Source organism: Pituophis catenifer, unplaced genomic scaffold (genome assembly GCF_029215685.1).
Source record: "Pituophis catenifer annectens isolate HBS135680 unplaced genomic scaffold, rPitCat1.0.hap2 SCAF_5, whole genome shotgun sequence".
Taxonomy (NCBI): Eukaryota; Metazoa; Chordata; class Lepidosauria; order Squamata; family Colubridae; genus Pituophis; species Pituophis catenifer.
Genome location: NW_027256885.1, coordinates 90,643,184 through 90,787,362, shown reverse-complemented (window position 1 = coordinate 90,787,362; position 144,179 = coordinate 90,643,184). Strand labels below are relative to the sequence as shown.

Genomic DNA, 144,179 nt, shown 5'->3' with positions numbered 1-144,179 from the left:
AAATTTGAATCCCACCACTGGGGGAACCTGTAACAAAGATGGTTGCAATTATCATCTCATAAGTAGTCCCAATGCTATATATAGACCTCAATTTAATTTCAAATCCTTTTCAACAATCAGAGCAGATCTGACCAAAACAAGGTGTTTTTCCCCATAGCTTGCCAGGTGAAATGAAAGAAAAAAAATACATTAAAAAGACATAATTTGGTGTAGCAAATATATGAGATATAAATCAGGTTGGCTAGTTTGTGGTTTAGTGTGATACTTGCCAACCATATTTTAGACTAGCATGTTGGGTGAATCCAGAAAACTCACCTTAGCTAATGGTTTAGATTGTAGTTAATCTGTTTTGTGTACCCAGATAACTCAGCAAAACCTGGTTCAATTAACCCTGGCCCAATGTGTTGTCAAACAATCACCAAAATAACAGAATACCAGAAAATGGGTAGAAGGATTTTGGTGCTACCTATTTTATCTTTGGACTTCACCTTTCACTCGCTTCAGCTCTGCCCATCATTGTTCCACAATGCAGACCTGAACAGATTATTCCTCAAGAAAGACCTTTTGACAGAAATAAATAAAATACCCCAACCCTCTTTCAGGTGCTTAAAATTGTGCAAAATACATTCTCTTGGGGAAACTTCCCAAAATCCTACACATAATGGTAGGAAAGAAAATTGTCTAGAGGTGGTCAGATGGTCGTGAATTTAATAGGATAGTATGGATCCATCATACTCTGAGGCCTTTTAAAGAGACCATGTCTCACTGGATAAGTCAGGGGTCCCCAACCCCAGTCTGTGGATCGGCACCGGGCTGTGGCATGCCAGAAACTGGGCCACACAAATAAGCAAAGGCCCATCTGTGGGATGCAGGTAGCATGCAAATCCATGCCCCCTCCGGACCATGGAAAAACCTCTCTCCACGGAAATGGTCCGTGGTGCCCAAAAGGTTGGGGGCCACTGGGATAAGAGACAACCAGTCAACCTTGGTGTAACATTCCTAAAGCTGAAATGTACTGATGAACACTCTTATTCAGAACAAAGTTATACAATGGGGAATTTTCAAGGAAGTCCTAGTCCCCAACTGCTTTTTGGGAAGAGAGATTTTTGAAGTCAACTCACTTCAGTCCTCATGCCTGCTTTCTCTGCTCTCTTACCATTATGCGCTGTGGTGTGCAAGAAGGAATCATCCACCAGAAGGCAGTATCCTTCAGACCAGCACTGTGGCTCACCACCCACCACCAACTCACAACCAGGTGGCACTTTTAGCCCTAGAAGAAGAATGAATAAGATGTGAGAGGGAGGCTTACTGAAGGATGTTTTGTATCCCGCCCCCCCTCCCCCTCATACAAGAGAGAGAAGAGAAACATGCCAATTTAAAGCACTAATTATGGAAACAACTTCCTACTTTGGGAGAAAGAGAAGCTGTCATTTGCAAAACCAAGAATGGGTACCCCATTTGCATATAGAATTTTTATCACCCCATCCAGAATTGTGGCCACAACCTGGGGACCTTCTTGCTTCAGCAGAAAGTAAAGTGTCTGCCTGTCTTGCAAACAACAGTCATAGCAGGAACATAGAAATTACAGAAGATAATTGTCTATGGAGATTCTCGAACATCCAGGTCATGGTTGTCCCAAAGCTGCTTTCTCCAGAAGGCAACTGGACTTATTTGGTTTTTTTCTTTGAAAACATTTAGCTTCTCATCCATGAAACTTCTTCAGTTCTAACTGAAGAAGCTTCTTGGATGAGAAACGGAAAGTTTTCAAAGAAAAAAAAGCAAGCCCAGTTACCTTCTGGAAAAAACATCTCTGGGACCATAGAAGATAATTGGAGACCAGGAAAAGAAGATCTGCACAACATAAAAAAATGTTTTCTGAAAAACTCTGTTCACATCCTCCTGCCTTCACTTGAAGTCAAATGCGTGAGATTTTATTGTGAGCTACTGAAGTATTTTAAACTTTTAGAAAACTTTTGATTAGGAGCCACCCAGTGTTGATTATAAGACCAGGGGTGGGGGCTATATAAATGTTGTAAATAAAAAGGTAAAAAGAGTTTATTTGATGCTCCTTGTGCTACCTACCCACCTACCCATCACACTTGCACTGTGAATCAAACTGTTGGCCAACGATGCATGATTCTCATAGCACCTTCTCTGAAGAGGCATCCTACAAAGAATGCCTCTTCTGAAATGTCACCTGTCACCTGCAGATTTTCTAAAAAATAAGATTTGTATATAGTTTGTGGAGCAAATTCATCTGAAGCAGTGCTGCAGTTCACAACAATTATTCCAATCTGCTTGTTTGGCTGCTTCTAAATATAAATAGCATAGTTAATAAAATAGAATAATAATGATAAACCAAGCTTATAAACAGCTCCTATTCAGGGAACAAAAAGAGTTCAGTAACTAAACAGCATATATTACACTGAAAGGAGATACTGGCAATCAGGGCCGGATTTAGATGAAAAGAGGCCCTAGGCTATTCCACTTATGAGGCCCTTTCACCAGTGGTGGGATTCAATTTTTTTAACAACAGGTTCTGTGGGCGTGGCTTAGTTGGGGGTGTGGCTTGGCAATCATGTGACTGGGTGGGCGTGGCTAGCTGGTCACGTGACTGTGTAGGCATGGGTAGCTCGTCATGTGGCCGGGTGGGCGTGGCTATGTGCATAGACTTTTTTCAGAGGGCTGAAAAAAGTCATTTCTGACTGGGCCTCGCACTTTTGACCGGTCCTCACACTTATGACCATCCTCACATTTATGCCCGTGCAGCTTTCTTAACAACCATGTCACTCATTTCACAACTGCTTCTCTTCACCATGGTGACAAGATAGGGCAAAAACGTAAAATGTGAGGACAGTCGTAAGTTCGAGGACTGGTCAAAAGTGCGAGGACCAGTCAGAAATAACTTTTTCAGCCCTCTGAGTAGTCCATATGCATAAAAGGATACAGCAATAGAGAGGGATGAAGGAAGGGAAGGGAAATTAGAGTAGGAGTGAGGGTAAGAGAGGGAGGAAGAGAGGAGGAGAAGGAGAAAGGAAGAGGAAGTAGGGAGGAGAAGAAGAGGGGGAGGAAGAGAAAGTAAGAAGGAAAGAAAAGAGAGAGGTGGTAGGTTTGAGGAGAAAGATTGCTGTACAATAAAAAAGATGAAAGGGAAGAAAGCCAACCCCAAACAAATATAAAGATATTAAGATAAAGAATGAATTGTTAAACTTTAAAGAATAAAAGAGAACAAATAGGAATAAATAACAATAATTAGAAATACACATACAAACATACAATGTATTTTCTTTGAACAGAGTATTTGGACGGTTCACAAATTTAAACAGTGTTTAGTCATTTCAATTAAATTTACAATTTCTATATTTCCTTTTTGCCATATTTATTCCTCATCTATTTTTGTAAAAAACCAATATTACCCTTCATCCTCATCTCTAATCTTAATCAAATTCAATTTTTCCCTTCTATTCTATATTATACCCCTTCCCATTGTCATCTATTTTTATATCCATCCTCACATTGGTTAATTATGTAATATTACAGTTGTTTAATATAAATTCAACATTTTAATATAAATCAATTAGTTATATAACTACCTTTTTTGTATATTAATCAATATGAACATGAATATTCCAATTATTTCCATGCAATCCAATTTCTTACAAATCAATTAATTATATTTACCAATAATAATAAACCAAATAATTTCCCCCATATATTCCTCCAAACCACAACTTAACCATTTCTGCTTTCAGAAATATACAATTAATAGTATCTCAATTATTACAATTCCCTAGTTAAATAGAGCTTTTTTTCTTTTGTGTTTTAAAATCCTGAACTCTCCTCTTTTTCCCTAAATTTCCCATTGTTTGCACCTACCTTTTTTGGTGAGGAAAAAGAAAAGAATTCTGCCTGCCTAATTTTCCAACCTTGCAGCAACAGCAAAGCAGTTTCACTTTCGTTTCTCAGCATAGCTAGGGGGAAAAAAATCTGCTCCAGGACTCTTTGCAAGGAAGCAGAAGAGTCGTGAGCAAAACAGCTGAGACAAATCAGCTGAGAGCCGGGAGGCCAATTAGCCTATGCTGAAGCTCCGTGGGCCAATAAAATTACAAAAAAACCACCGAACCCTTTGTTAAATTGCTGGCTCCCCCGCCCCTCGCCCACCACTATTTATTGGCAATAAATAGTGGTGCGGAGGGGCGGGGCAAGCCAGCAATTTAACAAAGGGTTCGGCTGCACCACTGGCTCTAGGGCGGCCCTTTGAAGTTCCGCGGCAAGAATTTGAAGGGTTTTTTTCCTCTAGCCATCGAAGGCAGCAATAGATTGGGAGTGGGCAGGGTAAGCGAACGGCCGGCGATCCAACAGAGCAGAGAGTGAGGGTGAGTGAAGGTGTGGAAGCTGCTTTCTCCATCCTGCCCACGTGGATCCCAGGCAGCGGAACTCAGGCTAGGGAAGGAGTGGGAAATTGTGGCTCTTTTACAACCTGTGGACTTCAACTCCCAGAATTCCTGAGACAGCCAAGCTGTCTCAGGAATTCTGGAAGTTGAAGGCCACAGGTTGTAAAAGAGCCACAATTGCCTACCCCTGGCTACGGTAGGCTGGCGCCGCGCGGGGTGGGAGGCGAGGGGTGGGCGAGCCAGCAATTTAACAAAGGGTTCGGCCGAACCCCCTAGAACCCCAAGAATCCCACCACTGTGTAGGCCCCTCTTGATCTTGAGGCCCTAGGCTGAAGCCTAGTTAGCCTATAGGAAAATCCGGCCCTGCTGGCAATACAGGTTTTCAGATATTGGCGCCCCTTCCCCACCAAGTAGATGCTGTGATCTGACCCATTCATTGCTCCTCCAGTGTTTGCTCACCTAGGTGACACCGTACCCTGGTGTTTGTTGGTCCATAGGTGCCAGGTAGCACAGTTTCAGGCTGCAAGACATTAAAGCAGGCGTTTCCAAAGCAATTGGCATTGATAAAGGTGCGTAGTGCGCTGAGTGCCCGATACGTCCATGGGCAGCTGCGACAATTCTGTGCTATGCACTCCCCCTGTCGGTAGAGGTAATAACTGTGCCAGCCAGGGTTGGCATTGACCATCCATCCCCGTGGCATTGGGGCTCCGGGTTCAAAGTCCCTTGCAATGTCCTCAAATTCCCGCAGGATGGCTGGGAAACTGAGTTCAAGAATTTCCACATCGTGATGCTGGGACTCACGGGGAAAATAGGGGGGCGAAGGCAAGTCGGGGAGGTAGAAGGCGCTGGGCTTCTGGATCGCCAACTGTTCGCCCAGCTGATAATGGGCTTGGTCCCGGATACCTTTGTGCAGCCGGTTCATACCTGACCAAGAATAGTGCTTGGCGTAATCTCGCAGGCTGCAATACAGGTGCTGATTGATAGCCTCATCCCTCAGGGTACAGCGAGGGCATCCTTCAGTCGGCACACCTTGCGGATGAGACATGGGCTACCTGCCCTGCCCCCACACGATAGCAGTACCAGATGAACAAGAGGGCTAGAGAACCTAGCACAGCTATGGCCGGCTCTGGTCAAGAGTGCCATGTAGAGGGGTCAGGGAGGAGTGGAGAAAGAAGGCCACAGAGACCCCAATCAGCCATGATGCTGGACATCTTCGAGCAAAGTTAGAGCATCTTATGCAAATCTGCTGGCCTGCCCAGCCATTCTGAATTGCCCAGGCCAATTCATAGGGTGCCCTTTCAACCCTCGTTTTCTATTTCTTCCTGCTCATTTATTATTTCACCGGGCTGCTGCATGACTCTGTTCTTTAAACAGATGCCTAATTTCTGAGCCTTCTGTCAATCATTTTCACCACTTCTGTCCCGCACACCATCCCATTCTTCTCTCCCTCTGTCACTATATCCTCGGCTTCTAAACTGGTCCTCATTCTACCTTATCAATTCTGCCTATCTCCTCTCATCTGCCTCCATTGCTGTAATTTCCCCATCTGTTCTAACTCTGTCCTCACTAGTCACCTTCTCTGCTGGTGTCATCCATTTATTGCAAGACAAATGATACCTTCCCCAGACAGATGTGTTTCCCCTCCCCACCCTTTTTTAAAATCTCTACCTGTTCATTTGTCCATTTCCCAGTCATTCCATCTTCTAATATTCTTGCCTTCTCTGTCTCTCCCCCAAATGTCTTTATCACTCTTTTCCCTGTGTGATTCTCTTTCTATCTCCTCCTGGCTGAACTCCTCCGTTGCCAATTGTCTACAGTAATTTCTGTTCATGCACATAGATGCCAGAGGCATCCGGAAAAGATTAGAGCTTTCCCCCCCTCCCCTCCCCCGCAGCTCTAATCTGCCATCCCTCCCTTTGATGTCTTCCTCTCCTTCCTCATATCAGCACAAGCTGAGGTTTCGCTGCATAAACAGCCACCCCAACCACAGCCCGGAACCCCCTGTATCAACAGTCCTCGAATGGGCATATGGTCACCCTGAGTGATTGATCTCATCAGTAAGCAATCATTTCTAGGGTTTGGGGGTGGGCATAGGATTGAAGGATGAATTGTTGAGGGCTGCAAAAGGTAAGCTAGGCCTGCTTTAGACTAGGGCCCCGCCTCCTCTAACTGCAGCATAGGCTCAGCCACATTGGAGGCAACCCCTGCCTGCAGTGCAGCCATCTTTCCACTCCCCTTCCCTCCCATCCCCCACCCCCACCTCTGTGTGCATTTCAGACTGCAGCTGATTGCTGCATCAGTTGCATTTCTGAAATAAGTCTTTAAGCTGCACACCAATGGTTACTGCTAATCGGAATGTTCCTGTGAACCATCCTTAGCATCTTCCTTAGCAGCTCCTGGTACCTATATCCTAGCAACTGCCTGGCAACCACAAGGTCTCCTTAGCAACCATCCTCCCATAGCAACTTTCATAGTAACCATTGTGAAGGGAGATTAAGTTGAAACTGCCAAAGAGGTGAGGTTCCTTTTTCTGCCACCGCCCCCCCCCCCGAAGAGCATTCATGTCCCCACCTCTACAATCGCTACATCTATCCCTCCCTAATTATTTCAAAAATGCATTTTTCATCTTGATTGTGCGCCTGGCTTCTGCAGCCTCAGACAAAAAGGCCCAGGATGGGAGGGGGTGGCGATGGTCATGATGGTGGTGGTAGAGTTTTTATAGGAGAGTTATAATTGGGAGGCAAAACCTTGGTGTTGTGAGAGACGAAGGAGCCGAGGTGGGAAGTGGAAAGTTGGAGGATGGAAAAAGTCACAAATAATGTTGGTACAGAGAGAGGAAGAAAGAAGATCAATTCTAAGATGGATCTTGAGGAAGGGAAGAGAAAAATAGAAGAATGTGGCACAATATGGGAACATTTTAATAATAAACACATTTCTATGAGATGCTAAATATTGCCTTAAAAATGCTGGGGCCTGCGGTTTGCAAATATCTACAGTAAACTAGGAGGGTATGAAAGTTCACACACACACACACACACACACACACACACACACACACACACACACCACCACCACCACCAAACGCAAACCCACACTGAGAAATGTGTATGTTCAAATGGAGTCAAAGATTCTGCTTAGATGCCTGCCTTGAATTTCCCAAAAATGACAACATAAATATTTGATAGTTACTTGCTGTACCTCTTTTGGGAAAAAAATGATAAGCAATCTAAGGAGCCTGTTGTGTTTTACTCTTCTCTGCTTCCTTACAAGGAATGACCAAAATATTATTGGTGTATTTGTGTAATAAAATGCATAACTTTTTTTCAGAGTTCTTGTGGGAGCCGAGGTTACAAATAATTAAATAAGATTTGCAACATCACTAGTAAAGTTTGCATCTGCTTTCCTCCACAGAGGGTTTACTTTCTGTAAGAGAATAGGTCTTGAACAGTTTCCCTTTATTATCTAGAAAAGAAGATTTATTTATATATTGGCTTGGCAAATCAGAATGCTGTATTTTTTTTAAAAAAAATAGGAACTGACTGTTATATTATGTTCCTCATTTTTTTAAAAAAATCAAATATCATAATTCATTTTCCATATTGCGCTTTCAACCTATACTTATGGACATCTGCTAGGATGGGGGTGTGGATTTATATTCCCCCGTCTCTATAATATTCAGCATAATGCATAGAACCCTTCCAAATTACAACTGCAAATACACATTGCATTTCATTGTCAAGGACAGAAGGGAAGGGGGAGAGAGAGAGACTTGATTTGCCAAACCACTGAAGGTTTTACATTTAAAAAAAAGAACCGTTCACAATATCCTTCTATTCTTATTCAAGTTTTTCCTGGTTTGGTAAGAGAATCTATTGCAAGAGAGGAATGGGGAAGAGAAACCACATGGCAGTGGCAATATCTATAGGTGAGTTTCCAGATGGGTATGTAGGTGGCAGAGAAAGAAGGATCCAATGCCTTTTCGTACGCAAAGAAATTCATTTTGGCCTCCCCTGTTTCTCCATTCAATTGGGTGAATGTAAGACATGAGAGAAAAAGAGGGGTTCTGGGTGAAAGAGGCCTGACATCATGCCTGCTCTCAAAAATAATTTCACCGAAAGGAAGCAGTCTACTGCATTTCTTGTTCTATAAGCGAAAAAGGGAAGAGGGGGTCCAGATAACACAGTTAATCAGTTATGCAGCAAGCAGGAGCAGACTGCAGAAAAGGCACATTTCCAAAACACAAATAGAAAAAATCTAGGTTGCCTTGGAAAGGCAAAAGAGAAAAATCCTACAGAACTAGCCCTTGCAAAGAAGCTACTGCATTTTCATTTGCTAAGCAGACTCCTAGCTCCATGGCTCCCTTGCCTGGCAGGAGAAGGAAATAGCCAGACTAGGTATTCTGCAGGTCTGAAGAAATCCAAAATGCGCTGTTTGGAAAAAGCAGGACTCAACATGCCTCTTCTGCTGCTGCTGCTTTGCTCCCTGTCTCTTCTACAAGGTAAGCGGGAAGGTTTTTAGCACAAGGGCTGGGGAGGGGGGTGGCCGGCGACCCAAATGGAAGGGGCTTATTTCAATTTAACCATTTTTTGTATTAAAGAAAAGGGGGGGGGGGGTTGAAAATCCATCTTCATCACTACCAGCTCCCCCCCTGCCCTTCCCCAATGCAAATGGCAGGTGGGCATGTTGTAAAGATGGTGTTGTAGGCAAGGGAAGCCTATTTGAAAATACATCTTGACATGGACCAAAAAAAATGGATTTGTTTTTACTGCTTGGGGATGCACACATTTTTCAACAGCTGTAGGGAAACGATGGTTGCCAGAGGATAAAAGAAGGGAGTTGGTATTTGATGGTCTGTGATCTCTCCTAAGGTAGAAATTGTGGAGGGGGGGGGAGAGGGGGTTGTTCTCTGGGTTGTAGTAAGCAGAATGTAGAAATCTGATGAGGATCACAGTCAATAGCAAGGAGGATGTAATTTGGGGTGCTCTTTGGAAAATTGAGAGGAATTCTATTTAAAAAGCTGTAAAATCTGCTAGAGATATTTTGAATCATCTTCACTGTACCTTATTCTATATCTTAGAGGCTTTATAAAGGTTGGCAGTGATTTTAAGGGAAGTGATTATCTATAAAGTGAGGGTTGTCAGGTTGTTGCAGAAGGTTGCAAGTGAAGCAGAAATTTGAGGCTGACCCTTGATGGGAAGTTACAGATATGACTGAAGATCTGATAGTTAGGTTTGAAAGCTGACCTGAATTTTTGAACACCAGGGTCCAAGAAATGGAGTGGAATGAGATGTGAATAAATTGAAGTAGGCAAAGAACAATCTTCCCCTGCTGAGGAAAAAAAATCCCTGGGGTTTTTCATGTAATGCTGCCAAGAAAAACAAATTCAGTATTCATGCATTGCTAAACTGAAAAAGCAGAGTCCGGGTCAAAATGAGGGTGCCCCAATAAAGGGTTACTCAGAAGGATCGCAAGCATAATGGCAAACGCATTTCCTAAACAGGAGGTTGGCATTCCTGCAGCTCTGCAAATTCAGTGAAGGATAAGAAGTTTAAATTTGCTGGATAGGTTAGGGTCAACACTGATGCAACACAGAGTCACCCTGGCAAAGGCCATTCAGAAGGATGGTGGTAGGGAAGAATGTCCTAGAAGCCGGAGTTTTGTGGGGCACAAGGATGGAAGGGGGAGGAGGAGGGGGAGGGGGAGGGGGAGGAGGGGGAGGAAGCAGCTAGGCCTAGAAAACCAAGAAGGAGGGACAGGGGTGTCATTCTTAAGGCAGGAAAATGCATAGATTTTCCACTTAGATGTGAGGACATCTGGACTGCAGTTAAGAGTGTATTTTTCTCCTCCTCCAACACCACTACCATCACCATCACCCTTGTTGACTTGGGATGGGAGAAGCTGAGATACAGCACCCAGAAGGTGCTGAACTCCCAGCAAGATGTCATCTCACAGAACTTTCTATTAGAAGCATTGCTCTCCCCAGAGGCATCACCACTGGATTTTGACCAGTTGAGCAAACAAAGGTAGGGAAACCCCCTTTACCCCAGGACCAGCAATTCAGGCCTTTCCACTCCTCAGAGCACCAGCCATTTGACTGAGGGAATAGCAAATGCACGGGGCACCCAAGCCTGTGAGGCAGCTGGCCTTCTTAATAGAGAGAGCTCAGAGCAATTAATGGTTTGTCAGAAGCTGCCCAGATCCCACATGCTGGCAGTTGCCTGCAGCGGCTACAGCTGTTAGTCCTGAACTTGTCATATCCAGGCAACCCAAGTGATGTGCGGCACTAATAATTTGAGGCCTTTTAGGTCTCTGATCGGATCTGCAGACTTCTCTGCTCTTCCAAGCAGATATGGCCTCTTCAAGTCAGCTATTACCCTTCCATCAGTAGCCTACCTCCTAGCCGTAGGCTTTTGCTAACCACTTTGTTCCCTTCTATTTAGTCAGCATGACGCGAAGTTTAATGTATAAATATAAAGCTAAATGACGCAGCTTTCTGCAGCAAAAGAGAAGAGAGGCAGCATTTACAAGATCACTTTTACACATGTAGGTCTCCAGTGGGTATCTGAGCTACCCAATTTCCCCTCAAGACATCATAGCTACAAATTATTTGCCTCTTTTCACAAGGGAGCTATCCAGTTTGCTGAGAAGACCACATAATTTAGACAAATCATTCCACCTTAATTCACTTTAATCACCAGTTCTGTTAGATTGCCGGAGTCTTAAAAAATCATTTCCATTTTGTAGCCTTTCACCATCTAATTGCTTTTTTAGCTGGCATGGATAAAGAGGAATTTTTCTCTCTCCCTCTCTCTAAATGATAAGTTAGCAAATGGATTTGTCTTATTTTTGATTCTGGAACAGCTCAAGTTACTTCTTGAGGACAACATACAGATCACTTTGGATTATGAGGATATACCCACTATGTATATATGTGTGAAATTATATTTTACATTTTTTATTATCCCCAACTATGATTGTCAATAAAAATGTGATTAAACTGCAATTCAAAGTACTGTACTCTGGGAAGTCGACACTTTCAAATGGCATTTAAGTCTGTAAATGTTACTGTTTATTTCAATTAATTTGGCCAAAGAAACATGGAAAATAAGTTGAGGTGATGATGGTGAAGGTATATCCCACATTTTTTAGGGACTAGTATCCCATGTTCAGAATTTTGCCTTAGAGAAATTAAGTTTGTAGACTCATGTTTCTGATTCTTACTTCTATGTCAACTATTTGCCTGGGAAAACAGATTATATCTATTTGGAAAAAGAAAAATGTATGTGGCCCGATTCCCCTGTTGTAATGGATGGAGTGCTCTCAGTGCAGTTTATAAACTCTGTCTTGAAAGAACCCTGCCCTCTAAAACCTTTCCCAATGTTAGCCATTTTAAGAAGTGTGGACTTCAACTCCCAGAGAATACCTCAGCCAGCATTGGGGGGTATTCTAAAATAACAGTGAAAGTGTTCGTAGTGCAAAAGAGAAGGTCTGAATGTGGTTAGAACAACTAGCATAGTCAGTATACAAGCACTGCATAGTTTTCCTACCATATGTAATTTCATCTTAAGAAATTATACAAAATAAGCCAAGAAGATCCAGAGGACACCTAGGTGCTGTTGCAAGACCTAGCAAGATCACACACAGCATTATAAAGTAGTCCTCGACTTATGACCACAATTGGAACTTTTGCCACAAGCAATGAGGTTAAGTAAGTCATGCCCAGTTTTATGACCTTTGTTGCTGTGGTTGTTAAGCAAATCACCCAATTGTTAAATGAACCACATAGTCATTAAATGAACTTGGTTTCCCTGTTAACTTTGCTTGTCAGAAGCCAGTTGGGAAGGTCACAGATGGAGATCATATGACCACAGGACGTATAACCTTTGTAAATACATGTTGGTTGCCAAGTGCCCAAATCATGATCCTGTGACCACAGGGATGCTGTAACTGTGAGGACCAGTCATCACTTTTTTCAGCTCTGTCACAATTTTGAATGGTCGCTAAATGAATGACAAGTCAAGACTATCTATAAATGGTTAGGCTAAAATCATAGGATGGTGACAACTCTTTTATCGAAGGCTCCTCTTTTTCTATCAATGTGCTGTTCAAAGGAAGGGGAACCAAGGGGCTTGTGGACAGAGAAGAACATACAGTGTACAGGTAGTCCTCGATTTACAACCATTCGTTTAGTGACTGTTCAAAGTTACAACAGAACTGAAAAAAGTGACTTATAACCGTTTTTCAAATTTACAACTGTTGCAGCATCCCCATGGTCACATGATCATAATTTGGACGCTTGGCAACTGCATGTATTTATGACAGTTGCAGTGCCCCAGGGTCACATGATCCCCTTGTGGGAAGAAATATCCATCTGGTTCAGTTCCAAGCCGGGAGAAAGACACTGGAAACAGGGAGGCTGATTGGAAAGATGGTTTATTGATGAAGCAGAACCATATGGGTTTGTGGTTCTGGGCAGCTGACAAAATGGACTTGAGAGTGGGGTTTTTTTATACCTTCTCTTGGGCTTTGCACTTGAGCTTCCTGTTCCTGTACAAGAACATGTATTCTATTGGCTGTTGTAGGGGTTATGTAGGGGTTATAGCCAGAAGTGGGTTTCAGCAGGTTCTGACCAGTTCTGGAGAACCGGTAGCAGAAATTTTGAGTAGTCCAGAGAACCGGTAGTAAAAATTCTGACTGGCTCCACCCCCATCTATTCTCTGCCTCCCGAGTCCCAGCTGATCGGGAGGAAATGGGGATTTGGCAGTAATTTTCCCCTGGAGTGGGGTGGGAATGGAGATTTTACAGTATCCTTCCCCTGGCACGCCCACCAAGCCATGCCACACCCACCAAGCCACGCCCACAGAACTGGTAGTAAAAAATTTTGAAACTCACCACTGGTTATAGCTGGCTCTTTAGGCAAAAGAGGAAATGCAAATCCTAGGTGCATGTCTGAGCTAATTTTGTCAACCTTTTGTTTGTTGCTTATCTGAGTTTCTGTCTTGACCCAGTCTTTCTGAATGGATTACCAAATCTGCATTTCTAAAAGCTGGCCTCCTTAGTTTTTGCTTGGGGCAGGGAAACTGGGGCTGGTTTCTGAATAGGTTGCCTCAATCTTAATGGGCACATAATATATGCTGGGGGCTATTAAAAAAGACTGAGACTGCTTTCTGTCTTTTAAAAAAAACATGTTTCTCCATTTCTCATCTAAGGAAATACAATATTCTGCCTTTTTTAATATTCCCCAAAATATTTCATTCTTCTGCGGGGCCAGTGGTGGGATTCAAAGTTTTTAACAACCAGTTCTGTGGGCGTGGCTTGGTGGTCATGTGATTGGGTGGGCGTGGCCAACTCGATATCACTCATGTCAAGGGGCACTTTGCCCAGCGGCAAAGCGCATGCCCAACGGCACCGCGCATGCCCCAACATGGCGGTGCCGGCCTGAGTCGCTGTCGGGATGGGCAGCATGTTTGTGTTTCGGGGTCTCCTAGGGCTGTCAGGACCATCGGCAGCCCCACCCCTGCCTGGGAGAGTTTCCCCTCAACCTGTTGAGGGCTTTTTCGCCCTCCGAAATGCCTGAGGAAGGCAAAGAAGAACGCCGTGGGAGGCTGCAGGATGCCGCGAGGTGCCGCGCGAGGAGGATTAGGGAAACCGGCTTGCAGCGATGCCGGCTTCTTCCCCGCTCGCTGGTCGGTGGCTGCCAGAACAGCGGCGACCACGTGGCGGTACCAATGGTGCCGACGGTGGACTGAGGGTGGTCTGGCACTGGCGGTAGAGTTGCGGAGTTGCGGCGGCAATGGCGGCCGCCGCACAGCGATGGGGAGGGGATGATAGCTGGATGAAGATGGCTGCGAAAATGAGTGAGGTGGATGTTGCTGGACATTGGACGTTGGCGGAGAGGCGAAATGGAGGTCACCAACGGAGGCATGATATGGCTGAAACGAGAGAGGGGATGGATGGAAAGATCTGGGGTTGGAGAGTCCGGTGGATGGCTCTGGGATGGGGCCTCCATGGGTGGCCTCTCCTCCCCCCACTCCCCCTCTTTCTGGCCCTGTTATCGGCCTGGGGGTCAGCCTTCCTCCCCCCTCCCCCTCCCTTCTCCCTTTTGTGTACATCTATCCTCCTACGGAACTACTGGGCAGCTTTATTTGTACCCCGCTTTAAATTATATTAAATCAAACTGAATTATTCCCATCGAAACTCCCGGCAGATGGGGACTTGGACAGTATTTTGTGGACCCTGAGGGAAGTTGGCTGTTTGAACCATCTTTTACCAGAGGGGAAGATACCATCAAATTTCTTGCCTTGGACATCTGGCCGGCCACTGTGAGAGGGTGGCCGAAAAACCTTTTTTCCCTGCTGACTGTATAAACCAACTGCTTCCGCTGCTGTGAGAGAGCAGGGGATTCCGGGTTGCTACTTATATAAAGACCTTCTGTCCTAGGACTCTGTTGAACTCTACCAGACTGCCTTCCCATTCTGGTCTTATTCGATGTACTCGGCGGCGGAGCTATGTGCACTGCGAGACTCCCCCCTCTTGCAGGTTTGGCCCTCCACTCTATCGAGGGCCTACCTTGATGACGGGTTTTGGAACCCCGAGAGGTGGCATGGTGCGAGAAGGGGGTCGAGGGGTTTTTTAGCTAAATTTTTAATGAAAATTTTAAGGGGACCCAGGAGGAAGGGAGGGGGTTGTAAAAATGGACCTGGAGGGGTTCAGATAGCGAGTGAGCGGGGTGATGGGTTGATTGGCTGCAACAGAGGGGTCGTGAAAGGAAATTCAACCGGGGAGCAGGGGGACGATAGGAAGGACAGGGTAATTGAAACAATGAGTGGGATGGGCAGGTATGACGGGTGCAGGGGGCCATATCATGTGTTGGCGGTGCGCACACGCTGTTTACGAGCAATTACGCACTCCGGCCCCTAATGCGTGACTCATGTCCTGGGTTGTGCAGAATCTCAGGCCCAGGGTCCGCGGCTGATGTTGTGTAATGCCAGGTCGGTTGTTAATAAAGCCCCCCTCATTTGTGATCTTATTTTGGAGGGGGGTGCAGACCTGGCAGGTATTACGGAGACCTGGTTGGGCCAAGAGGGGGGGTCCCCCTCGTTGAAATGTGCCCACCAGGTTTCCGTGCATTTCATCAGCCAAGGGCCCAGGGGAGGGGTGGGGGAGTGGCGGTGATTATTAGGGAAAGTCTTTGTTCAAAGGAGACCACTGTTCCTCAGATAGCCGGATGTGAGTCCCTCTTTGTGAAGTGGGGCTGTGGGGTGCAGATGGGTTTGCTGACTATGTACCTGGCTCCCTGCCACGTGGCAGCGACCCTGCCCGAGCTACTCGACGTCATTGCCGGGGTGGCGGTTGATACCCCCAGACTTATTGTCATGGGGGATTTCAACCTTCTGTCTGCGGGTGAGGCGTCAGAGGTGGCTCGGGACTTCATGGCTTCTATGACAGCCATGGACCTGACCCAATTAGTTCAAGGCCCAACTCACATAGGGGGACACACTCTGGACCTGATTTTTGTCTCTGGTCAGTGGTTGAATGATCTTGGTAGAGGGGACCTAGACATCAAACCCTTGTCATGGACAGATCATTCGCTCCTCCACTTGGACTTTCCTACCGCTTTCCCCCGCCGCAGGGAGACGGAACTGACCAAATGGTTCCGTCCCAGGCGCCTGATGGACCCTGAAAGGTTCCTGACAGAGCTTGGGCCGTTTCCTGAGACTCTGGCACACGACTCGACTGAAGAGCTGGTGGCCGCCTGGGAGAGTGCGGCCGCCAGAGCTTTGGACCGCGTCGTGCCTTTGCGGCCTCTGACCCGATGCCGATCTCAATTGGCTCCTCGGTTCTCTGAGGAGCTGAGAGAGATGAAGCATTGGAAAAGATGCCTAGAGAGCATTTGGAGGACTAGTCAATCCGATTCCGACCGGACACAGGTGAGGTCTTATATCAAGACCTACCTAGTGGCGATAAAAGCAGCAAAACCTAACCATTTTTCCACTCTTATCGCATCTGCAGAGAACCGCCCAGCCGCCCTGTTTAGGGTGACCCACTCCCTTCTTTGGGGGGGAGTGCGAGAAGATCCCTTGCAGGGTCGTGCTGAGATTTTGTGCAATTCCTGCATGATAAAGTCGCTCGGATTCGGGATGGCTTGGACTCCGATTGGATACGTCCAGGGGAGGAGACGAGGGTAGGTCTTGAGAATATTATCTGGGAGGAGTTTGATCCTGTGGCTCCTGAGGATGTGGACAGGGTTCTGGGTAAGATTAGTGCCGCCACGTGTTTATTGGACCCGTGTCCCTCCTGGTTGGTACTGGCCTCCCGGGAGGTTACACGAGGCTGGCTCCAGGGAATTATAAGTGCTTCTCTGAGTGAGGGCGCCTTTCCTGCCGCCTTGAAAGAGGCGGTAGTGAGGCCTCTCCTCAAGAAGCCTTCCCTGGACCCGGCTGAATTAGCCAACTACCGTCCAGTCTCCAACCTTCGTTTTGTGGCGAAGGTTGTTGAGAGCGTGGTGGCACGACAGCTTCCCCGGCACCTGGATGAAGCTATCTATCTGGACCCGTACCAGTTGGGCTTCAGGCAGGGGTACAGCACTGAAATGGCATTGGTCGCGTTGGTGGATGATCTCTGGAGGGCTCGGGACAGGGGTTGCTCCTCTGTCCTAGTCCTATTAGATCTCTCAGCCGCTTTTGATACCATCGACCATGGTATCATGCTGCAGCAGTTGAGAGGGTTAGGAATAGGGGGCACCGTTCTGTGGTGGTTCTCCTCCTTCCTCTCTGACCGCTCACAGTTTGTGTTGGCAGGGGGGCAGAGATCGACCTCGAGGCGCCTCGCATGGGGAGTGCCGCAAGGGTCGATCCTCTCGCCCCTTCTGTTCAACATTTATGTGAAGCCGCTGGGTGAGATCATCCGTGGTTTTGGGGTGAAGTGTCATCTGTATGCTGATGATACTCAGCTGTACATCTCCACCCCAGACCACCCCAACGATGCCCTTGATGTGATGTCTCGCTGCCTGGAGGCCGTGCGGGTCTGGATGGGGAGGAACAGGCTCAGACTCAACCCTTCCAAGACTGAGTGGCTGTGGCTTCCGGCGTCCTGATATAGTCAGCAGGTGCCATCGCTGACTATTGGGGGTGAATCTTTGCCCCCCACAGAGAGGGCTCGCAATCTGGGTGTCCTCCTGGACGCACGGCTGTCTTTAGAAGAGCATATGACGGCCGTGGCCAGGGGGGGCTTTTATCAGGTTTGCCTGATCCGCCAGTTGCAGCCCTTTCTGGATCGGGACGCCTTGTGCACGGTCACTCATGCCCTTGTCACCTCCCGGCTGGACTATTGTAATGCTCTCTATATGGGGCTCCCCTTGAAGAGCACTCGGAGGCTCCAGCTGGTCCAGAATGCGGCCGCGCGGGTGGTTATGGGCACAACTCGTTGTGCTCACGTAACACCCCTCCTGCGCGAGCTGCACTGCCTCCCAGTGGTCTTCTGGGTGCGATTCAAGGTGTTGGTTACCACCTTTAAAGCGCTCCATGGCATGGGACCCGGGTACCTTCGAGACCGACTTCTGCCACCAATAGCCTCCCACCGGCCAGTTCGCTCCCACAGAGAGGGTCTCTTCAGGGTGCCATCGGCCAAGTTATGTCGGCTGGCGACACCCAGGGGGAGGGCCTTCTCTGTGGGAGCCCCAGCCCTGTGGAATGAACTGCCCCCGGAAGTGCGTAAGATCTCCGACCTCCGGGTATTTCATTGTGCACTCAAGACCCTGTTGTTCCGCCAGGCTGGGCTATCAACGTAACAATTTTAAATTGGGTTTTAAATTCTTGGGGTTTTAAATTGAGCCGAATTCATTTAATAATTTTAAATTATTTTAACTGATGTTGTCTTGTGTTTTTAATAGGCTGTACACCGCCCTGAGTCCTTCGGGAGAAGGGCGGTATAGAAATAAAATTATTCTTATTCTTATTCTTATTCTTCCCCTCTCAGCCACTCCTTGTCACCCCCGGCCTCAACGTATCTATAGTTCTGTAAAATGTTGTTCACTTTTTTCGACTTTATTATCTGCATCTACATACTATAGATGCACTTTCATGGACCACTGAAAGGAGGAAATGGCTCACATGCTTTGCCCAAGAGTGTGATAGGCAACAGGCTTTTAAGGGGCTGCCAGAAAGAAGGGGGGGCAATGTATTTTCCAAAGCAGCAGAAGGCAAAACAAGAAGCAATGGATGGCAACTGAACAAAGAGAGAAGCAACCTAAAACTAAGGAGAAATTTCCTGACAGTGAGAACAATTAACCAATGGAACTGCTTGTCTTCAGAAGTTCTGGGCGCTCCAACGCTGGAGGTTTTCAAGAAGAGACTGGACAGCCATTTCTCTGAAATGGTATAGGGTCCCCTCCAAGGTCCCTTCTAAGTATTATTCTGACACCTTTCCCAGGCCAACCCCCCACTCAGATTTGGCATCCTCAGTTTTCCTGCCTGAACAGGGGGTTGGACTAGAACAGAGGTCTTCAAACTTGGCAGCTTTAAGACTTGTGGACTTCCACTCCCAGAATTCTTCAGCCAGCATAGCTATGCTGGCTGAAGAATTCTGGGAGTGGAAGTCCACAAGTCTTAAAGCTGCCAAGTTTGGGGGGCCCTGGACTAGAAGACCTCCAAAGTCTCTTTAAACTCTGTTGTTCTGTTATTCCTAAGGTAAATAGCTAAGACCAGTGGTTCTCCCCACTTTGGGGAGATTGCGCGCAAAGCACGTGCACAAAGTGAACCAGTGGTAATACCATTAGAAACCACCACTGGCTAAGACACTCATTGGGACCCTATCTCTTTTAGCATTTTTCTTGACACTTCTCCAAAATGCACTCTCAAGAAGCCACATCTCTCTCTCTCTCTCTCTCTCTCTCTCTCACACACACACACACACACACACACACACACACACACACACACAGAGGTTGCATTGGATCTCTCTCTCTCACCCTCCTTCCCTCGCTGCTTTAGGCTTAGAAAATTCCCCCGCTGCCTTCCCCAAACACCTCTCTCCATTGCAAATGCAGCGTGCCGTTTGGGTGGGAAATGCCTGGAACGCAATAAAGCCCACCAATTCACCTCCTGCTGGCAGGCTGGCTAATGAGTTGAGAAGAGAGGCGGGGGAGCTGATCGTAGCCCTCCGAAAGAAGGGGCTGAGGGAAAGTGGATGTGCTACAGCAGCGGTTCTCAACCTGGGGGTCGCGACCCCTTTGGGGGTCGAATGGCCATTTCACAGGGGTCGCCAAAGCCCTCTCTCCCCCCACCACGCCTTCACTGTCACAAGTAAATGCCTTATTCTCTAATAGGGGAATTGTATATACACGGGGTATTAGGGGTTAATTTATTCTTCCTCTCCTAATTTATTCATATGTAACCACTCCCATCCTTTACTCCGCCTTGTTAATATAAAAGGAGTTGTATGCACCTCCTCCTTGCTTCTATCTACTATCTCTCAGAGAATATAGAATGCCTAATGTAAATAAATAGTGTTAATGTTTGAATACTTCATTCTTGAATCATTTATTGAGTCTGATCCTTAAAATTACGCAACAATCTGGTAGCAGAGGATGGTTGAATTGACTCAATAAAAATCAAATATGCCTAAGAGAGAAAACTCCACAAACAAAAGAGAAAGACCCAACACCAGGGCACACAGTAAAGAGATGGAAACGGATCAAGAAATGATCGATGAATCCACAACTATAATATCAAAAGAATCTGAAGACTGCACTACAGACAACGAGGAGATAATTGATGAAACTGATGACCAAGAAGAGAACGAGATAGAAAACAACGAACTCAGGTCAGAGATACTGAGACTTTTGAAAAGTCAAAAGGATGACGAAAATCTCATCGCGAACCTCCGAGACATCATAAAGAACAGCGGAGCAGCGAGAGAAAAACACATCGTAACAGATGAATCTAAAGAATCAAAAATGGTGAGCGAATTGCCCGTAGATAAGAATATAACAAAAAAGAAGACTAACGGTCCCACACAAAATTTTGAATGGCAGCCATCTTGGTTTCAACAGACCACTAAGATGAGCGAAGCAGAGCCAATCAGAAAACAGAATTCAAAATGTCTGGCGCGAAAAGCCCTACATAATGCAAAAGACAAAAAAGAAAAAATCTATTCTTCAGAAGAATCTGACACAGACATCGAAGAAACTTCAATCGAAATGCAAATAGAATCAGCAATGAAAACTCTTTTTGCAACATTCGGTCCAAAATTAAGAATTACAAAAGAAACAACAAAAGCTAGCAATCGAGAAATAAAGAAAAGACAAGCAAGCAAGCAAACATCTCAGAATCTACCCGCTTCTATCCAGACGACGAGAGCACCGACGCCTGAACCCAGAGAACCCTGCAAATACTCCCCCACGCCACAGACGATTCCAGGAACCAGAGATCTCAACAAGAACTACTTCAGCGAAAAGAAACAAGCGCCTGCCGTCACCTGGACACCCAAGATCGAACCAGAGACCGAATCATCAGAGGAGGAACACTACGAGGGAGCTGCAGCAGCGAGAACCTCTTCCGACAGCTTCAGAAGCGAAATGAGCAACGCGCATGCGCAAACACACGCAGACAACTACGGAAGACATGAAGAGCAGCGAGAGCCATTCAGACTCATTGCAAGCATACCCACACCATTCTGCAACTATCAACACTTGCAAGATCACGGACTACCTCCAGTTGTAAGTAATGGAACAAATAATATTGGGAACTTGCCCAATGATTTCCCAAAACTGAGAATAGATGGTATTAATTTGCAGGAATGGTGTCAACAACTTCAGGTTGTTTTTCTAAAAGAGAACTTATTATTCTTTATAACTAACCCCCCCAAAAGACCTTGGACTCTAAAATTGGACTGCCTGCACCACAGAGCATTCTACTTATTAATATCTAGTATATCTCCTGCTATGTACCATAGCATTAAGCATAATTTGACTGTCTCAGAAATTATTCAATGCATGTTTAAATTGTTTCATAGTGAAAGTGTAGCAACTACTACAAGAATGTCTAAAGATTTCTTCTCTGCTAGGATAAAGCCAGGGGTTACTATAAGTGAACATCTGATATCTCTAAACAAAATCAGAGCAGAGCTGCATTTAAGGGGAGAGGTAATTTCAGATCAAACAATGAAAAGTGTTATCATTAATTCATTAGACCCATCGTGGGATAACTATATATCACATTTAGACACAATTAATTTAGGATACTTATCCATAGAGAATTTATCAAATAAGCTAATAGCTGAAGATAATTCAAGAAGGAGTCGCTATAATAATCACATAGAACATAAACAAAATAATGTTGAATAAAAGAAAGATACTATTCAGGTGGCTTCTCCCAGAAGGGATGCTAATAACCTGGCAAGGAAGAAAAATTAAAATAGAAAGCCTGAGTACAGCACAAGACTTCCTTGACCAGCTAAGAGGCGCGGAAGAAGAGCAGGGGAGCAAGGAAGAACTAGAAACAGCAGTAGTGGAGGAGGAAGCCCTACATCAACAGAACACGAACGAAGCAACTGTAGAGGAGAAGACAGAAGAAGAAGGAGAAGCCAAAGAGAAGAAAGCGAGACCAGTAAGGGCCGTAAGAAATAAACAAGAACCAATAATCAGATAGGGGTTTAGAGATGAATGGCTTGAAGTTAATATCCGTAAATGTCAATGGACTAAATGATTACAAAAAGAGGAAAAGAATATTAATAAAACTAGGTAAACAAAATGTTGATATAATGTGTTTACAAGAGGTGCACATAAAAAAAGAAGAAAGTAAATGTTTAGAATATAAAAAATTTGGTCAAACATTTGATTCGCTGGCAGAGAAAAAGAAGAGGGGGGTGGTTATCTACGTAAAAAAAGGAATTGAAGCAGAATTGAAATTCAAAGATACAAAGGGTAGAATCCTTATGATTGAAATTAAGAGAGGGAATTCCAAAGTATTATTAGTGGGCATTTATGCCCCGAATAAAAAACAGGGAGAATTTTTTAAGAAACTGCATGAACAATTAGTGAAAATGGCATATACTGAAATATGTATGATAGGGGATTTTAACGGCATTGTAGATCCGGAGAAGGACCATAAGAGCAATAAAGTTAAAAAAAATAAAAGGACAAACTTACCGAGAGCTTTTTTTGAGTTAGTCGATGAATTAGATCTAATTGATATTTGGTGTACCCTGCACCCAAACGACAGGCAATATACCTTCTTTTCAAATGCACAAAAGTCGTGGTCCAGAATTGACATGGCATGGGTCAGTAGAAATTTGGGGTTGGAAATTGGAACTGCAGTAATTAACCCAAACGATTGGGCAGACCATAATCCATTAGAAATCAGATGGAAGTCTCTCCAGAGAAAATACCAACGGAGGTGGAGGTTTAATGCTAAATTACTGGGCGACAAAGACTGTATACAAAAATTCAAAGAAGAAATAAATTTCTTTTTCAAGGAAAATGAAAACAAAGGCACATCTCGCGCAATAGTTTGGGACACAATGAAGGCCTACCTGAGAGGAGTCGTGATTTCATATACTGCACATAAAAACAAAGAAGAAAGGAAGACCCTGGAAGAGTACTTAAATCATATATGAGAATCAGAAAGAAAACTCCAAGATAATCCAGAAGATGAAGCAGCCAAAGAAAATTGGATGATGTGGAAGCATAAAGTAAATATCATGGAGCAAGAAGAGTTGGCACAAAGAATGAAAAGAACGAAACAATATCTTTTTGAGAATACCAACAAATCGGGGAGGTGGCTGGCCTATAAATTAAAAAAGGAAAATGAAAGAGGAATAATCCATACTTTAGTAGACTCTAAGGGCAAATTATTGATTAACGAGGAAGAAAAACGGGATAGGGTGAGAGAATATTACGAATCCCTATATAAAGAAGAGGAGATATCGGATGGCAAAATAGAACAATACTTGATAAAAGCAGAGCTCCCACAAATAACTGATGATGAGAAAGAAATGCTTAACAGAAAGATTACAATTGAAGAATTAAAAATAGCCCTTTCCAAATTGAAAAATAATAAAGCGCCAGGACCTGACGGATTTCCAGGGGAAATATATAAAAAATTAGAAGAAATACTCCAACCGAAATTAGTAGAAATTTTTAATGATGCACTGTTAGACCACAAAATCCCAGAGTCATGGAAAGAGGCGCATGTCACACTTGTGCCGAAAGAAGGTGCCGACCCAAAACAAATTCAAAATTACAGACCAATCTCGCTCCTAAATACGGACTACAAATTATTCATGGGCATAATGGCAGAAAGAATGAAAAAGATTTTAAATAATTGGATATATAAAGACCAGAATGGATTTTTACCGGGGAGACAAATTAGGGATAATATGAGAATTGTACTAGACACGCTAGAGTATTATGAGGAACACCCTGGAAAACAGATGGCTCTGATTTTTGTCGATGCTCAAAAGGCATTTGACAATCTAAATTGGAAATTCATGATTAAACAAATTGAGATTATGAAATTTGGATCAAATTTTGAAATGATGATTAAATCCATTTATAATAACCAAAAGGCGAGTATCTTGGTGAATGGGGATAGGACTAAAACATTCCAAATTAGTAAGGGAGTAAGGCAAGGTTGTCCCCTATCCCCTTTACTGTTCATTCTGGCCCTAGAAGTTCTTCTAAGGAAAATTAGATTTAACGACGAAATAAAAGGATTGAAGATCAGGAAGGAGACTTATAAGACGCAAGCATTTGCGGATGATGTAGCCCTAATCCTTGAAGACCCTATAGAGTCGGGACCTAAAGTATTGGAGGAATTAAGTAAATATGGAGAGGTGGCAGGTTTCATACTGAATAAAACTAAAACCAAAGTATTGACCAAGAACACAACTGAGAGCCAGAAAAACGAGATAGAAGAAGCACTAGGATTACAGGTTGCCAAAAAAATTAAATACCTAGGAATTTGGATTACATCAAGATGTTCGACCTTGAAAGACGATAATTATATTCCCCTACTCAGAAAAATAAAAAAAGACCTAGATAGCTGGAAAAAAATAAGACTATCACTTTTGGGCAAGATAGCCACAATTAAGATGAACATCCTCCCCAGAATATTATTTCTATTTCAAAATATACCGATAAATCTAGATAAAAATTTTTTTTTAGAACTAGACAAAATTATTAGAGAATTCATATGGGAGGGGAAAAAAACGAGATTTTCTATTAAAATTTTAAGGGGCAAAAGAGACATAGGTGGATTTGGACTCCCAGACTGGGAAACATACTACAGGTCAGCCAAGCTAGTATGGATAAAAGATTGGATCACCCTGGAAAATAAGAGAATTCTTACCTTAGAAGGCCATGACCTGCAAAAAGGCTGGCATGCCCACATCAGGGAAACGGAGAAGAAAAGGAAGACATATTTCCATAGACATAAAATTAGAGATTCCCTGATACAAACATGGACCCAGATTAGGCAAAAATATTACAAAAAAATCCCAAATTGGCTCTCAACGATGGAGGCCCTGACCCACCCAAATAGGTGGGAGAGGGAGAAAATGGGCAGATATAAAGATATCCTAGACGAAAGAGGGTGGCTTAAACCAAATGATATCTTACGAGAGCAAGGAATAACTTTAGATTGGTGGATTTATGCACAAGTAAAATCCAGATATCAGAGAGACAAAGAACAATATGGTTTAGAACTGGGATCAAATGGACTGGATAAAGTCTTGATGGGAACAAATAAAAAGATTCTGGCAAAACTATACAATTATCTATTAAACGATGACAAGTTCGAAGATGTTACGAAGAACCAAATAATTGCATGGGAGAAAAATATAGGGCGCAATATAAATTTTGGGGAATGGGAGGAGGCATGGAACAGAAATCTTAAATTGACTAGAGCGGTGACATATAAGGAAAACCATTACAAAATGTTTCATAGATGGTACCTAGCCCCGGCCAGACTAGCGAAGATATATCCCAATATACATCCCAATTGTTGGAAATGTGGCCACGGTCAAGGCACCTTCTTTCACATGTGGTGGACATGCCCGGAAGCAAAAGGATACTGGAATAAAATTAGGAGATGGTTATATGAAATAACTGATGAAGATATTGAATTAACACCAGAGATTTTCCTCCTGGGAATAATAAAGAAGCCATATAGAAAGGAAATGACACATTTAATGATCCATATAATTACAGCCGCTAGATTGGCATACGCACAGTATTGGAAAGAGAAAATTCAACCACCAGAAGAGCTTACAATTAAGAAAATACTCGAGTGCGCAGAGATGACTAAATTAACCTATGAATTAAATGATGAAAAGTCAGTTTACTATATGGTGTGGGAAAGGTGGTACAAGTGGTTGCATGATAGAATGAAAGAAAGATCTAAAGGTGTGTTAAATAATGGTTAAAAGTGAGTTAAAATGTCACCAAGTATTATCTATGTAAATAGTTAAAACACTGCACATCCGATACAAATTGAAAATCTATATTATGTTTATGTTGTTCTATGTTATTGTTTGAATGTTTGTTTGTTTTTTCTTCTTATTTCTCTTTTGTTTTTGTTTTTTTAAAACCTTAATAAAGTTTAATAAAAAAAAAGAACATAAACAAAATAAGAGAGTAGTATTTCAAGAGAAATATCGAGATTCAATTGAATGTCACAATTGTGGATCCAAAGAACATTGTAGAAGAGATTGTACTAAATTTCTTAGAGAAAGACAAAAACATGACTATAGAAGTAGATACCATAACAGACAATCATCCATTGATAGACTTAGATATAGAAGCTCACCTAATTATAGAGAACATAGAGGGGGCAGGGATAATTCGAGAGATAAAAAGTCTGGATCACTAAATGGATTAAATAAACATAATATAACTAACATACAACATTCAGGGGATAATGATTGGCTCATTGATTCTGGGGCAACTAATCACACAACACATAACAAAAATATATTATCTTCATTTGTAGAAGATAAATTTGTAATTAAGGTAGCCAATCAAGAAAAGGTCCAAGTTATTGGTAGAGGAAATGTAAACTTACCCGGTCTAGGAAAAATAGAGGGGGTATTATTAATACCAGAAATACCTCATAACATACTTAGTGCAATAAAACTAAGTAGAGATTCTAACATAAACATAGTATTCTCAAAAGGAAAAGCAACATTAGAGAAAGACAAAACAAGCTTGGGTAGTGTGACTATCAAAGGAGGTCTACCATATTTAGTTATAAAAGAAAAATGGTTACACAATATTGATTCTAACATGGAAGATGACAATAACATAGAGAATGAAGACAATAGCAATAGTGATAATGAGGAACATGAAACAATTCATAGCCACAAAGACACATCTATTAATGACACATCTAATAACAAAAAACCTACAATTGGAAAACCAATTCACGATGAATGTGCACATATTTTACATAGGAAATTAGGACATGCTAGTTTTCCTGTAGTACAAAAAATGATTGAACATGCTGAAGGTGTTAAAATAAAAAATTGTAAAAACTATTTGGAATGCTCAGTATGTAAGTCCACAAAACTCAAAACTAGTCCCAAACCAAGAAAGGCAACAAGATCAACTAATCAAATTTTTGATTTGGTACACATGGATCTGGTTGGTCCATTAACACCATCAATCACATATAGAAAACGATACTTTCTGACTATTGTAGATGACTATAGTCGTTATGGATTTGTCTACACTTTAAAACACAAAGATGAAACATTTCAAAAATTTAAAGAGTTTTACAAACGTGTAGAAACACAACATAATATTAAAATAAAACAAATCATGACAGATAGGGGATCTGAATTCATGTCAAAAGAATTCTCTCAATGGTTAAAAGACAAAGGGATGCTACATTTCACGTCTAGCCCTTTCTCTGCATTCCAAAATGGAGTAGTAGAGAGAAAAAATTCAACACTACAAACCATGATTAGATGCACATTAGAAGATGCTGGCTTAGGAAAACAATTCTGGTCAGAAGCATTACAATACTCCAATTATACGCAAAATAGGACTTGGTCCAGCATTATAAACAAGACACCATACGAATTAATGTACAATAGAAAACCCAAAATAACACACATGCACATATTTGGAGTCACAGCGGATGTACACATACCAAAACAATTGAGGCGTAAAGGGGAGAACGTATCCAGAAGACTTAGATTCATGGGATACGAAACAGGCACAAAAGGGTACAGATTTATTGATAGTAACAACAAATTTATAATTTCTAGAACGGCTGTATTTCATGAACAGGCCAATTGGTCTAAAATACATCTTAATGAAATATTCCCAAACACAAATTTAGACACTGAGCATAAAGATAAAATAAATAGAGAAGAACGCAATCACAACACACATAGAAACAAAAATAAAACATGGACAAATAGTCAACACAGAATAAAGACAGATTCATTAACAAAAAAAGAGGCAAGATACCTACACGATAACGATAGCAAACTAGAAAAAACAATCAGATGTAACAGAAATCAGGTGCCAAGCAAATACAAAGATTACGTAATGTACATGGATAGCGAAGCATCAACGCCAAATACATACGAGGAAGTATTAAAGCTCCCCACTGAAGAAAGAAAAAGATGGGAATCAGCCATGGCTAAGGAGATGGACAGTCTACGAGAATTAAATGTATTCACACCTACTCCTGCACCTAAGGATAAAACTATTATAGGCACCAGGTGGATATACAAAATTAAAAATCTAGAAGAAGGCAACACATTGTACAAAGCTAGATTAGTTGCACAAGGTTATGCTCAGAAATATCCTGAGGATTACACAGACACGTATTCTCCCACAGTAAGAACTGAGAGTGTCAAGACAGCTTTAGTTATAGCATCTGCACTTAACCTTGATGTATTTCAATATGACATACAGACTGCGTATCTACACGCAAAACTTGATAAAGAGATATATGTAAGGGCACCTCATAGTCAATACACAAACAAAAATGAAACTTGGTTATTGAATAAAAGTTTGTACGGATTGAAACAATCCGGCAAACGTTGGTATGAATGTTTAGTCAAAGTACTCAAAACTATGAATTTCGATGCCACCACTGCAGACAACTGTTTCTTTGTCAAAAAGGAGGGTGATTCTTTAGAATTTGTGTTAATTTATGTGGATGATATTTTGTATATCGGTAAACATAAAGAAAAAAGAGATACATTTGTAACAAAATTAAATGAACATTTTTCTTTAAAATCATTGGGGAAGGTAAATAAATATCTTGGAGTTCAAATCAGTAAAACTAAAAAAGGATTCAAACTTTCTCAGAAAGATAAAATTATAGAGCTCCTAAACAAGTGCAATTTGAATGATGCTAAGTCTTGTGATACCCCTATGCAAACAGATTTCTTAAGGAACGTAGATGAATCATCCCCTGAATTTAAGGATAATACACTTTACAGATCAGTTATTGGTTCCCTTTTGTATATTTCTAATTGGACTAGACCTGATATTGCTTTGCCCCTCAATCTATTATCCAGGTACGTAAGCAAACCCTTAATGTATCATTGGGAAGCTGTTAAAAGAATATTAAGGTACTTAAAGCACAGCTTAGACTTTTGTTTACTACTGGAACCTAATAATGTCAAGGAGCCCGTCCTCACTTGTTACGCTGATGCGGATTGGGCAGGTGATACCATATGTAGAAAAAGCACATCAGGTTACATATTTTTTCTTAACGACTGTCCAGTTTACTGGTATACTGGAAAACAGGATTTAGTAGCTACATCAACAACTGAGGCAGAATATGTTTGTTTATCTAAAGCCTCCAACAATCTTGTATGGTTTAATGATTTGTTATCAAATATTTGGAAAAATCCTTCATTACCATTTGTCATACATGAAGATAATAAAGCTGCTATTGAGATATCTAGATCTGATGCTATTGGACAAAGATCCAGGCATATAGATATAAAATTCAAGCACGTGAGACAATTATCTCAAGATGGATTTATTAAAGCAGTTCATTGCGAAACATCAGAACAAATAGCTGACATTTTAACTAAGCCTTTACCATCTAAACAGCACAAATATTTAACTTCTAAATTGCAAGTTTTGTATTGTTCTGAATCTGAATGTAATTATTGTTGTATATCGAATCGGCATTTAGAGGGGGATTTGTCACAAGTAAATGCCTTATTCTCTAATAGGGGAATTGTATATACACGGGGTATTAGGGGTTAATTTATTCTTCCTCTCCTAATTTATTCATATGTAACCACTCCCATCCTTTACTCCGCCTTGTTAATATAAAAGGAGTTGTATGCACCTCCTCCTTGCTTCTATCTACTATCTCTCAGAGAATATAGAATGCCTAATGTAAATAAATAGTGTTAATGTTTGAATACTTCATTCTTGAATCATTTATTGAGTCTGATCCTTAAAATTACGCAACATTCACTCACCCTCACTCTCTGCTCTGTTGGATCGCCGGCCATTCGCTTACCCCGCCCACTCCCAATCTATTGCTGCCTCCTGAGTCCCAGCTGATGGCTAGAGGAAAAAAAACTGTTTAAATTCTTGACGCGGGGCTTTGTTAAATTGCTGGCTCGCCCCGCCCCTCCGCACCACTATTTATTGCCAATAAATAGTGGTGGGCGAGGGGCAGGCGAGCCAGCAATTTAACAAATGGTTCGGTGGTTTCTTGTAATTTTATTGGCCCGCGGAGCTTCAGCATAGGCTAATTAGCCCTTGATTAGATCGGCTCCCGACTCTCAGCTGATTTGCTCTCAGCTGTTTTGCTCAGGGCTCTGCTGCTTCCTTGCAAAGAGTCCTGGAGCAGATTTTTTTTCCCCCTAGCTATGCTGAAAAACGAAACTGAAAGTAAAGCAGGCTGTTGGCTTTGCTGTTGCTGCAAGGTTGGAAAATTAGGCAGGCAGAATTCTTTTCTTTTTCCTCACCAAAAAAGGTAGGTGCAAACAATGGGAAATTTAGGGAAAAAGAGGAGAGTTCAGGATTTTAAAACACAAAAGAAAAAAAGCTCTATTTAACTAGGGAATTGTAATAATTGAGATACTATTAATTGTATATTTCTGAAAGCAGAAATGGTTAAGTTGTGGTTTGGAGGAATATATGGGGGAAATTATTTGGTTTATTATTATTGGTAAATATAATTAATTGATTTGTAAGAAATTGGATTGCATGGAAATAATTGGAATATTCATGTTCATATTGATTAATATACAAAAAAGGTAGTTATATAACTAATTGATTTATATTAAAATGTTGAATTTATATTAAACAACTGTAATATTACATAATTAACCAATGTGAGGATGGATATAAAAATAGATGACAATGGGAAGGGGTATAATATAGAATAGAAGGGAAAAATTGAATTTGATTAAGATTAGAGATGAGGATGAAGGGTAATATTGGTTTTTTACAAAAATAGATGAGGAATAAATATGGCAAAAAGGAAATATAGAAATTGTAAATTTAATTGAAATGACTAAACACTGTTTAAATTTGTGAACCGTCCAAATACTCTGTTCAAAGAAAATACATTGTATGTTTGTATGTGTATTTCTAATTATTGTTATTTATTCCTATTTGTTCTCTTTTATTCTTCAAAGTTTAACAATTCATTCTTTATCTTAATATCTTTATATTTGTTTGGGGTTGGCTTTCTTCCCTTTCATCTTTTTTATTGTACAGCAATCTTTCTCCTCAAACCTACCACCTCTCTCTTTTCTTTCCTTCTTACTTTCTCTTCCTCCCCCTCTTCTTCTCCTCCCTACTTCCTCTTCCTTTCTCCTTCTCCTCCTCTCTTCCTCCCTCTCTTACCCTCACTCCTACTCTAATTTCCCTTCCCTTCCTTCATCCCTCTCTATTGCTGTATCCTTTTATGCATATGGACTACTCAGAGGGCTGAAAAAGTTATTTCTGACTGGTCCTCGCACTTTTGACCAGTCCTCGAACTTACGACTGTCCTCACATTTTACGTTTTTGCCCTATCTTGTCACCATGGTGAAGAGAAGCAGTTGTGAAATGAGTGACATGGTTGTTAAGAATGCTACAATGGGCATAAATGATGACCAGTCATAAGTGCGAAGACCGGTCAAAAGTGCGAGGACCTGTCAGAAATCACTTTTTTCAGCCCTCTGGGTAGTCCTTTTGTGCATATGGACTACTCAGAGGGCTGAAAAAGTTATTTTTGACTGGTCCTCGCACTTTTGACCAGTCCTCGAATTTATGACTATCCTCACATTTTACGTTTTTTGCCCTATCTTATCACCATGGTGAAAAGAAGCAGTTGTGAAATGAGTGACATGGTTGTTAAGAATGCTGCACGGGCATAAATGTGAGGATGGTCATAAGTGTGAGGACCAGTCAAAAGTGCGAGGACCTGTCAGAAATGACTTTTTTCAGCCCTCTGAGTAGTCCCTATACACATAGCCATGGCCACCCGGTCACATGACCAGCTAGCCACGCCCACCCAGTCACATGACCTCCAAGCCATGCCCACAAAATAAGCCACGCCCACAGAACCGGTAGTAAAAAAAATTAGAACCCACCCCTGGTTGGGGGTCACCCCAACATGAGGAACTGTATTAAAGGGTCGCGGCATTAGGAAGGTTGAGAACCACTGTGCTACAGGATCCTGCGGATGCCCTCGCTCTCCCTTTACCTGGCTTCCCTCCTCCCACGGTCTCGTGTTCCCCCTCCCCACTCTAGCTTGATTGCAGGTGGAGCCACATTGCCTTTTGCAAGCCTGCTGTTGGAGAAGCTGGGTGCCGGTGAGAGCTGGCTTTTTGCCTAGCTTTGTCCAGCTGTCAGGGGGACATGGCTTCCTCCCCAGGCCCCTGTCCGTTCCCCCCCCCCCGACAGCCGGACAAAGCTAAGCAAAAAGCCAGCCCTCACCAGCACCCAGCTTCACCGACAGCAGGCTTGGAAAGGGCAATGTGAGCTTCTACCTGCGTCAACCTAGACTGGGGAGGGAAAAAGCGCGAGCGAGCCAGAGGCCCTTCCCTCCAGCCTTTGCCCAAAGCCCCGCGCTGCACTAGGAGGCTGAAGTTTGCATTTCTTCCCCACTCCATCCCACGCGTACCTTGGCAATGGGACTGTTTCTCTCCACCCCCTTTTTCAGCTGCTGGATCAGAGGGCTGAACTGAGCTTTGCTGCCCAATGCAGCCAGGAATCTCGAAGCCCAGAATGAACGTTTGTGCTACAACCAGCCCCTAGATCGGCCTCCTGCAAACTCTGTCTCTCGAGGAGCCCGGCCGAACTTTTGCGTGCCACTTGCTGAGGAGGAGGGTGGGGCTGGGGCTAATAGGTAGCCAAACTAAGTGCCCAAAGGACCCCATCCCGTCATCAGGAGTCCTGGTGCCTCAGCGAGTGAAACTTTGGCCGGGCTCCTCGGAAGACCACGGAGTTTGCAGGCCGCCTGCCTAGCTAGCGCCCAGATTGGCTGAAACAGAAACATTCATTCTGGGCTTTATTTGAGATTCCTAGCTGCGATGGATAGCAAAGCTAGGACTGACCCCGGCCAGCTTTCTCATTTAGGGAAATGCTGATTGGGAGGGCCGCGCGGCAAGAGATAAGGCATTACATATCAGCCTCATCCGAGGCGAGTGGCTGGGAGGGGCAAGGGGCGTGGCCAGGCGTGGTTAGCTACTGGTTCGGGTGAACTGGTGAGAACCGGCTGAATCCCACCACTGGATAGGGAAGAATAGAATACGGATAGGGATAGGGATAGGGATAGGGATAGGGATAGGGATAGGGATAGGGATAGGGATAGGGATAGGGATAGGGATAGGGATAGGGATAGGGATAGGGATAGGGATAGGGATAGCGATAGGGATAGGGATAGGGATAGGGATGGGATGGGATAGGATAGAATAGAACAGAATAGAAAGAACAGAACAGAACAGAACAGAACAGAACAGAACAGAACAGAACAGAATAGAATAGAATAGAATAGAATAGGACCTTGGAGGTCTTCTAGTCGAACCCCCTGTTTAGGCAGGAAACCTTATACCATTTCAGACAAATGGTTGTCCAATCTCTTTTTAAAAACTTCCAGGGTTGGAGCATTTACAACTTCTGGAGGCAAGTTGTTCCACTGGTTAGTTGTTCTGTCAGGAAATTTCTCCTTGGTTCTAGGTTGCTTCTCTCCTTGAGTAGTTTCCATCCATTGCTTCTTGTCCTGCCCTCAGGTGCTTTGGAGAATAGCTTGACTCCCTCTTCTTTGTGGCAGCCCCTGAGATATTGGAACACTGCTATCATGTCTCCCCTAGTCCTTCTTTTCATTAAACTAGACATACCCAGTTCCAGCAACTGTTCTTTATGTTTTAGCCTCCAGTCCCCTCATCATCTTTGTTGCTCTTCTCTGCACTCTTTCTAGAGTCGCAACCTCTTTTTTACATCATGGCGACCAAAACTGGATGCAGTATTCCAAGTGTGACCTTACCAAGGCATTATAAAGCGGTATTAACACTTCACGTGATTTTGATTCTATCCCTCTGTTAATGCAGCCTAGAACGGTGTTGGCTTTTTTGACAAGGACATTTGTGACAAGGAACCCCATAGCTTCATCAACTCCAGGATCACAAAAAGATTGAGGGTAAGCAGACAAAATGGGGTACAGGCAGCCTCAATTTACAGCAATTGGGACAGAATTTCTGTTGCTGAGCTAGGACGGTTGTTAAGTGAATTGCACCTGATTTAATGACATTTTTGCCAGTTGTTAAGTGAATTGTTGTGGTTGTTAAATGAATCGTGTGGTCATTAAGTGAATCCAGCTTCCCCCATTGACTTTGCTTGTTGGAAGATGGCTGGGAAGGCCGCAAATGGGGATCACGTGACCCTGGGACACTACAAACAACGTAAATGCATGCCGGTTGCCAAGCACCTGAATTCAGATCATGTGAACATGGGGACGGTTTAACTGCAAGGACCAGTCATCAGATTTTTTCACTGCTGTTGTAACTTTGAATGGTTGCTAAATGAATGGTTGCAAGTTCAGGACTATATATGGCAAGTGAAATTGTAGGTGCTCAACAACTCACCTCCTGATTGGCAATTCTTTCCATTACTATAAGAATAGTTCACAGAAATTAAATTAAAAGCAAACTCACAGAGTTTTATTACACCCAGAAACTAGTACCTCCAGCAACCCAAACGGGATCAGAGTCAAAGTCCAGGGTACTAACAGATGCAATGGGTTTAAGCAGGAGTTCCTTCCCTTTGTATCTGCACACATAGTTCCACTCCATCCTCTTCTCAGCTCATCTTCTTTGTTACCATTAGTATTTGCATTGATGGAGGAAGAGACCAGAGGATCGTTTTGGAGTGGGTACATCATCTGAATCAAGGTCAAAGAGGTCACAGCTGGTCTTCATAATTTGCTCCTCCAGCACTTTATGGCGCTTCATGTCTGACAGCACCTTGTCCAGGCGGGCTTCTCTTTTCTGACTCTTAGTTAACATCCCTGGAAATTAATCAGAAATCAGGATTGGAAGATGAAATTCATACATCATGCTAGTGCTGTGGCTCCGTTACCTGAGCCTGTGTTATCGGCAGGAGAGGACTCCGAGAGTGAAGAAGAGGAGTTGGCAAGGCCTCCCTCTCCAGGACCCTCCTCTCTGGCAATGCCTTCGGTGTCCTCCGAAAGTCAAGAAATAGGCCCGGGGCCAAGCACGTCCACGCAGCCACAGGTGGACAGTAATGAGGAAGATGAGTCTTGGCTGGACCCTCGGCAGCGTCGCAGAGATAAGCGCGCGCAGCAGAAGAAGAGGCATGCCAGGGATTAGGCTGAGTCACTGGACGACACCCCACAGGGTATAAAAGAGGGTGTGGTGGCCGGTTCAGCTCTGTGACAAGCAAAAAACGGACTCAGCCTAATCCCTGGCATGCCTCTTCTTCTGCTGCGCGCGCTTATCTCTGTGACGCTGCCGAGGGTCCAGCCAAGACTCATCTTCCTCATTACTGTCCACCTGTATTTACTGGACTTTGTTGATTATTGTGTATTGGCTTTGTTCCCGGACGAAGGGAGAAACTCCCCCCTCGTGAGTAAAGTAACTTTTCTGAGCATGCGGAAGATGGCGGTCGCACGGTGAAACGCTGCGCTCAGATGGAGAGTATTTTGGGACTCTAGGGGATACCACAGGGGCGCTGTTCATCAGCGACCCCTTATTTGGTCGGATGGGCCCGGGGCGAGGGTTTTGAGACCTTCCCCGCCCCTCGGTGTTTCCGGAGCCAGAAACGGCATGGAGGAATGGCAATGGAGAGCTGAGGCCGGGCCGCTTCTGACGCTGCCGAGAGCGGAGGTATGATGGCTTATCGACGGCGGCGGCGAGCTCCATTGGTGGAGCTCTGGGCGAGTTTTTGGGACTCCCCTCGCCCCTGGACATGCCTAGAGCAGGGGGCATTTGGCGGAGTGCTGTGGTTGTGCTGCCCCGACGTTTTCTGACGCTGCCGAAAACGAGGGTATGGTGGTTAGTTCGGCAGCGGCTCGTCGGATGATGAAGGAGAAGGAGAAGGTGGAGGTGTGGCAGTGAGGGGGCGAGTGGCAGGCAGTCCACTGAACTTCCATCTGCCCCACTCAGAGACTCCCCGGCGGCCCCTTGAAACCGGGAATGGCGGTTTGGACATCAGCGGGGGTGGTGAGGCCGGCCCTGATATTAAACTGGGCCGTGGCACACCCCACTGAAGTACTGGACGCTGTTTTTTCATCTCCATCGCCGGCAGAAGGGGCTTGCTGGGGGGTGAAAACTGAGAATGGAGAGGGCATAAGCGGTCTGCTGAGTCCGGAGATGAGAGACTCCTTCCTGGAAGATACTGTGGTGGCTGCAGAGAACCTGGAGGCCCCCTATGGCATCTAATTGGGGGCTGGAGCTCGGAAGCAGCTTGTTATCCCGGAAGAACCTGAGGAAGATAGGGTTGGTGGGCAACGGAGGGGTTTTTCCCCTTCGTACGCATACCAACCTCCTTCCTCCTACCCCCTCCTGGGACTTTGTTTGCCAAATAAAGGGCCTGTTACCCGCCCTGACTGAAGGAGTCCGCCCCCTTCTCCACCCCGTTTTCCTTTCTTCCCCTTCCCTTCTTTTTTCTCTTTCATCTGGACTGACTAGGATACGATCTGGAGCATAAGACCTTACCAAGGATTTCTGTCTTTGCCCCTGGCATGACTCACGGATTGACTGACTGATAAACTATCTCCCTCTGACCATGGGTCAGTTAATTGATGCAACTGCTGAGGGGTTCTTTATCACATCAGGACTTTCGCCACTGGGAGAAGTACTTTTCGATCTATGACCCTTTGAGGGTCCCGCCGTGAGAGGGCGGACTGGATGCTGTTCCCATTGGCTGAAATTGTCAGCACCCTCCTACTGTCGTGGGAGGACAGTAGAGATACCAATGGTACATCATTGAACAATATGGCCCCATGATACATCTTGAGACCCCTGATTAAGCTCCCTTCCTCCATCGCTGCACTGGGAGATGTACACGACTGCGGATTTGCTTGCGCTGCGAGACTCCCCCCTCTCGCAGATGTGGCCCTCATCGTTATCGAGGGCCCACCTCAATGACGGGCTTTGGGACCCAGAGAGGTGGCATGTGAAAACTAGGGGGTTGAGGGCTTTTTTATCAAATTTTTTAGTTAAATTTTTAAGGGGCCTCAGGGAGGGGGAGGGTCAAATTAGAACTCAGGTTGTGGGTTTGGGGGAAAACCCACAAGGGGGAGGGTCGGGGTCGGGTCTGGCTGCGAAGCACGGTGGGGGGGGGTGGGCCCGGGATCGAGGGGGGGGTTAGAGCTCATCCAGATAGTGTTTTGAATATCAATACTGTGGGTGGGAGGGGTAGATATGGCGGGAGCAGGGGGCCATATCGTGTTAGGGGAGCTCGCACTCGCTGTTTACAAGCGATGGCGTGCTCCGGCCCCCAAAGCTCCACCCGTTTTCCAGGTTGCACAGACCCTCAGGGCCCGGGCCTTCGGCTGATGCTGTGCAATGCCAGGTCCGTAGTAAATAAAGCCCCCCTCATTTGTGATCTTATTCAGGAGGGGGGTGCGGACCTGGCAGGTGTTACGGAGACCTGGTTGGGCCATGAGGGGGGGGTTCCCCTCATTGAAATGTGCCCTCCAGGTTTCCTTGCCTTCCATCAGCCAAGGTCACAGGGGAGGGGCGGGGGGGTAGCGGTTATCATTAAGGAAGGTCTGAAACCGAGGGAGGCCACTGTCTCTCAGACGACCGGCTGTGAATCCCTCCTCGTGAAATGGGGCCACGGGGTTCAGATGGGTTTGCTGATCATGTACCTGGCTCCCTGCCACGTGGCAGCAGCCCTGCCCGAGCTACTCAACGTCATCGCCGCGGTGGCGGTTGATACCCCCAGGCTTATGGTCATGGGGGATTTCAACCTACCGTCTGCGGGCGAGGCGTCTGAGGTGGCTCGGGAGTTCATGGCTTCCATGACAGCTATGGACCTGACCCAGTTAATTCATGGCCCTACTCACACGGGGGGAAACACGCTGGATTTGGTTTTTGTCTCTGGACAGTGGTTGAGTGATCTCGAGATAGGGGATATAGTCACCGAGCCCTTGTCATGGTCGGATCACTCTCTCCTTCGTCTCGACCTTCGAACCGCTACACCCCGCCGCAGGGAGGCGGAGCCGGTAAGATGGTTCCACCCCAGGCGCCTGATGGAACCTGACAGGTTCCAGATGGAGCTTGGGCCATTCCCTGAGGCTCTGGCACACGCCCCGACTGGAGACCTAGTGGCCGCCTGGGATAGGGCGGCCGCTGGAGCTCTGGACCGGGTCGTGCCTTTGCGGCCTCTGACCCGGCGCCGATCTCATTTAGCTCCTTGGTTTACCGAGGAGCTGAGGGAGTTGAAGCGCCGGAAAAGATGCCTAGAGAGTAGTTTGGAGGGCCAGCCGTTCTGAATCGGACCGGACACTGGTAAGATCTCATATTAGGACTTACCTAGTGGCGATAAAAGCAGCGAAATGTAGCTATTTTGCTGCTCTTATTGCGTCATCAGATAATCGCCCGGCCGCCCTGTTCAGGGTGACCCGCTCCCTGCTCCACCAGGAAGCGCGGGAGGACCCCTTGGAGGGTAGAGCCGAGGATTTTGTTCAATATCTGTATGACAAAATCACTCAGATTCGGGAAGATCTGGACTCCGACTGGGTAGTCTCAGGGGGAGGGACAGGGGCAGGACTTGAGAATGTTATCTGGGATGAGTTTGATCCTGTGACCCCTGAGGATGTGGACAGGATTCTGGGTAGACTGAACGCGACCACTTGTTTATTGGACCCGTGTCCCTCCTGGTTAGTGCTGGCTTCTCGGGAGGTGACACGAGGCTGGTTCCAGGGGATTATAAATGCTTCGTTGGGTGAGGGTGTCTTTCCTGCCGCCTTGAAAGAGGCGGTGGTGAGGCCTCTCCTCAAGAAGCCATCCCTGGACCCCGCAATGTTGGTAAATTATCGTCCGGTCTCCAACCTTCGTTTTGTGGCGAAGGCTGTTGAGAGTGTGGTCGCGAAACAGTTCCCCCAGCACCTGGATGAAACAACGTATCTGGATCCGTTCCAGTCGGGCTTCAGGCCCGGGTACAGCACGGAAACAGCATTGGTCGCGTTGGTTGATGATCTCTGGAGGGCTCGGGACAGGGGGTGCTCCTCTGTCCTGGTCCTGTTAGATCTCTCAGCGGCTTTTGATACCATCGACCATGGTATCATGCTGCACCGGTTGGAAGAGTTGGGAGTGGGAGGCACTGTGTTGCGGTGGTTCTCCTCCTTTCTCTCTGACCGGTTGCAGTCTGTGTTGACAGGGGGACAGAGGTCGACCCCGAGGCCCCTCATATGTGGGGTGCCGCAAGGGTCGGTCCTCTCGCCTCTCCTGTTCAACATTTATGTGAAGCCGCTCGGCGAGATCATCCGTGGTTTCGGGGTGGAGTACCATCAGTACGCTGACAATACCCAGCTGTACATCTCCACCCCGGATCACCCCAACGATGCCCTTGAAGTGATGTCCCGGTGCCTGGAGGCCGTACGGATCTGGATGGGGAGGAACAGGCTCAGGCTCAACCCATCCAAGACCGAGTGGCTGTGGTTTCCGACGTCCCGATATAGTCAGTTGATGCCATCTCTGACTATTGGGGGCGAATCACTGGCCCCCACGGAGAGGGCTCGCAACTTGGGCGTCCTCCTGGATTCACGGCTGTCTTTAGAAGAGCACTTGACGGCCGTGACCGGGAGGATTTTCTATCAGGTTCGCCTGATTCGCCAGTTGTGTCCCTTTCTGGATCGGGACTCGTTACGCACAGTCACTCATGCCCTCGTCACCTCCCGCCTGGACTATTGTAATGCTCTCTACATGGGGCTCCCCTTGAGGAGCACCCGGAGGCTCCAACTGGCGCAGAGTGCGGCCGCGCGGGTGGTAATGGGAGTGTCATGGCGCTCCCATGTGACACCTCTCCTGCGCGAGCTGCACTGGCTCCCGGTGGTCTTCCGGGTGCGCTTCAAGGTTTTGGTTACCACCTTTAAAGCGCTCCATGGCTTAGGACCTGGTTATTTACGGGACCGCCTACTACCACCAATAGCCTCCCACTGGCCAGTACGCTCTCATAGAGAGGGACTCCTCCGGGTGCCGTCAGCCAAACAATGTCGGCTGGCGACCCCTAGGGGGAGAGCCTTCTCTGTGGGGGCACCTACCGTCTGGAATGAGCTCCCCCCAGAGATACGGAGGATCCCGGATCTGCGCACCTTCCGCCGCGCTGTGAAGACTCTTTTATTCCATCAAGCAGGCTTGGCCTAATCTCCTCCCTCTTTTAATATATAAATTTTAAATCTGTTCTTAAATTATTGGGGTGTTTTAATTTGTCTGGGCCAAAAAATGATTTAATTCGATTTTAACTGGTTTTTTAAATTTTTGTATTTATGTATCTTATTGCTTGGCTGTTCACCGCCCTGAGTCCTTCGGGAGTAGGGCGGTATACAAATCAAATAAATAAAATAAAATATAAAAATAAAGAATACCTGGCAGCCAGCCACTGGGTTGCTGCCAATTCTGATACCGGATAAACTGTTGTCAGCTGAGTTCTTTAACTGTTGCCTGTCTGTGGGGGTGCGTGTGTGAGACGGGGACAGAACAGCTAGCTTATATAGCACGTCCACGCAGCCACAGGTGGACAGTAATGAGGAAGATGAGTCTTGGCTGGACCCTCGGCAGCGTCGCAGAGATAAGCGCGCGCAGCAGAAGAAGAGGCATGCCAGGGATTAGGCTGAGTCACTGGACGACACCCCACAGGGTATAAAAGAGGGTGTGGTGGCCGGTTCAGCTCTGTGACAAGCAAAAAACGGATATCGGACGACCTTCTTTGTATTTACTGGACTTTGTTGATTATTGTGTATTGGCTTTGTTCCCGGACGAAGGGAGAAACTCCCCCCTCGTGAGTAAAGAATACCTGGCAGCCAGCCACTGGGTTGCTGCCAATTCTGATACCGGATAAACTGTTGTCGGCTGAGTTCTTTAACTGTTGCCTGTCTGTGGGGGTGCGTGTGTGAGACGGGGACAGAACAGCTAGCTTATATAGTGCAATCTTTGCTGTTCCTACAGAAAATTGCAAAATAAGGAAGGAAACTGCTGTTCAGACTTGTGTGTGGGGGATCCCCCCCCTGCTGCCTTGCCTTCCTGTTTTTTAGAAGCCATTCTGCCACGTAGATTAGATTTTCTGAAAAAGGAGATCCTTTTTCCTTTTCCAGCACCACAAAGTCCTCTAAAAAAGTCCCCCTGGTTTAGTCAAATTGGAAATAGAATTAAACTGAAGCGAGCTCAGGCTTATTTTAAAAAGGATTTTTTCTCCCTCTTCTCCTGTTTGCTTGTTACAAGCAGCGCAACTTTGTAACTTGTTAGAATAGCTTTACAAGACCACTCTCACTCTCAGCTTGTTAACACTGGAGCCGGGTGCCATTTTTTCAAGCCGCTTTCACTCGCTCTGATTTTTGTTTAGATCAAAAAGTCACAAAAAAAAGTAATACTTGCAGTTTCTTGGTTTAAAGGTTCAGGTTGTTTTTTCCGCTGATTAATGAAGTTAATTTCAATCAATTTGGATGTTTGCTGCAGCCGGCTTGCTCTGCAGCAAGCAGAGTCGTCCCACGCCGTCCGGAGTCTCAGCAAGTTGAAAGGGAGCCGCGCCTGTTTCCTCCCCAGTAGCGATCTTCTGGGGGCTCACAGGGGCTCGACCTGCACCTTGCTTACTCTTCTCCTTCAAATCCTTCAGATTCTGGAGTTTTCAAGCCGCTTCTCAAAGTCGAAGCGGCTCTACAGACGGCGGGGCTGGCGGTCCTTAGAGAGGGACCGTCTTTCACCGGAGGCAAGCAAACCGGAAGTCCAGCTCTGTGACAAGCAAAAAACGGATATCGGACGACCTTCTTTGTATTTACTGGACTTTGTTGATTATTGTGTATTGGCTTTGTTCCCGGACGAAGGGAGAAACTCCCCCCTCGTGAGTAAAGAATACCTGGCAGCCAGCCACTGGGTTGCTGCCAATTCTGATACCGGATAAACTGTTGTCGGCCGAGTTCTTTAACTGTTGCCTGTCTGTGGGGGTGCGTGTGTGAGACGGGGACAGAACAGCTAGCTTATATAGTGCAATCTTTGCTGTTCCTATAGAGAATTGCAAAATAATTAAAAACCATGAGGAAGCAGGTGGGAGAAAACTGACTAGCAACAGCATTTATTTGTTAGGTTAAGAAATTGACAACTTTGCTACCTATCAATAAATAATCTCAATACGTTTTAGTCCTTGATTTACAACCATTGGTTCAGTGATCGTTCAAAGTTACGGCACTCAGAAAAGTGATTTATGACTAGTCCTCACACTTCGGACCATTGCAGCATCCCTGGGGTCACATGATCAAAATTTAGATTCTTGACAAGCAGGTGCAGCATCCCAGGGTCACGTGATCACCAGTTACTACCTTCTGAGTCAGCTTCTGATGAGCAAAGTCAATGGGGGAAGCTGGATTTCCTTCATGACCATGTGATTCGCTGAACATCTGCAGTGAGTTGCTTAACAACTTTGGCAAAAAAAGGTCATAAAATCAGGTGCGACTCACTTAACAACCGAATGGCTTAGCAATGGAAATTCTGGTCCCAATTGTGGACGCAAGTCGAAGACCGCCTGTACTGCTTCTCAGCAATGGGGGTACTTCAAAAAGTGAATGTTACAACATAAGAGGTGATTTAAACATTTTTTTTCTGTCTAGGATCCTCTTTCTAAAAATCTACTATTTTGAATAACCCTAGTGGGAAATGTGGATGAAAGACATCACAGACTCTGAAAATTTAACCATTTTATATACACATGCACACACACATGTACGTACTGAGTCAGTATTGATTCCTGGGGATTGCCTAGGCAAGTCCCTGCAGTTTTCTTGGCAAGGTTTTTCAGAAGTGGTTTGTTATTGCTTCCTTCCTAGGGCTGAGTGAGTGGGACTGGCCCAAGGTTATCCAGCTGGCTATACGCCTAGCCCTAGGGCCGTGATGGTGAACCTATGGCACACGTGCCACAGGTGGCACGCGGAGCCATATTAGTGGGCACGCCAGCTCAGCTCTGGGGCGCATGCGCACGCCGGCCAGCTGATTTTCGGGCCTTCTGGGCCCACCAGAAGTAGGGAAACAGGCTGTTTCCTGCTTCTGGAGGGCCTGGGGGGGTGGGGAAGGCCCGTTTTTCTTTCTTACCTGGCTCCAGATCCTCTCTGTGTATCTGGGAACGGCGAAAACAGCCTTTCCCACTCCCTTGGAGGCCCTACGGAGGCTCAAAGGGCCCATTTCCCCACTCCCAGTGGGACAGGAAGTGACATTTTTTCCTGTCCCCAGCCTCCAGAGACTCCTAGAGAGGCTCCTAGAGACTCCTAGAGAGGCTCCTAGAGACTCCTAGAGAGGTTCTGGAGGCTGGGGACAGCAAAAAATGTCACTTCCTGTCCCACCGGGAGTTGGGAAATGGGCCTTTTCAGCCTCCGTAGGGCCTCCAAGGGAGTGGGAAAGGCTGTTTTCGCCGTTCCCAGATACACAGAGAGGATCTGGAACCAGGTAAGAAAGAAAAACGGGCCTACCAGGCCATCATGTGGCAGGAGCGGGGGGGGAGGGGGGAGGGGGTTGCGCACACATGTGCGTGGGCATGTGCGCGTGCAACCCTCCCCCGCCCCCCCCCTCTCCTGGCACGCGATGGCAAAAAGGTTAGCCATCACTTCCCTAGGGTATAGAACTGCTGGTCTCCCAGTTTCTATCCTGGTGCCTTAACCGCTTACCAAACTGGCCCTCTCTGGAGTTTTCTACTTCAATAAAAATGATTAAATGGGTTTGATGTATGAAAATTATGCAAGGGAGGAAGAGTTTCTTTCCTTTTCTCTCTTGCATAAGCTAGAAGTTGGAGTCATCTAATAAATGGTGGGAGATTAAGGACAGCCAAGAGGACGTAGTTCTTCAATTCAATTCAAATCTTTATTGTCAGTGCACAACAATATGTACGAGATTGGTTGAGCTCCCTCAGTGCACCCCCCAACACAATACAACTCACAGTGAAGACAGAAAATCCCTAACCCAATAAATCATATTAAAAACCACCCAGTCCTATTGCACCAGTGTGAACATGTTACACGTTGCGCCAGCCCTGCAAGTCCATCATACTACGTAGTTATGATGTTATTTTGCATTCAGGAGTCTGACAGCCCACAGATAAAAACTGTTCTTCAGCCTGTTCGCGGGGCTGGCTATGCTTCTATATCTCCTTCCCGATGGTAGGAGGATAAAGAAGTGGTGACCAGGGTGTGAGTCATCCCTGAGGACAATTTTCCATCAGAGGAGGGATGACTATCAACTTTGCATTATAAAAGGATCAGACACCAAGTCATGGAGAATGATTATACTGTCAATAGCAAGGGGTGTGGCCGGGCGTGGTTAGCTACCGATTCGGGCGAACCGGTGAGAACCGGCTGAATCTCACCACTGGGTTCCCCCAGTGATGGACCTCAGGTGATTTTTATTGCTGATCTCTGGCATCCCAACATAGCAGGACCTGAACGACAGGCGTTGGATTATATCTTTGCCCCTGGGTCGATAGATGCTTGACCTAACAAGTATTGTGAGCATGGACACAATCTCACAAATATTTGCTGCTCCTCAGAAAAATCAACCACTCCCTACACTATTGTCTTGATCTAGATTCATTGTTTTGCAGACTGAATTAGGCCCAATGTGTAATGCAAAAGCCACAAAGACATTTGCGAAGCCATGAAAATGTCTTTTTCTTCAAAATGATTCTGTGCCCTCTCATAAGACTCATTTTAGAGAGTTTTGAGATCTGGGACATTTTGGTTTCCTTTCTTGCACTGTTTAGTTCCTTGTGGTTTTTTTCCCCTTTTACGGCACTGTTCTGTTCAGCCTGTGCAGTTGGGAATGTTGCTGACTACACTGTAGTACTAGTTACCCTCAAATTTAATCAAGTGTATGAAATCCACATTCTGTATTAATAGTATAGATTTATCCAGGGTTATTCTGGGAAGAAAAGGAGGGTAAGAAATTAACCAAAGTAAAGTAGTCTGTTTCCACCTGTCTACTGTATGATAAATTATTGTTCTTACACGATATATGTAGCTCAACATTTGTGTCAAGGGATTTAATTTTGAAAAATTCTAGCCAGCTGTATTCCAATAAAATCCTTAGAGACTCGTGTTTTTTTTTGTCCAGACATTTCTTTCTTGCAGGAGAAACCATTCAGAACTTACTCATGTGATGTGCTTTATGAGATTAAAGGCACTAGCCACACTGGAAACATGGAGACTGCTTGGAAAGATGGTTTAATGGTGGACAGGATCACATGGTTTGAGTTCCTGAACAGAAAAGGGCCGAGATGCAGCGAGTCCCCAGGTTTTATGCCCTCTCTGGCTTTGAACTTCCTGGGACCCCGAAAGAGTATCCTGATTGGTTGTCAGACTCCCAGGGGGTGGGGGTCTTAGCTAGCCTTGCTGGCTGATGTAATCTTCCCAGGTGCCATGTGGTGAGTTTCTGTTGCTAGATGGGTCCTATTGTGTTGCAGATGATGGTCCATTGACAAAGGGGTGGGCAGGAAGATGGGAGCTGCTTTGTCTTTAAAACATGTTTCTCCATTTCTCAACCAGGGAAATATAATATTCTGCCTTTTTAATATTTCCTAAAATATTTCATTCTTCTAGGAAAGGGGTGGGTGCTAACTTCCTACAAAACAAAGGATATATCTTATATAAATGTATGTGCTCTAGCTATGTAATATTGTGGCTATACTTTAAAATACTAACTCTAGGCAAGTAAAGAATATAATATACAACAAGCTATGTGCTAGTTTACATTATGGAAAATTACAACCTATTATATTGTATTTATTTATTACCTTGTTGGGTCAAACTTAGTTAACTCTTTATGCTTCTATTTTGATAATAATAACTTGAAACCATCCCCTACATTGTGCAGAAAAATTAGGACTGCCGTTTCTGGGCCACAAAAACCTACAACATGGGTGTCCAATCCTTTGGCTTGCCTGGGCCACATTGAGTAAAGAGAAGTTGTCTTGGGCTGCATATATAATATACATAGCATAGTTAATGTATATAAATCACATAAAATTGTTAGAAGTTTATGATCTTTTCAGGCTGCATTAGGGCTACATGCAGTCCACAGACTGTGGGTGGGACAGTCATAGCTCATACATTCTTAAATTTCTGTAGCTCTTTGCTGCCATCTGTGGTGGTCTGGAATATTGCAGCCCAGAAAGGCCGGTCACAGGAAAAATGGTGGGAAGCAGTGCTATGCCTGCTGGTCTAGGAGGGAAAACGCAGCCTTGCTAAATTTAACAAATTTACAATTTGCAGTGCATCTTCTTCTCTGTGGACTTATGAGGCCAATGTGAGAAGAACATGGAGGACAGGCCACTGTTAACCCTTTGTTTCCTGCAGCCCTGCCTCTCTGGGAAAATGAGGAGGCCACCCCCTCCCCGCTGTTGGAGGCCCCCTCATCAGAGGCCATGGAGGGACCCAAGGAGGAGGAAATGGGGGTCTCGGCGGAGGTGCGGGGGTTCTCACCCCCCAGTCCCAAAGGCCTCTCCGAATTGCTGCAGGGGACACTGCTGAGAAAGGAGTTTCCCTGGGGCGAGGTGGTGGAAGAGCCAATTCCTGGTGAGAAAACCCAAAAAATTTGGGGAAGGGAAAGGCCTCTGCCTGGGATGGGACTAGATGTAGAGGAAAGGGTGGCTCATGTTGAAGAAAAATGGATGGGCAGGGGTGATTCTTGGAAGGGGATTGTGGGCCTAGATGCCATTGTGAATCATAAAGTTTGGCATTGTACTTTTAAAAAATGGGTTAATGGATAGTTCCATAATTGCACATTGGTTTTTCTTCCAGAAAAAAAGTTTTGTGGCAGAGACGACATTTTTTGGGGGGGAGAGAGGGTATGAGAGGTTTGCACTGTTTTCCCTCCTCTGTTCTGACTTCCCTGCACCCTTTCTTTTTAACTGTCTCCCCCTTGGTCCTAGGAGGACAGTCTTCCACTTTGCCCCCATTCCATCCACCCATCCAACGTCTAGATGGTGGGATGGTCCTTGAGACCTCTGAAGCCACAGCCACTGGCCCCTCCCCATTGACCACTGCTGCCCCTCCTACTGGCTTCCTACTCACCACCCCTCCAGCTTCAACAGCAGCTGCTCCACCCTGGTTGCCTCCTCCACCGGACGAGGTTGGTTCTGCCAACCACCCTATCTCGGCCACCACCACCTCCTTCATCCCTGAAGGTGACGAAGAGACGACAACCACTCTGATTACTACGACGACTATCACAACTGTTCACACGCCTGGTAAGTGATATGAGTGAGATGCAAAGGTTTTGGATGTGGGCGTAAGCTTTCTCCAACCTGATGCTCTCCTGTTACTTGCATCAGCTTCTGCCCACCTAGCAGTTCGAAAGCATGCAAATGCGAATAGATAAAAAGGTACCACTTCAGTGGGAAGGTAACAGTGTTCCATGTGCCTCAGCCTATAGTCATACTGACCACATGACCACCGAAGTGTCTTCAGATAATGCTGTCTCCCTTGGTTAAGAAATGGAGATGAGCACCGCCATCTAGACTCAGACACGGTTGGGCATCGGGAAACCATTACCTTTACCTTTATCATTCCCCAGCCCCAAAAGTCTGGATGACCCATATGGAGTCACCAAATAGTGGTAGGCTGAACTTGGTTGAAAAAATACAGACCATCCAGGACTAAACTGACTTCAGTCTTCTTTGTCTCCTTTCCTGCCTCCCTCACCAAGTGCTTTGCAACAACAACATCACCGACATAGAAGGTTACATTGAATCTCCTGATTATGCTGGCACTACTTTTTATGGAGGCCTGGATTGTATTTACACGATTTCAGTGTATATGGGCTACGGGATAGAAGTACAGGTAAGATGATATGAATTGGTCAGCACTGAAGAAGTTAAAACTAACTTACCCTGAAGAAGATAAAACTACTGACATTGGGAAATGTGGATTAATCATTTTTTAAAAAAAGTGTTTGGAAGTTGACAAAGAATCAGCGATAGCTGACCACATTACAGGTAGTCTTTGACTTACAACTGTTCATTAGTGACCTTTACAACAGCACTAAAAAAAGTGACTTACAACCGGTCCTTGCACTTATGACCATTGCAGCATCCCCATGGTCACATGACCACAATTTGGGTGCTTAGCAACCGGCATGTTTACAACTCTTGCCGTATCCTGGGGTCATAGTGATCACCATTTGCAAGCTTCCCAGCTCCAGGCCTCCAGCTCACTCCGACTGGATGAGTCCACGGGAGGAGACGAGGGCAGGTCTTGAGAATGTTACCTGGGAGGAGTTTGATCCTGTGACTCCCGAGGATGTGGACAGGGTTCTGGGTAAGATTAGTGCCGCCACGTGTTTATTGGACCCGTGTCCCTCCTGGTTGGTGCTGGCCTCCCGGGAGGTTACACGAGGCTGGCTCCAGGGGATTATAAGTGCTTCTCTGAGTGAGGGTGCCTTTCCTGCCGCCTTGAAAGAGGCGGTAGTGAGGCCCCTCCTCAAGAAGCCTTCCCTGGACCCGGCTGAATTAGCCAACTATCGTCCAGTCTCCAACCTTCGTTTTGTGGCGAAGGTTGTTGAGAGCGTGGTGGCACGACAACTTCCCCGGCACCTGGATGAAGCTATCTATCTAGACCCGTACCAGTCGGGCTTCAGGCAGGGGTACAGCACTGAAACGGCATTGGTCGCGTTGGTGGATGATCTCTGGAGGGCTCGGGACAGGGGCTGCTCCTCTGTCCTAGTCCTATTAGACCTCTCGGTGGCTTTTGATACCATCGACCATGGTATCATGCTGCAGCGGTTGAGGGGGTTAGGAATAGGGGGCACCGTTTTGCGGTGGTTCTCCTCCTTCCTCTCCGACCGCTCGCAGTTTGTGTTGGCAGGGGGACAGAGGTCGACCTCGAGGCATCTCGTATGGGGAGTGCCGCAAGGGTCGGTCCTCTCGCCTCTCCTGTTCAACATTTATGTGAAGCCGCTGGGTGAGATCATCCGTGGTTTCGGGGTGAAGTGTCATCTGTACGCTGACGATACTCAGCTGTACATCTCCACCCCAGACCACCCCAACGATGCCCTTGATGTGATGTCCCGCTGCCTGGAGGCCGTGCGGGTCTGGATGGGGAGGAACAGGCTCAGACTCAACCCCTCCAAGACTGAGTGGCTGTGGCTTCCGGCGCCCCGATATAGTCAGCAGGTGCCATCGCTGACTATTGGGGGTGAATCCTTGCCCCCCACAGAGAGGGCTCGCAATCTGGGTGTCCTCCTGGACGCATGGCTGTCTTTAGAAGAGCACATGACGGCCGTGGCCAGGGGGGCCTTTTATCAGGTTCGCCTGATTCGCCAGTTGCAGCCCTTTCTGGATCGGGACGCCTTGCGCACGGTCACTCACGCCCTTGTCACCTCCCGGTTGGACTATTGTAATGCTCTCTACATGGGGCTCCCCTTGAAGAGCACTCGGAGGCTCCAACTGGTCCAGAATGCGGCCGCGCGGGTGGTTATGGGTGCAACCCGTTGCGCCCACGTGACACCCCTCCTGCGCGAGCTGCACTGGCTCCCAGTGGTCTTCCGGGTGCGATTCAAGGTGTTGGTTACCACCTTTAAAGCGCTCCATGGCATAGGACCCGGGTACCTTCGAGACCGACTTCTGCCACCAATAGCCTCCCACCGACCAGTCCGCTCCCACAGAGAGGGTCTCCTCCGGGTGCCATCAGCCAAGTTATGTCGGCTGGCGACACCCAGGGGGAGGGCCTTCTCTGTGGGAGCCCCAGCCCTGTGGAATGAACTGCCCCCTGAAATACGAAAGATTTCCGACCTCCGGGTGTTTTGCTGCGCTCTGAAGACCCTGTTGTTCCGCCAGGCAGGGCTATTAACATAACGTTTTAAATTGGGGTATTTTAAATTTCTGGGATTTTAATTGGAGCCTAATTATTTAATGATTTTAAATTTTAAATTGTTGTCGTGTTTTTTGTGTTTTTAAATAGGCTGTACACCGCCCTGAGTCCTTCGGGAGAAGGGCGGTATAGAAATAAAATTATTTATTTATTTTATTTATTTATTTCCCAGCTGATCTCTGACAAGCAGAATCAACGGGGAAACCAAGATTTGCTTAACAACCACACGATTCACTTAACAACTGCAGTGCTTCGTTTAACAACCTTAACAAAAAGGTCATAAAATTGGGTGTGGCTCACTTAACAACCACCTTGAAATTCTGACCCCAATTGTGGTTGTAAGTCGAGGACTACCTGTATGCTTTAGTGGCATTTGACATGCTTTGAAAGCAGGAGCATAGTACTTCCCTGCTGTTTGGAAAAGCTGTCTGTTTCAGGCTTCTTTGCCAGGCTATTAAAAAAAGATGCTGTTGCTTTAAGAGTTGCGTTCATTTTAGTGAATGGGTTCTTTAAAAGCAGCAGCTTCTTTTTTTTTTACAGGTTTGCACCGAAGCTTAAATGCTTAAAGCTGCTTTAAGAAACACCAAAGTGATACTGTAATTGTTCAAGAATCAAAGGACTTTGGAAACATTTCTAAAGCATGTCCACTGTCCAGCCCTGTCCATTAGACGAATATTTGGTTCAAGTCCTGTTTTCCAGATGTGCTTCCCCTTGTCCCCTCCCTTCCCCAATAATTTTCCTGATAATATTTGCTCTTAACTTTAGATTCTTGAACAATATTAAAAATATGTGAAGCTTAAAAAGATGTGGCCAGCTTCTTAACCTTCTCCCTCTCTTTGTCAACCTCCATGACTTCCAGGTGCAGACTCTGAACTTGTCCAAGGAGGATTCACTGACAGTGGAAGGTCTGGGAGGGGAGAAACCTGTTGTCTTGGCCAATGAGTCATTGATGGTTGAGCGGCAAGTGATCCGTAGCCCAACCAATCAGATCCTGATTCATTTCCAGAGCTACCACACCACCACCCCTGGTGTCTTCAGATTCCACTACCAGGGTAAGGAATGAATACCTCCTCATTCCACCTTCTTTTAAAGGACCTTTCCCTGCTTAGTTATCCTCAAATGGTTGAGATTTCTACTCAGAACCTTCCAGGCTGAATTTAGGTGCCTAGACTGCATATTATGGGAAGCATATCCCAAAGGTGCTTTTTCAAGAGGCAACTGGATTTTCTTTGTTTTTCCTTGAAGATGTTTTACTTCTGTCCAAGAAGCTTCTTCCGTTCTGTCCTCAGACAACAGAACTGAAGAAGCTTCTTGGATAAGAAGCAAAATGTCTTCAAAGAGAAAACAGAAAGTCCAGTTGCCTCTTGAAAAATCACCTTTGGGACAACCACGACCTGGATGACTGAGGATCTCCATAGACATATAGGAAGCATAGTTCCATATCTAGATAAGATAAGGAGGAATTTCTCACCCCTTTAAGCAGTGGGAGATTTTCCCAATACCTGAGGACCAAGAAAGCAACGAGACAGAGGATTATAATTAGTTTTTCTGGGTTGTGCTGAAGTTTTGGGCTATTCTAGCACCTGTGTCACAAAGCCAGACCTGACAAAAGCTGATTCTCACCGGACTTATTCAGAACAAAAGTAGACATTATGATATCACTATGTCTATACTATACATATTTCATGTATTATTAGGATAGATTGGTTTGACTCAGTGTAAGTCTATCCAACTGCATGCACATTTCTCTAAATTCAGGCTGCTGTACGTATGCATGATATAGGGTGGGAGGCAGTGGTGGGTTCCTCCAGGTTCAGCCCGGTTCCGCCGAGCTGGTAGCGGTGACGATATGACGTCACCGAACTGGTTCTGCCCCCCCGCCCCCCGCGTTATTCTTACCTTTTATTTGGCCCCACCCCCAATCTATTGCTGCCTCCTGAGTCCCAGCTGATGGGCTATAAGGAAAAAAACTGTTTAAACTCTTGCCGCGGGGCTTCAAAGGGCCGCCCTACAGCTGATCAGTGGTAAAAGGCAGTTTGGTGGTAGACTGGTGCCTCCAAAAACGAATGAGTAGACCGATGCCTGAAAAAATAAATGGGTAGACCAGTGCCTACAAAAATACATGAGTAGACCAGTGCCTGCAAAAATAAATGGGTAGACCAGTGCCTGCAAAAATACATGAGTAGACCAGTGCCTGCAAAAATAAATGGGTAGACTGGTACAGCTCTGCAAGCAGTTAAAAGCCTGGTAGACCAGTACCTCTGCTAAATCCTAAAGAATTGTCACATGACCATCAAGCCACGCCCACAAAATAAGCCACACCCACAGAACCGGTAGTAAAAAAATTTAGAACCCACCCCTGGTGGGAGGCCCCCAAAAGCAAATGAGACATATAATATGATTTACCAGAAGCTCTTTTCTTTAGAAGTGTTCTAATCCCAGAAGCACTGGAAAGAAATCTCTTGAGGATGATGACAGTGGGTTTAACAAGGGTTTATCTGCCTTACAGCTTGACTAATTTACATAAGAGTGAAAGAAAACCCCTCCTGTAAATCCAAACCAGAAGGAACCATACCTCACTAAAAAAAAGAAAAAAAAAGAAGACAATAAACCCGTTTATAAATTAAGAATATATGCGCCCAATGACATTCAGAATAGGTGAGAACTTCTTCAGGTCCATCATATCCTATGGTACAAATTCAGTGTGTATTTTGTGTGTTAAAAAGACTATTTGAGGCAGCAAGCGTACCAAAAATGAACAAAAACCTATTAACTGTTGTCTAGGCGTACAAATATTTATCAAGTACTGGCAGAATTGAGCATGTTCCTTTATGAATGTATATCATTTGTTGAAGGCACTTTGTGAGCATAATTACCTACTATGTTTCCCTGTCTGTAACCTTCCTGTCTCCCAACCCCAGCTTTCCTGCTCAGCTGTGGCTTCCCCAGTAGGCCAGAAAATGGGGATGTCATGGTAACTGATCTCCATCCGGGGGGCTCTGCCACTTTCAAATGTGAGTCAGGCTTCCAGTTGAGGGGTGAAGAGATACTCATTTGCCTCAACGTCAGCCGCCCTCGGTGGAGTGGCACAAGCCCTGTGTGTGTGGGTGAGTGAAGGAATAAAATGAACCAGAAAATGCAGCCTTGTCAAAAGATTGGAGTGGTAATGGACAAAAGGGAGAGCATTTTAAAGCTTTTTGAGTCCCAGGGGCAGAACATTTTTTTGAGAACCCTTTCTTCCTTCATTGTATGACAATGTAATTTTTTTTGGCATGTTTTTTTATCCACTGATGGCCCAGTTAATGGGGGTATAAGTACAACTTCAAAATACCATAATAAATAAGTGCTTAATAAACAGTGTATTGTCTGGATCAATTTGTTTATACAAATTATTAACTAATAATGAGAGCAATATTAATAATAACCATAGTTAAAATACTAATAATTACTTATTGTAGTAAAATTCTTACATCATTTACCTATATATATCATTAATCTTTCATCTTCTAATTTCTACCTCTTTTATCCAACCATTGATAGAACATATCTCATGTTAAAAATATTCTGTTTCTTCCTTATCTTTTATTATTAAAGTCAATCTATTCATCTCCGCACAATCTAATATTTTTCTAATTATACTTTCATCTCTAGGTATATCTTCATTTTTCCAATGTTGTGCAAATGCAATTCTTCCTGCTGTCAACACATGTATTATTATTTTTTTTTATTGCAAAAGTTTTACAATTACATTTTCACCCCATTTCCCCCCCATCCCACCCCCACACCCCCCCTAACCCCCCCAACCCCCCCTAACCCTCCCCCCCTGACTTCCACAAAATATAATCCCATCAAAATCCCCTTTTTATAGAACTTGAACCCCTCAAACCCCCTTAAAAATTTTTTTTCTTCACAGTATTCATACATTTCTATTTTTATATAATACTTTCAATGAAAAACTATTTGGTACTTCCTAACTTGATATTTGTTCTGCACATAATCTATCCATTTTTTCCATTCCCATTCATAAGTCTCTTGTGAGCAATCTTTTAAATATGCTGAGATCTTCGCCATCTCCGCAAAACTGGCCATCTTCAAAGTCCATTCTTCAATGGTGGGTAAAGCTTCATTTTTCCAATATTTACCTATCAATAATCTCGCTGCTGTTATCATGTACAATATCAACTTAATTTCATCCAGTGTAAAACCCTTTACTATACCCAATAAAAACAATTGTGGAGAAAATGGAATTTTTTTCTTCAAAACATTCTGCATAACCTACCATATTTTTATCCAAAAAGCCTTTACTTTCTTACAATTCCACCAAACATGATAATATGTAGCATCTAAACAATCACATCTCCAACATTTTGGCTGAACATTAGGATACATACAGGATAATTTCTTGGGATCTAAATGCCATCTGTAAAACATCTTATAAAAATTTTCCCTCAAATTCTGCGATTGTGTAAATTTAACATTCTGAACCCATATTTTCTCCCATGTTTCCAACATTACTGGTTCTGCAAAATTCTGTGCCCATTTAATCATGCAATCTTTAACCAATTCAGTTTCTGATTCCCTTTCTAACAAAACATTATATAGCCTTTTGATATGCATTGGACCTTTCTCTTTTATATGTCTAACCAACTCTTCCTCATGCAACATAATACCAGTTTTTTGGTCCTCTTTCCATCTCAGTTGAAGTTGATTATATTGTAACCAGGTTAGATTAATCCCTTCGCCCAACAGTGTCTCTAATGTCTTCAGTTGCCATCTGCCCGCATCTGTAAAAAGAACCTCTTTATATAAAAACCCCCCGAGTGACATTATATTTGTATTCCACATAATATGACCAAGATCCAGCCATAACGGTATTTTATAATCCCATTTGAGTCGGTGCTTCTTCCATACTCTCATCAGAGAATCTCTAAGTATATGACTTTTAAATACTTTATCCACTTTGTTTTCATAAAATAAGTAAGCGTGCCAACCAAATTCGAGATCAAAACTTTCTATATTCAATATTCCAGTCTTTTTCCTTCCAAACCAATCACTTGCTTGAGTCAAAGCTGCTGCTTCATAATATAACTGTAGGTTTGGAAGTTTAAGACCTCCCCTTTCCGGAACATCTTGCATAATTTTCAATTTCACTCTCGGTTTTTTCTCGTTCCAGACAAACTTATTCACTCCAGTTTGCCACTCTTTCAATTGTTTATCACTTTTAAGCACCGGAATCATTTGAAACAAAAAAAGAAATCTTGGCAAAATGTTCATCTTTACTGCTGCTATTCTTCCAAGTAAAGAAAGCTGCAGTTTTTTCCATGTCTCCATGTCTTTTTGTACCTCTCGCCACAACACCTCATAATTATTTTGAATCAGTTTCATATTAGATTCTGCAACCTGAACTCCTAAATATTTAACCTTTGACACAATCTCAAAACCTGCCCTCCTTTCAAGTTCATGTTTTCGGTCTTGTGTCATATTTTTAACTATCATCTTAGTTTTTTTCTGGTTCAGTCTAAATCCTGATACTGTACCATAATCTTTTATAATGTCTTTCATCAGGATTATTGATTCCACCGGCTGTGTTAGGGTAACAACCAGATCATCTGCAAATGCCCTTATTCTGTAATCTTCTTGCCTTATCACTATACCTTTCAAGCTAGTCGAATCCCTTATTATATTCAACAAGACTTCTAATGTTAAAATAAATAGCAAAGGGGATAACGGACAGCCTTGTCTTGTTCCTTTTTCAATTTTGAAGTCTGTTGTCAAACTTTCATTAATAATAATCTGTGCCTTTTGCTCTTGGTAAATTGCTGAAACCGCCAATATAAATTGATCCCCAAAGTCCATTTTTTTCAAAGTCTTTAATAGAAAATTCCAATCCACTCTATCAAAGGCTTTCTCCGCATCCAAGAAAGCCAGCACTGCAGGGATCTGTTTATTCTTCTCAAGATATTCCAATAAATCTATCACTTGCCTTACATTGTCCTTCATATATCTACCCTCTATAAATCCCGCTTGATCATCATGAATCACCTCTTGAATCACTGGCATCAACCTGTTGGCTAATACTTTTGCATAAATTTTGTAGTCATTATTCAGAAGAGATATTGGCCTATAATTTTCCGGTTTTTTAGGACCTGCTTGCTCTTTTGGTATCAAAGAAATATAAGCTGTTTTCCATGATGGGGGTATTTTACCCCCTTGTTATCCCCCAGTTTTAATCAAATTAGAAGTAAAATTAAACTTGTATGAAGTCAGCTTGTTTTAGAAAGGGATTTTTTCACCCCTCTTCTCCTGTGCTCGCAACAAACAGCGCTACAATGTAACTTATTAGAATGGCTTTAGAAAGTCACTTTCCCTTTCAGCTTGTTAACTTGTTAATGCTGGAGCGGCGCCATCTTTTCAAGCCGCTTCCACTCACTTAAATTTTTAGTCAGATCGAAAAGTCACAAAGAAAGGAAAATACTTGCAATTCCTTGGTTTCAGGGTTCAGGTTTTTTTCTCCGTTAATTGGTAAGGTTAAATTCAATCGGTTATGTTTGCTGCTGCTGGCTTGCTCTGCAGGAAGCAGAGTCGTCCCACGCCGTCCGGAGTCTTCGCAAGTTGAAAGGGAGCCGCGCCTGTTTCCTCCCCAGTAGCAAACTTCTGGGGGCTCACAGGGGCTCAACCTGCGCCTTGCCAACTCTCTCCTTCAAATCCTACAGATTCTGGAGTTTTCAAGCCGCTTCTCACGATCGAAGCGGCTCTACAAACGGCGGGGCTGGCGGACCTTAAAAAGGCACCGTCTTCACCGGAGCCAACACATGTATTATTAAATATGTAGTTCCTTTATTATAATTTTCTGGTAGTATACCTAACAAAAATATTTCTGGTTTTAAGTCTATATGTTGTTTTATAATTTTCTCTAACCATGTATGTATTCTCGTCCAATTTTTTTTTTTTTGCTTTTGGACATGTCCACCACATGTGATAATAAGAACCCGGTATCTGATTACATTTCCAACATTTAGCAGATATATTTTTAAACATCTTTGCTAGTCTTGCCGGTGGCAAAGGTCACCTATAAAACATTTTATACAGGTTTTCTTTATAAGTAGTTGCCATTGTCAATTTGTAATTTCTGTCCCAGAGTTTTTGCCATTTATCTAGCTCCATGGTATATCCAAAGTTTTTTGCCCACGCTATCATCGTTTCTGTCACATGTTCATCTTCCATTTTAATACTTAACAGATAACTATATATTTTATTTATTAACTTTTCATCCGTCCCTAAAAGTATCTGATCAAGTACTGTTGGCTCTTTATAGAATCCATGTGTCTTTGCATCTTTTACATATCTTGATTGTATTTGCAAGTATGGCCACCATGGTCTATCCCTTGATTTTGCAATTCCTGTGTCCTTTTGAGTTCCCCATCTTCATTTAGAATGTCTTTATATGTTACAGTTCTTTTCAAGTTAATAACATTTGGATGTATCAGTGCTTCCATTGTAGAAAGCCAGACTGGTATCTTCCTATAGTTTTTTGTATTACCTTTTTCCCACACTAGAAGTAGTGCATTTCTTACATAATGTCTTTGGAAGTATCTATTTTATTCTTCTCATACCACAAAAAGGCGTGCCACCCAGAGGTGGGTTTCAGCAGGTTCTGACCAGTTCTGGAGAACCGGTAGCGGAAATTTTGAGGAGTTCAGAGAACCGGTAGTAAAAATTCTGACTGGTCCCGCCCCCATCTATTCTCTGCCTCCCAAGTCCCAGCTGTTCGGGATGAAATGGGGATTTTGCAGTATCCTTCTCCCGGAGTGGGGTGGGAATCAGGGGTGGGTTCTAAAATTTTTTACTATCAGTTCTGTGGGAGTGGCTTATTTTGTGGGCATGGCTTGATGGTCATGTGACAATTATTTAGGATTTAGCAGAGGTACTGGTCTACCAGGCTTTTAACTGCTTGCAGAGCTGTACCAATCTACCCATTTATTTTTGCAGGCACTGATCTACTCATGTATTTTTGCAGGCACCGGTCTACTCATTTGTTTTCTTTTAACACTGATCAGCTGTAGGGCGGCCCTTTTTTAAAAAAAAGTATTTATTTATTTATTTTCCAACATAAACATAAAATATATCTTTCAGGAGCGAAGTTGCAATCCGGTTGCAGATAGGTACAATCGCTTACATTTTTTAAAAAAAAGAAAAAAAAAGAAAAGAAAAAACTCCATTCACAATTTCCCATTACATCTTTTAAAATTAAAAATCAGAACATACAAAAAACTTTTTTAACATGAATTCTAATATCTTGATCAGAACTATTCTATTATATTACCACCAATTTAATTTCCTAAAGAAGAAAGCCTTAATTCATTTTTATATCCATTTATGAATTCAATTATATCTGGTTCTTTCCCAACTTCCCTTCATTAAACCTTTTAACAACAATATCAAAACGTAATTTAAAAAAAAAAAATATTCTAACCTCTTAATTTGATTGATTACCTTACAATTTTATCACCACACATCTTAATTTCAAATTGAATACAGCTCTATTTTTGTTTCAATTTATACGTGAAAGTTCTATCTATATTTCTTAATATCTAGACCCTTTCAACAGATCTCTGAATCTTAAGCTTTAACAGTTTACCTTTAATTTTACACATTTCATATTAGACAAATTTATCTCAACATCAGTATCCTCCTCCATAACTCCTACTATTGTTTGGCTGATTTCCGGCATCTTTTATTTTGGCTAATTTAGCTGTAGGGTGGCCCTTTGAAGCCCCGCGGCAAGAGTTTAAACAGTTTTTTTCCCTCTAGCCATCAGCTGGGATTCAGGAGGCAGCAATAGATTGGGGGTGGGGCCAAATAAAAGGTAAGAATAACGCGGGGGGTGGGGGGGGCGGGGGGGGCGGGGGGGCAGAACCGGTTCGGTGACGTCATATCGTCACCGCTACCGGCTCGACGGAACCGGGAGGAACCGGGAGGAACCCACCACTGGTGGGAATGGAGATTTTACAGTATCCTTTCCCTGCCACACCCACCAAGCCATGCCATGCCCACAATTTTTCTATTGTTTTAATACATTATCTTTTAATATTGACTGATTCAGCATCCATCTCACCTTTTTCTTTTGTCCCTTCCAACTCACTTTTATTGGATTATGGTCAGCCCATAAATTCGTTTCTATCTCTATCTCTTGCACATTTGTGCTCAATTCCGGGGACATCCATATTATATCAATTCTGGACCATGATTGGTGTCTATTTGAATAAAATGTATACTGGGTTTGTTTCTCTCCATGTATCCTATATACCTATTTCTTCTGCCATTTTGAAAAAAGTCCCAGGAAGAGTCCTCCTTACCTTTTTACCTATTTTACTACTTTTATGGTCCAATTTTGTATCTACAATTGCATTAAAGTCTCCTATCATACATATATTTTCATAGTCCATTTCAATTATCTTCTTGTGCAATTTTTTAATAAAATTCTTCTTGTTTGTTATTTGGTGCATAGATTGCTATCAGAAGTATCTTTTTTTTATTTATTACTAACTCCACCATCAAAATTCTCCCTTCTTCATCTATATAGATTTGTTTGGCATTTATTGTTTCCTTAATATAGAAAACCACCCCTCTCTTGTTTTGCTAATGAAAAATATACTTTCCCAATCTTGGGGAATTCCAATAGTTTACTATGTTGGGTTTTAATGTGAACTTCTTGGAGACAGATTATATCTAATTTTAATTTTTGTAGATGTGTATTTTTTTTTTCCTTTTCATAGGAGAATTCAATCCATTTATGTTAATTGAGAACAGTTTAGTTTCAGCTTCCATCTCCATCACTTCTATATAGGTCTTGCTTGTCAGGGTGACAATTAATCCCATTCCGCTTTGGGTAATTGCACCTTAATTAGAGACGGATCGTGGCTTTTCCTTGGAGTATACTTTTAAAGAAAATAAAACCCGAGATATATTCTAATAAAACACATTTTATTATAAAGAAGTAAAAACAGTCTTACTAGCTATTAATTACATCTTGGCAGCGTTCCTGCCTTACCTTTTAGCAGGCGAACAAAGAAAGTTAGAAGAAAAATGAAAGAATGTGGACATGCGCAGTAGCTTCAGAGATAAGAGTCAGACAGTCTACCGTAAGTCTCAGAATGGGAGCCCAGCTGACAAATACAAAACGCAGTGACAATCCCCTTCTTTGTCAGTTGAGTGAACATCAAGTACATCATCAATTAAGGCACATCTTCTTACGCAGATACTCGTGTTGAGCTGCTGGAAGCGGTTTGTTGAGCATATCAGCAATTTGATCATGTGTAGATACATACTGCAATTTAACAAAACCTTTTTTCATTAATTGTTTTATGTTTTGATAACGGATGTCAATGTGTCTGGACCTAGAACCTGTGAAATGTGATTCAGAAATATAAACCACCGATTCATTGTCTTCCATCACGGTAATTGGTTGGATCGGACGTGTCCAGATATCTGTGACCAAAGCATCAAACCATGTTAGAGAATTACATGCATCTGAAACACAAGCATATTCAGCTTCAGTAGATGAACAAGAAACAAAATTCTGTTTACACACTTGCCAGTAAACAGGACATCCATTTAAGAACATCATATAACCTGAAGTACTTTTACGTGATTTCTTATCACTCGCCCAATCAGAATCTGCATAACAACATAATTCTGTGTTGGTTCTAACAATAGCTTCATATGTTTAGTGTGTTTTAGGTATTTCAATAATTTCTTAACACATGTCCAATGAAACTGTTTTGCCTTACCTACGTGTCGAGACAAGAGATTAACACTAAGTGCAATGTCGGGTCTGGTCCAACTACTAATATACAACAGTGACCCAATAACTGAACGATAAAGTGTTTGATCCTCGAACTCAGGACTTGGTTCATGTGTCAAGTTGTGAAAATCCATTTGCATGGGTGTCTTTGTTGTGTTAGCATCTTTCATGTTGCAATGATGCAAAATTTGTTCAATTTTATCTTCTTGTGAAAGACTAAACCCCTTCTGTGTTTTGTCAATCTGAACACCTAAATAAGTGCTAATATGACCTAAAGATTTCAATGTGAAGTATCTTTGTAAAGCTTTGGCAAAAATTTCACTCATTTGTTTATTTGGACCAATATAAACAATATCATCAACATAAACAAGAACTATCTCATATGCATTGTTAGATCTTTTTGTGGACATGCACTCATCAGTTTCGGACTTAATAAAGCCCATTGAATTTAGTTTGTCAGTAAGACATAAGTACCACATTAAACCAGACTGTTTCAGACCATAAAGACTTTTGTTTAGAAACCAGGTATCCCCTTCTTGCTGTCGGAACCCTGGAGGACCTCTCACGTAGATCTCTTCATCTAGGTCAGCATGTAGATAAGCCGTGTCAACATCGAACTGGAAAACTTCTAAACTAAGAATAGTTGCAGTTGCTAAAGCAATTTTTACACTCTCAGTCCGGACTGTTGGTGAATAGGTATTTGTGTAGTCCTCAGGATAATGTTGAGCGAAACCCTGAGCTACAAGTCTGGCCTTGTACAATGACTCACCATTTGGCTTCTTCTTGATTCTGTAGACCCATTGAGTGCCAATGACCCTTTTGTTTGCTGGAGGTTTTGCAGGTGTAAACACCTTAAGTTTCTTTAGACTCTCCATTTCAACCTGCATTGCCTCATACCATTTGTCTTGCTCTGAATCAGGGAGTTGCTTGATTTGTGTGAAATTATCAGGTGGAAGTGTAACATTGCAAATCAAAGGCAAGGGTGCTTTTGTCAGTTGCCACGAATATCGTTGTGGAGGGATTCCCTTTGTGACCCTCTTGGAATGTCTCGGAACAACAGTCCATTCTTCTTCTACTTTGTCCTCGTCCTCACATTTGTCACTAGCGTCAGCATCCGCGGCTTGCAAAGATGGAACATCAGGTTGAGAAGAACCAGTGGAATCTTGATCATCAGGCTGTGTGGCATCAGCAGTATCATCTCTAGGAAAATAAACTCCAGGATCATTGGAATGAATCCTGGACCAGTCAACATCTTCCTCAAAATTAGCAGATTGGGAAATCACAATTACTTGTTTAGAGTCAATAAATTTGCTCCATTTTGAGTTATCATCAATGCCCATAAATCTCAGTCTCTTTGCTGCTGGACCTCCTTTTCTTCTTTGAGCTAAGGGAATGTTCACCATAGCGTATGAACCAAAAATATGGAGGTTTTTGAGATCGGGCTTGTAGCCATACAACATGAAGAAAGGAGTCTGATTTATTACACTGCTCCAAGTACGGTTTACAATGTAGTTTGCATATTTGATAGCTTCACCCCAGTATGGCATACTAAGGTTGGTGTCAGCGCCTCAGCGCTGGCATAGAGAGGAGAGAGATAATTTCTGAACTTTTGCCTGCTAAATCCCTTTGAAGTCGGGTTGTTGTGGAAATGAGGAGGGGGAGATATTCCTGGGAAATGACGTGACAAGAAGTCTGGAGAATGACTTGGAAGATAGCCAATGAGAAGCAAAGAATTGGGGATCGGAAAGGGAGGGATTGGGGGGCAAAAGTTCAGTCTTGTCCGCATCGAGTCATAATCCGGTGGCTGTGCTCAATTAAAGAAAAGATTTCCTTAAAGATTGGCAGTTTGGAAATTCATTTATTTTGAGATAGCATCGAAGTCTGACAGATGGCGTCTTCTAGAAGACAATGCATCATGGTTTGCAGAACCCCCTGTCGTCTCTCTACGACTCCGTTATGAGCCGGTGTGTAAGGGGCTGACGTCTGATGAAGAATTCCATTCTTACGCATCCAGTCCTGGAAACGCTTAGACATGAATTCAGCACCACGATCACTCTGGATTCTGGCGATGCGAACTTGGTGTTGGGTAGAAACAAGAGCAGCAAAGTCTTTAAAGATCTGAAAGGTCTCAGATTTTTCTTTCATAGGATATACATATCCATATCTAGAATAATTATCAACAATTGTTAGAAAATATTTTCTACCACCAAGTGTTGGCGGAAAAGGACCAACTATGTCAGTGTGAACCAAATCAAAAATGCGTGTTGACAGGCGTGTAGCGCGTTTGGGAATGGCTGCTGCTTTGGATTTGGCCTTTTTGCAGACAACACAATCCAAAAACACCTTACACCCCTTTAGATCCAAACCTTTTGCAAACTCCGGCAAACACCTGGAATGCAAAGGTTTACCAGTTAGTGAATTCTCAACATTAACAGTTCTACGAGGAACCTCAGGCTTGCTCTGAGCAACCTGTTTCCTAATTTTCTTTTTGTTGGCTTTAGGAGCCTTTGGAGTAGCAACAGGATCTCTCACTGGAACATCTCTCTCTGGGCCTGTGCTCTCCCCTTTTGGAGCTTGCATACTTGCCTGTGCTTGTGATTTAGGCTTTGGCTTTAAGTAATAAACACCACCAATTAACATGGTTTCAGCAACAATATCTCCATCTTTAACTATGTAACTTGCTTTTTCAAGGTGGTGAACCTGGAACTTTAACATTCTAGATAAGTGACTCTGACTAAGGAAATTACTATTTGCTGTTGGTATATAATAAACATCAGGAATGAATGCATCAAGCTCTTCAACATAAACAGTTCCTTTTCCTTTGACCTGACAAGGATGAGTGGAAAAAGAATAAAGTTCATGTAGTTCAGGTTCAGGCTCGTGCATCTCTGTGAAAAGTTCCTTTCTGTAGGTAACATGCAATGCTGCACCACTGTCCAAAGTCCACAGGAGTCGTGTGTCCTACTCTGGATGAGGTTGTGGATCGTTGGTTAAAGCCAATGTGGCGAGTGGAGCTTGTGGATCACGTCTGGGAGCACGACGACCTTGTCTTCCGCCTCTGCCTCTGCCTCCTCTGGAATCTGTTCCTCTGGGCTGGTACGAGATGGGAGCTGGAACTCGTTGGGGACAATCCCGGGTGGCATGTCCCACACGATTACAGATGTAGCATCTTGGCATCCTTGGAACGTAGGCTCTTCCTTGGAAGGCACGCCTCGCTGGAGCTCTTGATGCGGGTGGTCCTCGCAAATGTGGCTTGGCTAACATGAGTGCGTCTTCTTCAATTAAAAGTCTGCATATATGATCCACCGTGCGTTGAGCCTCTTTCTCTCAATTCTCTTCTGATTCCTTTCAGTTTGGTTAAATGTCCTCCAATTTGTTCACCAGGTTTCAATCTCGAACCATGGAACTCAGACATGAGCAAACATGAAGATTCAATTGAAACAGGCCTGTAGCAATTTTCCAATTGGACCCAAATTTGTTGGGCTGTTGCATCAGGCAGAAAGGTAACCTGCAGTTCAGTATCCATGGACATCAATAATGTTGTGCAAGCTTTAGTCTCTAAGTCTCTTATTGCAGGAGTCCATGGCTGAGCAGGAGGATTAAAAACCATACAGTGAGTACCTTCTCTGTGAAGTAACAATCCAATCTCACTGACCCAGGCCTTATAATTCTGTCCTGACATCTTTAATTTTGACTCACCGGCTAGTGGAGCAACAGAAAAGGCCTGTTGGGGAACATGCTGTCGAGCCTAGCAACCTGCTCGACATCTCTAACGCGTGCTGAAAGCATCGAGGGACATATAAATACTTGGTGGTGGTGGCACTGGGTGAAGGCGGCCGTATGCGGGGTGTGGGGTGGTGGTATTGGGTGCGACGGGATTAGGACCGTTCCGGAGGACACAGCAGCAGCACCTTCCAGAACACGCTGAAGACCAATTACGCCCCTAAAAGAGGGGCGTGGTAATAAACAAGGGCGCGGTCTACACCCTAAAAGAGGGGTGTGGTAACAAACAAGGGCGCGGTCCTAATGAGTTAATGGAAAGATGGGCTATATAAACGCCCCATTCTTGGTGTAACGTAGCGCCGATTTCAATCGTGTTTACGAATCAGTGTGTAGCCGGATGCGGATGCGAATAAACCAGCATGCCAAAAGAGCTGAATCAGGCTGTAGCTGTGTTTTGATTGCGTCTCGCACGGCATTCCTGAGAGGAAATCGTCGCTACGTTACACCAAGAATGAGGCGTTATGACCCCATTGACCCCACGTGAGGTGGAAGAATTACATAAATACATTGACAAAAACCTAGCCCGTGGGTTTATACAACCTAGTCGGTCACGTATGGCCGCTCCGGTGTTGTTCCATGAGAAAAAGGATGGAGGGCTTCGTTTATGTGTGGACTATCGAGGTTTGAACGCAGTAAGCGTAGAACCATTATACCCGTTACCCTTAATGAAGGACCTGTTAGCTGCATTAGCGACCGGAAAGTATTTTACAAAATTGGACTTACGGGAGGCCTACTATAGGGTACGTGTAAAACAAGGAGACGAGTGGAAAACCACCTTGTTTTATGTTATGCCGTTTGGATTGCAGGGCGCTCCCGCAGTCTTTATGCAATTGATTAATGAGGTATTACACAATTATCTATACCAAGGGGTTCTAGTGTATCTAGACGATATCTTAATATACACCGAGTCTATGGAGGAACATATTAGTTTAGTCCGTCAGGTATTGGAACGGTTGTTAAAAGCCCACCTGTATGTTAAGGTGTCCAAGTGCGAATTCCATCGCACAGAACTAGACTATCTCGGATATAGGATATCCAAGGACGGTATAGCGATGGATCCGACAAAAGTAAATACTGTGCTGGAATGGCTGGCCCCTACAACAAGGAAACAGTTACAAAGCTTCCTTGGGTTCGCCAACTTCTATTGTCAGTTCATCCCAACATTCGCACATATTGCCCTGCCGTTAACAAACCTGCTACGCACAAAAGGGGAAGGGCCTCTGCGACCTGGACGGCGCTTGGATTAGACGATGGAGTGCCAGACAGCTTTTGAAACCCTGAAACGTTGTTTTGCTGAGGCACCCATACTACAACATCCTGATCAATCGAAACCATTCATAGTACAAGTGGATGCAAGTGACGTTGCGGTAGGGGCTGTGTTGTTACAAACCGATGTCCAAGGTCAGTTACACCCGTGTGCGTACACCTCCAAAAAATTCAGTCCCACGGAAAGGGGTTGGGCTATCTGGGAAAAGGAGGCGTTTGCTGTTCATTGGGCTCTTCTCACCTGGAGGCATCTTTTGGAAGGAGCACAGGTACCATTTGAGGTGTGGACGGATCACCGCAACCTTATAGCATTACAAACTCCCAGACGACTGTCTCCTAAACAAGTCCGGTGGGCACATTATTTTCAGCATTTCCGGTTCACGCTAAAACACATGCCCGGTGGCAAGAACTTCCTGGCCGACGCTCTCTCTCGGATGCCTCAATTCCAGAGCAAACGGGATGAGATAGTGCAAGCTATGGTGCCCAATGGTGGTAGGACTGCAGCAGCCGTAACCACAGAGACTACAATAGACTGGAAAGAGCAGGTGCAAAGGGAGTTAAACACTGATAGCTGGTTTAAGGAAAACAAACACCTGCTCACGCATAGGGACGGGTTTTCACGGAAAGGGGACAAAACGTATGTACCAGAAGGGGTCCGGGGCCTGGTGTTACACCGATGCCATGATAATAAATTGGCTGGGCATTACGGTTTCCTTAAAACCCTGCATTTAACATGGCATCAGTTTTGGTGGCCACATATGAGGAAAGATATAGAAACATACACACAAGACTGTTCCATATGCGCCAAGGCCAAATCCCGCCCTGGAAAACCTTTGGGAGTACTACAGACTGTAGCCACACCTACCCAACCATGGGAGGAGATAGGGATGGACTTTATAGTCAATTTGCCAGACAGCAATGGGAACACGGTTATTTGGACTATTATCGATTTATTTTCTAAACAAGCTCATTTCATTCCGTGTGTTGTGGCCCCGCCCTCTGAGCCTGTCCCATCGGAGGAAGAAAGCTCCGAGCATGAGGAAGAGGAGTCAGCCAGGCCTTCCTCTCCAGGCCCCTCCCCTCTGGCATTGTCTCAAGTGCCGGTCGAGGGAGAGGAGACAGCTGATTCGAATCAAAGTGATAATGAAACATCATTCCTGGACGCACGCCTCCGAAGGCGTGATAAACGTTTGCAGCAGCTTAGGAGGCGTGCTAGGGATTAGAACTGAGTCACTGGACCACACCCCAGAGACTATATAATAGAGGGTAGTGGTCAAAGGATCCTTGTGACGAACAAAGTAAACCTTGGAAAGTCACTAAAGCCTCGTCCGGAACTGCTGGGAGGAATATTATTTCTGTTTGGACTTTCTTGAACGTTCGTATCTTATCTGTCTGTTTGTGAAAATAAAGTCCCTTGGCAGACGGTGTGTCTATCACTGCCAAGAGGGAGATAAGAACTGGGTGCGTTCCAAAGTGTTTCCTTAACCCTCGGCTGGCTGTGTGTGTGTGTGTGTGTGTGTGGGGACGGGGACAGATCACCGTGCCGAGGATTACCCTCAGCTCTAAGCTATTTATACAACACATTTATAGGTTACACGGGGTACCCCGTCATATTATTTCTGATGGGTGCAATTTACAGCCCGCTTTTGGAGGAACTTCCTCTCGGCTATTGGATCAACGCAAGGCCTCAGTTCGGCATTTCACCCTAGTACCAATGGGGCTGCAGAGAGAGCAAATGCAATGATAGAGCGATATCTTCATTGCTATGTTTCATATCAACAGACCGATTGGTCTTCACTGCTACCTTTTGCGGAGGTCGCCTATAACAATGCAGTTCATAGCAGTACGGGTCTCACTCCTTTTCGGGTGGCAATGGGACGAGACTTTGTAGCAATACCCGAGTTAGATCAACCACCGACAACGTCGCCAATGCCCCATGAGTGGGCCGATAAGATGAATACGGTATGGCCCCAGGTCAGAGAGGCATTAGATAAAGCAACTCTCGCATATAAAAGCCAGGCGAATAAGAAACGAGCACCGTTTCAACCATTCAAGGTAGGGGACATGGTATTTCTCTCTACCAAATACATCAAATTAAGGCTTCCTAGTAGGAAACTGGGACCGAAATATCTGGGCCCGTTTCCGGTGATACGAATAATAAATCCTGTGACTGTAGTACTAAAGTTACCTCCGTTATTGGGGAAGATCCACCCCGTATTTCATAGTAGTCTTCTCAAACCCGCCAAACATATCCAAGTATTCGACCGTCCTGGTCCGGTCACAGAGGGCCATTACGAGATTGATGAAGTCCTAGATTCTAGATGGACAAGGGGGGTCCTCTCTTACCTTGTTAAATGGAAGGGGTATCCAGTAGAAGAGGCTTCTTGGATACCGCATAGTAATGTAAAAGCAAACCGACTGATTCGACGGTTTCATAGAATGTATCCTCACAAACCACGGTTATCTACTAATACGTGTAACTTTTTTTTTTTTTAATATACTTTATTAAATTTTGTCATTATGAAAGAAAATATACAATCTCTATGTCCTTCAGAGGTACGGTGTTTATACAATTTACGGAATCATATGTTAAATAAACTTCATCTTTATCTATTCAATATTCTATACAATATAGCTCGTATTTCGAATGCATAACAAGTCATATCCTGAAATCATGTTTTTGTCTTATTCTTCAACCAATTGTACCAATTTCCCCATACTTCATAATATTTAGATTTCTCCTCATTATTTATCTCACTCGTCAATTTTGCCATTTCTGCGCACTCTAGGATTTTGTTTATTAGTATTTCTTCTGAGGGTATGGATTTATTTTTCCAGTATTTTGCAAAAGCTAATCTAGCCGCAGTTGTAATCTGGATTATGAGTTGAGTTTTGTTGTTGTTAAAGCCGTCTCCGGTTATACCCAGGAGGAAGATTTCTGGAGCTAGAACTATCTCCTGTCCCGTCATTTCACAAAGCCAATATCGAATTTTTGACCAGAACTTTTTGGTCTCTGGACAGGTCCACCATAGATGATAGAAGGTACCGACCGTTTTTCCACATTTCCAACACATAGCTGAGAAATTTGGAAACATTTTCACTAACCTAGCTGGTGCTAGATACCACCTGTGTAGCATTTTATAATGGTTTTCTCTAAATGTTGCCGATTTCGTCATTTTATAGTTCCTATTCCAGGCCATCTCCCAATCGTTAAAATTTAGTCTATATCCCAGGTTTTTTTCCCAAATATTTAGCTGGTTTTTTGCTATGGTCTCTGCCCTATCCTCATCTAATAAAAAGTTATATATTTTTGCTAACATTTTCTTGTCTATTCCCCAAATAATTTTATCAAAATTTCCATATTTAGCTTTGTGGTCGACAGGTAAAACCCATTATTGTTTTAAAAAGAGACAAAGACCAAAATAATCCTGGAACAGAGTTTATTCTTTGCAAAGGGCCCTTCTCTCTAAAGTAGAGAAAGACGGAAATAAAACAATTTACACGAGTTTTTATAGTCTTCAGGACATTCAGAATACACGTCAATAAAGTACCTTGGGAATCAGTTTCAGATCTTACATAACACCTTATATAACATATGCAGTACATAATTCCACCCTGGAAATTCCCCAATTCCCAACAGAAATACCCCTCAAAAACATCAATGGCGTACTTCCTTTAATTAATAAGGGCAAGTTAACCCAGAGCATATTTCCTGTAAGACAAACATCCTCTAAAAAAAACACAGGAATTACACACTTCCTTTCTCATGTTCTTAAATGTCAGCTAAATTATATAATCAGGTTATACAAGGTAAAACAAAACCTTAACATGATTTTAAAATGGCGTAACTCAGGTTATGCTTTTACAGGAATAATTCTTATTTTTCTCACAATCCCCCCTTCTCCTCTTCATTATCTTTTATTCCTGTAAATTATGAACATCCTGTAACAATATAGAAACTCTTCTCCATACAATAGGTACTTTGGTCAATGCCATGTTACCACATAAAAACATTAACCTGTAAGGAACTTATATCCTTAAACATAGAAAATGTAACCCTTCCTCCAAAATCCAAAACTTCTTGTATGAAGGTATATAATTACCAAATAGCTCAGTGCATTGCTTATATAAAAATTCCATTCTATTTGTAAGGCCAATGTATTGAGGAACTATCTCATATGTACATTTGCATTTGGCACACACCATCTTCAAAAGATGACTTAATACATATCTCAGCTTCCTCAGTGGTGTCTATTAGGGTTAGTGGTGTTTCTATAAAAGAATAACGGTGCTCGAATTCAGTATGGAAACATAGCTGCTACCATGTTATAGGGCAACTAGGCAACACAGCCAAAATCCCCATTCCTATCCACACCTGTAGAATAACAAACACTACCACAAAAAACCCCATTATTCCTAGTGAACTAGCTCCCCCAACATATTGTCTAAAGAGATAAAAGATTATTATCTTACCTCCAATTCATCAATCAATCAAGGAGAACTTACATCCACTGGATACCAAAACATAGATTTACACCAATCAATAATATCTTTCCTCAATACAATCAAAAACACAACAAGAATTATTACCACTCCTAGCCAAATACAAAATTCTTCATAAAACTCTTCTTCCATCCATTGGTCCCCAATCGTCTAAGGTTTGTCATCAAAAAGTCAATTTAAGAGGGTTTGCAGGTTCCGTAGCAACTGTCCTTCCATAAGGCAAAGCCACCAGTCCCTTGACTCTGGAATAGCATACCCAACCTTGTTCCTTAGTCCTTACAGCTGAACCTGTAGTTAGCAGAACTTGGAACGGTCCTTTCCACACCAGCTGCAACTTCTTCTCAGTAATGGCTTTTATCAGACCCAGTCTCCACTTTTGTATTCATGTGCTTGGAAATCAAGAGGTGGATTCTGTCCTTTTTACCTTAAATGAGAAAAACACTGGGACAGTCCCTGTATACATTTTTAGAAAAAACATATTTCAATTCTATCCTAGGCATCTCAACTTTCCCCACATATGGCAATCCAAACATCATTTCATACATAGATATCCCCAGATCTTTCCTAGGACTAGTTCCTATTCTTAATAGAGCTAAAGGCAAACACTTCATTCAAAGTAGTTGAAGCTCTAACATTAATTTTTATAACATAGATTTACTTATCTGATTAGCACATTCACAACACCCTATAGAACTTTGCATAAACAATAAATGTAATTGCCAATCAATTCCTAATTGTTCCATAACCTTCAACACCTTGGACAATGAAATGTATACCCCTATCACTATCAATAAGATCAACCAATACATATTTGAGTATTATTCACTCCAATATGATTTAACAATCTTCTGAGCACCTGTCTTTACACAAAGATTACATATATCAATAGTCACACCACCAGCATTTCAATGTAATCTACTTAGATTCACTGAAAAGGCCAAATTGTCAAATCTCTACATATTTTTTCTTTACATACACAATGTATTCATTTCCATACCATTTATATAACTATTGTATACACACACATATACCATTTAACAACATTTGCAAACCTGGAATAAAACCTAGAAAGGTTCCATCCCTTCAGATACCCATTTCATTTTTATCCTTGACATCTTGTAGCCCATTCCTCAAGCAGTGGAAAACTTCAGGATGCAGTTTTTAATCAAAAACTTGATTTCGGGCCCTAACCACACCTGTTCTCCACAGCTCCAGGCTTAAGCCAAGAAGGTCACTTAATTAGCCGGCACACATTAATCAAAGACAAAATATTCGCATTCAACCTCAGGTAGGAAGAACAATAAACCTTCCTTACCACATTCCTACAGAGTTTTCTGCCTCATCCAAGAACAAGAACGATCTGTATACCAAGCTCACATCCCAGAAGAGACAATGCATCTCTCCCAAGCAGATTAAGACCTACTTCTAGAACAAATATCACATCCAAACGTATAATACACTTTCCACAACTCAATTTCACATTCTTCAACAATGGCACATCAAAAGGTATACCCTTGACACCCCTTATCTTAATAGTTACAACTGTGTGATGCACTCCTCTAGGCAATTTACAAATATAGATTCTAGTCACACCCGTATCTATTAGAAACACATGATCTTCCTCTTCTGGACCCACTAATCATCCTCTTCTCAGGACAAATTCTAGCAAAATGCCTCTCCTTTACACACACAAAGCACTTTTTGCTTTCCAATCCACCAACACTAGGCTTTTTCCACTGGAGTAATCCTCTCCCAATTCCAGGACACTGTCGCCACATTGCAACCAAAGTTTCACAAAACCTTTTCCTCTTCTACCTAACTCCTTTCCCTCTCCTGTCTGTTGCAACACAGACACCATCATCCATCATTTCTTTCCTTCTTTTTCTCTTCTAGTCTTGGCCTCGTCCCTATTCACATAGACCTTTTAAGCTTCTTTCAACAGAGCAGCAATATCAGTAGTAGCCCAATTTTCAAGCTTCTGTATGTCTGGCCATGATTTCGTCACAAATTTCATTTTCATTAAGGACTCATAAGCCGGCGTTTCAGGAGAAAGACCAGTGTGCTTATTCAAATTGTCCTTAATATTTTCCAGAAACACAGACGGTGTTTCTTCCCACAACTGTTCCACCTCAAAAATTTTTCTTAAAGTTTCTTCCTTGAGGTACAGCTGTCTTAACTCCCTCCATTTGTTCCCGATCAGCTAAATTATTATTATTCCAACCAGGATCAACTAATGGAGACTTAACATATGCAGCAACGGGCTGAACAGCCCCCACTTGGGTTTTATCCCAACAAAAAAGCCATAGCTGCCTTTCGAATTTGTGACCTCTCCTCAGGGGAGAACAAATAACCCAATATATGCTGTAACTCTGCAAAAGTATACAGATTGGGTCTCAGGAATAAATCCAATGACTCAGACAACTTGATCAGATCCGCCTATAAAGACGGCATATTTCTTTTATAATCTTCCAGATCAGAAGATGTCAAAGACTCATTCACAAAAGCCACAATACCATTCGGCATTCCTCTTAAAGGAAACATTCCTTTAGTTTGTGAACATGTAACATGAGGAGAAGTGGATGGATTCTGTTTCACAGTTACTAACAATTCACCCAACTCCTTCTCCAGCTACCTATATTACTGCCCTGCTGAAGTCTCTTCCTCTCTGCTCCCAGCAGCAACATCAATTCCACCCACAACTTCCATTATATGAAGGAGGGGGAGGTGGGCATGTAGCATAAGCTAAAGGATCCCAACCTTCCTCTTCTTCCTTCTTCCTTCCCATACAAAACTCTAGAACTTCTCGGGGAAGAGGGGTTAAACTACTGAACATGGAACTGAGGTTCGACATATAACAATTGAGCTTTCAACTTCTTTTTTCACCAAAATGTTCTTCAAAGCATTGATCCAATATGGGTCTGACTCCCCAAACTTACTCCACCTATAATTAGGCTGTATCAACACAAACGGCAGCCAAACCTCCTTACAATAATTAATCATAATCACCTTATCTAATACCTTTGTACAAGCTTTCAACCAAATCTCTAACCACTGTATTAACAATTTCCCTAATGGAGATATGGGGGATGGAGGATATTTCAGTCTCAGCAGCACCTTTCCCTAGTAAAGGCCCCATACTTTCCCCAACCTGTATTACACTAATTATACACACAAATCATACAGGCCATACACACACAAACATACACAAATCCCAACCACCAAAGAGAAAACATATACTCACGCCTGGTGCACCGAAGTTTTCAGGAACGTTCCTCTCTCTGTCCAGGCATTCAGGTCTCTGCCTCAAGGTTCATAGAAAAGCAATTCCGGCTGGAAAGGAAATAACCCCATCTCACTGAAATCAGTGTGTGTGCGCACATATCAGGGAATTCCATTCCAGACAGAATGTTTTCAGTCCCTTCGGGCGCCAATTGTGGTCGACAGGTAAAACCCATTATTGTTTTAAAAAGAGACAAAGACCAAAATAATCCTGGAACAGAGTTTATTCTTTGCAAAGGGCCCTTCTCTCTAAAGTAGAGAAAGACGGAAATAAAACAATTTACACGAGTTTTTATAGTCTTCAGGACATTCAGAATACACGTCAATAAAGTACCTTGGGAATCAGTTTCAGATCTTACATAACACCTTATATAACATATGCAGTACATAATTCCACCCTGGAAATTCCCCAATTCCCAACAGAAATACCCCTCAAAAACATCAATGGCGTACTTCCTTTAATTAATAAGGGCAAGTTAACCCAGAGCATATTTCCTGTAAGACAAACATCCTCTAAAAAAAACACAGGAATTACACACTTCCTTTCTCATGTTCTTAAATGTCAGCTAAATTATATAATCAGGTTATACAAGGTAAAACAAAACCTTAACATGATTTTAAAATGGCGTAACTCAGGTTATGCTTTTACAGGAATAATTCTTATTTTTCTCACAAGCTTCTATACCAAATTTGTCTCTATCTTTTTGGAATCTTGAATTAATCTGCAGATAATTCCACCAATCCAAGTTGAAACCCTGGTCCCTCAATAAATCCAAAGGTTTGAGCTTCCCCTTTCCATCAAAAATATCCTTATATGTGCCCAATTTATAATCATCTCTCCTGTTTGGGGCCGCCAGCGCTTCCATAATAGAAAGCCAGTTGGGTACCTTAGTATAAATCCTCTGTCTAATTTCCTCCCACGTGCGAATAAGAGTCTCCCTAATTTTGTGTTTATGGAAATAGGATTTTTTCTTGTTCTGGGAGGGTAAGAAATCGAGGATCTCCTTTAAGATACTCCAAGGGAAAAGAAATTTGGGAGGATTCGGGCTCCCCGATTGGGAAATATATCAAAAGGCGGCGAAAATAATTTGGATCAAGGAGTGGATCCAGTTACGAAATAGGAGAATCCTGACATTAGAAGGACATGACCTATTAGAAGGATGGCATGCCCACCTGTGGGATACAAAGAATACATGTAACTTATCTCTTACAGAAGGACACGTGGTGAAAGGGGAGCCGCCTGTCGGGCCTAGCAACCTGCTCGACATCTCTAACACGTGCTGAAAGCATCGAGGGACATATACATACTTGGTGGTGGTGGCACTGGGTGAAGGCGGCCGTATGCGGGGTGTGGGGTGGTGGTATCGGGTGCGACAGGATTAGGACCATTCCGGAGGACACAGCGGCAGCACCTTCCAGAACACGCTGAAGACCAATTACACCCCTAAAAGAGGGGCGTGGTAATAAACAAGGGCGCGGTCTACGCCCTAAAAGAGGGGCGTGGTAACAAACAAGGGCGCGGTCCTAATGAGTTAATGGAAAGATGGGCTATATAAACGCCCCATTCTTGGTGTAACGTAGCGCTGATTTCAATCGTGTTTACGAATCACAGTGTGTAGCCGGATGCGGATGCGGATAAACCAGCATGCCAAAAGAGCTGAATAAGGCTGTAGCTGTGTTTTGATTGCGTCTCGCACGGCATTCCTGAGACATGCATTTGGTATGCTGGCTGTGCCGGTAAAAATACCTGTGGTATTTCCTGTGCTTGTTCTGGACCAACAAATGGTCCTGGTTGTGCCGCTGGATGTGGACCGGAAGCTGGTCCTGGTTGCACGGCTGGAGGCATTTGTGCATGCACTTGAAAATGTGGCTGCTGTATAGGAATTTGCTGTGCTCCAACTGCCACTTGTGTTTGAGCTTGGAGCTGTTGCATTTGAGCTGCAATATTAACATGGCCTGCTGGAGACGCAGTCATTTGCCTTTGCTGCATTAAGCGTTGTTGTGCTCCATCTAAAAGGACACCAGCACCACCAGGGGGTGCTGAAGATTGAGCCTGTGGAGACACTTGTGGCATTGCAGTCTGAATATCTGAGTGGATTAGGGACATGTTTGATAAAGTCCGATGCAATACTTGAAATTGTTCTTACAAACTGCGATGCATTTCAGCTTTCTCTAGTAAATTACTTTCGCCAGCAGATGGTGCTGCAACTTTAGTTTCGGGCAGCTCAATTAATTTTTCCGCCTTCGTGGCATGGTGTGTAATTTAAGAGAGAACGTCATGTGACAATTGTGATGTGTACACAGCTCTCTGTTCTGATTGGCCTGACACAAGACCCTCTTGGTGGTGTGGCTTTGGCTTCGAAGGAGAAGCCAAGATGGCGTTTTCAGGAATTTTAAAAACACAAGACTCTCTCTTATCTTGCTTGAGCATAGATAAAGCCATTTTTGCCTGGGATAGCTCATGTTCAAAAAAATTTATATGGTCATGATAGCTTTTTATAGTTTGCTGATCTAGGGTGAGCTTGGAGCTTCGAGGAGAATAATAAATTATTTCTCTCTCTGTGTGGGAGGTAAAATGCTCAGCAGTTTGTGAAAACTTTGGCCTTGCACCAAGCGTTTCAAATTCAAAAGGTTCTGGGAGGACTGTTTGAGAGCATGCATATTCAGAAGGAGACGTCACTGACCTCAATTGCAGCACGTTGCCTTCAAAAGCAGCTTTTCTGTCATCTTCCTCCTGAAGCCTCTGTAAGAGCATTTCATCTGTTTCTTCTACTCCTCCCACGACTCCTTCTAGGCGTGTGGCTGAAGCAAGGGGCTGGAAATTTGAAAGCCTCCTTTCTACTTCTTCTTCGCCGGAGAAAAACAAATCATTTGTGGAGAATGCTCTGAGTTTCATTTTCCCTTTTTTTTCTTTTTTGGCATTGTTGCAGTAATTAAATCAGCGTTCCGCAGTCGCTAAATTAATCATCTGTCTAATTAGCCTATTCGCTTATCATCAAAGTAACAAGCAATGAAAAAGCCATAAATCAATCCAAACCGACCTCTGCTGCCACATGTCAGGGTGGCAATTAATCCCATTCCGCTTTGGGTAATTGCACCTTAATTAGAGACAGATCGTCGCTTTTCCTTGGAGTATACTTTTAAAGAAAATAAAACCCGAGATATATTCTAATAAAACACATTTTATTATAAAGAAGTAAAAACAGTCTTACTAGCTATTAATTACATCTTGGCAGCGTTCCTGTTTTACCTCTTGGCAGGCGAACAAAGAAAGTTAGAAGAAAAATGAAAGAATGTGGACATGTGCAGTAGCTTCAGAGATAAGAGTCAGACAGTCTACCGTAAGTCTCAGAATGGGAGCCCAGCTGACAAATACAAAAACGCAGTGACATTGCTCTTCTAGTTGTTCTTATTTCTCTCTGGTCTTTTGCTCTCGCTCCTTCTCGTTCTGCTTACTCTATTTTCTCAGCTTCGCTTTCTTCTTGTTGTATGTTTGTTTCTTCTCTTATTGGTTCCTCTTGTATCTTGTATTCTATTTCTTCTCTTGTTTCCTGTCCCTCGTTTGTGCTGAAATGGTAGTCATAAAATTCTACCGCCTTGTCTAATGTATCCAATCTGTATCTTTTTTCATTTCACTTCACTAATATCCCCTCAGGTACCAGCCATCTAAAGTTTATGTACTTAATTAATTTCCCTTACTCTTCTGAGAACCTGTTTCAGAACTACAATTTCTTTTCCTTTGTATTACAGTGGTTCATCTCTTGCCTTTTTAAGTATTTCTTCTCGTTCATTTTTTGACAAATCTCACATGCACCTCTCTTGGAAGTTTATGTCTTTTTGCGTAGCTCGTATGTATTCTGAATATTTCATCCACCTCATTATCCATCTCCTGTTTATTTAAATTTAAAGCCTCTGCTAATAGCTCTATCATCATATCTAGAAGGTCTTCTCCTTTTTCTTCTTCAAAATTTTGGAATCGTAAGTAATAAGCCGTCTTCTCCATTTTGAGCATTATTACTGAATCTGTAAGCTCTTTGTTTTCTCGTGTCAGTCTTTGATTTATTTCATCTACCTGTGTTTCCTTCTTGTTCTGATTTCTCTATTTTCTGAATCCTTTGTTCATTCTTTGTTATCATTTGCTGAAAGTTCCCTATTCTTTCATCCAAATTATACATTTTTTCCTTCATCTCTCCCATTCCACTTTTCATCTCCCATCTCATTTTTCATCTCACTGTGATTTTTTGTCATAGCTTCCTGTATGGACTGAAGCATCATTTGTAGTTGAGAGGTATTCATTTTCTCTTGTTGTAGCATGGTATCTATAGATCTTTGACTTGAAGGGCTAAAGGAAGCCGATGATGGTGTTGATGATGCTTTTTTCCCTATTCTGGTTAAATTTGAAATACTTGTCATTTCAGCGGCTAATATTAAAAGAAGCAATCTAATTAAATTATTTAAAGAGGAGAGAAAACAAAAGGAAACAACAGAGAGAACATAATAGTCCAAAACCATCCACAATCACCACCGTATTCCACGTACCCAATAAGCTAGAAAAACAAACCAGAGCCTATTTCTCTCAATCACCAATCATTTCTTAGAGTTTTTTGAATTTGTAATCCTCAGAGTCAGTGCACAAAGTCAATCCGTTTTGTGGCTATAGGCTTATATAATTGTTTCTTTATATTTTGTCAGTTAATATTTCTAATCCAGAAGGCCCACCAAGTCCCCCAAAAGTTCAATAGTCCAATAGTCCAGATGTCTAGTAAATCAGAAGGCCACTTCACTTGGTTTTAAAACAAAGGGATGATAAACGTAATAGCCCAAAATGTATTTGCAGAGAATGAGAACCTTAATGATATTTGGTGAATTTTTTTGTAAAGTGGCTTTGAACTCCAAAAGGCAATGTTGAACTAAGGAACCTGGGAACTGTCAGAGGTTGTCTTAGCCAGGGATTCAGGATATTACCTTGGGTAAAACTTAGTTTCTCCTGCCAAAATGAGATCTGAAGGACCTTTCTAAGGATGCATAAAATGTTAAGCAGGATTCTGGATTCGAAGAATTCTAGGGGAAAACGGGACTTGTAAAGAACATCTGCCCTTTCTCTCCTTAGCTTCTTGTGGAGGAACAGTTCACAACGCCACTCGTGGACGCATTGTGGCTCCGGAGGCCCCAGGAGGACCACGTGGTCGGAACCTGACCTGCCGTTGGTTGGTGGAAGCACCTGAAGGCCAAAGACTCCATCTACACTTTGAAAGAGTGGCACTGGATGAGGATAATGACAAGTGAGAAAATGGGAAAATGGGGATGGCGGGGTGAGAAGATGGAAAATTGACAGGCAATCAAGCATGCCATGGAGGCGGGAGTGGAGAAGGGAGAAGAGAAGAGAAGATGGGGAGGCATCAGCTGATGACAAGCAGGAACGCTTGAGATATATTTCAGAAAATGTCAAGAACCTTGCCTGGTGCAGGGAGGAGGGATGAGAGCAACAATCAGTCTGTAGGACATAGAAGCAACAGGAGGAAGAAACAGGAGGAGAAAGATATTTTTGTGCTGCCCACAAAAATATGATGGACTCTCATGAAACACTTGAAGTAGAGAAGTTCAAAGGAATTTATAACTGTCCTTGGAGAAGGGATAAGTGAACTATTAAGGAGAAACTTGGACAAGAGATTACAACAGCTTTGCCTTCATTTGGCTGAAGTGAGAAACTTGGACAGGTTTTCAAGTTTGATGCCAGCCTTTCACAACTATGACACCGCTGGGATTCCACGAATACTATTTTATTGTTAGAGGGTATAATACCAGAATCTTACATTGTGTAACCTCTTATCTGAATCTGTTACGGTCCACTCATACCTTTCTCAAGGTTTACTCAAAATTCGTTTACGCAGAGTATGTCTTGTACCCTGAGTTGGGGAGATCTGCTTACCCAAATCCTTTCCCTTTCCCAGGCTGATGATCCGCAGTGGGAGTAGCACTTTCTCCCCTATCATTTATGATTCTGACATGGATGATGTCCCAGAACGGGGATTGCTAAGTGATGCTCAGTCTCTCATTGTTGAATTGATCAGCGAGGGACCTGCTACGCCCCTCATCCTTAGCCTGCACTACGAAGGTGAGAACGTAATCTTTTTCCCCCTTCCCCACATTTTACCTGCTCAAAAATAGAGGCGAGAAAACAGTGATGTTATCTTCTCTCTTGGCAGTAGATTCTGACAGTTGCTATTGGTAACTTTGGGAAGTCATCAAATCAAACAAGCATGATGATATGCAATACTGTTGTGAGCTAAGTTTTGGAAGCTTATTTTAGTAAAACAAAATTCTGCTTTATCATTTAGGGTTGGATAAATTACTAGGGTGCAGCGATGAGGCCTCATGCCACTGATAGACTAAACCGTTGTGGTGCTACAGAATGCATAACAGTTCTGGGAACTCATTGGTTTCATTCCAGATTCTGTAAAGAAAAGAGAAGTTTTCAGTGTGGTTAGGACAAAAAATGGGATTGAGACATAATGAAAGCGAAGAAGCAAAGAGTCCACAAGGAAGGATACAAGAGGAAGGGTGGAGAATGGGAAAGACAGGAATTTCAGCAGAAGACCGGAGGCAGGGAACTGAGACAAGAAAGAGGTCATCAGAGAGAAAGGCTGGTGGTAGCTGGAGGAAGAAATGAGTTTAAGTAACATTGATTCAGGACTTGAACACATGTCCTTCAAGGGTAGGCTGAAGGAATTGGGAAGATAAGTGTGCAAAAAAGAAGACTGGAGAAGATGACCCAAAACTATTTTCCATGGTCAAAGAAACTAGGACCAGAAAGAATAAGTTGTAGCTGGATAGATTCTGTTTAAATGTAAGAAAGAACTTCCTTACAGTTCCTAATTAGTTTAGTTTAGTTTAGTTTAGTTTAGTTTAGTTTAGTTTAGTTTAGTTTAGTTTAGTTTAGTTTAGTTTAGTTTAGTTTAGTTTAGTTTAGTTTATTGTCATTGCACCTTGTACAATGAAATTAAATGCCATCTTCAGTGTACATTAGACATAAAAGATAAAACAAAAGCACACATCCTTCACATGCTATACAATTGAATTAAAAACCCCTGATATTGCATTAATATTGCACCATACAGTACACCATGCACCACATAGTTACTGCTCTGGGATAGAAGCTGTTTTTTAGCCTATTTGTCCTTGCTTTTATTATCCTGTACCGTCTGCCAGATGGTAAAAGTTCAAAAAAAGGGTGCCCAGGATGAGATGAATCTTTAAGAATGTTTTGAACTTTCTTAAGGCAGCGGGAGCTATAAAGCTCTTCCAAAGAGGGGAGGGGGCAACCAATGATCCTCTGGGCAATTATGTTAACCCTCTGGAGCGCTGTCCTATCTGCCACTGTGCAATTGGCAAACCATACACAGGTGCAGTAAGTTAAAATACTCTCTATGGTGCAGCGGTAGAAGGTCACCAGCAGTTTTTCATTCAGTTGTTGTTTCCTGAGAAGTCTCAGGTAGTATAATCTCTACTGGGCCCTTTTGACCAGTGCTACAATATGAGTGCCCCAGGTCAAGTCCTCTTTTATGATAACACCCAGAAACTTAAAACTAGCCACTTGCTCCACTTGGTCTCCATTGATAACCAAGGGCTGGATGTCTGATCTATTCCTTCTATAGTTCACTATAAGCTCCTTGGTCTTATTGGTGTTAAGGACCTAGTTATTGTCTCCACACCACAAAAGCAACCGGTCCACCTCATCTCGATAGGCAGACTCATCCCCCCCGGAGATGAGTCCCACCACTGTTGTATCATCTGCAAATTTAATAATAGTATTACTGGCATGAATGGGACTGCAGAATAAAGAGTATGGGACTTAACACGCAACCCTGTGGTGTACCAGTGTTAAGAATAAGAGCTGAAGAGATATGATTCCCTAATCTGACCCTCTGAGAGCGGCCAGACAGGAAATCCATAATCCAAAATCAGATTGAATAAGAAAGCCCAAGATCCATAAGTTTAGACACTAGTCTATGTGGAAGAATTGTGTTAAATGCAGAGCTAAAATCTACAAAAAGCATCCTCACATAGCCCCCCGCTGTTCCAAATGAGTCAGAGCAGTGTGAAGAGTGATGGCTATAGCATCCACTGTAGATCTATTTGTTCTGTATGCAAACTGTTGTTTATCAAATGTATGTGGAAGATCAGAAATAATGTGCCGACTGTTGTGGCCCACCTGCGGCCTGAGCAGATCGTGGCTGATCCTGACGACGAGGAGGCTGGTGTGGTGTCGCGCCAGCAGCCTGTGCAGCCGGCGCTCGCGTTGGACAGCGAAGAGGCTGAAGAGGATGTGGTGCCAGAGGCAGAGACTCAGCCAGGGCCTTCAGAACCTCCAGAGGCTCCTTCAAGTGGAGAGAGTGAAATGGAGGAGCCTCTTCTCAATGCTCGAGCACGCAGGGCTGCCAAACGGCAGGAGTGGCTACTCAGGAGGAGGAGGTCTCCTCGAGAGTAAGGCTTGAGGATAATTGGCCACTCCCTTAGCCTATTTAAGTCACACACAGTTAGTAAGTTTCTTGCTGGAAACAACTTGTAATTATCATCAGAGCATTTTTGGAAAAGTCTTATTGTATTTTGTTTTCTGGGCTGGTTGCCAACCTTTGCCGGACTTTGGTTTATTCTTGCTACTTAATAAATTTGATAAGGACCGTTGGTGTGCGTCAATATCCTCGGAAATCCGGAGCTGGGGCAGAACACGGATAGACCAGTTTCTCAAAACACTTCATGATGATAGGAGTGAGTGCCACTGGTCTGTAATCGTTGAGGTTATTGATAGGGGACTTCTTTGGCAGCGGAACAATGGTGGAAGCCTTCAAACAAGATGGAATAGTGGACTGGGAAAAAGACAGATTGAAGATCCTGGTAAAGACTCCAGCCAACTGATCAGCACAGTCTTTAAGCACTCGGCCAGAGATACCGTCAGGACCGGCAGCCTTTCTAGGGTCCACAGCCCTCAAAATGCTCCTCACCTCCTGTTCCTCCAGAATGAGGTGGGGGCTACAAAGGGCTGGTGGCTGTATTTTAGCTGTTGTGGCTCCGTTACCTGAGCCTGTGTCATCGGCAGGAGAGGACTCCGAGAGTGAAGGAGAGGAGTTGGCAAGGCCTCCCTCTCCAGGACCCTCCTCTCTGGCAATGCCTTCGGTGTCCGCCAAAGGGCAAGAGATAGGGCCAGGGCCAAGCACGTCCACACAGCCACAGGTGGACAGTGATGAGGGTAATGAGTCTTGGCTGGATCCTCAGCAGCGTCGCAGAGATAAGCGCGCGCAACAGAAGAAAAGGCGTGCCAGAGATTAGGCTGAGTCACTGGACCACACCCCACAGGGTATAAAAGGGGGTGAGGTGGCCATTCAGACTCTGTGACGGACAAAACTAACTACTATCGAGTCACATTGCATCTTTGGAAACAACATTATTGGCCTTGGATTTATTTTACAAACTGGACAATTCTTGACTGTGGGTATTTTGTTTATTGAGTAAAAGTTCTTGGCAAGCAGCTACTGGGTTGCTGCCAAGCATCTTATTGGAAGAATTGGTTGTCTGCCAGTTTATTTAACCCCCGGCTGTCTGTTTGTGTGCGTGTGTGAGACGGGGACAGAACATTAGCTGTCTCTGATGTCTCTACTTCAAAGCGAGCAAAGAAATGATTCAGCTCCTCTGCCAATGAATCATCCCCCTCAGCAGGGATGACATTGGTCGGTTGATGGTTGGTGATTTGTTGAATCCCTCGCCACAACTGCCTCATGTTATTACTATAAAAATTATCCTCACTCTTCCTTTTATAATCAGTCTTGGCCTTCTGAATACCTTTCTTCAGACTAGCTCTAGCAGCACTGTATCTTGCCCCATCACCGGACCTAAAGGCTAAGCTGGCTGGGGAATTCTGGAAGTTGACGTCCACACATCCTCAAGTTGCTTAGATTGAGAAACAGAAGAAACAGATTGTTATCAGAAGAAACAGTGGGTCAATACCTAGAGCTGGTTTCTTTTCCAATCATGTAAATATTAAAGGAAGTGATAAAGTTTGAGAAAGTAACATTGGCAGGAAAGAAGTGATCAGACATAGAAGATTGCTGAATGGATACAAAACTTTAGACAAGGAAATAGGTGCAATTTGATTTGAGTTGACTGCCTTCTTCTTGTGATTTGACCAAGATGTGGTAATGCTGTAGTTGAATCTATATACCAGGTCAACAACAGAGGTAGGGTTGATCCCATCTTCAAGGAGATATTACTATAATACTTTACTGCAATGGGAGTGTTCTGTCCTCACTACATGTTAGTTTGTGCGCAGCTCGACATGCAGCTAAACCCACCTATCCTCCAATAAAACAGACCATGTGCATAGATCTGAATGCTTTATTGAAAGAACAGGATATGGTGAAACTGGGGAAAATAGGGATACATACAATGAGAACCAAATAAAAGATAGACAGTATTAAGTTACTGCTGAACATAACAATTAATAAATACAAGCAATTTAAATCTCACCAGCGATGCTCTGTGTGTGGGATGTGGGTTTGTCCTTGGATGACCATGTGCCACAGATTAAGATGGATTCTTCTTGTGCTTCTGCCTTCTCCAAATGCTAAAGGAAATAGAGTCTGGCTTCCCAGCGTGCACTTGGTTTGAGAGTGTGGGCTGATGGGTAAAATGGGTTGGGTCAGCTTCAAGCAATATACTTGGTATTTTGTCTCTCCAGCCACTAGATGGGGCTAGAGCGCAACAACAGTATATAAGGATCATATGTTGGGCATATTTGTCCCTCCGGCCACTAGATGTGGCTAGAGAGCAACAACAGTATATAAAAGTTATATGCTGGGGCATGACAGGGAGAGATCAGAAGCTATAACTTTTATAGGGGCAGTTTTCTGACTTTTTTGCTCCCCCTGGTGGCAGCTTTTGATGAAAATCGATGTTATGAACCGTTCCTGGCCCATGGAAATTTCAGCACATCGGATCCTCTGTATCGTACAGGGACCATTGTAGAGTTTGCTTGCCGTGCAGGATACATGCTTGAGCAGGGTCCTTCGGCCATTGAATGCATTGATTCAAGAGACCCCCGCTGGAACGAAAGCGAGCCCACTTGCAAAGGTAATAATTCTTCATCTCAAACTATCTACTCATTTTTCTTCTGGAGCCTGATACGTAATGTCTTTTCTCCTTGATTGCTCTTTTGTGTTTCTGCCCTGCTGCCTGAAAGAGTAATGGTGCATGCTGATGGGGCACAACAGGCCTGAGCAAATTACTGCTATGCACTGGGTTTTACAAACTCAAGCACATGTTTGCACAGCTGAGCAAATTGGGGCAGAGACAGAAGCCAACGTGATTGGAAGGAGGGGGGAGTTGTGGCAGAGTATGGATCTGCCATGATCTGTACAAAGTCTGGAAATTAAAATGGGACAGGTGCAGTTCTAAAAATGCCATTTTACAAGCAAGAACAGTGCATGATCTAGAGTTGAATGGTTCTGGAAGCAGACAGTCACATTAACTGGGTTTTAGAGTTACTAGAGCCCCACTTATTTCCTTCAAAAAGGGAGTGATATCCTGTATCAGGAAACTACTGAGAAGGCTAAATGATCTCACTATCCCCTTCATCATTAATCAGAAGTAGATACGGCTTAATTACAATAGTGTTTGGAAAGTATATTCTGAGATCTTGGCTGAGTATGGGAAGGTGGTTTCTCTCCCTCCCTCCCTCCCTCTCCCTCTCTCTCTCCCCATCTCTGTCTCCCTCTCCCTCCCTCCCTCTCTCTTTTTATATCTCTTTATAGAGATATAAACCAGGCTAGATGATTGAACTTAATTTTTCTCACAACACAACTGACTGTATGGAGTTAGTTTAACTCTGAGTGCCTGGCTTTGTTTATGACTAAATTTAACCCCCTAGGGCATGGCTCTCTGAGAAATTCTGGGAGTTGAAGTCCACAAGTCTTAAAATTGCCAGGTTTGGAGATGCCTGCCCTAGGGCAGGGGTGTCAAACTCAAGGCCTGCAGGCCAGATCCAGCCCACGGGGTGCTTAGATCTGGCCCATGGGGCCAGCCTGGAAATAGCAAAGGACTGGCCCGCGGTGCCTCTGCTAGCAAAAGTGGGGTGCGGGGGGCCTGCCTGCGCCCATGGGGCTGCCCTTGTGGTGCACCTGGAGGCTCCAACTGGTCCAGAATGCGGCTGCGCGGGTTGTTACGGGGACTTCCCGTTACTCCCGTATTACACCTCTCCTGCGCGAGCTGCACTGGTTACCAGTGGTCCTTTGGATCCGCTTCAAGGTGCTGGTACTGACCTATAAAGCCCTTCATGGCATGGGCCCGGGGTACTTGCAGGATCACCTTCTGCCTGCCTCCAACTGCCCAGTGCGCTCACATAGGATTGCCCTCCTCCAGGTGCCATCGGCCAGACAATGTCGGCTGATGGTGCCCAGGATGAGGGCGTTCTCTGTGGGAGCACCGACCCTCTGGAATGGTTTACCCACTGGGCTCCGGATGGCCCCCGACCTCCCCTCTTTCCGCGCTGACCTGAAGACATTGCTTTTCCAACAAATTTGCTGATCTGATGGGAGTTTTAACTATTTTTGGGGGGATTTTAATTGAGTATTTTAGTCGTAATTTTACTGTTTTATTGTTTTATCTTTGTGAGCTGCCCTGAGTCCTTTGGGAGAAGGGTGGCATATAAGTATAAATAAACTAAACTAAACTAAACTGTTTTCACCCTGGATGGCCTCTTGCAGTACTCTGCCAGCCAAAATGGGGTGCGGGGGCCTCCAGAGGCCTCCCCCGGCCCATTGCTGGCTGAAATGGAGCCTCCGTAGCAGTAGTGGGTTTCAATTTAGTTTGCTACTGGTTCACTTGTGTGCACATGCGCGCTCATGACGCTTCTGCGCATGCGCAGAAGCGTCTGGGCGGGTGGGCGGAGCCTCCCACCACTGCTGCTACCAGTTCACCCAATCCATGGTGAACTGGTAGCAACCCACCACTGTGGGTTTTACTGTACTTACTTTTCGAAGAGCTCCAGAAGATGCTGACTGTTGTGACCAAGGCCCAAGTAGTGATTACCAAACACAATTCAGTCCTCAACAAACTTATTTTATTAAAACAGCTGAGAATTAATTCATTCTCAGCTTATTCCAAAACAAATTCTTAATAACCAGTCCGTCAGCCTTATCACCAACCTTTGATGTCTTTGGCAACCTGCCAAAGGCTTTTCTTGGCAAAAACCCCACAAAGTTCAAGAGACACTGACAAGAAGCACGGGAATCAATGTTGCTTTTCTACAAAGAACCCAACGGCTCATTGCTGCTCTTTTAAGCCTTATGGGAGTGGCCAATCATCTTCTGGCCTTACTCCCGAGTTGTCCTTTTTTCTTCAGCTGCTCTTGCCTTCTTGCAGTTCTTCGCATGCGTGCACTAGGAACAGGCTCATCCTGTTCCTCTGCTTCTCTGCTGTCCGACTCTGGGGGCCCCGGAGTCCGCTCATCACTCCCAGATGGCCCTGGCCCCATCTCTGCCTCCGACGCAGAGCCCTCCAGGACTGGCCCATTGTCCTCCCCAGCCTCCTCACTGTCCAACTCCGTTGCCAGGTCCGCAGGCTGCTGGCGAACACTGACCTACATGGCACAGAAGCCAAAGTCTTTTATTCAGAAGTCACTGAAGCTGTAAGAATGTGAGATGTAAGGAAAACAGCTTTCCCCATCTGAATAAAAGACCGGTTTCTCTGCCATGAGGGCCTGCAGGCTTAGTTTGGGCCCAGTCTGGCCAGCGACAAGGAGCCTCCTGCTTGCTGCTGACTGGCTAGTTCGAATGAACAGCTTCAGGGATTGGGGCATGGCAGCCGATCAACAAGGGGCTTGCAGTTCAGCCCGATGAGACCCCAGGGGAGCATGAGGTATCTCAGTGGATTGGGGGAGGCCTTGGATGCCTGCTCCAGCACTAGGCCCCGCATGCTCTTTCCCACTCTGTGATACCTCATGTATATTTAATGACCTGCACATTCGATTAACAAATGCATTGGGGAAAGCAGGGAATGATCACGTTCATTTAACATGATTCAATCTAATGAATCCTTGGGTTTATTTATTTTATTTATTTATTTGTTTAGATTTATATGCCGCCCTTTCTCCGAGAGGACTCAGGGCGGCTCACAACAATAAAACAGAAAAATAAAACAAAAACTCCGGGTTAAAAGTTACACATAAAATCCCTAAAATCAGTTAAAATCCATTTTAAAACCCCCCATCAGTCCAGGCTGGCCAGGCGAAATAGCCACGTTTTTAGTTCACGGCGGAAAGAGCGAAGGTCGGGAGCCATCCGGAGCTCCAGGGGGAGCTGATTCCAGAGGGTAGGTGCAGCCACAGAGAAGGCCCGCTCCCTAGGGGTCGCCAGCTGACACTGTCTGGCCGACAGCACCCCGAGTAGGCCCTCTCTGTGAGAACGCACCGGGCGGTGGGGAGCTCTTGCTGGCCGCAGAAGGTCCGCCAAATATCCCGGTCCTAAGCCATGTAGGGCTTTATAGGTAATCACCAGCACCTTGAATGTAATTGGCAGGCTCTATTACAGTGTTGGCGAATCTTTTTGGCACCGAGTGCCGAAACAGGAGTGCGTGCATCTGTGCGCGCCAGAACCCGGAAGAGCAGCCGCCCAGTGGGCATGCGCATGCTGGGAAGATGATCTTCCGGTTTCCGGCGCACGCATGTGTGCTGGCCACTTGGTCTTCCGGTTTCTGGTGCACATGCACGGGAGAAGACCAGCTGGCCAGTGCGCATGCACGCACCGGAAATTGGAATATCATCTTCCCGGTGCGCACATCCCCACCGGTTTCTGGTGCTCTTGCGTGCGTGAAGACCAACCACTAGCTAATTTTTTGGAGTTCGGTGAACTGGCTGAATAGCGTTCCTCGCCCCTCCCCTCCCAGCCCCTTCTCGCCCCCTGGCATTCAAAATAAGCACAACACAGAATACCTCTCTCTCCACCAAAATAGGGTGGCCCATCTTCACGTCTTTTCAAGCACTGCTTGTACAGTGCACAGTTGTGCCGAACTAATCACTCATGCCTGCTCAGGTAGCTCAAATTCTCCCTCTCCTCCTCCTCCAGATCAGTTTGGTGTGCATTGCTCGTCTTATACACAGGATTGTTTGGAAGAGAGGCTGCGCTTCGCCGAACTCCACAAAAAATTAGCTACCACTTCTAATGAACCAGTGAGAATTGGCTGAATCCCACCACTGACCTATCCCCTAGGGCAGGGGTGTCAAACTTGATTTCATTCATTGGAAGCCTTCTGTGTTGTGCTTATTTCGAAGGCCAGGCAAGCCGCTTGGCGAGGAGAGGCCGGGTGAGGTGGGGAGGGGCGAGGAGAGGCCGGGTGAGACGAGGCACCCTTCGGCGTGAATGACATTGAGTTGGCCACACCCACCCAGTCACATGACCACCCAGCCATGCCTACCCAGCCAGTCATTAGGGCAGAGAACCGGTTGTTAAATTATTTGAATCCCACCACTGGGATAGGTGATTAGGTCAGCTGACTCCTTTTTGGTGGTTCTCACAACATAGTACTGTAACATCTTCCCCCCACACTTTGTGGGGCCACTATTATTTTAATCCAGAAATATAAAATACTTTAACTCTAAGGTAATATGGCCAGAGCCTTCAGTTTCCATCCTATGGACTCAGCTATAACCTTTTGAAAGAAATTAGAATGACTTACAAACAACTAAGAATGTAATGTAATGTAATGCCCCTTTGCCCACCCGCCCCAATACAGCAGAAGTGGGACATCTGTGATGCTTCAGATATCACTGAACCCCAGCAGTGTCAGCAAGAATGGCTAAATGTGCTGTGGAGACTTTCAGCATCTACACATTTTGAAAACTGGGTTCCATCTTCTACTTGCTCCAGTAGGCAGGACTAAAATATTTCTAAAAATTCCTAGAAGGAGAAAGAACGCCATTTGCCTTTCCAAGGTACCTTTCTGCTAATTCCAGTTCAGGTCTTTTCTTTAATGGCTGGGGAGCACATGGACACTGGGAGGAGGCGTGATTCTCCAGGTAGGGAGATATTCTTCCCTGCATTACAGAACTATCAGTTCCAGCTATGTGTTGTGGTCCGCCAGCAGCCTGCGGAGCTCGCAGCGGAGTCAGACAGTGAGGAAGCTGGGGAGGAACATGGGCCAGTGTGGAAGGTCCACATTCTCTCCTTCAGGAAGCTGAGGAGCTAGGCAATTGGACTAGGTAGAACCTGGAACTAGTAGGCACTAGTAGTTGATTCTCCCTATCATCCATCATGAGGGCACTTCAATCCACGAATTCTGGAGTTGGACACAGCAGGCAACCATTGCTGGGTTTTGATGTCCATCATTGAAGGCCTTCCCATGTGATGCTCATTCAATACGGTGCCATTATGCTTCAGCCCAGCACCTCAACTCTTGCTAATATGAAGGTGAGAAAACGGAGCATCCACTTCCAGTTGCAAGGGTGGACATGGGCCTTCCTCAATCTAGTGGAAGGAAAATGGGATCTTCTCAATGTCTAGTCACTACATCAGATTTGATTGGGATGAGAGAATGATACAACCTTCTGAATCTCATGTTCAGAAAACATCAACTCCCCTCCGCTGTCTTCATTCTCAAGACATTTAAATACTGTTTAACTTATGGAGAGCTCACAAGAGAGCTCTGATGATGTTACAGTGGTAACTTGGTACTCATTGTTAATTGGTTCCAAGAGGCGCGATGAGTACCAAAAATGATGAGTACCAAACAAAGTTTTCCATAAGGAATAATGTAGTCAGTCACAAGGCCACCGACACCGACAAGTTCTAGCTTGTACGTTGTGTACCAAACAAATGACGAATACCAGGAAAAAATTGTCATGCCATAATGCATTGAGTACCAAATTGGATGAGTTTCAAAACAGAGTACCAAGGTACCACTGTACCTAGTTTGCGTAATGAAACATCTGCAAGAAAACAACCAAGCAAAGAGAGCACCAAGGACCCCTCATTTCAACCCCAAACTACAAATATTCTCCTTTATTGGTACTAAAAGAAATTGGTTTAAAACTAGTTTAAACTGGTTGAGTAGCTGCACTGCTTCATTCAAGCTATAGTCTTCTCCTGATTATGCATCTTTTCTCTCCAGCATTGTGTGGTGGGGAGCTCTCTGAGCCAACAGGTGTTGTACTTTCTCCTGACTGGCCCCAGTCTTATGGAAAAGGTCAAGACTGCGTATGGGGCATCCGGGTGCAGGAAGAGAAGAGGGTGCTGCTAGACATTGAGATGTAGGTATTTCTGCTACTGCCACCATCAATACCATCCCATTTTCTTGAGGGAGGCCTCCCAACTCAACCAAAGCAGTGTGTCCTCATGGTCCCTGAAACAATCATCCATCATTAGATTAATTGTTGAAATCATTCATACCATCGATTCATGGAAAGATGTCTATGTACTTTGAAGATAATCTGCTCTGACGAATAGGATTCCTACTTAGAGGTCATCAACCAGATGATACAGCAAGTTCCTTATATTTGTGGAAGGAAGCTTCTAGATGGTGAAACATTTAAAATCTTCAGTGCAAGAAAGAGAGGGCTACGTTTAATCTAGTCTTTATGCTGCTAGATCTAATTATTTTCTGTTCCATAGAGCTTTCAAAGTTAGGCTAAAATGACAATAGAGGACACAGACCAGGAGGGGATTATTTAAGTCCCTTCTTAGAATCATTTCCCTCTCAACGATTCTAAAAATTTAGAGGCACAAAAAAGCTTGTTCAAAGCAACAAACTGAATTCATATGTGTGTCTACAGCCACATAATAACAGAATCATTCTGGATAGCCATTAAGTCAAGAGATGTACACTCAAGAGTTAGAAAGTTGTCCACAAATCACAGTAACATCAGTATAGTGATATTTTTTAAAAAAAAAATCCTGAAGAATTTTACACATTTACATGTGGCTAGGCACTAGATATAATGTATTTATTTGTTATCCCTCAACAGTCTTCAGAATCTAGGTAGTATACCAGACAACTGAGGTAAATTAGTACAAGAACACAAGAACAGAAAGAGAACTAGGCGGGCCATTTGTAATCTTTGTTTCAGGCCAAAATCCTGCTGGAAAGGAATGCTCTTAAGTCCCTACTGAAATCTCATGTGTGTGGGTGCAAGGTTTCCACAATGCAGGGTCAGCTACAGAAAAGTCTTTTGATTCATACCCTTTTTACTAACATGCAAACTGGCTCTTGACAACTGGACAGGCAGAGTCATGTTTTAGTGAGGAGTCTCTAATGGAAACCAGCACCATGTCATATAGGGCTTTATAGGTATGGATAGTCCTCGATTTATGACCACAATTGGGATCAGAATTTCCATTGTTAAGCAAAGCAGTTGTTAAGTGAGTCGTGCCCAATTTTACAACCTTTTTGTCATGGTTTTTAAGTAAATCACTCCGTTAAGTGAATCACATGGTCGTTCAGCAAGTCTGGTTCCCTCCACTGACTTTGCTTGCCAGGAGCTGGTGGGGAAGGTCATGAATGATGATCACGTGACCTAGGATGTTGCAGCCATTGTAAACACATGTCAGTTGTCAAGCACCTGAATTTTTATCATGTGACTGTAGGGATGCTGCAGTGGTTCTAAGTGAGTATGCTGGCTGTAAGACATTTTTTTCAGTGCCACTGTAACTTTGAACGGTCACTAAACAAATGATCGTAAGTCAAGGACTACCTGTAATTACACATATTTGAATTGTTCAGTAACCATAGCAATGGTGTGATTGTGTTTGGTCTGCTGTATGTTTTCCCCATATTAGAAGTCTGGTTGCTGTCTTCTGTACCACTTGCAGCTTTTGAGTTGTCTTCAAAAGTAATCCTCCATTATAGGAATCTGGTCAGGTGACAGGAGGTTGCTGTAGCTAAAGTTTCCTTGTCCAAGTAGGGGCATATCTGGTACACCAGCTGAACATGTTCAAACAGAGCTTTGAATCCAAGAGGATCCCCAAGGATCTCTTCTATAGGAGGGAGAGAGGGAGCACAGTCCTATCTAGAACAACCAGCAGAATTGATGTTTCCAAGAAGCCAAGATGTTTACACACTAAGAGCACCTCTAAGTAGGGTTTTGTCTGAGTTTGTTTCTCCCATGCGGTCCAGTATGGCTGCTTACGCTGATTCAGATTTCTCCAATATTACTGGCCCAGCCTGTGGTGACTACAAGCTTAATGGTGCTTCCCACATAACTACTGACTAAAACTCTCTATTCAAGTTGGAGGAGAACCACAGCAAAGCAGCACCCTAACCCTCAACCCTTCCAGATGGTTGAGTAGATACCATGAATGATGGCACTTAAATGTCAATGAAAAAATGTAATATGACTAGGAGGGGCATTCCATCATCTAGAATCTAGATGAAGATTGTCTACCAGTGTGACCAGTGGTGTTTCTGTCCAATGATTTGACAGAAATGATCCAATTGATCCATTTCCTCTTAGATGCTCTGAGTATATTTTCCCATCACATTTTCAATAAAGTGATTGTGAAAATTCTCTTCTCCAAAACATATGGTTCATGAAAATGCTCTTACAAGTTGCATTGAACCTAATAAAGACTATGCCTGAAAAAAAGATGCTGCTGCTTTAAGGAATCCACTCATTAAAGTTAATACAGCAATTGAAGTAGGGAATCTTGAAGCCTGAAAAGAAAGCTGCATATGTGAGGTCAAAATAGCAGGCATCCTAGATGGTGAATGTGTGTGTATGTGTGAAGACCAACACACGGAATTATTTCCAAGTAGTTTCTTCATTGTTGTTCACCTACAGACAGAATCTTCCAGACTAAAGAAACTATCTGCATAACTACAGATATACTCTGAGAACTGCTAAAGAGGGTCCATCCTTGCCCTCTTCCTGCCTACCAGACATTCTAAACTGCGCTGCCTTTTTGCCCTCTGGGAGGCAGCCCCTCCCTTCTGTGTCAGCCCTGACATTTCCTCCCAGTGTCAGCCCATTCTGACACTGTGGTGGAATGTAGTCTGGAGTCCCTCCTGGGATTCCAGACTACATTCCGCCACAGTGTCAGAATGGAGGATGTGACAGGCAATTGAAATCACTTTTTTTTAAAGTATATCACATGCATGTAAGAAAAGTGGGGAAGGGGGTGGGCTTCGACAAACCAATTGCACCTACCCTTTTAACACTATTTACATCAGTCCCCCTTCTGACATCCCTCTGGATCCAAAGCACTAATTCAGAATCATCTTGGAGTGAACTCAACTTGACCTCTATATTAATACTTTCTTTCACTTAGAGGTTCCAATTTTACTTACTGGATAAAGAAAAATCCATGCTTGTCTTCCCATCCGTGTGTGTGTCTGCACTCACTTGCCCTTCAGTTTGGACACATGAAATAACAGAAATAGGCTGTGGACTCCTTCACTTTCCTTTTCCTCTTTCAACAGTCCTTTCTCTTTGTCTTCTCTTCCTCCCCAATTCCCCTGCTAGCCTCAACATCCGCAAATCTGATGTGTTGACTGTTTTCGACGGAGGAGACTTAACCGCCCGGATCCTCGGCCAGTACCTGGGTCCCCATCCTCGGTTCAGCATTTACTCTTCAGGCCCAGCAGTCACCCTGCAGTTCCAGTCAGACCCCGGTGACCCCCTTTTTGGTCTCAGCCAGGGGTTCCTAGTGCGCTATAAGGGTATGAGAAAAGGCTATGATATGCTTGGGATAAACTGGGAGAGAGTGAGATAGAGAGAGCAAAAGTAGTTGGTGTAAATTGATACCTGCTGACTCATCCTGTGAAGATGGTTTTAAGAAGTTAAGCCATCTTCAAAAAGGCTTCCAGAAGCTGCCCAGGCTGAGAGTGGAGGGGAATGTTGTATGATACATTTGTTTCAGATCAGAAACAGAAGAAGGAAAAGGAAAGAGCTCAGATGCAGCTGAATAAAATCACTGTGATATTTTTGCCCAGTTATAATTTTAGTAGTAGTAGATTGAAGAAGAAAAGGGACAGAAGTTTTGCTTAAATGCCATTCTGGAGGACAGTATGAAGTTTAAGTATGTGTGTCATAGTATTCTTGTAATCGTGCAACTGGGTGTTAGTTGGGGATCCTTTAATTTGGATTTCTGAGCAGGGCTGTTGATCCTTTCTAACCGTATGATTGTATGAGTTTCTTGTAGAGATGAACTCCTGACACGAAGTAGAAAAGTGGGAAAACATTGTTTTCCCACTTTTATTGTTGTAAGCCGCCCTGAGTCCTTTGGGAGAAGGGCGGCATACAAATCCAATCAATCAATCAATCAATCAATCAATAAAACAAACAGAAGTGAAATTTAGTGAAGAGAGGTAAGACAGTACACCGATGATGTTACTTACAGTAGTTTGGTAATGAAATGCCTGCACGAAAACAACCAAGTTCAGAGAGTAACAAAAGGCCCCACAGTTCAACCCCAAACTACAAATATCCTCTCCTCTCCTCTCCTCTTCACAGAGGTTCCACAAAATGACACTTGCCCCGAGCTGCCAGAGGTGGAGTTTGGTTGGTGCACAGCTTCTCATACTGCTGTTATCCGTGGCACAGTCGTAACCTACCAATGTGAGCCAGGCTATGACATTGTGGGCTCCGACATTCTCACCTGCCAGTGGGATCTATCATGGAGCAACAGCCCACCTACTTGTCAGAAGAGTAAGTCTTTCTGATGCTAAAATAGGTGGTAAGGATACTCCACATTAGGACTTATCTAAGTATGAAGAAGGAGGTGTGAAAGACAATGGGAGGCAGGTGCAAAAGGGGGAGGAGTTTAGTGAACGTGGGAACAGACACACAACCCAGAGGTGGGAGCTGTGGGAAGAGGACATTCAGAGTGACTATACCTTGCTGTCACTTTGACTGGAAGCTTACTTTTACATTTTTCAAGATTATGTTATCTTAATTAGCATTAAACCAACTAGCATTAAAAATGCCTTTCTTGAATCTGTGTGGTTCTCACTTTTTGTGTTGGCCAGCTATGTCAAGCCTATTGTGTGTGGGGGTGGGGAATAGACAAAATTATGTTGAAGGAAGAACATTTTGGACATAAAAATCATAACGTGTCCTGGGTTGCTGCCATGAGAGGTGGGATGGAGATTTTTCTTTTAATGGGTTTTATTATAGGGTGGGTTTCTTCAATTCAATCAAGAGCCTTGATAGTACAGGGGTTTAGTGCACCCTGTTATTAACACAGCTGCCTGCAATTTCTGCTGGTTCGAATCTCTCCAAGGCTCAAGGTTGACTCAGCCTTCCATCCTTTCTAAGGTAGGTGAAATGAGGACCCAGTTTGTGGGGGCAATAAGCTGACTTTGTATAAAATATACAAAAGAATGAAGGCTATTGCTTAACGCATTGTAAGCCGCCCTGAGTCTCCGGAGAAGGGCGGCATATAAATCAAATTTAAAAAAAAAAAAAATGTAAGCTGCCCAGAATCACCTATATGCAATTTGAGTGGGTATATACATTTATTTATAACTAAAATAAATAAATAAATGTCACCATGGACCATTGAAAACTTTGATGCACTATTTTAGACTTTCTAATAGAGCTTTTGGTCCATCATTTGCAATTCTAGAGTCTTTGTGTCACTTTAGAAGGAAGTTGAAACATTCCCAGAGTAGAATGACACTCTAAAATACCCACATAGTCAGATATGATACCTGAATTGGGAAATACAGAGGCCTCTTCTCATACTTTACTACACCTTTTCTTTCTCCAAGTTATAAATTGTGCTGATCCTGGAGAGATTAGCAATGGCAAACGGAGTGTCTCAGACCGACATTTTTCCATCGGCTCTCATGTCCAGTACTTCTGTCATGAAGGCTATGTAGTGGAAGGGAGCAACACACTCACCTGCTACAACCGGGATACGGGCACCCCTAAATGGAGCGACCGAGTACCCAAGTGTGTCTGTAAGTAAAAGTGGGGGAAGGAAAAGGCAAATGGAAGGGAGGGAGCTAGAACTGGGAGGGTCTTTAAAGCAGCAATGTACAGGAGTGTACATTTTGACAAGAGTTTAGCTGGTCTGACTGGTTATAGGGAGTCCTCCAGTTATGACTGGTCACTTAACAGCTGTTCAAAGTTATGGTGAAACTATCTTGGGGCTACTTACAACCTGGATCCAAGTTCTGATAGTCCCCTCCCCCACAGTCACATGATGAAACTTTGGGGGCTCAGCAACATGTCTGCATTTACAGCCATTTGCAGTATCCTGCAGTCACATGATTGCATTTTACGATGGTTTCCTCAAATATCAACACTGACTTCTGGTTTCCAGCAAAACTGCACCCATTATATACCATCGGTTCACTTAATGACTGATAAGCTCACTTAACGACCACCACAAAAAAGTGGTAAAATTGTGTCGGTTATTTCACTGGTCTGTTTTATGACCATCTTCACTTGCAACCATGATGGGAGGGCTCCATTACAGTCATAAATCAAGGACTACCTGTATTGGATTTGCCATTTTTCTTTGTGTGATCCTCTCTCTAATTAATATAGGGCTCACTCCAGTACATTTTTTACGTGTTTCAATAGGAAGGGAAACTATTCCCATTTCTCTAAGGATATCAGAAGCAAGAAATATATCACTGATACCGTAGAAAAAGCTTGCCAAGACCATGAGCTGCATGAATGCACTTTTAAGCTCTTGTATCACATACCTACTTGAAGAAATGTCAATACAGTCATGTATGTCTAATTAATCTTTCCAGAATCAGACAAAGTTAAAATGGTCCTTGAGGTTCTTCTGCATGTTGACATGGATAGTCTTAAGGATGGCTGAACATCCTAATTCACAATAAAAGGTTATGTCGGTCTTAGTCTTGGACACAAGGTCAGGATAGTACATGACCTATTGAGCGATTCAAAAGAAAAATAACATTCCACATTTATTCTTCTATTGACTACATTAGCATAGTTTCTAAGTGAATGAAGCTCACTGTCTTCTGGATATCTTTACTTACACCAGGGGTGGGCTATTAATTTTCCACAGGGGCCACATGAGAATCTGGGACTGTTGTGGATGGCCTAACCAATAGATTGAACGTCTATGGAGATTCTCAGTCATCCAGGTCATGGTTGTCCCAAAGGTGCTTTTTCAAGAAGCAACTGGACTTTCTTTGTTTTTCCTTGAAGACGTTTTGCTTCTCATCCAAGAAGCTTCTTCAGGTCTGACTGGATGGTAGGAAATGGAAGGATTTATATTCCTTGCAAGCAGCCAGTTATTTGCATTCTTTTAGCGAGTCATTAAGGCTACCTGGAGGTTTATCTGTGTCATTAGGGTCACCTGAGTGGTGCAAATGGGTGTGGAGCCTTCTTGGAACTGTTGAAAGGACTGTATTGTAGACTGAAGATAGATGATGTGGTATCCCTCCCCCTCTGGGGAGAGAGGGCTGTTCAATTTTGACATAGATGGCCTCTTTGACCCCTCTTTCAAACCAGCGGTCCTCTCTGTCCAAAATGTGGACTTTGCTGTCTTCAAGAGTGGCCTTTGTCTTTTAAAAGAGGTTAAAAGGTGGCACAGTGGTTAGAATGCAGTACTGCAGGCTAACTTACTGCTCGCTCCAGGAGTTCAATTCTGAGTGGCTCAAGGTTGACTCAGCCTTCCATCCTTCCGAGGTCGGTAAAATGAGGACCCAGATTGTTGGGGGCAATATGCTGACTCTGTAAATCACTTAGAGAGGGCTGTCAAGCACTGTGAAGTGCTATATAAATCTAAGTGCTATTGCTATTAAATGCAGATGGATTGCTGAATCTTGTTCCTGATGGGTTTGTTCTCCTATGGGTTTTTTTTTATTTGATTTATATGCCGCCCTTCTCCGAAGACTCAGGGTGGCTTACAATGCGTTTGTCAGGTTTCGATGTCATCTCAAATAAATTGCACTCCCAAACAATTAATTTTTGTTGAAATATTCCATTTATTGAGTACAACAGATCTGTCCCCGACTTCATCGTAGCCGATACTAACCCTCTGACCCCCAAACCCTTCCCTTTCTGTTCCCCAATTCTCATCTTCTCATTGGCCATCTTCCAAGTCAGTCTCCCCAGCTTCTGACCTCACCCCACAGGAATGTTCCCCCCTCCCGTCCCATCTCCTAGGGGATATTATCTACAGAGAAAATAAGTAGGTGAAAAGTCAAGCCTCGTCTTTTTATGGCAGCATCAGAATGCTGACATCCGGCCCCTCTCCCTTCATTTTTCCAGGGAGGCCTGTTTCAGGGAAAAAAAAACCAAATTAAGTACCGTTACCCCATCCGAGGGTGTGTCCCACCCCCTCCCGCCTTGCCCAGGTGATCTGCATGGAATTTGGCTATAAGGCGATCAGCTTGGATATTTGTGCTCTTCACCCAGGAAGCCTCTGACAAGGGGTAACCCTTCCACTTAATTAAGTATTGGAGGCGCCCCCTATGCCACCTCGAATCGAGAATTCGCTGTACCTCATAGTGAGTATGGCCCCCAACAACCAGGGGCTCGGGGGGCGTCATGTGGCACCGGCCTTAAAGTTGACCCCACCACAGGCTTCAGGAGGCTGCTGTGGAAAACGGGGTGTATCTTCCCTAGTAGCCGGGGCAACCGCAGTTGTACTGTAACCGGCTTGATTATTTTTTCTATAGGGAAAGGTCCTATAAATTTCGGGCCCAATTTCTTGCTCGGGAGTCTAAGTCTCAAATCCTTGGTGGAGAGATAAACCTTCTCCCCCACTCGAAATGGTCTTTGGGGAGTTCAGTGCTTGTCTGCTTGTTTCTTATAGGATTTTGCCGCCTTGGCCAACGCCCTCTTAACATTCTCCCAGGTTTCCCTCAACATATCCATCCAATCGGTCAAGCTGACTGAGGAAGGGGGCTCCCTTGGGTACTCTGGCATGGGGACGAAATCCATACCACTCACTATTTTAAACGGGGTTAATCCCGTGCTACTGTGGACAGCGTTATTATATGCGACCTCCGCAAATGATAGGAGGTCTGCCCAATTGGACTGTTGGTAGTTGACGTAGCATCTTAAATACTGCTCTATCATGGCATTCAGTCTCTCCGCCCCCCCCCCCCCCCCGGTTGGTGCTCGGGTGAAACGCTGAGCTGAGGCCTTGGGATGAACCTATGGATCGTAGGAACTCCCTCCAAAATTTTGCTGTGAACTGGACCCCTCGGTCGGAGATTATTCTTCTGGGTACTCCATGCAGGCGGTAGATGTGTTTCAGGAACAGTTTGGATAATTGGTGGGCTGAGGGTAGCCCGCTGCAGGGTATAAAGTGTGCCTGTTTGGAGAATAAGTCTATTACAGTCCAGATCACTGTGTTGCCACCACTTCTCGGCAGTTCTACTATGAAATCCATCGCAATCTCCTCCCATGGTCTCATTGGTTCAGCTACTGGTTGCAGCAGCCTGGGAGGGCATCCTGGTCGTCTCTTCATCGTGGCGCAGACGGTACAACTTTTTACGTAACTGTCTACGTCCTTTCTCATGTGGGGCCACCAGAACTGTCTCCGTGCTAAGTGCAGAGTCTTTAGGAAGCCAAAATGTCCCGCTGGTTTAACATCGTGGCTCCTCTTGAGGATCAGGGTGCGTAGAGTCTGTGGGACATAGAGTTTTGTCCCCTTCCATGCTAGGTCATCCCTTTTTGTCAAGAGGTGTTGATTGTCTCGAAACCAGGGGTCCGCTGCTGTTTCAGTTTTTAGTCTTGTAGTTAAGTCACTTGCAGGTTGGCCCTCCTGGTCGCGTCGTTGCCGTCTGGTGACCACCTGACCCACTGCTTGGGTGGAGGGGATGATGGCATTCACTACCTGCTCCCACTCACTGTTGTATTGGGGCATCCGGGAGAGGGCATCAGCCAGAAAGTTCTTCCCCCCTGGGATGTGCTTGAGCTCGAAGTTGAAGCGATTGAAGTATTGAGCCCACCGGACCTGCCTGGGTGACAGTTTCCGTGGGGTTCTGAGGGCCTCCAGATTCTTATGATCAGTCCAAACTTCGAACGGTTTCTGGCCTCCCTCTAGTAGGTGCCGCCAGGTCAACAACGCCCATCTCACCGCGAACGCTTCCTTCTCCCACGCCGCCCATCACCTCTCCGTGTCGGTGAGCTTGCGGGAGGTGTAGGCAAAAGGTTGTAGATTACCTTGGCTGTTCTTTTGGAGCAGCACGGCCCCCACTGCCACATCACTTGCATCTGCTTGGATGACGAAGGGCTGTTCAGGGTCAGGATGCTTTAAGACAGGTTCTTTTGCAAACATCTCTTTTAGTGTCTCGAATGCCTGTTGGCAGGTCAGGTCCCACTGTAGGGGTTGTCCCGGGCGGGGTTTTGTCGCCGGACTCCCTGTCTTTAGGAGGTCCGTCAGAGGTTTGGCAATTCTTGCGAACGAGGGGATGAATTGTCTGTAGAAGTTCACGAACCCTAGGAAGCTTTGCAGTTGTCTGCGGGTGCGAGGGGGCTGCCACTGTAGAACTGATTGGACTTTGGCTTGGTCCATCTCTATTCCTTCGGTTGATACTCGGTAGCCTAGGTAGTCTAGTCGTGATTGGTGGAACTCGCATTTTGACAGTTTGACATACAGGTTCACCCTCAGCAGTTTTTCCAGCACTTGGCAGATGAGGTGTATGTGTTCGTCTATGGTCTCCATGTAAATGAGACTATCGTCCAGGTAGATGAGGACCCCTTTGTAAAGGTGCTCATGTAGGACTTCATTTATCAGCTGCACAAACACCGCCGGGGCTCCTTGCAATCCAAAGGGCATTACCTTGAACTGGAAACTCCCCAGGGGGCAGTTGAATGCCTTTTTCCACTCATCTCCTTCCCTGATGTGTATTCGGTAGTAAGCTTCTCAAAGGTCTAGTTTGGTGAAAACTTTTCCTTTGGCCAGGTGGGCTAGCATGTCCTTCATGAGGGGAAGGGGATATAAGTTGTGTACGCAAACGGCGTTGAAACATATAAAGTCAACCACCAGGCGCATAGAGCCGTCTTTCTTCTCTTTGAAAAGGACCGGTGCAGCAACCCGTGGTTTAGCTGGCTCAATGAAACCCCTTTGTAAGTTCTTGTCTATGTAGTTCCACATTTCCTGCATTTCACGGGGCGTCATGGCATACAGTTTAGGTTTAGGCAGTTTCGCTCCAGGGATGATCTCAATAGCACAATCGGCCTTGCGGTGGGGGGGTAGGACGTCACACTCGGCCCTGCTGAATACCTCTGCAAGGTCTTGGTACTCCCCTGGGATCTGATCTGTGTCATAAGAGCTGTCGGATGCAGCCGACAGTTGCTCCGCTGTAACCTCAGGGAGGGGCCCTTGTGTTGGTGGTGTCTTCTTTTGCTGAGGTGGGAGGGATTGGGGTCCCTGCGTGGGGGGCATCTCCCCTGGTTGGGGCGGCAGGGGTTGGGGGCCCTTTGATATCCTCAACCTGCGGGTCCCCTCTTGCCACCAGATGATTGGACCCCATTTGTCCAGCCACGAGAGTCCCAGTATGACTGGGTCTGTCATCTTGGGGGCTACTATGAACCAAATCATTTCCCAGTGATCTGCTAGCTCCAGCCTCACTGGCTCGGTCAAGTGTGTGGCGTAAGTTCCCCCTACTAAGGATCCATCAACTTGCTCAAATCGAATTGGGTGTTTGAGCTTTTTAGCTCAGATCCCCAATTTTAGGACTGTGGGTAGGTTGATCAGGCACCTCGTGCTGCCAGAGTCTATTAGGGCTTGGAAAGTCCCTTGGGTCCCTGTTTTTGGGGCTGTTAGGTGTATGGGGAAAAGTAAAGGATGGACGGGTCCACTCACCATCGGGTCGTTTTCACCCTCGTCCTCGCTGTCATAAGATTCGGGGAATTGATCTCCCTCATCTGGGATTCCTCTTGTTTTGGTCAGGTGAGCGAAGACCTCCGGGCCCTGGGGAGCTTTCCGTGGCACGTGGGTGGCGCGTTTGGGCCCTCGTTCCGGTCGTGCCTTGGGCGGTGGATCTGGTCTCGGTCTAGGGGTTCCACACATCGCTGCCAGGTGACCAATCCTCCCGCATCTGTAGCACCTCAGCGGGCTCAGTAGGACGACTGGCCAGTGGGTGGGCTGTGGTGCTGCAGCTCCTCGTCTACTGGGTGGGCCCTGGTCCAGTTGGCCTCTCTCCTTGCTATCTGGTTGCTTCAACATGTCATTGGCCCGCAGCCCTCTGTCGACTTTTATCGCTACCCAGAACCATTTGGAGAGTCGGTTCGGGATGTCTCGATAAGCGGTCACTTGGGCAATTCTCTTATCTAGGCTTGTCCTAAAGAAGTACACCAGCAGTCGCTCTGGTAGGGGGGGGCAGGGTCCCAATGACTCTCCTGAATTCATGGATATGCTCTCTGATGGGCTTCCCCTTCTGCATTAGGTTTCTGAGCGCGTCCTCCACATAGGGGTCCTCCTCTGCCTCCTTGAACCGGGCTCGTAGTAGTTGTAAGAACCCGTCTGCGTCTTGCAGTTGGGGGGCCCTGTTCTTGTAGAGGGTTGCTGACCACCTCCTTGCTTCTCCCTCCAACCCTTCTGAAATGGCACTCACTAGGGCTCTGGGGAATGGGTAGAGGTGTCCATAACGCTCTATGTAGATCTCAGCGGTATCGAGGAATTGGGCTAGGTGGTCTGGGTCGCCATCGAACTTCCCTCTGAACTGGGGTGGCTCCTCCCTCGCTGCCCTCTCCTCCCAGTGCGGGGCTCTGTAAGTCTGGCCTCGGTGCTGATGGTCCTCTTCCTCATCTCTCATTCTAGGGTAGGGAGGTGCTGTCCCATCTAGGCTGCTCTGCTTGCTGGGCCAGGGGGGAACCCATGGATGCATTTTTGGGCTCCTTCTCCTTCTGCTAGGGAGGGGGGAAGGGCTGCGCTTCAGCCTACGGCCTCTCGGTTCAGCAGCCCAAACTGGTTCTCTCTTTTCCTTTGGTCTGCATGATGGCCCCTCCTCCCGAAGGATGGCACGGTCAAATTTCTCCTTCAATTCATCTATGGGGCTATCGAGTGGCTTCCTTGAAATTTCTTGGTGCCTGGCCTGCTGCCAGTTCCATAGCCAGTCTGCCCTCCCCAATTCACTTAGGGGTTTCCCCTTCTCCTGCACGTTCAGGAAGGGAAACTCAACCTCTGCGGCTTTTGGCAAAACCCCCGAGTACTTATCTGGCTTCTTCTTGGCTTGCAGCACGATCGTCTGACCTTGGCTATCTTGCAACTTTGCCGGGGGAGACGGGCAGGGTTGAGATTTCGTGGCTTCCAAGCTGGCTGGAATCAAGGCTGGCTCTTTTCCAGTTGCCTGAATTAAACTTTGTTCAGCCGTGGCGTCAGTTGAATATCTCCATTCACTCCATACGTCTGGGAGGGAACTGGAGGATTGGAGGTCAGCCAGCTTGGCTTGGAAAGGAGTATCGGCTATCTGTCAGGTTTCAATGTCATCTCAAATAAATTGCACTCCCAAACAATTAATCTTTGCTGAAATATTCCATTTATTGAGTACGACAGATCTGGCCCCGACTTCGTCGTAGCCGATACTAACCCTCTGACCCCCAAACCCTTCCCTTTCTGTTCCCCAATTCTCATCTTCTCATTGGCCATCTTCCAAGTCAGTCTCCCCAGCTTCTGACCTCACCCCACAGGAATGTTCCCCCCTCCTGTCCCATCTCCTAGGGGATATTATCTACAGAGAAAATAAGTAGGTGAAAAGTCAAGCCTCGTCTTTTTATGGCAGCATCAGAATGCTGACAGCGTTAAGCAATAGCCTTCATACTTTTGTATATTTATACAAAGTCAGCTTATTGCCCCCACAATCTGGGTCCTCATTTTACCTACCTTAGAAAGGATGGAAGGCTGAGTCAATCTTGAGCCTGGTGAGATTTGTGCCATACATTTATGAAGTGGTTGTTTTGTTTCCCCAATGTACAGATCTGCACATGTCTCATTGCATGGTATTGTATATAGCACGTTGCTCAGTTTGTGTCTGGGTGTTTTATCATCAGGGTGGACAAGCTTCTGCCTTAGTGTATTCTTGGGTTTAAAGTGTGCATGTACAGTATGTTGTGTTGACTGAAGATCCTCCTGAGCTTTTCAGGAGGATCTTCCATTCCCCACCATCCAGTCAGAGCTGAAGAAACCTCTTGGATGAGAAGCAAAATGTCTTCAAAGAAAAACAAGGAAGTCCAGTTGCCTCTTGAAAAAAAGTACCTTTGGAACAACAGACTGAATTTAATTCTGCTCAATATTAATTTTATCACATTATAAAAAGCAGTAAAGTATAGGTTTTTTTTTCCAGAAACTTTTTTTATTTATTTTTTAAACATAAAACATAAAATACATCTTTTTAGAGCAAGCGTTTGGTCCGGCATAAAATGAGTCCAATTATTCACATTCCCTCAATCAATTTTGTTCCAAATTTTATCCATTTACATCTTTAAAAAAAAGAAAAAAAATCTTATTCTAAACATTTATCATTCTACTATTACACCCAAAATTCTAAACAATAAACACCGTTCTAAATCTTTATCATTTTAACAATCAATATTTCATACATATTCCTCAATCCTAAAACCCATTACCTCAAATCTATATTTTACTTCTCTTAAATGACATCTAATATCCATAATCTTGACAATAAGTATTTTCCTCCTCTCTTAAAGTCATTTCATAAACAATCAACATTTCCTTCTATAGTTTGTTACTTCCACAATACTTTATTTTATTTACTTCAAGTTTATTCTCATATTTTATTGAATCTAATTTTTAACTGGTTCATAGTTTAAATATCTATTTCCCAGCTGTATTTTCCAATACTCCTGTCTGTATTTATTTAAACTGGTTCACATTTTAGCTACTATTCTCCAATAAAATCTCTTCCACTTCCTCCTAAATTTATTTTTTAGCTGGTTCGCATCTTAATCAGCTGCTTTCCAGCAATGCTTTCCTCCACTCCTTACCTTAATTATTTTAGCTGGTTCACAGTATAATTTTAACTGCACACCAACCTTCTCCTTAACTCCTCCTAAATCTATTATAAAACTGGTTCACAACTCAAGTGGTTGCCTTCCAGCAATACTTTCCTCCACTCCTACCCCTATTTTTAACTGGTTCACAACTTTATTTCAATTGATCCCCAGGTATAGTCTCCTCCACTCCTAACTTTTTATTTTTGGCTAGTTCACAGTTTTGCTTTAACTGTTTTCCAGCACATGCTTTCCTCCACGCCTAACTCTTATTTTTATTTTTAACTGGTTCCCAATTTACTTTAACTGTTCTCCAGTATGATGCTTTCCTCCACTCCTACCTTATTTGTAAAACTGGGTCACAGCTTTGCTTTCACTGATCTCTAGAATCATGCTTTCCTCCACTCCTAAATTCATTTATTTAACTAATTCATAACATTTATCTCTTATTCAGTTGTTTAGCTCCAAATTACTTCGGAATGTGTTACCAATATTGTTTTCCAATCTATTCTCCTCCATATCTCTTACCAATTTAAGATAAAAGTATATTTCAATAAATATCTTATCTCCTATTCTCTCTTAAGTTTTCTCCCATTCCATCCTTATTTCTTATTTTCAATAGGAAACATTTTGAAACACTTTAAGATCAATTTTTTATGGTTCTTAATTCTATGAATAGTTCTTTTTAACATCTAACATCTTTAAAGGTAAACATTTTCTTCCAGATTATTAAATCTGTAGGTAGTGCTAGTTAAAAATTCAAAGTTTAAAAAAGGCATTAGAACATCCAAAAATCATGTTTTTCTTCAATCATTTATGCTCTTATTTCTTAATCAAATTGTTTATATATTTATATGAGAATAATAATAGAAAAAAAGGAGAGAGTAATAGCAATAATAATAATTACAGTAAAAGAAATAGAAAAAAAATAAGGCAACACTAAAAAAAGGAAAAAGGAAGAGAGTAGAAATATAACAAAAGAAGTCAAATGGATTAAAAAAGAAAATAGAGAGGGGAAAAGAAACAAAGAGAAAGATACTAAAAGAAAGAAACAGAGAGAGAGCATAGAGAAGAAAAAGAAAAAAAAAGTATCTCCTAGCATTATTCAACCACCCAGAAACCATTACATTCATTTAAATCAAAATATAATATTTTGTTGTCTTGTTACATAATATATTCCATTATTCCTTTCTCCAGTCTGTCCAAATATGTATCTTTTCCATTTCAATGTCATCAAAGTTATGAGTTCTACAAAGTTAAAGACCTTACTTGTTATGTCCTTATAAGGACATCCGCCCTGATTGGCTGCTAGCCATCGGGCGGGAGATTTGAATCCCTGTCAAGGGGCGGTGCGTCTGCCGGGAGCGAATATAAGGAGAGCTCCGGCAGCGCGCCAGCAGTCTTGACTTGTTACTTTTGTAGCCAATAAAGTTACTAAATGTATCGAGCTGGTCACGTCTTCATTTCCTGCGCCTGATCTAACACTGGCGACGAAGGACTAGAGAAGAGAACCTGAGCAAGACTCGTGGCACGATCGCCCACCGAGCTGAAGTCACTACACCACAGCGACTTCCAGAATGGCAACCCCGCAAGCCCCGATGACCGCGCTGAACCCATTCGACCCATCCCGGGAGAAGTGGAGGTCGTACATGGTCCGCTTCCGGCAGTTCCTGCTAGGTAATGGCTACCAGAACCTCGACGATGAGCGGAAAAGAGCCCTCTTCCTGGCTCATTGCGGATCGGACGTCCTAGAGATGGCGATTGACCTCGTGGCACCCAGAGACATTGAGGAGATGTCCTGGAACGACCTGCAGGAAGTCCTACAGGAGCACTACGCACCCACAGGCACCCCTATCGCAAACAGGTTCACCTTCCAGCAAAGAAACCAGCGGGAAGGTGAATCCATCAAGGAATTCGTGGCAGCGCTTCGCCAAATCGCTGCCAATTGCGAGTTCGACAACGTGGATAATGCCATCCGAGACCGCGTTGTTTTTGGAATGCGAGATGTGGGTCTGCAGAAGAAGTTCCTCAGCCGAAAGAGGATCCCGCTCAAAGACGTCCTCGACGAAGCAACAGCGGCTGAAACATCTGAGCAAGCAGCCGCCGCGATGGTAAAGGCAAGAGGGATCCATAAGATCCACAAGTCGGGCCTGACCTCATCAGACGAGGCAACCACGCAATCCGAGTCAGATGAGGAAATGGCCATCCACAAGGTTTCCCGCCCCCCCAGGCGGGAAAACCCACAGCATGGCGACCGGGGAGAACGATGCGGCAGCTGCAGAGGCGACCACCCCAGGGCAACCTGCAGATGGAGGGACGCGACCTGCCGCCGATGCCTGAAGAGAGGGCACATCGCCGAGGCCTGCAGAGCCACAGATCCAGCCCCGGAACCGCCCAGACCACGATTCCGGGAGAATCGCAAAGACAATCAGAGGACATCCAAACGGTCCTCAAACCAGTCCCGGCGCGGGGAGGAGGAATATCCCCGAAATAGAACGGTGCACCAGACCACCATCGCTCACACAAGCGACGAGGGGACCACCAAGTTCCACGTGACGCTGCTGGCAGAGGGGTCACCGTGCAAGATGGAGGTAGACTCCGGATCCGCCTACTCCATCATGGACTGGCAGCACCTACAGCAGCTGAAGCCATCCTACAAAAAGGCCCAGCTGAAAACCCCGAAGTCGAGGCTTGTGGACTTCAACGGAAACCCCATTGGAATCCTGGGCAGAGCTACCATCCACGTAAAATACAACAACTTCAACGGAGAGCTGCCCATCACCATCGTGGAGCACAGCCGACCGAACCTGTTAGGTGTGGAGTGGTTTAAGCCACTGGGGCTTTCCATCAAGGGCATCCACGAAATCCACAGGGACGAACTCGACACCATCATCGAAGAGTTCAAGGAAGTCTTCGATGGTAAGCTGGGGAAATTTGTGGGGAGGCCAATCTCCTTTAATCTGGATAAGGGAATCACCCCAATTAGGCTTAAGCCCCGCCGAGTTCCGTTTGCCCTGCGGCCTAAAGTAGACGAACAGCTGGATAAGCTGATCGCCCAGGGCGTCCTGGAACCGATCGATCATGCCTCATGGGAGACCCCCATTGTGACCCCACTGAAGCATGATGGGTCTGTGCGCATCTGCGCCGACTACCATTGTACCATCAACAAGGCGTTGGCACAGAGCGCATACCCAGTCCCAGTAGTGCAACACCTGCTGCATTCCCTGGGATCTGGCTCAATGTTCGCGAAACTGGACCTGGCCCAGGCTTACCAGCAACTGCCAGTGGATGAAAAAACGGCGGAGGCACAAACAATTGTCACGCACAGGGGGGCATTCAAATGTAACCGCCTCCAATTTGGAGTCAGCGCTGCCCCCGGCATTTTCCAATCTATGATGGAACGCCTCCTCCAAGGCGTTCCAGGGGTGGTGCCTTACTTCGACGATGTGCTCATCTCCGGTGACTCAAGAGCTCAACTCCTTGAAAGGCTCAGGCTTGTCCTGCAGCGGTTCAAGGCCAAGGGCTTGAGGGTCAGGCGGGACAAGTGCATCATAGGAGTACAGGAAGTCGAGTTCCTGGGCTATCTCATTGATAGCACTGGCATCCACCCTACCAAATCAAAAGTGGAAGCAATCCATGAAGCTCCAAGCCCAAAAAACAAAACGGAGCTTCAGGCTTTCCTTGGGTTGCTCAACTTCTACGCCATTTTCTTGAAACAGAAAGCCACAGTTGCTGAGCCACTCCACCGCCTGCTGGGGAAATCGGCTTCCTGGAAGTGGGGCCAGGAAGAGGAAGCAGCATTCTGGGCCATCAAAGGACTATTGACGTCCAAAAGCGTCCTCATCCAATACAGCGAGACGCTTCCCATCAAGCTGACTTGTGATGCGTCGCCATACGGGGTGGGGGCAGTCCTCAGCCACGAACTGCCCAACGGCACGGAAGCCCCGATCGCCTACTTCTCAAAGACGATGTCCGGCGCGGAACGGAACTACAGTCAGCTGGACAAAGAAGCCCTGGCCATCGTGGCTGGAGTGAAGCGTTTCCATGAATACCTCTACGGAAGACGCTTCACCATAGTCACCGACCACAAGCCACTCCTGGGATTCCTTGCAGGCGACCAACCCACCCCGACCTTCATGTCCCCACGGATGACGAGATGGGCCATCTTCCTAGCCGGCTACTCCTATAGGCTCGTGCACCAGCCAGGCACAGCCATAGGAAACGCCGACGCGCTCAGCAGATGCCCGTCGAAGAATCCAGTCGAAGACCCAGCCCCCACGCTCCACCTATTCCATATAGATGACGACGCCAGCTGTCCAGTGTCATCCGCAGATGTGGCCGTTCACACCCAAAAGGACCCCACACTCCGCCAAGTGAAGTCCTGGATCCTCAGGGGGTGGCCATCGGAAAAGACAGAGGAGAGGTTCAGCCCGTTCGCCAGGAAACAGAAGGAGCTGTCCACCATAAAGGGCTGTCTGCTATGGGGAGACAGGGTGCTGATTCCAAGCACTCTGCAACGGCGAACGTTAGAGACTCTGCACAAAGGGCATCCGGGCATCGTCCGCATGAAGGCCCTGGCACGGAGTTATGTCTGGTGGCCCTCCATGGACAGAGACATTGAGCAATGGGTCTCCAGATGTGACCCGTGCCAAGAAGTTCGCCCAGCGCCGCCGCAATCCGAAGTCGCAAAGTGGGAGACCCCCAGCAACCCCTGGTCGAGGATCCACATCGACTTCGCGGGTCCGATGCAGGGGCGACACCTCCTCATCGTGGTAGATGCCTTCTCCAAGTGGCTCGAGGTGGTACCCATGGCATCTACCACAACAGAAGCGACGATCCGAGCCCTGCGCCGTCTGTTCCCCACACATGGACTACCGGACGTGCTGGTCTCGGACAACGGCCCCCAGCTCACATCCCTGGCTATGGAGTCCTTCCTGGCAGGACTGGGCATCCGCCACTCCCTGTCCGCCCCGTACAGGCCGGCCGGAAATGGACAAGCTGAACGCATGGTCAGACTCACCAAAGAAGCCCTCACCAAGATGGGCCCGGGAGACTGGCAAGAACGCATAGATAACTTCCTCCTCACCCAGCACATCACGCCGCATGCCACCACCCACAAGAGCCCGGCCGAACTGCTGATGGGCAGAAGGTTGAGGTCACCCTTGGACCGGCTGCACCCCCAAGACAGCCCGGAAGTGACCGCAACCGCCAGCCGCCCGCTTCGCGCCTTCAGCAAGGGAGATTCAGTTTTCGCGCTGAATTTCAACGGCTCTCCTAAGTGGCTGAAGGGGAAGATTGCCAGCACAACCGGCCCCAAATCCTACACCGTCGAGTTGGAAGATGGACAGGTCTGTAGACGTCACATCGACCAACTCCGGAAAAGGTGGTGGGGAGCACACGAAAACCAGCCTGACGAGGGAGGCCTACAACACCCAGACGAGGTAGGCCTCCAACACCCCGGCGAGGTAGACCTACCACACCCAGACGAGGGAGGCCTACAACACACCGACGAGGTAGGCCTACCACACCCCTGCGAGGCAGAGCAACGCCATCCCGACGAGGTCGGCCCGGCACACTACCAGGTACTGTCACGTCGGCAGTCCAGCGAGGTAGACCGGGGCCAACCGCACGGGGGATGGCAACACCAACCCAACCAGGTGGGCACCCGGCACAACAGGGCCAGGGACCACCAACCCAGCCTACAAGTAGACCGGGACCTGCCCAGAGGAGGAGCAGCGCACCCCACCAGTGACGGCAGCCTACGCCAGCCCAGCCAGGGAGACCGCAGTTCCAGGCGAGTAGACCGGGACCCAGCCAAGACGGGCAACCCACTACCCATGGGCAAGGGTGGCACACGACTCACCGGCGAGAGGGACCCCCACCCATCTCAGAAGACAGCCAGGGAACAACAACCCGACCCGGATGACACCAGGCACCACCCGACGGTAGACCAGGGACTAGGGGGAAGGGAAAGCCGACAACAACCCGGCCAGGGAGACCTACACCACCCCGGCAGGAGAGACCCCCGCCGCCCCACAGAGGTAGTTCCGCAACAACATCCCGACCAGGTCGACCACCACCAACCAGACGGGGTAGACCAACGCCAGCCCAACCGAGGGGACCAACGCCACCCCTGCGAGGTCGGACAGCACAACACAAGCCAGCACCACCCGCAGCCGGCGGACCGGACCCGAGGGCACCGAGCAGAACCACCACCCAACCGGCAGCAGGCCGGACCGCAACTGAACCGCAGCGCCCGGGAGACCAGGGAGGAGCAGGCGACAGACTTACCGAGACTCAGACGCTCTTCCCGGGTCGGAACCGAGCAACCGAGACGAGGCGATAGATCCACAGGCCAGGAGGAAGACCACCAGAACCAGCCATCCAAGGTCTGCGGTCCGGCCGGAGGCGCTGGGGGTGACCCCGCTCACTCGACAGCCGAACCGAGCCCGGTTCTGGAGAGGGAACCAGGAGACGAAAGAGCCCCGTCCATCCAGGCCGGAGACGGAGAAGAAGTGAGACTGCGCAGGTCAGCTAGGGTGCCGAGGCGTCCTACGTACCTGCGCGATTACGTGACTTTTGTGGACGAGATTTGACAGTTCGGACTAAGGGGGGAGGAGTGTTATGTCCTTATAAGGACATCCGCCCTGATTGGCTGCTAGCCATCGGGCGGGAGATTTGAATCCCTGTCAAGGGGCGGTGCGTCTGCCGGGAGCGAATATAAGGAGAGCTCCGGCAGCGCACCAGCAGTCTTGACTTGTTACTTTTGTAGCCAATAAAGTTACTAAATGTATCGAGCTGGTCACGTCTTCATTTCCTGCGCCTGATCTAACATTACTATTTCACCAGGCCAGCCTGGCCTAATTTTCCCCCTCTTTTATAAAGATTTTTAAAATTTTAAATATCTTTTAGTATTTATATATTCAATTTTAAATTGGTTTTAAAAGTTTGGGGTTTTAAATTTGTCGGGGCCAAAATTATTTAATTTGATTTTATTCTATTTTTTAAATTTTGTATTGTATGTGTTTTTATTGTTTGGCTGTGCACCGCCCTGAGTCCTTCGGGAGTAGGGCGGTATAGAAATCTAATAAAATGAAAATGAAAATGAAAAATGAAAGTTAATTCTGAAGCTATTCCATATATGGTATCATCATGTTCTTCTTCTATTGCCACACCCTTCTTTTGTTGCCACATTTATTAGTTCAGTTTTCATTGTTCCATTTAATTTCTTCTTTCTAATCTTCAATAAATCATCCAGTGAACAGATTATATATCCTAAGTCAAATTCTCTGAATCTTTTCCTCAAAATAGTCAAGTTTAGATAACAAGCAACAAACTTTCTCTTTTCAAGTAACAAGCAGCCTGGAATTTACACTTTCAATTTTCAGTTGGCAACCATTTTATCCATCTCCGTTTGTCTTTTTCCTTTGATTTTGAAGGCATAATTATTTCCTCTTCTCCTTCCTCTCTCCCAAACATAGTCCAATCTCATTTATCCACCAAAAAGTAAAGAAAAAATATATCCAAATCTGTAGTCAAACATTTCCAAAAAGTCAGTAATTTATGTTTTCCACCAACAGGTCTTTTGTCTTTGTGCCCCAATAGTTCTCAGCCGCTGTTAAGGCAGGGGCAGAGTAATTGTAATTCAGTGTTTGTGGGCAGTTCCTGCCTGGGTTGATGTCCACTCACCCGGCATGCAAACTCCCAGCTCCACTCTCAGCTTCTCCTCTTCTCCTCCTGTGCATTCTTGTATCCCGGTTGCTGAGGTCTCAGGGCAGCCGCCATGGCCGCCGTTCCACCGCCGCCGGCACAGAGGGCAAGCCTCCGGCCCTGAGGAACCTGCCTGTTCCTCTCGGCCGTCCAAGGGGTCCCTCTCTATCCCCCTGTCCCTACAGGACAGGGTAGGTCCAAAGACCTACCGGTGGGGGCTTGGCAGATGGGGTTTTCGCGGGGCTCCAAAGAGCCCACTAATTCCCTGTCTGTATCCCCGTGGCGCCAACCGGAAGTCCCAGTAAAGTATAGTTTAGATTAGCTGCTAATGGTAAGAATACAGGTTATGTCTTATGTATATTTGATTTCTAATTTCCTCACGTGGGCCAGACAGGGACAGCCAAAGGGCTGAATGTGACCCAGGTGCCATAAAATGCCCAGGTCTGGCGTCTACTGTCTCCTCTATCAGTGACAGACAACCTGTGGCCTCAGGGCCAAATGCGCTTCCTAAAACTATTTGTTGCCCCATTTCCTTTTTCCAGTGAAATATGAGCCTTGCCTGAACCCTGGTGTTCCAGAGAATGGGTACCAAACTCTTTACAAGCATCACTACCAAGCAGGAGAGTCCCTACGCTTCTTCTGCTATGAGGGCTTTGAGCTTATAGGGGAAGTGACAATCACCTGCATACCAGGACATCCATCCCAATGGACCAGCCAGCCACCCCTCTGTAAAGGTATGGGCACCCTTTCCCCATTGTATATGGCTTTCCCTCACTATTTTGTGACCCTCTGCTTTCTTTGCCTGGCATTTTTTTTAAAATGGTGCCTTGGTCTCTTTCTCCCCACCAGTGGCCTATGAGGAGTTATTGGATGACCAGAAACTGGAAGGTGAGTGGGAAGAAGCTTGGGAAGGGATTCTGGGAGGGTGACAAACATTATCATCCCTTCCTTCCTTCCTTCCTTCCTTCCTTCCTTCCTTCCTTCCTTCCTTCCTTCCTTCCTTCCTCCCTCCCTCCCTCCCTCCCTCCCTCCCTCCCTCTCTTCTGCTCAAACAGCAGCTGGAAGTTGTAGCTAAGGGGACTAGGTGTGCCAGATCCTATCCCAGACCTTAATAACTCATGTCTTATGTCCATTTGATAGGACTACTGCAGTGTGCTCTAAATGGGGCTGTCTTTGGAGACAATCCAGAAGCTGCAGCTGGTACAAAATGCAGCAGAAAGATTTTTGCCAACACAACCCTACCAATATAGAATTACACTTATAGTACAGTGGCTGCATTGGTTGCCAATAGACTTCCAGGCCCAATTCAAAGTGTTGGTCATTACATTTGAAGCTCTATGGTGCAGGATAATTCAAGCAATGCCTTGTCAGAACGTAATCTGCCCATCTCGTCCCTTCATTCAGGGAAGGCCTGCAGACCTTCCCCTCTCAAGGACCATGGGTGACACATCTGGTTCTCTCTGTAGTAGCTCCCATCCTATGGAATATTATTTCCCAAGAAATACATGCAGCTTCCACCTTGCTACAATTCTAGAAACAGATTAACCCTGTTGTATTTTAATAACCTTTCAAACCCAGCTGACTGGTTGTTGGCACCTATCTTGGATTTTATTCCACAGTTATCTTTGCTTTTTGTGACTGGAGTCTTTGACCATGTTCTAATATACTTACTGTTATACCTTTGGGTTTTTTTTAGTTCATTTGGGATTGGGGTGGGGTATAAATTCTGAAAAATCAAATGAAATAAAAGTTCAGGGTGGAGTGTTTGATACATACATCTCACACATTCCACATTTTTCTTTCCTCTTGTAGTCACCCAGACCACAGATCCTTCCCACCAGATGGAAGGTGGCAACATTGCCCTGGCAATCTTCCTCCCCATCATTCTCGTCATTCTGCTGATTGGAGGCATCTACATCTACTACACTAAGTGAGTGATATGAAACTAATTTATGTATGCTTTGCTCAGTGAGCATCTAAGTGCCATTAGACTCTGTGTGTTGATTCCAGTTAAGTTGTATTTTATTTTATTTTATTTTATTTTATTTTATTTTATTTTATTTTATTTTATTTTATTTTATTTTATTTTATTTTATTTTATTTTATTTTATTTTATTCTGTTATTTAGCCCATCTCCCCTACAATGTAAAGGAAGACAGATATGTTGTTTAATAGCAAATAGAGGCGAATTGGAATTTAATTTCATTTCGAAGATTTTAACCTGAAAACCCTACACAGTTTAAATTCCCAGGTACAAGGAGACAATTATAATAATTTGTCTACTTAATGATGTTGAAAATGCATTTTGCACAGAAAGGCAGCATTTTCATTATATTTTTTTACAAGCTTTCCAAGTTTAAACTGTAGCATAAAAATGTCTTCCAGTCATGAACTTGAGTTACCTTGTTTTATATGAATACCTCACTGCTTTTAATTAAAACAACTTGGGTCAGTGCATACGATGCCTTCCCAACATACATTTAAAAGAGAGGAAAATGCCTTAATACTGCAATCGTATAATCAGTTCAAAACCAAGATCATTGGTATATCAAGTTATAATAAAAGCTCCCCATAAATGGCTAGAAGGAGCTTTGATCCTGCTAAATCAGCAAGTTTAAGTTTTACACCTTCAAGAACAGGAATCCCCAATCCCCAGGCCACAGGCCACTACTGGGCCTTGAGCTGTTCAGAACCAGGCCATGGAAACTCCCCCCCCCCACACCCACACTGGCCCACAAAGCCGAAAAGATTGGGGAACTATGTTCTAGAAAGTATTAACCACTGTCCATACCTGCCACTAAGCATAGCTAGAGTAGCCTACTGAATGTTTATCCATTCTGTTTCTTTGAATGGCCTTGGCCTCAGGTATAAAATGAAATCAATATATGGACAAAAATGTGATTGATGATTGATTTTGTTGTGATAGATATAGCTGGTACTTACTAAACACGTAAAGCAAAATGTGGACGTTGTAACTGAATTTTGTATTTTGCCGCACTGAAAAAAGTTGGAAGTCACTTCCCCCCCTTTTACCTCAAACTCCCTTCTTTTCTTTACGTTCCTCCATACCCTCATTATCTTTGTTTCTCTTTGTATTTTATAGTATAATAAACTTGAAGAAATTAAAAAAAGAAAAAAAAAAGAAAATGTGATTGAAATGTTGGATGTGCGCAGAACATAGGAAGCTGCCTGATAGCCAATCAGACAATTGGTTGATCTAATTCCTTCAGAGAAGCTCTTTGCATCTGAAGATGTTGGTGACCAATTCTGAACCATCCAAATACAAAATATATAATCTCCTCCACTGGTTTACTTCTGTAACATACAGTCCATGGAGTTATGCCATTAAAATGAATCTGATTTTCCAAACTGGTAGAGGCTGATTGTTTCAATCCACTCTCTTCTTCTTTTACTTTCCTGCAGATTCCAAGGAAAAACTCTCTTTGGCTTCTCCTTTTCCAGCTCTCACAGCTACAGCCCCATCACTGTAGAATCTGATTTCAACAACCCTCTCTACGAGGCTGGGGTGAGCTGCAGATGCTCAGCCAAGCCATTGTTCTATAGTACCTATTTTTTAAAAGCTCTGATTAACGAGGGTTGACTTATTCCGGTTCCGCATTTCCCTCTCTCTCACTGCTGTTTTCAACCTCTTGCAATCCTACTGCAGTTCTGTACAGATTTATCCCAGATTTGGGCTGTAAAATTAGTGTCAGCCATTAGATCTCTTGAAAGAGATATAGCCGTTCCCACCCATACCGCCATCAAGTGGTCATCTGGCATTTTGCAACCTGAATGAGTTCATTACAGATTTTCTGCCGTTTCTCCCAACAAGGGTATCCCTTGGCCACATTTCTACTGGTTTGGGGAAAAGTGTACAATTTTGCCCATTTCAACACCATTCCGAGTACAGGTAGTCTTTGACTTACAACAGTTTGTTTAGTGACCATTCAAAGTTACCATGGCACTGAAAAATGTGACTTACGACCATTTTTCACAGTTACGACCTTTGCAGCATCCCCATGATCATGTGATCAAAATTCAGATGCTTGGCAACTGACTCATATTTATGACCGTTGCTGTATTCCAAGGTCATGTGATCTCCTTTTGTGACCTTCTGACAAGCAAAGTCAATGGGGAAGCCAGATGCACTTAACAACTGGGTTACTAATTTATCAACCACATTGATTCACTTAACAACTGTGGCAAGAAAAGTCATAAAATGGGGCAAAATTCATTTAACAAATGTCTCACTTAACAACAGAAATTTGGGGCTTAATTGTGGTCATAAGTTGAGGACTCCCTGTACTCCCTCCAATACCACCACATGCTGCCAGCAGTGGTCACCAAAGGCCCCCTTTAGAGTTGAGAGAAAAGGAAACCATGCTAAGATGAATTCTGGTTTTATTTACTTAACTATGATTTACTGAATTTATCCTCTTTGGTGGGTTGGCACATGGGACCAACCAACCCTGCCACAGTGCATGAAGATGATCTTCTGATGTCTGCTTAGTTTAAAGTCAATTAGGTAAGGGAAAAGAGTAGGTGAGATTCTGTCCCTGAATTAAGGTGGTTTTTCCCCCATCTTTCTGCTTAACAGGACACCAGAGAATACGAAGTTTCCATTTAGAAGACGTTAAGAGGATCTGCCATTCTTCTCCCAAACCCAACTAGGTCTGAGGATCAGCGACTGAGAATGATTCCTGATTTGGAGGGAATAGCAGAAGGTGGTTTTTGGGAGGGGGCTAAGGGAAAATGGAGGGGAGAGAAGGAGCTTATCCTTTCTACCCCACAAATTCAGCTTTATCTCTTCTTCTCCATGTTGCTGCCTGACTGTCCACTCTCAGCTTTGGACCACTCCCTTCTCCCGTGTAAATACCCTCTTCAATGTGCCAAATGTGTTTCTCACACACACGCTCACAGAGTTATTATTATCCTGCTTTATTTGTTTGTTTTATTTCCCTATTTATTTATTACGTTACACTTTTCCTCTTTCTTCATTTTAATGATCATTCCCTTAGTGGTTGAAAAAGGAGGAGAGGGTCAGTAGTGGGTTTCAACGCGTGCGCAACGCTTCTGCGCATGTGCAGAGACATCCGGGTGGGTGGGCGGAGCCTCCCTCCACCACCGCTACTGGTTCGCCCAATCCGGGGCAAACCGGTAGCAACCCACTACTGGAGAGGGTTGACCTCATCCCTTCTTCCATACTTTATCCCCCATTCCGTTTTTAAGGAAGTGGGCCTGAGTTCTAAATGGTGCTGCCATTGAAAATAAAAAAATAAAAAGAAAGTATCTCTGTAAACAAGGCTGTACAGTAAGATCACTAAAACCCAATATATGTGGCTTTCCACGAGGAGATATATTTAATCCTAAAATCAGTGGCAAACAAATGTGGGCAACAGAAAAAGCCAAATGCTGAGAGGCATTAGAAAAGATATTGATCCCTAATTCTTAACGTGGAAGCAAGTCTCATGTTGTTCAGGAGAATTTACTGTCATAAAATTGGGAGTACATTAGATAATCATGGAAATATAAGCAGGGTCATAGAACCATTGACTTTAGCTGTTCAGATTATACACCATCAGAGTTTTGCAAGGTCTGTGTGCTGCAACATGCCCAATCAGAAAGCAACCAGGCTTCAATTTTAACAAATTTGTGGGGATGTAATAGACACACTTTCTCTATATTACAGAACACCAATGCCTCCAGAAATAGATTGTCAGGTGTTATAGCCTGGGGCTGTTGAAATAACCTACAATGACAAAACAATGTAATCGTTTTATCAGATTTAGCTGTATTTTCCTTTCTCGTACCATTAATTTCTTTGGCTTACTGCTGCTTACTCCTGTCCTATGCTTTGCCTAATATTACTTATTCCAAAATGGAACAGTGTGATGGGTATGTATGTAGGTACGTATGTTTGTACAACCCCAGGACTAGGGTTGACACCCAAATAAGCACACACAGGGGTGCTGCCTATGAAGGGCTTTCTATTTATATTTTAGTTATTCTTCCTCTAATCTTCTAATATTTCTCCCACCTCTCTAAAAGCTACAACAAATAAAAAAATAATAAAATAAAATAAAATAATAAAATAAAATAAAATAAAATAAAATAAAATAAAATTAAAATAAAATAAAATAAAATAAAATAAAATAAAATAAAATAAAATAAAATAAAATAATAAAATAAAATAAAATAAAATAAAATAAAATAAAATAAAATAAAATAAAATAAAATAAAATAATAAAATAAAATAAAATAAAATAAACCCAATATAATGCATATCTTGAAAAGAGAGGCTTGGTAGAACTTCAATAAGCAAGCTTGATCTTTTTGTTAGATTGGAAAGACATAACCACCCACAGTCAACAACATTCATTATTTATTTTTTTGTTAGGCAGTTTATCGCTTCCTTTCCTCTTAGAGCAGCTTCCATTGCACTTCCTCCTCTGATTTTTTTCCCTAGAAAAACGCTGTGGTTGGATTAGGATAAAAATGAGAGAAGGGGACTGGCCAAAGTCATCCAGTCAACTTCCATGGCTGCAGGTGGACTTGGATCTGATCTCCATGATCCTTGTCAAATCCTTTTACTATTAGACCACATTGGCCCTTTATTTACCATATTTTTTTAGCAGTACAAAATGGCTGTGGGGAATCACTTTAGTTTTACATTTGAAATACAAATGTATTAAGGGTTGTCTCTAATTCTACACAAAACTAGAAGACATCCTAGAATAAGTAATACATCTGCTCAACCATTGTGATTGCTAAAAATTAATTTTAATAGTCCCCAAATCTTTGGGTGAATAATTGATAAACCTTTTGATCCTAGTTCCTCTGGAGCTATTTCCCATGAAATTCATATGGCTGTTTAGATATGGACTAAAGCCTTTTAATAATAAAACACTTCTCCCTAATGATTAGGATCCATATAAATTTTAAAAGATAAAAGTGCATCTGATAATTTTATGTTGCTTTCAAAGTTAACAAATCACTGAACATTACTAATTTTACATATGCATATAAGGATAATATTTATTATTTTTGAATTGTACTTTGCAGCCTTTTTTAAAAAAAGACAGTGTACATGTTCCCCATTTGTCTAATGTACTGACCCAAATAATAAAATAGCTGGAGGTTTTGCAGCCTCTGATTCATTACAGTATCCTCTGAATGATAAAAAAGAGAGTAATGTAATACTTCGCAGTATCTTAACAAGAAAATAATATGCCCACCTGGTATTAGACAATTGCTTTAAGGATTAAATATTATTTCAGGATATAAACGGTTTATTGACAGCCTCTCTTGACCTAACACTACAGAAAGCCACTGGCTGCCTTGTATCTTCTTCAGGATGCTGACGTTTTGTGTGGCTCTTTCTTTTAAGTATGACAACAGGAAAGGTCCTTAGTGCCAAAATGTATGAAAGTACACTTTTAAAGCTGTTCAAGAGACCTCATCTCTTCAAGAGACCCTCTTTTAGGACATGAGAGCATCCAAATGGAATCGCAATACTCATCTCCTACACTGTAAGGTTTGTAGGAGATGAGAATATTGTACCTAAAGCCAGGGGTGGGATTCAGCCAGTTCGGACTGGTTCAGGTGAACCGGATGCTAATTTTACATCTGGTTCGCCAAAATGGTAGTTGCAAGTACTGGCTGGCCCCGCCCACCCCGCCCCTCCTCGGAGTCTCCTGGCAGCCCGTTTTGGATGCCATGTAAGTGCAGGGCCCACGCGGAGGCTCTGGGAGGGCGAAAAATGGGTCTCCCAGAAGTTCCAGAAGTCTGGAAACGGGCTCGTTTCCGGCCTCTGGAGCTGGGGGGAGGCCGTTTTCGCCTTCCCGGAGGCTCGAGGAAAGCCTCTGGAGCCTGGGGAGGGTGACAACGTGCCCCCCCGCCATGGTGCAGGAGGCCGAGTAGGCCACGCCCACCATGGCCACGCCCACCCTGCAACCAGGCAGAGAACCAGTTGCTAAAATTTTTGAATCCCACCCCTGCCTAAAGCCCTTCACTTACTGGCAGTATGGAGCAGGACATAAAAATAGTACTTCCCAGCCCTTTTCCTCTCCCAAATAGTGAAACTGACTTATTATATTAACCCTTCCCTGGTGGCCAGTCTTGTATTTTGGAAGAAGGTGAAAAGTATTATTTACTCCAATTTTTGTAGCTAACTTATCCTTCTTTGTAGGTCTTTTCATCATGTTAGGAGGACAGTCCTGACACATCCCCACAAATGACAGTGCAGTTTCTGGGGAATGCTCTCCTTTGCATCCTTACCATTTACAATTCTATTTTTTGTTTGGGTTTTTTTGGCCTTTGGTTACTCCCCCCCCCTTTCTCATATGCTTTTATTTTGGAGCAATAAATGAAGCGCACCATTTGTAAAAGCTGTGGCGTCTGTACTTCTGTTACAGTCCAACAGGAAATGAATGTACTCTTTACATGGCAATGGGCAAGTTTGGTCATCCAAATTAGCAAAGAAGTTGTTGTGGTCCGCCAGCAGCCTGCGGAGCTGGTAGCAGAGTCGGAAAGTGAGAAGTCTGGGGAGGAACATGGGCCAGTCCTGGAGTCTGGGGAAGGCCCGGACGAGGGCTCTGCATTGGAGGCAGAGATGGGGCCAGGGCCATCTGGGAGTGATGTGCAGACTCTGGAGCCCCCAGAGTTGGACAGCAGAGAGGCAGAGGAACAGGAGGAGCCTGTTCCTAGTGCATGCATGCACAGAGCTGCCAGAAGGCAAGAGCAGCTAACGCAAAAGGAACGACTTGGGAGTAAGGCTAGGAGATGATTGGCCCCTCCCATAAGGCTTAAAAGAGAAACAAAGGCACTTGGGCTTTTTGCAGGAAAGCAACATTGCTAACTTTGTTTCCAGTTGGCATCTCTTGTTTGTTTCCGAACTTCATGGGGCTTTGCCAAGTAAGGCCTTTGGCAGGGTGTCAAAGAAGATAAAGGTTGGCAATTATCCCAAAGGACTTCTTCCGAAAGACTTTTGTTGCAACTAATTGGGACTCAGCTGGGAATGAACGTAATTCTCAGTTGTTACAATAAAATAGGTTTATTTGGGACTAATTGTGTCTTGTAATGACTCAGTAAGCCTAGGTCACAACAGAAGTGTTTAGAGGTAACACACATGAAACGGTACTTTCACACCTGTTTTGTGTGTGTGTGTACGCTTTGTATTTTGAAACAGAGTTAAGGGGAGAGGCCGGTGGCTAATTGGGTGTTGAAAAAGGTCCAAAAGCAAAAGAATATTAACACAGAAACCCAGTGGTTTCTCAGTATTTTTTAATAAACTTAACGTTCTGTGGTTTTTCTTTCACTGTCCCAAAGGTGCTTTTTTCAAGAGGCAACTGGACTTTCTGGTTTTTCTTTGAAGACGTTTCGCTTCTCATCCGAGAAGCTTCAAAGAAAAACTGGAAAGTCCAGTTGCCTCTTGAAAAAAGCACCTTTGGGACAACCATGACTGGATGACTGAGAATCTCCATAGACATTCTTCTTTCAATCAACTAGAAATTGTGTCAGAGTTTTGCAGAGTGACTAGTATTATGAGATAAACCCAGGAGCAAAACATAGCACACAGCACACAGAGCCTTTAGATAATTGTTTTAAAAAAAGTTTTTATTTTTATTTCTCATAAACATATTTACATGTACAGTCATTTATCCACCATTTTTCGCCTGATATGCCAGTTGCGCCCCTTTCTGAGTCGGGATTCCTTATGCACAGTCACTCATGCTCTCGTCACTTCTCGCCTGGACTACGCTAATGTTCTCTACATGGGGCTCCCCTTGAGGAGCACCTGGAGGCTCCAACTGGTCCAGAATGCGGCCGCGCGGGTGATCACGGGAGCGACATGGCGCTCCCATATAACACCTCTCCTGCGCGAGCTGCACTGGCTCCCGGTGGTCTTCCGGGTGCGCTTCAAGGTGTTGGTTCTCACCTTTAAAGCACTCCATGGCTTAGGGCCAGGGTATTTACGAGACCGCCTGCTGCTACCGATAACCTCCCACCGGCCAATACGCTCTCACAGAGAGGGCCTCCTCAGGGTGCCGTCGGTCAAGCAATGTCGGCTGGCGGCCCCCAGGGGGAGGGCCTTCTCTGTGGGAGCACCCGCCCTCTGGAACGAGCTACCTCCCGGAATACGGCTGATTCTGGATCTCCGCACTTTCCGTAAGGCCCTGAAGACGTTTTTATTTCAGTAAGCCGGCCTGGCCTGAATAGCTTTTAGGGGTTTTTAATTGTATTGCTAGGGGTTTTAAATTGGGGCGGCCGTTTAATTTAATTTATTTTTAATTATTTTAACTTTTATATTGCATGTTATTTTAATTCTCGGCTGTTCACCGCCCTGAGTCCCTTCGGGGAGAAGGGCGGGATATAAATTTAATAAATAAAAATAATAATAATAATTTTTCATTCATCTTATCTTTTAACTTTCATTTTTAATTTTTACTTATTCGGGGCTGCTCTTTTACCATTTACCCTTCTTTATTTTGCCACAACCTTTCTTCTTCTCCCCTTCTCTTCCTTCCTCTATCTCCTCCTACTTTCTTCATTCTTCCTCTCCTTTCCTACTTCCCCTTCCCTTCCCCCACTCCTCTCTTCTTCCCCCCTTCTAACCTTCTCCTCTTTCCCCTCCCTTTTCTTCCTCTCGTTTTCCCTTCTTCCTCTCCCTCTCCTCTCTTCTCCCTTCCTCTCTCTCTACTCCTTCCCCTCTCTCTTGTTGTTTCCCTTTTCAGTTCAATCTAGAATGGTATTCGAGCAGCTCCGATTTTCTATTTATCTCTATTCTCATTTCAATTTCTTATTTGATTAAAATTTATATCTATTTTAATATAGAATAATGAAATTGGATATAAAAGTGAAATAATACGGGGTCAGCCTAAATTATCTCTAAGGGTCCTTTAACTAATAAATATAAGAGACAAATACTGGGTTCAAAAAGTTAAACCGCAAGGTTACTCAAACCACAGGTTAGCTCACCATTCTACAGTTGGAGAGTTCAAGAATTCAAACCACAGAGGCACTTGTGTCAAATTGCAGAACTAACCCACATGGAGTTTCCTGCTTAAGAAACAAAGGAAGGCTAGCTAAAGAGTATGGTGTAGCAACAAGGGGGGGGGGCTGTGGGCTGTCAGAACTGTAACCAATCATAATATGTCAAAAGTATGTATAAGAGTAACTGCATCAGAACCCTTCGGGGTTCAGTTTTTGCTTCTTGTATTGCCACTGAACCTTGCGCAATAAACCTTTTCTGTTTGATCCCGGAATTCCGTGTCAGTTCCTCAAATTCCATAATAAATGGCGACCACGAAGGGACTGACGGGAAAAGGCCATTGACCTTCCAGACGGACTGCCCTGGTGGGCAAACCCCTGTCTCGGCGCTTGAATCTCCAAGCCGGCTCCATAGCCCTTGCCTACGGGGAGACTTCGTTGAAGGGATAGGGGACACGCCCGCCAGCGAAGCACTCCAGTCAAGGATCCTTAAGGGACAAACAGAATTGGTCCTTTAGTCCGCGGACAGCAGAAGACGCCTGCAGGCAAGTATAAGTAAAGGAATTGTACCTACTCCCGTTTGGAGTGGAAGAGGGGACTGATCACCCCCAAGGAGACAAGGCGGCGTCCTAAAGTCTCCAATAAGGAGTTCAAGTCTCCTATTAGGACTGTGTGGGTGGTTAAACCGTTGCAGTTTCCACATTGTGACTGTCGGAAATTCCGGCACATCGGGTCAATGGTAGTGTGTTAGGACATCGGTGGGAGTAGTAGCAAAAGAGGTGCCTCACGGACACCCCTGCAATGTATGTTAGACAACTTCAAAGTAGGTTTCCTGAGAGATTATGGAGACCCCCAATGTGACCCTGATACACTACGGACATTTTGCCATAATGAGTGGCCTACCTTCGGCGTGGGGTGGCCAGAGGAAGGGTCTTTAGACCCAGGGCTCATCGCGAGAGTCCACCAGAGAGTAACAGGGGATGGACATTGGGACCAGTATCCATATATTGATCAGTGGAAAACTAACGTAAAAGAGAGACCCCCTTGGTTAATCAAGTGTCAGGCAGAGTTTGCTAGGGTCTGTTTGATGAAATCTAAAAGAGAGGGGAGAAAGAAAACTTTAGTGCCAAAGATTTTAAACCAGGCTGATAGGGAGGAAGTACAACGACCCCCTCCGTATTCTACACGAGTAAAACCAGTAACTCAACCAGTAACTCCCCCTGCAATAAAAACAACTGGTTCCTGTGCCACCAGAAACAGAGAATCTGACAAAACCTAAGTCAAAGAAGAAAATAAAGAGAAGTGCCTCATGGTCTTCAGCGAGCTCTGAAGATTCTGTGTCAAACCATACTAGAAGTAAAACAAAGGCCCGGGGCGAAACTATTGCCCCTCTTAGAGAAGTAATTATACCAGGAGTAAATGCCCAGGGACAGCCTCAAAATGTTCCTATGCTTCAATATGTGCCTTTTACAACCACTGATTTGTTGAATTGGTGACAGCACTATGGGCCGTTTTCAGAGAAGCCTCAAGAAATCATTGATTTGATGGCTACCATTATAGAAAGTCATAAGCCCACCTGGCCAGACATGCAACAACTTCTTTCCACCTTACTGAACCTTGAGGGCCGGGAAAAGTACAGGATAGCAAAGGAAGTGGTCCTCAAGCGAAGGTACCCAGATGGTGGGCAGGGGGCTCAACAAAATAGGGTCAATGCAGCAGTGGAATAAGACCCCCACTGGGACCCTTCGAACAATCAACACATGACATTGTTGAGCCAGTATCGCCTCTTGTGTTTAGAAACCTTGAGGGAGGCTGCCAAGAAGCCAGTTAACTATAATGCTGTGACTAACATAAGGCAGGAAAAGACAGAGTCACCAGCCTCGTTTTTAGCTAGATTGATAGAAGCATATAAAGTGAACACTGGAATTGACATAGAAAATGCCCAGAATAGAGGCACAAAAATTGGTCCAGCAATTACAACTACACAATGATCAGGTAAATAAATTGAGACATTATGTACTAGAGCAGGTCCCACCGCCAGTGGAGACACCAACACATTCGTTCAAACCAGGAGATAGAGTGTGGGTTAAGCATTGGAAAGAGGACCCATTAACACCCAGATGGAAGGGGCCCTATACTGTTGTCATGTGTTCTCCATTAGCAGTTAAAACCTTAGAAGGGAAGAGCTGGATCCATTGGACCAGACTCAAGGCAGCAAAAGATTCTGACCCAGTACAATATCAAGTGCAGAAGACACATAAGCCCCTAGTACTGAAATTCACCAAAAAGCATCTTACTGAACCTGACCGGAAAAGGGTTCTCAACGTACGATGCGAAGATAGACTCTGCTGAATCCTACCGGCAATGGATTCTCTACGCACAGTCTGAGACAACAAGCCTTGCTGAACCACCCCGGAAGCTGGTTCCCTGTGCACGGCAGAAGAAGGGAAAGGAGGGGGCAAGCTAAAGAGGCAGATCTAAGATACTTCCTGTTTTTGTTAGTCCAAGTCACATATAACCCTAACCTTCTTCCTAATGTGGTGATTTTGTAGATTAAGGGAATTGTGATTGGATAGGTTCTGTGTAGAGGACAATTATGAGTTTTCTATGGCTTTGGCTATTATTGGCAAAGGGCCTAATGAGTAATAACACCCTGAATAGTAGTTCCCAATGTTGTGAGAATGCCCAAGTGACCCCCCTTGCTCTTATCTGGGGAAGTTGAAAAACCCCAAAGAACAGGGAAGGAATAGATCACAAGGTGGATCTTTGGAACAGGTCCACTCCTGCCAATGACGTATCATAAATAGGTGGGGTCAGTACCCTGAACCTAAGCCAACCCCAAAACCTAAAGACAAGCGTCTGACAATCCCAGAACAGAGTGGGGTAGAACAAAGGGAAAATGGGCCCCTGCAACAACTGAGAAAAGGGAACTACATGTTAAGGATACTGGAATTAAGTCAAAGCCTAGTTAATCAGTCTGACCCTGCTCTAGGTCAAAAATGCTGGTTATGTTTGTCTGCTGGACCTTCATCTTACAATGCTGTTCCAGTTGAGCCAGATCTGTGGGTCAAGACCAGGGCCACAATATTCCTTGAAAAGGAAATTAAATGGAGAACCAAAGCAGCAGTAGCCAAATTGCGAGGAGACTTTTATAATGCCTTCAAAAGGCTGGGAATGAACTGTTCCCCATTGTTAGCCCTATAGCTGTTAGTGTGGAAATCCTAGGGTCACCCTTCTCTGTGTATAAAGCAACATCAGGAACCAGATATTCCTGTAGGATCCCTGATGGGAGATCAATGTCCATCAGAAATACACTTGACCCTAGAATGACACTTATGGATGTAAAAACTAACTAGTGGCATTTCTCCTTATGCCCACTATTATTTCAACAGAAGGTCACTTTCTCAATACCACCACATGTCTCCATTAGATCCAACACAGGCTTATGTGTCCTACTTCCCCTTAGCAATGCAAGCTCCCGTCATGTTTTTGAAGGCACTATTCTCAGAGATAAGCAAAAGGACCCTACACTAGAAGTCCCATTGCCTGGCTGGATTAGACAGATGTTATTCCTGTTGTGATAGGCCTGGTTTTTATTCTTTGTTCAGACAACTAGCTAAAAGAGCAGTAAAAGAGATAAGAGTTGAAAAAGAGTTGATTTTGATGGAAAGCCTTATTGACCATAACATTGACCCTGATCTCTTTGATGAAAATGAAGTTTCTGATACAGGAACATATGTACAACTCTCAACTGGGTAACTAGAGAAAGTGCTTCAGAGAATAAGATTGAAAATCATATGTATTACTTATCTTTCCTTTGCATTAATATATATCCTTATCCTGAACTGATTATGTTATGTCAAATATTATATACTTGCTTGCTTATTAAGTAGTATAGAAAGTACCCACTGAAAAGCATGAAACAGATGGGAAACAGTGGAAGTTTCTGCATGGAAAAACTTCCAAAGGGGGGAATAATATAGAATAATGAAATTGGATATAAAAGTGAAATAATACGGGGTCAGCCTAAATGAACTCTAAGGGTCCTTTAACTAATAAATATAAGAGACAAATACTGGGTTCAAAAAGTTAAACCGCAAGGTTACTCAAACCACAGGTTAGCTCACCATTCTACAGTTGGAGAGTTCAAGAATTCAAACCACAGAGGCACTTGTGTCAAATTGCAGAACTAACCCACATGGAGTTTCCTGCTTAAGAAACAAAGGAAGGCTAGCTAAAGAGTATGGTGTAGCAACAAGGGGGGGGGGGCTGTGGGCTGTCAGAACTGTAACCAATCATAATATGTCAAAAGTATGTATAAGAGTAACTGCATCAGAACCCTTCGGGGTTCAGTTTTTGCTTCTTGTATTGCCACTGAACCTTGCGCAATAAACCTTTTCTGTTTGATCCCGGAATTCTGTGTCAGTTCCTCAAATTCCATAATAATTCCATCATTTGTGTACATTTTTATAATAATCTCACTTTTTCCCTTTTACCCCTCCTCCCTTTTCTCCTTTTACCTAGGCATCATCTGGGTTTCTATTTTTCTGTTTGTTTTCTCCCATCTTTTCTCTATCTATTTTATCTCTAAACCCTTATTCATATTTCCTTTCTAACCAATCGTTAAATTTATCCCATGTCCTGAAATACATCGACTCGGCTTGATAATACAGTTCCCAATTCGGTAGGCCAAACCCACCTCTAGTTCTTGCATCTTGCAGCATTTTTATGTTAATTCTTGCTCTCTTTCCTTGCCACACATATTTCCATGTTATTCTCTTCAGCTTTTCAAAGTATTTTTTCTCCAGTTTTATTGGTATAGTTTGAAATAGAAATAATAGTTTTGGTAATACATTCATTTTTATTAATGCTATTCTTCCCATTAAAGATAGTTGCAAGTTTCTCCATTTCTCCAGGTCTATTTCAATTTGTTTTTTCAGTTTATAATAATTATCTTCCTTGAGCATTGCACATCTTGATGTCAAATGAATGCCCAAATATTTCATTTTCTTCACAATTTGGATGTCCAGTTTCTCCATTATCTCCCTTTTTTGTTTTTCTCTCATATTTTTAACTAATATTTTTGTCTTATCTTTATTAATTTTCAGTCCTGCTACTTTCCCATATTCTTCTATTTGCTCTAATAGTTTTGGCGCTGTCTCTATTGGATCTTCCATGATAAATACCAAATCATCCACAAATGCTTGCAATTTGTATTCTTCTTTTTGATTTTCATTCCTTTTATTTCCTTTTCCTGTCTCACTTTTCTATTTAGTACCTCTAATGCCAATATAAATAGTAATGTCTTGTCCCTTTTCTGATATCTATTTTAGGTTTTAGGCTTAGGTTTTATTTGATTTATATACCACCCTACTCCCGAAGGACTCAGGGCGATTTTCCCTGTCATTTCACCATTTACCATCACCTTTGCTGCTTGATCTCTATATATAGTTTGGATCATATTTATGAATCTGTCTCCAAAATCCATCATTTTCAACTGTTTTATCATAAATTGCCAATTCATGTTATCAAACGCCTTTTGCGCATCTACAAACAACAACACTATTTGCTTCTCTGAGTGTATTTTATAATATTCTAGTGTATTTAATATAATTCGCATATTGTCTCTAATTTGTGTTTTTGGTAAAAAGCCATTTTGGTCCAAATGTATAAACTCATTTAATAATTTCTTTACTCTTTCAGCCATAATTGATGCAAAAATCTTATAGTCCACATTTAATAGAGATATTGGTCTATAATTCTTTATATGTTGCAGATCTGCCTCTTCTTTTGGTATTAAAGTTATATATGCCTCCATCCATGAGTCCGGAATTTTAGCTTTAAGTAATAGTTCAGGGGTGGGCAAATTGCGGCCCGCGGGCCACATGCGGCCCACCACAGAGTTTTTTGTGGCCCGCCAAGACAGTCAGAAAAATCTGCCTTGAACCGAGATTTCCTTCCCGTGCACGACCGAAGATTCGTCTCATATTTTCCACTAGGATGGCTATGTCAATACACATGCACAGTGTAGATACGCGCTTTTCCGGTTGATCTGGTTCATTTCAATTCTGTCTTTGCAACAGTAAATCTATAAATTTCCAACTTTAGTGAAACCATGAACCCTCTGAAAAAACGTAAAATCAGTGATGAATGTCGTGTGTTTAATGAAGAATGGACAAACAAATATTTCTTTGGTAATACAGGGAATAAAGCAGTGTGTTTACTGTGTCATGAAATGATAGCCGTATTTAAGGAGTACAATCTGAAACGACACCACGAAACAAAACATAGCGAATTTTGTTGGATGCTTATCCTACGGTTGGGTAGATAATATATAGAAAAATATGTTCTGTAACTTTAACTGCTACAAAGATGACTAATTGGCTGTGCTAAGCAGACATATAAGGAAGGCAGGAAGTTTGTTCACTTCTGCTCTCACTTCTGCTTTTGCTCTCACTCCTGCTCCTGCTCCTGCTATTGAAGGTTGAACTGCTTGAAGGAACTGTGTATGTGTTTGAAGAGAACTGGAATTGTAAGCAAACTATGTTTTGTGTTAAACCGTGATTGTTTGAAGAAGTTGTTTTGAGAAGCCAAGTTTGTTTTTATACTACAAGTAAAGACTGTTTATTTTTCTTTAAACGTTCAGAGTCTGTGACTATCTGTGTGTTTTGCTAAGCATTGTATCTATTCGCTGTCTGGTCCGTTGCACTACTTTGCAGAGGGCAGTTTTACCCTCAACAAATTTGGCTGCAAACTTTCCAAGGAAGAACGCAAAATAAAAGCTGTGGAGTGTGTGAAAAAGCTGAAGAAGCAACAAACATTATTTACAAAGCAATCAACACTTCAAAATAGCGCTACAGAAGCAAGTTTCATGGTAGCCTACAACCTTGCTAAACGCAACAAGCCTTTTTCAGATGGCGAGTTTATTAAGCAGTGTATGGTAGAGTGTGTAAGGGTACTGTGTCCTGATGTGAGAAGCAAATTTGAAAGCATTTCATTGTCAAGAAGGACTATAGTGCGGCACATTGACTCAATTAGTGACGAACTCACAGAACAGCTGAAGACTGCGAGCAAAGATTTTTTTTGGTTTTCTTTGGTACTGGATGAGAGCACAGATAACGAAGACACTGCACAATTACTCATCTTTATCCATGGAATTAATGAAAATTTTGTCATCACAGAGGAATTACTTGGCCTAGAATCAATGAAAGATAGAACCACTGGTCAGGACTTGCTTGAGCGTGCTGTGCATTGTGTGGAGAAAAGTGGCTTGTCCTGGAACAAAATGGCAAGCATTACAACAGATGGGGCCAGAGCTTTCACTAGAAAAAATGTAGGTATGGTTAAGCTTTTAAAAAACAAGTTACAAGCACAAGACACAGACAGTGATATCTTGTCTTTTCATTGCATTTTGCATCAGGAGAGCCTTTGTAAAGCTGCACTGGACTTAAAGCATGTGGTAGATGCTATTGTTAGTGTGGTGAACACAATCAGAGCAAGAGCACTCCACCATCGACAGTTCAAATCTTTGCTTGAGGATGTGGAGGCAGAGTATGAAGATATAATTTACCACAACAGTGTGAGGTGGTTGAGCCTGGGCAAAGTGATAAAAAGAGTCTGGGCATTGCAGAATGAAATCCTCTTATTTCTGGACACGAAGGAGATATCTCATGATTTTGTTACAAAAATGGGATGTGAGGAGTGGAGATATGAGATGATGTTTGCAGCTGATGTATTTGAGAAATTGAATGAACTGAATGTGACATTGCAGGGAAAGGGGTTGTTTGCACATGAAATGTGGAAGCATGTAAAATCATTCAAAGCAAAACTAGGTCTATTTGCAAGGCAAGCAGGTGAAGGCAATTTTTGTCATTTCCCTTTATTAGGAAAACAGAAAGTGCCTGAAAGTGTTTCTGCTAAGATTAGGGATCATCTGCAGAGTTTGGAGGACGAGCTCACAAGAAAATTTCAGGACTTCAAGAAAATTGAGCCTAAATTCAATTTGCTCTCTTATCCCATCACTGCTGATATTGATACTGTCAGCACTTCAACCTGATGGGGCCCCATTTGTCTAGCCAAGAGAGTCCCAGTATGACTGGATCTGTCATTTTGGGGGCTATTATGAACCGAATCGTTTCCCAGTGATCTGCTAGCTCCAGCTTCACTGGTTCGGTCAGGTGTGTGGCGTAAGTTCCCCCCACTAGAGACTCATCAACTTGTTCAAATCGAATTGGGTGGTTGAGCTTTTTGACTCGGATCCCTAATTTTAGGACTGTGGGTAGGTTAATCAGGCACCTCGTGCAGCCCGAATCTATTAGGGCTTGGAAAGTCCCTTGGGTCCCTGTTTTTGGAGCCGTTAGGTGTATAGGGAAAAGAAAAGGGTGGATGGGTCCACTCACCATTGGGTCGTCTTCACCCTCGTCCTCGCTGTCATACGACATCGAAACCTGACAGATACAGCACCCGAGGAGCTGCAGCTTGAATTTATTGACATGCAGTCAGATCACACTATGAAAGAAATGTTTAATGCTGTGACATTAGTTGACTTTTACAAATCTTTGTCTGCTGAAAAATTTCCATGTATGAAGAAATTTGCTGGGAAAATGTTCTCTATATTTGGGTCTACATATATTTGTGAGCAAAGTTTTTCTTGCATGAAGATCAACAAGAGTAAATATAGATGCTCTTTGACAGACATTAATTTACAGGCTGTGATGAGAATCTCAACAAGCAATCTCACTCCTGATTTCAAAAAAATTGTAGGAAAGTGTGATAGGGTACATTTGTCTCATTAAACTGATTCTAAAATTAAATGTGCTTGCAGCAGGGGTCGGTTCTAAAATTTTTTACTACCAGTTCTGTGGGCGTGGGTTATTTTGTGGGCGTGGCTTGGAGGTCATGTGACCGGGTGGCCATGGCTATGTGTATAGGGACTACTCAGAGGGCTGAAAAAAGTCATTTCTGACAGGTCCTCGCACTTTTGACTGGTCCTCACACTTATGACCATCCTCACATTTATGCCCATGCAGCATTCTTTTTTTTTTGAAAAAAAGTTTTTATTTTATTTTATAATCAAACAAATATACAATATAAGCAACCATTCAATCTATCATCAACCTTCAACCCCCCCTCCCCACCCCCCACCCCCGACTTCCCAGAACAAAAACAGGGCATAGACTTCAACAAACATTCGCTAACATATGCTAAGTTACTGCAAGATTTAAAACTCCCTGGACCCCTTAACTCCCCTTCTACAAAGTCATCAACCTCCCCTTTCATTAACTCTAAGGGTTTTAAAAACATTAACAAACATTGATCATTCAAACCCTAAAAACTCTCTTAGTATATCTGTAAAGTATTCTTAATTCATTTACTTAAACATTTTACTCTCCCTAAACCTTAATTAGTCAATAATTGAGTTTCTGTATTTTCCCCTCAATCTTTCTTCCTCCCTCTATCATTTAAATTTTAAAACATAATCATTTTAATTAACCATTAATACATCAACTGCAAAACCAAAAAAAAAAGTTAATCTTACTTTCATGCTTTCAGATATTTTAAAAGTCTTATAACAAAAAGTCTTCCTCCCTCCAACTTTTAAATCTTAAAACATAATCCTTTTAATTAGCCATTAAAACATCAACTGCAAAACCAAAAAAGGTTAATCTTCCATTCTTGCTTTCTTTTTATATTTTTTCCAATCTTTCTTCATCCCTCCTAGTTCTGTTTTGAGGAGGTTTTTAATTTTAATTTGAGGTTGATGTATCTGTAAAAATTGTCCCCTTTTTGAAAGTGTTTCCTCTGATTTAGAGCCACCATATCGCCTCTTCTTGCTTATATAGTCAGTCACTTCATTCCTTGTTCTGTAAAACCAAAGATTATCATCAGTTCGCAAAGAAAAATTCAGTTGTTTCTTTTCAGTTAGTTGTGTGAAAGCCGCTGGCAAATCTCCTTCTTCCTCCAAGACCTCGCAAGGCTGGTCATTTTCTACTTTTTTCCTCACCAAATCATCACAAAGAGCAGGAAGTAAGCTTGAAAGTTCTTGAGAACCAGCCGATTCCACCTTCTCTGCTTTAATCAAAATGTCTCCTGCATTGTCGACTTCCGGTTTGCTCTCTGTCGCTGCCAGACGGTCCCTCGGGACCGCCAGCCCCGTCGCCTGTAAAGAGCCGCCTTTACAGCTGAAAGGCGGCTCGAAAAACTCCATTTCCATAAGGAAATGTGAGACAGAGCAGGTGAGGGCAGGTAGAGCTCTCTGTGAAGCCCCCAGAGTTTTTTTTTACTCTTGGGGACGAAGCAGATGAGGCTCCCTATTTCCCTCGCCTCCGCTCCGGGCTTCAGGAGACCTCTGCCTTTTTGCAGAGCCAGGCGACGAGAACAAGCCTTTTAAAGAAAATTAACAGATCGTTTAATGAAAGAGGATGAGATCTGGACCTGGGACCCTAAATCGCAAGTATTTTCATTGACTTTATAAATGATATTGAAGAAAGGAAAAAAGAAATTTAAAATGGTGACTGCTGAGGCTTGAGAAGGGAAAGCTGAAAGAGAAAGTCCTTCCGTTTCAATAGTTTAACAAGCCACAAAGTAGCGGAATAAATACTGCTGGCTACAATTGAGAAGAAAAAGTTCTACTTTTATGTTTCTTTTTTCCTGGAGATCTGATACTGATCTTGTTTGGAAAGAAGCTTTCTTTTCTTAAAAAAGAGTTTGTCTGTGTGGAAGGATGGCGTTTAAATTAACAAAGCCAGACAAACAAGCAGCGGGGGATTCCCCCATTTATAAACTACGTGAACAAGTTTTAAACCTACAGACTCAGAAAAATGATTTTAACTTAATTGAATTTCTCTTGGAGGAGATGGTAAGAAGGGATGAGATTGTGAACCAGAATCTTGAAAAATTCAAGCAGGAAATTAAAGAATTGATACAATCAAAGTATGACAATTTGAAACAAAAGATTATAACAGTGGCTGATGCCTTTACAGAAATATTTATAAAGATGGATAATAATATTAAGTTATTGTTCCGGTTGGTGACTCGTGGTGTCATGGCGTGGTGAGAGTGATCGCTCTCTCCCACTGCCACTTAACACAACGTTTTGGGGACCGTTCGAGGCGTGGAAGCCTGGAGGGTTTCGCGGACAATAGTGGGGCTTCGGTGAGTCGAGTGGTGGAGCGCAAACCCACCCGGCATGACCGATTACCACTGTCAAGCTAACGGGGCGCGTCTGCCTCTTAATGGCAGACCCGAAGCCACGATAGCCAACAAGAGGGGAAGCAAAGATTCCGGGAAAGAGAGGCGAGTGCACTCATAACCACTCTCTTCAGAGCGCGCTTGAGATCGGCAAAAGCTTTGCTGGCTGGGTCGGAGTGGAAGGGCTCATAAGAAGAAAAAAGCGGCGATTGAAAGAGAGGAGGAGGATTGACAGCTAAAAAGATCGCAGACAGGCCGGCAAGAAAGAAGGAGGAAAGATCAGCAAGCGGAACAGCGGCACTACCTTTTTGGATTTAATTTGCTGTATAGATCGAGCTCTGAGGACGTGGGGAAGAGATTCTGCTGACTGGAGAGGAGAACGACCGGAAATTTAGGACCGGAAGTGCAACCATACTTGATACCAACGAGAAGAACAACGAAGAGCTAGAGAGGAAAGAAGGAGCACCAGGAAGAGATAAACGGAACAATCAAACTCATTTTTATATGGTGTTGGAGATCTTGAAGAAGCGAGAAGTAGAAGGGTGATATTAAATTAATGTACCTTCCTGCATAGACCCTAACAAGTGTGGTACTCGAAGGGACTAAGAAGAACTGAATTTAAATTTGTATTAATACATACTGTTATTAGTTTTAAAATAGTCTAAAATTACAATACATACATATTTATTCTTTTTTCTTTTTTTCTCTATACATTTAAAGTATTTATTTATTTTTATTTATTTTATTTATTTATTTTATTTTGAATTTGTATACCGCCCTTCTCCCTGAGGACTCAGGGCGGTGAACAGCCAAGTAAAAACATCAAGTACAAATATTAAAATACAGTTAAAATATACATATATAAATTTGGCCCCATATTTATATAAGTATTCAAAATATTTAAAGCACCTTTATATTCAAAGTATTAAAAGTAGTAATACAACATAGCTAATTAATATATTTAAATACCTGTATAGACATATTAGAACCTACTCTCTTCTATTTATCTATCTATATATCCATTTATTTATATATCTACTTAACTATCTACTTATCTATTTATCTATCACTTATTCATTAGCTACTCTTTTGTCTTGTTTTTCTATTTTTCCTTGTTGTGTGCATAGAGTGGCTATTGACTGATTATTGTGTTTAATATTACTAAGGATTAATTTTTATAAAATAGTGATTTATTCTATAACATCAATTAATTAAGTGCTTACTGATTGGACATTGAGTATTAATTTATTGATTATATATATTCGTACTGAAAGGATTTTTGTATTTTTTTTTCTTTTTAAGAATTGAGAATCTAATTAATTAATAATCAGGAGTTAAGCTAAATAAGAAACACAGTTTTCAAATATTGATTAGTCAACAAAGCTAAGTAGTGGGCAGCATAGCGGAGAAAAGGTCAACTGTACTATTACTATCTGTCTTGTAAATTGGGAATATCCCCCCCAAAATTTTTTTTCTTAGTCCTGTTAAATTAAGCAAGGGAAGCCAATTAGTGGATGACTGTTTGGAGGAACATAGAAAGGATAGTCAAAGAACAGGTGAAAGTGCTGAGGGAGATGACAAGTTTTGCATCCACTGTGGCAAAAACAGGAAAGAAAGTAACCCCAAGTGTATCAAGTCCCACAATTATAATGTCGTCCCCTGCAACCCAAAAATCGATTGAAGGGCTTCCAAAAATCGAGAAATCATCAGTGATTCCAACAATGCAAGCGATGCAGTCGTCATTAGCTATGATTCAAGAGACAATGCTCTTAATGCAAGAGAAAATGTCTAATAACCATCAAGAAATGAAAACAGACATACAAGGCATTGACCAGAAAATGAGTGACATACAACAAGCCATACAAAAGAAGGAACAGAGAATACAAAAAATAGAATCCAAGGTGGAACAACAGGAGAAAGATCTAGAGACAGTAGATCAAAAATTAATGGCCCAGAACAGGGATTTGGAGGATTCGATTATTTATTTATTAATTTATTTTATTAATTTAATTTGTATACCGCCCTTCTGCCAGAAGGGACTCAGGGCGGTGTGTTAGGTTCAGCTTGCAGCTTACTCCTAACTTGTTGGTCAGGCAATATATCTGTTTCTTTAAGAAACAACTGAGCCACGTAATCAGGGTTTGCTGAACCCTGTAATTAGGCTACAGTGCATAAATAAGCAGCACAGAGAAGCGTTCCTTCTTCCTGCTTCTTCCGGATTGATACCTGATTGTATCCTGTTGCTTACTGCATCTGTTATATGGTACTGTATACCAAGAGTTACTAAAGTCTGTTTGCTTTGGTAAGGGAAGATACTTACTGGACTGATATTACTGTTTATGACCTTGGACTGTTTTATTTACACCGAGACTGCTTGTTATCTATAAAGTATTTTTCTCACACGAGCCGCACGTTTATCTCCTTCCCTGTGTGTTTCTGCTCTGCTCGTTGCACAAGCAACAAATACTTTTTACACACACCCTAACATTGGTTATGGGCCCAGAACGTTCCAGGGCTCTTTAATTTGTTTTTGTGGAAGTGAGAAGTGCAGGCAGTGGGTGTAGTAGTCAAGATGATGGCTTTTGAGCAAGGTACAAGTTATTCTACCATAACACGGTTGGATGGTACAAACTATGTTACCTGGTCCACAAAATGCTGTCTACTTTTGCGAAAAGAAGGACTGTGGGACGTGGTTAATAATCCACCGGACATAACTGCATTGAATGCTGCTGACGAAGAAGATGCCAAAAAGATAGCGAAGTTTCACAGGGACAACGAGCGTGCTTTATGCATCATTGGCCTGACACTGGGAGACCAGCAACTTGTCCATTTCCGGGGCAAAGAGTCTGCTGCGAGGTGTTGGTCAAAGCTAAAGAAGCTCTACGTTCGTGAATCTGTGGGTGTCCATATCTACTTGACACGGAAATTATTTCGCTTACATCTTCAGAAAGGAGGAGACATGATGGCTCACCTGGACTCCATGACAGGGCTTTTCCAGGAGCTACATGAGAAAGACCTTGTGTTTACTGAACTGCAGCAAGTTTATATTATTCTTTCATCGTTGGATGACAGTTATGACTCTTTTGTTTCATCATTAGAAGTATTGTCTAGAGATGAACTAACATTGGTCAGTATGACTGGTAGGTTACTGGATGAGGCCAAACGTAGGCAAGAACGAGACCAGTTAAGGATGCAACAGTAACCAAAAGTGGAAGCTGTATATGAGAATGTTAATATTGTTAAACGCTGTTATGCATGTGGGGCTAAGGGGCACATTGCAAAATATTGTAATAATAAGAAAGTATCTGCTAGAAACTCTGCTAAACCCAGGAAAGGGTGTAATTTAGCAACCAGTTCATCTAATAATATAAAAGATGATTGGTGGGTGATTGATAGTGGTGCCTCTCAATCCATAACAAAAAACAGAAAACTGTTTCTAAATATGAAGAAAAGTACTAAAAAGGTCAAATTAGCTAATGGCTGGAATGTGACTGTAGCTGGGGAGGGACTTGTTCAATGTTCTATTAGTAAGCACCCTTTACCCATGCTTTATATCCCTAGTTTGAAATATAACCTTTTATCTGTAAAGTCATTACTACATTCTGGGTTTACAGTAACTTTTAAAAACAACAAATGTTTGCTGGAATGTGAAGGCACTGTAGTTACTGCAGAATTAGAAAATGACTTATTTGTCATTAGGGATAAGTCATTACTGTTAGTTCAGTCAAAAGCTAAATTTGGAAATGTAAAGCCTCATGATGAATGCGTACATTTACTACATAGAAGGCTTGGTCATCTGAATTTCAGGTTGTTGCATTCGACTGTTAAGCAGTCTAAAGGCATAAAGTTAAGGACTTGCAGCAAATACCTGAACTGTAATACTTGTAACCAGCATAAAAGTAAAGTTACACCTGCAAACCGCTGCAATGGGTTTAAAACATCTAAACCTTTGAAGGTAGTCTTTTTAGACTTAATAGGGCCAAAGAAACCCAGTTTAGGGGGAACATGCTATATTTTGAGTATAGTTGATCACTTTACCAGATATGGTTTTTGCTACCTTATGAAGTCCAAAAGTGATACGTTCCAATGTATCACAAATTGGCTTCGTTTTGTAGAAAGGAAGCAGAGGTTTAAGGTGAAATGCATTGTTACTGACAATGGAACTGAGTTTACTAACCATCAGTTGGCTAAGTTTTTGAAGGATGCTGGGATACAGCATAAACGTTCTGCCCCTTTTCGGCCAGAACATAATGCATATATTGAACGAAGAGGCCAGACCCTACAAGCTATGACTAGGACTATGCTGGCTGATGCTTGTTTACCTGATAAATTGTGTGGAGAAGCAATACTATGTGCCAATCATATTTTAAATAATGTGGTGCACTCCTCTACAGGAAAAATTCCTTTTACTTTATGGCACGGCAGGAAGCCGGATTTAAGTTATACAGTCAGGTCCAGAAATATTGGGACATCGACACAATTCTAACATCTTTGGCTCTATACACCACCACAATGGAGTTGGAATGAAACAAACACAATGTGCGTTAACTGCAGACTGTCAGCTTTAATTTGAGGGTATGTACATCCAACTCAGGTGAACGGTGTAGGACTTACAGCAGTTTGTATATGTGCCTCCCACTTGTTAAGGGACCAAAATTAATGGGACAATTGGCTTCTCAGCTGTTCCGTGGCCAGGTGTGTGATATTCCCTCATTACCCCAATTACAATGTGCAGATAAAAGGCCCAGAGTTCATTTCAAGTGTGCTATTTGCATTTGGAATCTGTTGCTGTCAACTCTCAAGATGAGATCCAAAGAGCTGTCACTATCCGTGAAGCAAGCCATCATTAGGCTGAAGAAACAAAACAAACCCATCAGAGAGATAGCAAGAACATTAGGCGTGGCCAAAACAACTGTTTGAAACATTCTCAAAAAGAAGGAATGCACCGGTGAGCTCAGCAACACCAAAAGACCTGGGAGACCACGGAAAACAAGTGTGGTGGATGACCGAAGAATTCTTTCCCTGGTGAAGAAAACACCCTTCACAACAGTTGGCCAGATCAAGAACACTCTCCAGGAGGTAGGTGTATGTGTGTCGAAGTCAACAATCAAGAGAAGACTTCACCAGAGTGAATACAGAGGGTTCACCACAAGATGTAAACCATTAGTGAGCCTCAAAAACAGGAAGGCCAGATTAGAGTTTGCAAAGCAACATCTAACAAAGCCTTCACAGTTCTGGAACAAGATCCTATGGACAGATGAGACCAAGATCAACTTGTACCAGAGTGATGGGAAGAGAAGAGTATGGAGAAGGAAAGGAATTGCTCATGATCCTAAGCATACCACCTCATCAGTGAAGCATGGTGGTGGTAGTGTCATGGCGTGGGCATGTATGGCTGCCAATGGAACTGGTTCTCTTGTATTTATTGATGATGTGACTGTTGACAAAAGCAGCAGGATGAATTCTGAAGTGTTTCGGGCAATATTATCTACTCACATTCAGCCAAATGCTGCAGAACTCATTGGACGGCGCTTCACAGTGCAGATGGACAATGACCCAAAGCATACTGCAAAAGCAACCAAAGAGGTTTTGAAGGGACAGAAGTGGAATGTTATGCAATGGCCAAGTCAATCACCTGACCTGAATCCCATTGAGCATGCATTTCACTTGCTGAAGACAAAACTGAAGGGAAAATGCCCCAAGAACAAGCAGGAACTGAAGACAGTTGCAGTAGAGGCCTGGCAGAGCATCACCAGGGATGAAACCCAGCGTCTGGTGATGTCTATGCGTTCCAGACTTCAGGCTGTGATTGACTGCAAAGGATTTGCAACCAAGTATTAAGAAGGGAAAGTTTGATTTATGATTATTATTCTGTCCCATTACTTTTGGTCCCTTAACAAGTGGGAGGCACATATGCAAACTGCTGTAAGTCCTACACCGTTCACCTGAGTTGGATGTACATACCCTCAAATTAAAGCTGACAGTCTGCAGTTAACGCACATTGTGTTTGTTTCATTCCAACTCCATTGTGGTGGTGTATAGAGCCAAAGATGTTAGAATTGTGTCGATGTCCCAATATTTCTGGACCTGACTGTATACATACTTTTGGTGCACCAGCCTGGGTGCATATACCAGTTAGTCAGAGAAGGAAGGACCAACAGAGAGCAAAGAAAATGATTTTTGTTGGCTATGAGGCTAACCATAGGTCCTATAGGTTCTGGGAAAAAGGAACAACAAAAGTTTTGTGTAGCGCTAATGCTAAATTCCTAGAACATGAAGGCTGGGACAGGTTAGAGAAAGCAGACTATGGTTTTACAGATATTGATGTTAAGATGGACCATATTCCTGATGATAGTTCATCTGAGATGGATGATAAACCATCTATTAAGGTTGAAGAACAGGAACAGGAATTAGGGTTAGGGGAGGATGAACCCAATATACCTGATGTTAGTCCTGTTATGCCTAGACGATCTTCCAGGGACCGGCATCCACCAGATCGCTATAAAGCCACAGTGGTTTGCCAAGTAGATATCGAACCATCCAGTTATCATGATATAAAATTATATCCAAAAAAGGAGCAAAAAGCTTGGCAAGAGGCAATGGATAGAGAAATTGATTCATTGAAGAGGCTTGGTGTCTATGAAGTTGTAAGAATACCACCAAATGAGAAACTTATAGGCTGTAGGTGGGTCTACAAGGTAAAGAAAAGTGTAGATGGGGTAGTAACCCATAAAGCTCGGCTTGTTGCACAAGGGTTCTCACAGACAGATAGAGACTATGATGAGGTTTTTGCTCCAAGTTTACGAGCGAGCACTTTGAGAACGATGCTTGTTTGGGCAGCTAGAAATAAATGCTCTATTACTCATTTAGATGTCGAGACAGCTTACTTGAACGCTCCATTGAGGCATACAATATATATGAAGAAACCTCCTGGTTATGATACACAGGATAGAACTGAGTGTTGGAGGCTACAAAAAAGCCTATATGGTTTAAGGCAATCAGGTTACGAGTGGAACCAATGTATAGTGCAAGAATTACATAACATTGGGTTCTATGAGGGAGTAGCAGATAAATGTCTGTTTAAAAAAGAACAGGATGGATGTGTTTCATTCTTGTTACTCTTTACAGACGACATTGCCATAATTACCAGAACTGACGCTGAGGCCAGAGAGATTATCGGTCAGTTGCAAACAAAATTTAAACTTAGAAATCTAGGACATATACGGCATTATCTAGGGCTGGATATCCTGAAAACATCTAGAGGATTTAGAATTTCACAATCTAATAAAATCTGCAAATTGTTGACAAAATATGGGATGGAATTATGTAAACCTGCCAAGACTCCTATGGCACAGGAATTCCAGTAGGATAGTTTGCAGAGTCCACAGTTCAGTAAAGAACTGTATCAATCATTAATAGGCAGTTTGTCGTATTTGAGCAACTGGACACGGCCTGATATAGCTTTTAGTGTTAATCAACTAGCACAATATAGTTCAGAGCCTACTGATAGGCATTGGCAGGCTGCTAAACGTGTTCTTAGGTATCTTAAAAGAACGTTACATTTTGCTATGTATTTAGAACCAAATGCCAATATGATATTAAAGGCATATGCTGTTGCCAGTTTTGCCAGAAAATCTACGTCTGGAATAGCAATCATGTTGGATAACTGCCTGATTGGATGGAAATCAATTCGCCAGAAACACATCAGTTTGTCTACCATGGAAGCGGAGTTTTCTTGTCTATCACTTACATGTACTGAACTGATTTATTATAAACAGTTGATGGAAGATATTGGATTCAAAATGGACTATCCTATTACGGTTTATGAGGATAACCAGGCAGCCATTAAAATGGCAACGAATCTTGCTGTAAAGACAAGGACTAAATACACTGATATACGTTATCTGAATGTTCAGCAATGTGTTAAGGATAACATGATTACATTGGAATATTGCGCATCAGAGGACAATATTGCCGATAATTTTACCAAAGCGCAAGGTGCCATTAAACACACCAATTGTTGTGAAAGATTTGGATTAAGAATCTGAAATGTAACTGATACCAATGTACAATGTATGATTTGGATGTGTATTTTTGTTTCTGTATCTATTGTGTATATTGTCCTGCCCAATGGGGAGAATGTTAGGTTCAGCTTGCAGCTTACTCCTAACTTGTTGGTCAGGCAATATATCTGTTTCTTTAAGAAACAACTGAGCCACGTAATCAGGGTTTGCTGAACCCTGTAATTAGGCTACAGTGCATAAATAAGCAGCACAGAGAAGCGTTCCTTCTTCCTGCTTCTTCCGGATTGATACCTGATTGTATCCTGTTGCTTACTGCGTCTGTTATATGGTACTGTATACCAAGAGTTACTAAAGTCTGTTTGCTTTGGTAAGGGAAGATACTTACTGGACTGATATTACTGTTTATGACCTTGGACTGTTTTATTTACACCGAGACTGCTTGTTATCTATAAAGTATTTTTCTCACACGAGCCGCACGTTTATCTCCTTCCCTGTGTGTTTCTGCTCTGCTCGTTGCACAAGCAACAAATACTTTTTACACACACCCTAACATTAAAAAACATACAAATGCAAAAGTTAAGAAAATTAAAAGAATTAAATCATTGGCTACCCAATTTAAAACCCCAAATCCATAAAATTTAAAATCCCAATTAAAAACCATTTAGGCTAGGCCGGCTTGATGAAATAAAAACGTCTTCAGGGCTTTACGGAAGGTCCGGAGGTCCGGGATCAATCGTATTCCAGGAGGCAGCTCATTCCACAGGGCGGGTGCCCCCACAGAGAAGGCTCGCCCCCTGG

At 43.8% G+C, this 144,179-nt stretch overlaps 1 protein-coding gene across 1 annotated transcript; it reads left to right on the top strand.

Moving 5' to 3' along the window:
* Positions 1 to 35,882: 35,882 nt before the first annotated feature.
* SEZ6L2 (seizure related 6 homolog like 2) lies at positions 35,883 to 117,805 on the top strand. The gene is made up of 19 exons (XM_070944803.1): positions 35,883 to 35,939; positions 41,628 to 41,766; positions 46,388 to 46,606; positions 46,963 to 47,280; positions 47,739 to 47,872; positions 50,760 to 50,952; positions 52,822 to 53,007; positions 78,646 to 78,817; positions 79,487 to 79,650; positions 84,465 to 84,659; positions 90,690 to 90,828; positions 94,036 to 94,232; positions 95,026 to 95,220; positions 96,285 to 96,476; positions 113,721 to 113,912; positions 114,028 to 114,066; positions 114,991 to 115,108; positions 116,602 to 116,704; positions 117,776 to 117,805. The coding sequence occupies exons 1-19, from the start codon at positions 35,883 to 35,885 to the stop codon at positions 117,803 to 117,805; spliced, it is 2,982 nt and encodes a 993-aa protein (XP_070800904.1).
* The last annotated feature ends 26,374 nt before the right edge of the window (positions 117,806 to 144,179 follow it).

What these genes read in the sequence shown, in the direction of transcription:
- SEZ6L2 (XM_070944803.1), top strand. Translation starts at nt 35,883, where the DNA reads ATGGTGGTTAGTTCGGCAGCGGCTCGTCGGATGATGAAGGAGAAGGAG. An exon ending in GTTCCTAGTGCGCTATAAGG is followed by an intron (nt 94,233 to 95,025) that starts GTATGAGAAAAG and finishes TCCTCTTCACAG; the next exon opens with AGGTTCCACAAAATGACACT. An exon ending in GGATGACCAGAAACTGGAAG is followed by an intron (nt 114,067 to 114,990) that starts GTGAGTGGGAAG and finishes TTCCTCTTGTAG; the next exon opens with TCACCCAGACCACAGATCCT.